Source organism: Schistocerca serialis, chromosome 2 (assembly GCF_023864345.2).
Source record: "Schistocerca serialis cubense isolate TAMUIC-IGC-003099 chromosome 2, iqSchSeri2.2, whole genome shotgun sequence".
NCBI classification, from domain to species: domain Eukaryota; kingdom Metazoa; phylum Arthropoda; class Insecta; order Orthoptera; family Acrididae; genus Schistocerca; species Schistocerca serialis.
The window spans coordinates 865,016,967-865,161,145 of record NC_064639.1 but is presented as its reverse complement, the minus strand read 5'-3'; the positions used below and the strand labels follow the sequence as shown (position 1 = coordinate 865,161,145).

At 40.5% G+C, this 144,179-nt stretch overlaps 1 long non-coding RNA gene across 1 annotated transcript; it reads left to right on the top strand.

The window, feature by feature from the left end:
- Nucleotides 1-40,216: 40,216 nt before the first annotated feature.
- LOC126458175 (uncharacterized) lies at nt 40,217-114,467 on the top strand. The gene is made up of 3 exons (XR_007585586.1): nt 40,217-40,339; nt 114,076-114,245; nt 114,348-114,467. It is a non-coding gene; the product is annotated as an uncharacterized LOC126458175 (long non-coding RNA).
- Nucleotides 114,468-144,179: the final 29,712 nt, after the last annotated feature.

Here is a 144,179-nt window from a genome sequence, read left to right as displayed (position 1 = left end):
ATTGAAATTTCGTGAGAAGATTCCGCCGCGACGAAAAATGTCTTTCTTTTGATGGCGTCCATCCCAAATCCCGTATCACGTCCGTGGCATTCCCTCCCCTATTTCGCGATAATGCAAAACATGCTGTGTTTCGTTGAAATTAATCCATGTACTCCATTAATCCTATCTCCTAAGGATCCCAGACTGTGCAGCAATACTCCAAAAGAGGTCGGACAAGCGTAGTGTAGGCAGTCTCTTTAATAGATCTGTTACATTTTCCAGGCGTTCTGCCAACCAAACGCAGTTTTTGGTTTGACTTCCACACAATATTTTCTACGTGTTCTTTTCAGTTTAAATTGTTTGAAATTGTAATTCCTAGGTATTTAGTTGAATTTACGGTCTTTGCATTAGATTGATTTGCCATGTACCCGAAGTTTAACGAATTCCTTTACTCATGTGTATGACCTCACATTTTTCATTATTTAGGGAATCTATTATTTCATTTCATTCATTTCATTTTATTATCTTCCTGTATATCATTTACATGATGTAGGAATTGTCACAACAAAGTTATCATACTAGTACAAGTACTACAGACATAATAATGGAATATCACTTTCAAGACATTTTTTAAAAGTACAAGTTTAGACATACAAATTAAAATTTTTGGCAATAAATTTACACACAATCAAAGTACTCATCTACGTCATAGAAAGTTTTGCTTAAAAGGTAATTTTTAAGTTCAGTCTTAAATTTTACTTCATCTATTATTGCCTTCACGTACACTGGCAGAGCATTGTAGAGTTTTATTCCAAAATAACTTACATGCTTTTGGGTTTGTGTTGTCCTTACCCTTTCTACATACAAATTCTTACGAGTTCTAGTATTATAATTATGGCAGTCCTCATTTGTACGTAGATTTTTCATATGTGCTCTTGTACACAGAATGCTTTTAAAAATATACAGTGATGGTATTGTGAGTATTGCAGTTCTTTGAAAAGGGGTCGCACTCTATGTTACAAATCGCTCGTACATGGTTTCAGATGACTGTAAACAATATTATTTAGTGACACACACTCCCACAGCCGTTTTTCAGTGGTGGTATAACATATTTCACATGCCATTCCGAGAATAGAGGTTAAGCCAGAAGTAACCCCAGTTTGTACTGTCCTGTAGTATATAACAACAGGTCATATAGTGTATCTAATTTATTGTCTTTTATTTACTGTCAGTTTCCTAGTGTTTAATTAATGTATTTATTTATTTACACGTCAAGTTCCGTTGGACCAAATTGAGGAGCAAATCTCCGAGGTCATGGAACTTGTCAGTACATGAAATTACAACATAAAAGTAATAACAAACAAAAATAAATGTTTATGAACCTGAAAAAAGTCAGTCCATAAGTTTAAGTTAACGCAATCAACAATACAACAAGAATCAGCTTATTTTCAAGGAACTCCTCCACAGATTAGAGGGAGTGATCCATGGGGAAACTCTTCCATTTCGATTTGGAAGCGCGTGGATTGCTGCTAAGGTTTTGAATTCGAATGGTAGCTTATTGCAAATGGATGCAGCAGTATACTGCACACCTTTCTGCACAAGAGTTGTCCGAAGCTCGTGGTCGTGCGGTAGCGTTCTCGCTTCACGCTCCTGGGTTCCCGTGTTCGATTCCCGGCGAGGTCAGGGATTTTCTCTGCCTCGTGATGACTGGGTGTTCTGTGATGTCCATAGGTTAGTTAGGCATAAGTAGTTTTAAGTAGTTTACAGAACTATTCATCAGGGCGAAAATATATAAGAAAGTGAAATGTTGGTTCAATTATTTTGAAGAATACATTGTCACAGCATTTATAACTAGATCTCGCCTGTTGAAGGAAACTGTGCTGTACTACATTGTAAGCCAGAAACTCGCTAAAGCAACAAAGTGAATCTGTACGTCTCTCAGAGAGTAATTTAATTTAAATAGTGGATTGCTATTTACAGCCAAGTGGTTCTGTTTCAGTTAAGTGTTTGGTACCTCTGGCATTCAGTCGTGTTCTGTGTGCTTATTAACGTTGTGTAAATGTTTTGTTATTATTCAGAAATTGAAAGTGCGTGTTATTCAATGTGATTAACGTCTCCTGTGGTGTCACCGCCAGACACCACACTTGCTAGGTGGTAGCTTAAATCGGCCGCGGTCCATTTAGTACATGTCGGACCCGCGTGTCGCCACTGTGTAATCGCAGACCTAGCGCCACCACCAAGGCAGGTCTCGTGATACGAGAGAGCACTCGCCCCAGTTGTACGAGAACCTAGCTACCGACCAGATGTACGAAGCCTTTCTCTCTCATTAGCCGAGAGACAGAATAGCCATCAGCTAAGTTAATGGCTACGAACTAGCAAGGCGCCATTAGCCATACAGTGATTGTACTTAAAGTCTCCTGTGTATCGTCAAGATCGATGTACCACAATGATTGAGTAAAGTTAAGTATTAAACCTGCTCCGTACTTTTCTTCCTAACATTAATTACGTATCCTGTTCCAGAACTTCACGCCCGTCTGCGTTAGTCTAGCTTGCCTTTTCAGCCATCTCAACTTCACGGTGTCGGCCCAGCTACCGACACAACATCTCCAAAACTTGGACTCTAAAAATCAGACTGAATCAATGCGTGGAATGGAAGACAATGTTATGTCGAAACAGCAGTTCGTGCAGTACCATGAGACCGAACACAGTGAAAATAGTGTTTTTAAATTTCAAGCAACTTCAGATAGTGAAGGACAAATACTGTATTTCCTCTAGCTTCAGGACTTTCCATATCGGTGAAAAACATTTCGCCTATCGCTTGCAGTGTCCCAATCACGCCGTAAAGTAAAGCAGAAATCCGCCATATTTTCCACAGCAACCAGAATAATGGTTTTGTGTGCTGGAACATTCTTTTGCCACATGTGGCGTTTCAAATGATGAAATGTGGTTTATACTGGCAGTCAGCGCCTTAGACTCTCATCATACATGAAATGTATTCGCAGTTGCGAATATGAACAACCATCAGCTGCATAATGGAATAACTCAGTGAAAACTCGTGCTGGACCGGATTGGAACGCTCATTTCCCGCTTACCGTGAGCTGTCCCCTTACCATTAGGCTTTCTGAGCGTGGCTCATGGCCAGCCTCGAACTTCCATATGTCGTCACCTGTACACGTACACCTATTATGTATACTCCCATACAGGCGAGACATTTTACATGTAAGTCGCTTGTCTGTTGTCCGTGGATAAATACGATATTACAGTGCCTGTTTTATTCCAAATGCATTCATGTCCAACGGAACATTGTTTTGTAACTCAGAAAAACACAGGCACTGCAATATGCAATATTATATTGATCGTAATGTCCGACTTCAATAAATTCACGCCGCTACAATGCAATTACTAGAATTACAGAACAACTTCAGTAATAACGGTCAGAAAATCACAGGCTCAACACGTTCAACTGGTGTTAAATGATGACCAGATGAATCATAAACCATCGTACGGTTATAGATGCCATATACTTTGACAAGCCAAAACATTATGACCACCTGATTCATAGCGTGTTGGTCCAGCTTTGGAACACACTACAGCAGCGATTCTGCGTGACATAGATTCAACAAGTCCTTAGTAGATTTCCTTAGGTATGTGGTACAATAAGCCAATGCACAGGCTGGTGGTTTGTCAGTGCGGAGTTGATGCCCTGTGGTATTCCAGATTTTTTCTTTTGGGTTCATATCAGGCGACTTTGATGCCAAGACACCACCAGTGTGAGTTCATCGTCATGCTCCTCAAATCACTGCAGCACGATTCTGGCCTTGTGACATGGACAGTTCCCCTGCTGGAAGATGCCATCGTCAGCGTGGAAGACATCACTCTTTACGGATGCGGTAGCTGCGATAAAGTTTATGTAGTCCACAGCTGTCACGATGCCTTCAATTACTACCACAGTTCTTTTGGAAGCCCACATAAGTGTCCTTCTTAGCTTTACTCTGCTCCCAATGGCCTGCAACCCTGCCATACGAGGCCTGTTCAGAAAGTAAGCTCCGATTGATTGCCAAATTGAAACCACAGTGAACATCAGAAATGTTTTACTTGTAACAATTAGCTACACCTTTCAGCTACTTCTCTACGTAGTCGCCGTTCTGACTTAGACTTTTGTCATAGCGTTGTACCAACTTTTCAATAGCCTCATCATAGAAGGCAGCCGCCAGTGCTTTCCGCCAATTCTCTACGCTGGCCTACACCTCGTTGTCTGTGTCAAAATGTTGTCTTCAAAGACAGCGGTTCATGTGACCAGAGATGAAACTCAGGGGGAGACAATTGCGGACTGTATTGTGGGTAATCTCACATTTCCATTTCAAAACGATGCAGGAGCATCTTCATTGCCCCTGCAGAATGCGGCTGAGAATTGTCTTGAAGAAGAAACAGCACGACAGTTATGTAATGTTAGCTGCATAGCTTCAGGCGAAATTTCTCACCAGGCCCTCGTACTTGGCGGCAGACACTATTTTCTAGACATCTTTACGCACTCACTGCGAGTTCAGAAATGAGAAGAGCGACGTGATGCTGACTGGGGTTATACTAGAGACACTACCCAACACATCTGTGCAAAGCTTTATCGGATTTTCGTAGTCGTTTCCATTTCGCGACCGATCGGAGCTTACTTTCTGAACGCCCCTCGTAGAACAGGTGTCGAACAGCCTTTCGCCTAGATTACGACATATCTGGACACGACCTTTGACCTGGTGTTAACAGGAAACGTGATTTTTTTAACCAAGCGACACTTTTCATTGGTTCACAGTTCAGCCTCTATCATCCCGTGTCTACCACAACCATAATTCACTTTAAAGCTGGGTCAACATCACAAAACGTAGAGATCGTCAACTATGTAGCCTGAATGTGTGCTCTAAAACACTTATACCTGCACCAGAATTGTAAGATATCTTTAGAACTCCTGTACATCACCTCCTATCCTACTTTACAGAGCAGGTAAGACTCCGGGTTCTATGTTCTGTGATGAGGCGTGCACGTCCATCACCTGGTTGTCGCCTACTCGTCCTTTCACCACCCTTCAGATAGTTTGCATGTGCTTACGACAACATTGCGCGAACACCTAACTGGCTTCACAGTTTTTGAGATATTCGTCTTCAAACGCCAGGTCATAACAATCTGAACTTCTTCAAAGCCGTTTGCAGCCGTACTATCGCTAGAATGATTCCCCATTCGTCTGCACTCCGCTTATAGACTTTTCTTACCACGTCATGTGACTGCCAATGCCACTACGTGGCATTCAGTCTCGCGGTGGGCAGTAGGCATAATGTTTTCGCTGATCAGTGTATGTACTGTTATTGACGAGTTGGAAATTACAAAAAATGGTTCAAATGGCTCTGAGCACTATGGGACTTAACATCTATGGTCGTCAGTCCCCTAGAACTTAGAACTACTTAAACCTAACTAACCTAAGGACATCACACAACAACCAGTCATCACGTGGAAATTACAAATGCAACATTATGTAATATGTGGCTCAACCAACTGCCACTATCTGTTACAACAGCAGTTGTAACAAGATTCAAAGCTGGCAGTAAGTTACAGCTAGAAGTTGCAGACGAGATCCACTACACGTTTCAGCACAAAACTTTATGTACACTCGAAAGCACAAAAATCGGACCACCCCTGAATTCCAATATGCAGGCCACACCTGACTGTATGCAACCAATATAGCACAGCTGTGTCGCAGGTCCTCTAAATCCTCTGCAGTACAGTCGTTTGATTATACGCAGATTGTTCTATTTATCACAACTAGGGTCATCCGTGCCATGAATTTACTTGTGAATTAATTCCTACTGTCACTACTTTACAACAAACTTCTAATAATTACTGAAGTACTTAGCAGAGTTTTTGGTCTAGGATAATGGCTGCGTGAGAACGAAGTTTTTCGCGACGGCACTTATATGTAAAACATTCTCGGTTGTGAACATCACATCAAAAACTCCCAGATGTTCATTGAGAAAATCAAACAGATTAGAGTTGGTCCAAATGACATTTTAGTCAGAACGGATGTGATATCGCTGTTCACAAAAGTTCCTGTGGAGGACACTTTGAAAATGCTGGCGGATCTTTTTCCTCCTGAAACTATAAAGTTGTTCTGGCACGTGATGACGACCACCTACTTCCTGTATGGTAACAAATTTTATGAAATGTCTGACGGTATGGCGATGGGCTCTCCGTTGTCTCCATCACTGGCTAACATTTTTATGGAGAATTTTGAGGAACGTGCATTAAATTCGGCTCCCCTCCGTCCATCCTTATTTTATCGTTACGTTGACGATACATTTATGAACTGGCCACAAGGCGCAGAAGCTCTAGAACAATTCATGGAGCACTTGAACAGCATACATTCGAACATCCAGTTCACTGTTGAGATGGAGAAGGAAGGGAGGCTGCCTTTCTTAGACGTTTTAGTACAGCGGCAGGCGGACGGGCGTCTTGGCCACTCTGTATACCGTAAGCCGACGCATACCGATTTATACCTGAATGCACAGAGTTTCCATCATCCTGCTCAGAAGAGAGCCGTTTTGAACACGTTTGTATACAGAGCCAAAACTTAAGGTCCGAGATTAACCATCTGAAGTACGTGTTCTGAAAGAATGGCTATGGTGCACGCGATATAAAGGCAGCGTTCTCCAAAAAAAGGAAACGTAAAAATGCTGCACACTTACAGGATGAAAAACCGATTGCGGTTCTTTCTTTTTGTGGCGCGATTTCCAGCAAAATAGGAAGAGTCCTGCGTAGACGATGCATAAGACCGATTTTTTGTCCTCCTAAGATAATTAAGGACACGATGCTCTCTGTTAAGGACACTCTCGGTCTCAGGGTCCCTGGAGTTTATAATATCCCCTGTGAGTGTGGAAGCAATTATATAGGTCAGACGATTCGTACCGTTTCCGGCCGCTGGGCACAACACCAACGCCATATTAAAAATAGAGAAAGGGAGAAATCGGCAATTGCAGAGCACAACCTCACGAACAAACATAAAATATTGTTCGATGAAACAAACATTCTCTCCCATGCCTCCACGTACTGGGATTCTGTTATTAAGGAGGCTGTTGAAATAGGAACGAACCAAAAGAACTTTAACCACGATAGCGGATACGATCTGAGCTGTGCATGGAAACGAGCGCTTGATGCAGAGAAGCAGCAGAGACGTTCCTTCCAAGGTTTACGTTCCAACGGAAGTGGTGGCGCCACCAGCGTACACATTGACACCGTCTGCGACAGCAGTGCGTAATCGCCGACCAATCATAAGCCGACCAATCAGAAGCCGTCCACGGACTATAAAAAGGCTTCCACAGCAGTAGTGAAAACAGTCAGTTCTAACTTAACCTAACGTAACCTAACCTAACCTGCTCCTGACTATGACGATGGAGGTAATCGTCGAAAGCTTGAGATTTTATCCAGAACTGATGCGGCAAGAAAACCGAGAATGTTTTACATATAATAGCTGTGTGTTGCATAGGTGTAACACGAATGGAATTTGTTTCTTTACAAGCTTTGCATGATTGTGTATGTGTGTTACGATTTTAAGTGTTTGTGCTATGGAAAGGGAATTAGGGTTTTTATCCTGTAATACGTCTTATCATAAAGACTAGATGGCAGCATAAAATGGAATGGGAAAAAGTAGAGAGTGTTCAGACAGTTGAGGACATAGTGGCATTGGTTGTGTCACCTCCTCTATGCCAGGAACCGTTTGCTGAGATCCTAAGGCGAAAAGAAAAGATGGGTAATGAATTAACAAAGGAGATTCCTGAACCAAGGAAGTCTCACAAGATGCTCCCAGAGGCTATTCAAACTCTTACGAATGAAATCAATACAGTTAAAGTGAGTCAGGAAGCATGAACCGATGCGGTATCAAAACTGTTGGAACATGTGACAAATTTGTTCTTGGAGCAGGACCGAAAGATCCAAGAGCTGGTTTCGGTAGAGAAAGAGTTCTCTGCTGAGTTAGGTGCCTAGGCAAATGCAAAAGGGGAAGAGATATTACAATTCGTAACTGAACAAGTGAAAACTGCGATTGGTAACTTGAACATAGATGCGGATCCAAATAGGAATACCCATAAATAGGACTGCTCCAGTTGAAGGAAGGGTTCGAATTGGTTAACCAAGAGTTGACTGAGGTGTGTGTGAGTGTGGAGGGGACGGGAGGGGGGGGGGGGACTCTCGAAATGAATTGCATGGTTCTGTGAGGCATCTACGTCTAGTCCCATCTTGAAATGGTTTCCACATAGTACACAACCAGCAACAACTGCCTACATAATAATGACTATGGAGGAGAAGCTTTTAAAGCATCGTGTTTCAATCGTACCTCCCACCTCCTAGAGAAAACGATTCACTCAGCAGTGTTTATAAGAAGTTTTAGAGGAATGCTACCACGGCCATGGAATGACACTCAAAAAATAAGCTGCATTACAGGATACATACATGGAGATGGAGCGCTATGAGCGGCTGAGATTAGCGGAACATGTCTAATCTACAGTGAATTCGAAAAGCTTTCCTCTCTAAATAGTGGGCTGAGGTAGTGCAGGAGAGACTCTGGTAGGAGGAGTGAATCTGGAGTCCTTCTATTTCTGAAACTCTAGCTTCCGGAAACATTTCGAAAAATATCTGAATAAAATCAGGTATTGGGATGAGTTTATGCCTCATAAAGATAGCTTACAATTCTGAAGCCAAATTACTACACACCATCAGAGGAAAACTAATCCATGCACCTGAGTCGACTTTGGAGGACTTTGTAGTAACATTAGACTGTACTGATTTGATCCAAGAAGATCTGACACCAAGACACAGGCAAGAATCTTATCAAGGAAGAGGACATAATACAAGCAATGGACAGGAGTTTGGTGAGTCACTTGATCTTAGTACCATGCTCTTTAACCAGTATAACAACCACTAAAATGGATATCTGAACCAGAGCCAAGGAAATAGGAATGGAAATAACGATGCAGCAGTTTGCCTGGCATTGCTGTTATAGGATATTTGTGCAGAAATATTTCATTCTTTTATTCCTTGGGGTGGGGAATGCGTCTGACGATCAGGATTGAACTGTGTTAGAACTGTATTTTATGTTATATTTGAGCTATCGAGCAGTTGCTTCAACTAGTACTATGTCAGACTAACAATAGAGTAGAAACAGGGGAGGTATTTGGGGAGGTAAATAAGGGACAGGAGGAAAGTAAAGTGGAACAAGAGAGCAGATCTAAAAACTGCGGACTTTTTAAACAGTCATGAATTAAAATGGAGGATAATATTACATACAGCAACACACATTGTACTGGGTCATGTGAATGGTGACAAAAGGAGGAAACAATTCGTGGTGAACTGGAGATAATAAAGATGTTTAAGGCAATAATGGAGAAACAGGAGAAAAAGAGAAAGGTGTTTATGGAAAACAGAAGAAAGAATGCGGGGAAAAAGCATAACATGTGGAGGAGCTTAAAAGAAATATCTGGACAATATTACACAAGCAGGAAGAACGTATATGCAAATTCGAGGAAGTAGGGGAAATTACAAATTGGAAATAGTATTACGAGTGAAAATCACTACTATTAGGGAAGATGTCAGAGCAAACGTGGAATCATCCAAGGACGATAATGGGGGAATAGAATGCGATATGTAGACACTAAACAGTAATGTACCTAGAATCGAAGCAGAAAGTGTGACAGACTGCATGACCAAGTTGAAAACACAAGGAAGTAAGCCGTAGAGGACACTACTAAAATTGAACAAACAATTCAACAATGTATTACAAAGGAATTAAAGGCAAGGTTGTATAAAGTAGATGATGGAACTATCGTAGTAGTGTGTAATAACCCGCAGCTAAGTAAAATCGACAAATTCGATCCCAAAGACTTGATCTACCATATGGCATTTTTAACTTTCTTTAAAGGAGGTCGGACTTTAGGTTGGATGTAAGAGGAGGGAAATCAGTTTTGCGTCGAGGAAGCCGACAGGGAACGTAGTAGGTTGGCCATGCACATAGTAACAACAGTAAAAAGCTAAGATGACTTTGAGGTAGCATCCGTAGAACAATACTGGTCAGAGGTAAAACAGATCCTAATAAAACTGATTTTGGTGAGTGCACCAAAATACAGAAGAGAAAACGCAATGCTAAAGAGGTTTTCGCTGATGAGGAGTGGAATAAGAATCTATCTGAGTCAGCCATCCGAAGAGATATTTTTAGTGATGGCTCTAATAAAATGATTGCAATGGCACGTGCAAACCAAACTGGCAGTGGCAGTTTTGGAACACATGGAGACAGCGCAGAGAGTGTTGAAACAGACTGATCAAATCAAACAGGAACTGCACATCCAATGGCGTGCTCAACAGCTGAACAACATTCAGTGTGGCAGTCATCAGAAAGCAGGACTGAAGAATCAGCAGCAGTGACATCAACAATCTGAGTGGTCAGCGGACTTGGCAAGAACGTCCCTGCCGGCCGGAGTGGCCGTGCGGTTCTAGGCGCTACAGTGTGGAGCAGAGCGACCGCTACGGTCGCAGGTTCGAATCCTGCCTCGGGCATGGATGTGTGTGATGTCCTTAGGTTAGTTAGGTTTAAGTAGTTCTAAGTTCTAGGCGACTGATGACCTCAGAAGTTAAGTCGCATAGTGCTCAAAGCCATTTGAACCAAGAACGTCCCTGTTGTGAACGAGGGAGAGAGGCATGGCAAGGAAATTTCGGATGCAGTCGAGGACAGGACATGTTGTAGCAGTGGGACCAAGACACAGACTGGACTAGCAATGAATGAGGAGCAGAAGACCATATTCAGGAATTGGAAAACTGGGTGGCAGTCTAAAGCTGACACACCCTGGAACTGGAAAAAAAGGACCAGCAGGTGTATATTAGTAACGCATATGTACAAACTAAAAGCGGAACAATAGGAATTGATGTCAGAGGATGAGGTACAGGAAAAAGAGCAAAGGTTTCTGATAATAAACATGAAAATCGTGACTTTGGAAATGCAAGCCCTTTTAGATTCAGGAAGCGATGTGTCTTCTATTTAGAAAAATCTGTAAGAAAAGTTGTTGAGAAGTGGAAGTGAGTTAGTAAGCTTCCTTTAAATGGATACAGAATTATAGGCAGAATTGGAGCTAGAAGCAAATGTAAATGCCAAGTGTTACTGGATGTGATAACAGAAAGGGAACTCTATACTATGGACGCTTTAGTAGTATCAGACGTATGAATGGATTGCATATTAGGAGCATACTGGATGACGGAACATCAAGCAAAGGTTAATTCTGAAGAGACTACCATAAAATTTGGGAGGGTGATACAGAACAAATGGTTACATTTAAAGAGAAGAGGACTGCAGAAGATGTGGAGGCATTTAAAAGGATATGCTGCACTACTATAGTAGAAGACTATGGGAAGCAAACAAAGCTGCAGTTTGAAAAAACACATTGAAGGATGAGCAGAACACACAACTGAAGAAAGGGAAATTACCCAGAAAGTTAGGAGGAGAGAAGATACATATAGCACAATGAAGAATAAATTAACCACCCTGCCAAAGGAGTTTAAGACAATATTTACTGGGAAGCTGGGCATAATCAAAGCATCATCGTATAAAATAAAAATAAAGCTGCATCAGTCATGCTGTACAAAATCATCCCCAAAGCTGCCAGCCAGGAAAGCTGCAGTGCAGAAAGAAACACAGAGGATTCTTAAGTTGTGTGTCATAGGAAAAAACTGCCATCCAATAAAACAGTCCATTGTTTATAGCGGAAAAAAGGAACGGAGAAGTAAGAACCACGTTAGACACAAGTAAATCGAATTATATCTATGAAACAGAATTGGATCTTTCAAAATTCAGTGGGACTACAATATCCAGCAGCCCCGACCTCATGGTGATTATCATCAAATCCAGTTACATGAAGAATCTCAGCAGCACACTGCATTCCTTTGTGCTAGTAGATGATAGTTCTGGCGCTGCAGTCCGGAACCGCGGGACTGCTACGGTCGCAGGTTCGAATCCTGCCTCGGGCATGGGTGTGTGTGATGTCCTTAGGTTAGTTAGGTTTAAGTAGTTCTAAGTTCTAGGGGACTTATGACCTAAGATGTTGAGTCCCATAGTGCTCAGAGCCATTTGAACCATTTTTGCTAGTAGATACTACCAATACAGGATGTTACTGAGTGTGTCAATGGCTGCTTTCCTCGAGTATATACTCGTAGATAACTTCTTAAGGGATCAACTACTTACAAAAATCACTGCATATGTCGACTACATATTAATGGGTTCAAAGAGGCGGGAATGGCAACTGAAAAAAATTGCCGAAGTATTGGATCATTTCCAGAAAGCTGGAATGGTTGCTTTACAGAAATCTGAATTCAGTAGAAGGCGCGACAAATTTCTTGGCCACACGACAGTGCAGGATGATATTGCATCTGACCCAGACAAACTGAAGGTGACACACCGTTTTCCTCTATCTAAGTGCAAGAAACAACTGTGCTCGTTTTTCAGGCAGGGCAATTTTTATACACATTCCGTTGAGGACTGAGAATTAAATGACGTAAGTTTGTAAATATTACTAAATAAACAAAGCGCCTGGCAATTGACAAAAGTATGCAAGAAGTTTTGACGAGATAAAACAGAAACTAATCAATATAGCAATATCGAGGATACTCAGCCCAGTTGTCATTCATGTTATTATTGCACAACATATTTTGGGACAACATTATCCCATTTTCCAGTGCTCAAAATTTTTAATATTCCATTAGGCCTCGTCACAAGTTAAGAAAAAGCACTTGAAAACGGGATAATGTTGTTCCAAATCAAGTTGCGTAATCTATCATCCGATTGAAACTGGGCTGAATATTCTCAGTATTGTTGAGTAACTGTTGTAACTGCAGTTAATATAGCTATCGTGTTCCACCCAGATTTAACACAAGAGTTCTGTTTAAGATGTGACAGCTTGATAATTGCTAAGGAACAGAGACCTAGCTGGACAGGAATAATCACAGGCAACGATGAATGATACAGTATATACAAAATAGAGGCGGAGCGGTACATTTATAATGAAAAGTGGTGCAGACTTCACCATATGGGGTATCAGGATAACAAACATAAATAACGTTCATGTTTGAACAGGTTACACTTCCAACATAAAGGTCGATACTGGATTCTCAGGAAGGAATAGGTCCTCCTCGGGCACTAATGCACATTTAGCACCTGTTATTCATACCGTCTACCAAACGGTTCAGGAGTCCTTGAAGGATATTGTCCCACTATCAAGGTGGTTTTCAGTTATTGCGCAGTTTGAAGATAGAGTATTTTTTGAAGAAAACAACTGTCAAGAGGACCCCAGGCAAGCCCTATATCTATGGGGGTTAAGTCCAGGGAGGGCGTAGGCCATTCCATATGTACAATATCTTCACTATCGAATGTGTCCGACACCTCAGTGGTCTTGTGTGGGTGTGCATTGTCGCTCATAAACAGAACGTTAGGACCTATTGCACCCCTAAACAGACGGATATGATCCACAATAATTTTGCTGCAATGCCGCTGTGCTGTAACGGTACCTCACACAAAGATATGCAGCGGTATTCGGCCATTGTGCATAATGCCTGCACACGCCTTATCACCCGGGCGATACCGATGATGTTCATGAATATTCTGTGGTGTATAACGTATTCCTCTCTCTCTACACACTAACTGGTGGCCAGAATCACATGCCACAATCAAGTGGGTTACATCGGAGAGCATCACTCTGAACCACTGTTGATGACCACAAGCAACATGCTTCCTACGCAAACGATCTCTTTCTCGACGATGGCGTGGTTGAAGGGAGATGCACTTAATTGGATACTGAAAGTACAAACAAACCTGATTTAATAGCTTCGAAATGGTTCTGGTAGAGTCATGTGTGCCATTAGCGGTTGCAAGGTCTGCAGCAATCTGCCTAGCAGTGAGACGTCTGTCCCTTTTCGCCACCAGGGCTATGTACCCATCCGCTCGCCATGTGGTGCTCCATCTACGACCGCTAGCATGCTTTCAAATAGCATTTCCAACTTCAGCGTCCCTTTTTAATCGCGAGATGGCACTTTTGTTCACAGCCTTTTCTGTGGCCACAGTAGTGACACATTGACTGGCTTCGAGCCATCCAGTCGCTCGTCCATGATCGTAAGCACACTCAGGTGATGTCTTGCAGACATGGTGCCGAACCGTACGCAATGTCGCACTACTCCAATCCACAACAGTCTTCGTCAAACGCCGTGTTGTCTGAACTGTCGAATGCATGCAAAACGTTTCTGCACAGGTTTCGCTACAGTTAACACGTCCCGCCCTTTCCGTTTCCTTTTACCATGATTGGTCGGGTGTCCCATAGCAGTTGTCAGCTATTCTGTAACGACTGACAGTTGTTCCTTGGCAAGTGTCAATTGTTCCTTAGAAATAGTGAATCAGTGTACTTTGTGTGCTTTTGCTGACAACATTAATGTGTAATGCCATATCATCACAAACAAAGGTACATACAATCACGGATAGGGTTTGCCCAACTGCCAACCTCTTGTGCAACCATTCTCTCCGAATTTTCGCCTTCACTTAATTCAACCAATGCATCATAGACCTCTCCTATGTTATGCATAAGAAAGGCGATTGCATCAATCGTACTTTCATATCATGTTGTATTCAATGGGGTCAACGTTAGGGCAGATATACGACCATTCAAGACTGTCCAGCGTCACATAGACGCACAAAACAAATCACAAATTTTTCTAACCATACAAAAGAATGAAAATTGCGTATTCCGATGCTTTTTGGGCATCATTTATTGATTATGGCTTCAATACCGAGATAAAAAAAGGGAATGAGGGAAAACTTAAAAGAAGTTATGAACAAGGCAGAAAACATTTGCATCCAAACTAATGACCTGGAAACAATTGGTGAAGACATGCTGTAGCACTTCATGTACTATGGGCTGAACAGCCATCATCATGGTACCACGGGTTCCTCCTAGTCTGCAGAAGAACGTCTTCTAGCATCCGTGGAACTTGGTCTGTTGGGAGGCTGTGATACTTGTGCACGTTCAGTGTTCTGTCCACGAAATAGCGCTTTCCATTTCCGCGATATTTGTGATGCGAGTTTTAGGTGATTCACCCCCACAGTGAAGTGGGGTACATCGGAGAGCATTACTCTGAACCACTGTTGATGACCACAACCAACATGTTTCCCACACAAACGATCTCTTTCTCGATGATGGCGTAGTTGAAGGGAGACGCACTTAACTGGATTTTGGACGTACAAACAAACCTGATTTAATAGCTGCGAAATTGTTCTGGTAGAGTCATGTGTGCCATTAGCGGTTGCAAGGTCTGCAGCAATCTGCCTAGCAGTGAGACGTCTGTCCCTTTTCGCCACCAGGGCTATGTACCCATCCGCTTGCCATGTGGTGATCAATCTACGACCACTGGCATGCTTTCAAATAGCATTTCCAACTTCTGCGTCCCTTTTTAATGGAAAGATGGCACTTTTGTTCACAGATATTTCTGTGGCCACTGAACCGCAAGCAATGTCACATTACACCAATCCACAACAGTCTTCGTCAAACGCCGTGCTTTCTTAACTGTCGAATGCATACAGAACTTTTCTGCACAGGCTTCGCTACAGTTAACACGTCCCGGCCTTTACGTTTCCTTTTACTATGATTGGTCGGGTTTTCCATAGCAGTTGTCATCTGTTCTGTAGCAGCTAACAGTTGTTCCTTAGCAAGTGTCAGTTGTTCCTTAGCAATAGTGAATCAGTGTACTTTGTGTGCTTTTGCTTACAAGATTAATGTGTAATGCCATATCACCACAGAACAGTCCGCCCCGATAGCTGAATGGATGCCGGCACGGTAGCTCAGCGTGTTCGGTCAGAGGGCTGCTCGCCCTCTGTAATAAAAAAAACTGAGTAAAGGAATCAAAGGAATCAACGATAAACTTGAAAGAATGTCTTGTGACGTCCGCCCAGACCAAACGCAACGAACGATACCGAAAAAAAAAAAAAATGGTCAGCGTGACGAACTGCCGTCCTAAGGGTATCGGGTTCGATTCCCGGCTGGGTCGGGGATTTTCTCCGCTCAGGGACTGGGTGTTGTGTTATGTTCATCATCATTTCATCCCCATCCGGCGAGCAGGTCGCCCAATGTGGCATCGTATGTAATAAGACCTGCACCAAGGCGGCCGAACCTGCCCCGTAAGCGGCCTCCCGGCCAATGACGCCGAACGCTCATTTTTTTTACCACAGAACAAAGGAACAAAAATGCCCAACTGTCAGCCTCATGTGCAACCATTCTGTCCATATTTTCGCCTTCACTTATTTCAACCAGTGCATCACAGACCCCTCCTATGTTATGCATAAGAAAGGCGATTGCATCAAACCTACTTTCATATCATGTTGTATTCAATGGGGTCAACGTTAGGGCAGATATACGACAATTCAAGACTGTCCAGCGCCACGAGAGCGCACAAAAGAAATCACCAATGTTTCTAACCATGCAAAAGAATGAAACTGCGTATTCCGATGCCTTTTGGGCATCATTTATTGATTATGGCTTCAATACCGAGATAAAAAAGGAAATGAGGGAAAACTTAAAAGAAGTTATGGACAAGGCAGAAAACATTTGCATCCAAACTAATGATCTGGAAACAATTGGTGAAGACATGCTGTAGCACTTCATGTACTATGGGCTGAACAGCCATCATCATGGTACCACGGGTTCCTCCTAGTCTGCAGAAGAACGTCTTCTAGCATCCGTGGAACATGGTCTGTTAGGAGGCTGTGATACTTGTGCACATTCAGTGTTCTGTCCATGAAATAGCACTTTCCATTTCCGCGATTTTTATGATACAAGTTTTAGGTGATTCACCCTGTATAGGAACTGCTGGGCCATCATACGTTGACATTTGTCTTTCTTTATATATTTCAAAGTTTTCCACTTCTGTAGGAGCTTTGAAGCTGACATAGGTACATTCCAAGTGTTGTGTAGGAGCATGGCAGGAATTGATGTGGTAGCACTGCTACTACGAAGCATTGCTATTTTGAAAGACGGACCCAACGTGACCAATTCCAGTGCATGATTTCTCGCCTGTTTCAAAATATTGTAGATAATTTCTGGTAAGACACTAGATTCTGTGAATGATTCATACACTGCTGTCCAAAATTAAAGTAACAAACCGCAATTTCCCCGCCTTATCTCTAATTAACTGTATAATCATAGAAAGTGTCAAAAGATGTCCGTACAATCATGCTCTGCATGGAAGGTGACATTCCAGTCAATGGATAACCACTCCAGCGATGACATCAGGGCACCTATAAGACAGGGTGATGTTTGTTGGGTAGCCCCATACCCACATTCGTTGTGTATACAGTCACATACGGGGTGGCATGGCACGCAGAAGACACCTACCGACTCTCTGCAGTGGAGGGCCATAAGAAGAATGGAAGCAGGACAGTTGCAAACTGATGTTACCCGATGGCTTAATGTGAATCGTTCTGTTGTTTCTCGGATGTGGTAACAATTTATGAAGACCGAAACTGTATCTCAAAGACCAGGGCAGGGCCAGCCATGTGCGATATCAGAAAGAGGGGACTGTTATTTGTCTCTAAGGGCAGGACGATATTGCTGTAGTACTGCACGGCAACTGGAGTGTGATTTCACAGCATCCACTGGACGTGTTGTATCGAGGCGAACGGTGTACAGAAGGCTTCAGCAGAGTGGTCTTTATTGTCAGACAACTGCTGTATGTGTACCTCTCATGCTTTTTTTTACAGAAGGGAAACCTATAGAATGGAGAAGTCAACATACCACCTGTATGGTCGAACAGTGGTCTGGTGTTCTTTCTACAGATGAGTCCCAGCTTGGTCTGAAGAGTGATTTCGAAGCATTTGCATGAGGAGGGAACATGAAACACGATTTCGGGACTGAAGCAGTGTGGAAACAGACCGATGTCGTGGAAGATCGCTAATGATGCGGACAGGTATTATGTTCACCATTGGAACACCTCTTCATGAAACTGTATGGGTGAATTGTCAAGGTTTAATTGCTGTCAGGTATCGTGACGAAATCTTGGGAGCTCATGTGTGGTTGTTGTGAGGTGATGTGGACCCAGACTCCGTACTCATGGACGATAATGCTCGACCTCATAGAGAATGGGTGATTGATGTTTCCTTTGAAACGGAAAATGTTGAGCACTTGGCGTGGCCTGCTTGCTCTCCTGATTTGAATCCCATTGAACTTGTCTGGGATTCACTAGAGAGACAGGTTGCATCGCATCAGCATCCACCATCCACTCTCCAAGACTACGGGCAGCTGTGCAAGAAGAGTGGGCGTTATTGCCTCAACATGAGTTTGATGACATCATTCACAGCATGATCTGATGATCTGTCGTTTTCAAGCCTGTATTGCTGCCAGAGGTGGCCACTCCGCATTCTGAGTACATTAACTAGTTGCGAGAATGTGTGTGCAAATCTCTCAAACTGTAAAAAAATAAAAATAAATTTAAATACAAAAAATTGTCTACCTTTATGTGTGTTACAGTTATTTACGTTCTGTATTCTTGACGTTGTTTCTACTGTACTATCACCTGTTTATATTATTTCGTGGCAAAATGAACGCAACCTTGCAAAATTTCCGTCTGTTGCTTCAATTTTGGACACCAGTGTATTTCCAATTTACTCTCACATTTCTCCATTTACGGAAAAGTTTCGTTGTCTTGTTTAACTCTTCCGTTTGAAACCATATTAAAATTTAAGATTTTTGCCGCCCCCAAAAACTTGCCGCCCTGGGCGGTGGCACCACTCTCCCCCAACCCCCAGAGTCGGCTCTGTCATCAGTACTGATACGTGGCATGAACCCGCTGTCGTATTGTATCTAGATTGCCGTGATGCGTCCCTGTAGCGTTGCGTACGAATTTCACCACATGCGCGCTAGGATCTTCTCCAGGACATGACACTCTCTGGTTCAGGTGGGGTGCGCCGGTATGAGCACATCGTGTTACGCCTTATGAGAGCTGCAACTGTAGAAGACAATTGTACTTCTCCGGCTTGTTGCCTTTGCCTCATCCGTTTTCAGATTCTTTTGTCTCCTGTCGCTGGCTGGCCTGCCATCACCATGTTAAGGGGGCGGGGCTGCCTGGGAGGCCTTCGTCAGGGTCTCGGTGACAGGCTGCAGCGTCTCGGCGAGGCCCTGTCGAGTACAGCAGTCAGCGAGGCGGCGGACTGGCGACGGCGGCTGACGTAGCACTCGTCGCTCAGGAGCGGAAGGCGGTTCTAGCGCTTCCGCTACTGCCGCGCGCCGCGCTGTTGACGTCCTACGCCTAGAGAGCCTGTATAGGGAGAGAGAGTGGCCAACCGGACGATACGGCGGCCATTTTTCTGCCAAAATGCGGGCGGTACTTTTGAATGGCCAGTAGTGGAGTACACACCGAATCAAAAGCACAAGACAATATGGCGAAATCATGCCTTAAATGCCATTCTTTACAGCTATAATATACTCATAGTAGCCTACTGCCGGCCGGTGTGGCCGAGCGGTTCTAGGCGCTTCAATCTGGAACCGCGCGACCGCTACGGTCGCAGGTTCGAATCCTGCCTCGGGCATGGATGTGTGTGATGTCCTTAGGTTAGTTAGGTTTAAGTAGTTCTAAGTTCTAGGGGACTGATGACCTCAGATGTTAAGTCCCATAGTGCTCAGAGCCATTTGAACCATTTTTTTAAGTAGCCTGCTACGTACAGCACAGAAAAATTTGATACAGTGGCTGTAAAAATTATTCGTTACTTGTATTAATCTCCTTTAAAGTTCGTTTACTAGACATATTGCAATGAAAGCAACGTAAGAAAAATAGTGTATAGCATTTGTTTTGTATCGGAAGAGCAAACGCTAAAGATTTCACGTACCTGTATTTCGTCAGATGAATGAAAGTCGTAAGCAGTTGTTTACTTGTGACATGCAAAAAGTATGAGACGTATTAGTACTTCTTGTCACGTCTTCAAACTTTTTGCATGTCACAAGTAAACAACTGCTTACGACTTTCTTTCGAATACCTCTCGTAGATAACAAACGAAAAAGATTACAAAAATCAGGTAATGTTAAATGTAGGCTACTGTAATAACGACCAAATATAACAAGAAAACTGCCGTATCCCTTCTACCCAACAGTAAATAGGCCTATTAAAAACTGTCTTCCGGAGTACCTACAATTATTTACTACGAATAATGTTTGAGCAACCACGACAACTGCGGAAAACGTGCTTACAACTTGCCTGCGTCAACAGTCAGCCAATAATACTGAAACCAAAATAATGCCTAGTGTTCTGATTCGGAACGAAATAAAGTTTGACGCTATAAAGTCGAATGAGCATGGCACAACAATTACAGGAACTTTAAGATCGCAAACGCTAATTACGTACTAAAAACAATACACAACTAAATCGAATATGCCTGCACAACGCATAACAAGTCTCTCAATATTTCAAATACCTTTTAATCGTTTCCAAAAGTCCTCTGAACTTCAATTCAACTCAAAAGCACGGCGAACATACGAAGCGCGAGAGACGTTTGGCAGAAAAATGGCGCCAAAGCTAATCAACCAATCACGGGCAACTTCACCTATGGCCACTCTCTCTGTATACAGGCTCTCTACCTCTGCTTTAAGTTCTGTAGAAAGGAAAGTATGGCTATCGTTTTCCCCTGCGTTTGCCGCCGTCCGCAGATCAGGACTGGCTCAAACCGCGTCACGTGACACTTGCGGTCATTGTGGGCCAAAGCGTTACGTGTAAAGCATATTAATTGTTGTGTATCTTCGTAGTTTTAAGTGAGAATAGTGGCCCAGTCCTTGATTTTGGTTGTTCGTTTGGAGGCTAAAAGGGAGGAAAATTGCACAGAATTCCTTCCGAAGGGAGAAATCCAATAAGATGGAGAATATCGGTCGAAATGGAAAAGGTTGCAGGAGCTCGACTGAACCACTTAGTACATTTCATTCATTCCTGGCCTTTTGTCTTTGTCTCCTTTTACATTTCTGTTACGTCTTTCCAATCCATTCGAACAGCAAAAAAAGTCAAAAGAGCAGATAGGATGGTTTAATGGTAATTTAATTACAAAATAGAAATCTTAGAGATAAAACTGCCACTGTTAGCACATAAAACGAAAAATAGTGAGCGGTATTGTACAAAGTTATCATGACTGATAAAAAATTTGACGTGACCGATAGTAAGGTTTAAACTATTTTTTATTATTCATTTATTTTATTATTTATTTATATTTTATTTTTTTGCTCACAATAATAAATTGTACTTTGTTCCACACAATATAACGTACAAAAAAAAATTGCATTAGGCAAGTGCCGAACCTACGATTTTGCATTTAGTAACCATTAACGTTACCAGGAGACTATTATTACTGTTGCAACCTGGCTCCTAGTCTACATGACATTAATACAAATACGGTTGTTACTGTTTCGTACAGCCTACTTTTAATCGTAGGCCTAGTTTCATTCGAACACATTTCAAAAGTATTGTATTCTCTTGTACTTTCTTAATCATTTTCCCAATGTCATACAACAATTTGCAGACAAAATTTTATGGGATGGATCTGACAAAAGTATAAAACATGCGTAATCATATAGGCACATTTATCAGTTCTATTTATTAAGGTACCGCGCCTACATATTTGAATCCAGTGCTTTATTTCGTATGACAAAACAGACATTGGGCGAATTTTCGTAGAACCGAGTAGCAGGAACAATAAGTAAGTCGGTATAGAGTTTTAAATTAGCGATGGATTTTTCCTTGCACTTGCGAACTAATATTGGTTCCCTTTTGTTCTGCTGACTACTGGTTAGGACCAATTTAACGCTAATTAGGAAAACGGGTCTTCAAACTCGATAAGGCAACAAGAACTGCGAAATATGCTTTCGCTATTTATAAAGGATAGCCGTGAGAAAACTGTGTTTCATGCTCGCCACAACAAATGCTTTTCGATTCATTTAGCTTAAATTTGTTGAGATTTCTTGTTGCTAAATTTCCGACGTGTTCCATTTGAAACCACTGATCAGTTTTAGCAGTGCATTAGACGGCTGAATGCACTTCTTTAATATACAAGGCTAAATATGCTGCAGAAGTCAATGTTTCACCAGCAGCGCAGAGGACCCAAACTGGCGGCCACTAGAAAGTTGTCCGTACTTTCCCTACACGGAGCTTTACCTCTGCCGGCCTGCAGTTGCAGTGGATCCGCAATTCTTCTGATCCTACTCCAGCTGACCACTGGATGACATCAGACGGAAAACAAACACCAAGACTAGAATGTAAGTGCCTGCAATGGAAGAGGAAGCCCGATACAATAAAAGCGATGATGATCAATTACGGGTAGACGAGTTGACGGACCACGAATGTTTGATTCCAGTCTGATATTTCAACCCAGGCGCACATACTGAAGGCGTAAACTGACTGCTGTTGTAAGAAATGAGCATCGCCTATGGGACCAGCGGGACAAATACTATCATAGCTGGGACGTGAAACCTCAGCTGTAGGACTCTGTTCGGAAGCAGTTATTTCACTGGTGTGCAAAACATAAGGACAAAAGTAATTTTCGTGTCATGTGTCACTGCCAAGAAACAGAGCTAGATCTCGGACAGTACATAGAAAGAACTGTCACAGTATAGTACAGAAGGTAACACAAAGAAATACAATGAAACCTCCTTGGAATGCATTCTTTCGTGGGCCTCTTTAGTACCAACTGCGGTTCTGTTTGACTTTACTCAACTGTCTCAAATCTTCGGCTTTTTAACTTGAATTTCATTCTGGGGAATATAAAAATTTCACTTGGTGCTACGTTGGGTGAATATCTTGGAGCTGGAGCAATGGTCTTTTGTTCTTCACCAGATACATCTTGGTGATAAACGTAGTGTGTGAACTCGCATTGTCATGTTGGTGGAATAATTGCTTATGGCGCCACTTTCGTTGGACAGACTTCTCTCACACGTCCCATAGGACAGCCCCACGACACTGCATACGTCCTGGAAGGTCCGCCTACGATCTTCCAGCACCGGATCCCGAACAGCAGTAATATCTTCAGGAGTAATGCCGACTGACGGGCCTCCTGAATTAGGATTATCGTTAGACGATGTTCTGCCATCTTGAAAACGTTTAAAATTGTCATATGTTTGACTGTGACTTAAGGCATCTTCAACAAATGCTTGCTTCAACATGTAATGCTTGTACGTAGCAGTTTTCCCGAGTCTGACGCTTAATATAGTTTCAAAAATAAATTGAAATCATATCTCCTTGACAACTCCTTCCACACGATAAATGAATTCTTCAATAGGAATAAATAAATCTGTAGGTGTAATACATGCATTTTGTGTCATTTAAGGGAATGGGGTAGGTAACAAACATTTTAAGCTTAAAAAAACCTTAATTCATGCAAGCACTTGACATGTTCCACATCAAAACAGTTACCGTGAGAGTGATCAATGAAACACGTAACTAACTAACTAACTAACTAACTTTGTTCCCAGACACCAGTTATCATCGATTCGACATTCAGCACAACGGAATGGGGAAATGCGCATAAAAACTGAACGCAACCACTTAGCACAAAGCCGTTTGAGCTACTAACTCTCAAGCAATCTGTGAGTACCACTTGGCGGCGTTTTGTCGTAATAGCTCGGCTTCACTAGGTAGACATACATTCCGGGAATTTTTGGGTAGCACCTCACACGCCGAAGTCATCATGATTTGTGATGGTCCCTTAGACATTACAGAAGTCAAGACATGGTTCTAAGCAGTGTGAGTGATCACCACAGATGGCAGTGCATGCTCTGAAATGAACCTCCATGCTGGCCACAAGTTCTTCTAGTAGGGCGTTCCATTGCACATAGACGTACTGCAGTACGCCTTCTCAGTGCATGCCACACATGTGCAGTGGGGTTTAAGGTGGTGTAAAGGGAAAGTGAGTCCATTCCTTTCGTTCCAAGATCTCCCCCACCTGCAGTCACACATTATCATCAATAAAAATGAAGTGAGGACCGAATATACCCTCAAGAAGGCGCACACGATGAAGAAGTACAGTCTCACAATAACACTGACAGGTGTTCAGGTGTTCAAAGATTTCGAGGTCTGTACTCCCATGAAACATTATGACTCCACATGCTATAACAGCTGAACCACCAAAACGGTCATGTTTAAGAAAACTGGACATACTCTCGTATGGTGAGAGAGGGGGACACGTAACGCACCCAGGAGCATTGCTGAACACCATCGTTTTGGTGGTCCAGGCGTTGTGGTGTGCGGAGGCTTGTGTTGCAAGAGCATACTGACTTCCCAATTTTTGAACACGGTACACTCTCCTCCAACGTTCCAGTAAAACGTCACACCTTCCCCATGTGCGTCTTTTCAGGTGTGCGTTTGGCCATGATTTCACTTTTGAGGATGACAATGTTCGACGGCATCGAATCCCAGAGGTGGAGGACCTCCTGGAAGGAGGGAAATTCGGCGAATGGATTCGCCTACCCATTCCCGCGACTGAGATCCCATCGAGCACATTGGGGATGTGTTGGGTTGACGTACTGCAGTGCTTCCACGTGCACCAACGAGCGTCCAGCAGCTGTCAACGGAGCTGGTGGAGGAAAGGAAAGTTCTGACACAATGCCGCAAGTGCTCTTTATTTGCCTAATGGTCAGCAAGGGACCTCATTGCAAAGCATGTATTGTCTCAGTGATCACACACCTTTTTAAGAACCACATGACTGCTTTTGTAATTTTCAGGGGACGTCATAAATCGTGTTGACGTCAGCGTAATTATTGTTTTTTTTTTTTTTTATAAAAGTGTAATTTCTTTCAATCTCATTGTGTATTTCTTTCAGTTACCTTCTGCTCTATAGTGTAACAGTTCTTTGTACGCATGGCCCAAGTTTCATCTAGCTACGTTACTTGGCAATAACACATCATGCGAAAGTTAGTTTTGCCCTTAAGCGTTGCACACCAGTGCGCAATTACAGTTCCAAATCACTTCATTTTACGACAGACAACTCTAAACTGCAAATGCATAAAATTATCTGACTGCTGACGTCATTTTTCAAAATTTTTGAGAAGGTGATCTATTCTAGAACAGCGTCTCACTGTCGCAACAATAATATCCTCATCAAATCACTGTTTGGGTTTCAGAAGAGTTGATTTACTGAGAATGCCATTTACAAGTACACTCGCCAAATTTTACAAGGATTAAAAGATAACAGAGCGCCAGATGATATTTTGTGCGAACCACAGCGTTCTCCTAGATAAATTGAAGCTTTATGGGATTCATGGTATACGCAACCAATAGATAATGTCATATCTAACCAAAGAGTGCAGTAAGTTGTACTTAGTAATTCGACTAATATAATCTGGGGACATGATTCTGACTGGAGAGAAATAGCATATAGGGTTCTCCACGGTTCAACTTAGGCCCACTGTTGTCCCTTATACGTGTAAACGACCTTCTATCCAGCTTACAGCAAGGGGAATTAGTTCTTTTATCAGATAACACAAATTGTTATCAATCCAAGCATAAATACAGAAACAGGAGAAATGGTAAACAAAGTTTTTAAAAAGTCATTGACTGGTTTTGTGCGAATTGTCTTACCCTCAAGTTTAAAAAGACAGAACATATTCAGTTCTGTACAGCTAGGGGTACTACAGCAATGATAAGTGCACAGGCGCCGACTCCAAGGGGCCTGAGGGGGCCCGAGCCCCCTCAAAAATTCGTTTGATGGGGGCGGGGGGCGAATTAGTTATATCATGCTTTGCAAAATCACAGAATTATGTTGGAATTTTTTATTTTCCTTGTCTGACGATAGTTACCTTTTAAAATACATTCAGTAATGAGTTAAAACAAATAATTATTACGGTAGTAAGCAGGTTAACTGAAAACGAGTGGTGTGAAACATGATAGTGTTACGGTGCTGTGGGCACACTTAGAATTTGTCCCGATGCTCGAACCTTCGGGTAAAGTCTGGCGCCGGTGGGCCAGCGCTGCGGCCGTGGCGACATCGAAAGGACTGGAGCAGAAGCGCCTGGAACCCTCCGCTTCGTGTCGCCTTGACGCTTCGTCTATATAAAGCCCATCCCTGCTGTCGCAGTCATTCAGTGTGGATAGTTTCATTAAGGGCACGCTGCAGACGTGTTTAGTGTTCTGACTTAGTGTCTAGTGGACTATTTTATATGACTATATTTTATTCGTTTACTTTAGTCCCTTAGTGTATTGTGAAGTAAGTTTGCAATGGATAAAGTTGTTAACAAAAAGGTGAGCTTGGAAGTTGACGATACTGCAAGTCAACCTCCAACAATTATTGTGTCGTCAATTGCTTCGTTCTCTTCAGGCGAGAACCGTTCACAACCGAAACCTGGACAATCCGGTAAGGGAAGATCGTTTCAGAAGTCTTGGTTGATCAAATATACGCGGCTAGAATATGAAGCATCTAGAGAAAAAGTTTTTTGCAAAACCTGCAAAGAGGCCGATGCTAAAAATCTATTACAATTTTCTTCAAAAAAAGAAGATGAATTTACTTCCGTAGGGTTTTCTAACTGGAAAAAGGCATTGGAAAAATTCCGTCTTCATGAATATACGTTTACACATAAAGAAGGTGTTCTGAAAGTGTGGCCTCCCAACTGAATGAACAGTTAGATAGTGATATGAAGAAAGGCCGTTTAGCTCTTGAGACAATTTTTACTACCGAGCAATTTCCATACCAACAAGGACTAGCAATTAGAGGGCAAGAAGATGTAAACTCACATTTTTTCAATTGTTGGAACTACGAAAGAATGACATACCTGAGTTTAAAGATTGGTTAGGGTGTTCGGGGTATAAGTGGACATCCCGCGATATTCAAAACGAGATCATTGATCTACTAGGAAAGTCTGTGTTGAGAAAGGTACTGGCTTCAATCAAGAAGACTGAACATTTTTCTATTATGGTTGACGAAACAAGCGATTCTTCGATTCACGAACAAGTGTCAATACAAATTCCTACTGTCGATGATTCCTTAACCATCAACGAAGACTTTATGGGCTTATTCGAGACCCCCAACACTGAATCACAAACTCTGTTTAGTATTTTAAAAGACTTTTTGCTTGTCTTCATTTGTCAATGGATAACTTCAGAGGACACTATGATGGTGCCTCGAACATGAGAGGTAAGTTCAAAGGACTAAAAAAGTTAGTTTTGGATATACAACCAAAAGCACGTTATGTGCACTGCACAGCTCACAGTTTAGACTTGGCATTTGTAGATAGTCTCCTCCATCTTCCGTCTATGAGGGATATTATGGATTTAGCCAAGGACTTAATAAATACCGTAAGGAAATCCAACAAAAGGATTAGACTTTTCAGAAGCATACCCTGTGAGAGCGCCAACGACCAAGCTGGTCTACGACCCCTTTGCCCTACTCGATGGACTATGCGAGCTTCTAGTACCTTGAAAATATTGAAACACTTTGAAGAACTTCTAGAGTTTTTTGAAACATTTTCTGCAGAGGACAAAACAGAGGCAGGTTACAAATGTGCAGGATACCTTGAGTCAATGGTACAATTCAAGACTTATTTCTTTTTAAATCTTTATTTCCATGCAATGAACCCAGTAGAGGATGTCAATGAAAAAATTCAGTGCCCTCATCTAATTATTGCTGATCTGGAAAAAATATATGAGGGCTTTATTTCTATACTCAATGGAAGGCATGACAGTTTTGAACACTTTTGGGAATTGTGTTTAAAAAAAAAAACCTCCACAAGTTGATGATCCTTCACTTCCTCGGAATCGAAGTATACCAAAGAAGTATGAAAACAATGCACCCAGCTCATTGCACACTTTCAAAACTCCAAAGGAATACTACAAAGCTATTTACATTTAAGTTTGTGAAACGGTGTAATCTTGCATTACTGAGCGGCTTGCTTCAAGTGGACTCACACAGGTCATAGCAGTTGAATGAGAGTGCTTGCTTTTAGTAAACAGAGGTGAAACAAATTTGGAAAGATCAACTGAGTTTTTCAAAAATGACCTAGACATTGAGAGACTGCGCTTTCACCTGAATATGTTAGCCAATATCGCTAATAAAAAACAACTGGTCTTAAAAAACATGCGTGACGTAAGACAGTACGTTACACAAGAGTCTGCAGTTGGAGAAATGTTATGTGAAGTGCAATAAGCTTCTCCAAGTAGTTCCAATCACGACAGCAACAGCAGAGTGGTCATTTAGCGCCCTTAGACGTCTGAAGTCATATCTCTGCTCAACAATGGGACAGAAGCGATTGAACAGCTTGGCTGTTCTTCATGCCCACTGACATGTTATCCGACGAGTCATCAACGACTTCATATTCAGTAATCCAAACAGACAGTCGACATTTGCACCTTTCTGAAGACACTCTAGCCCTAATAATGGTACTTAAAGCAATATTAAAAATCTTTATACAATAGAGAATTAAATACATACATAATGTTAAATTTTCAGTTTCGAAATATTAGTACTAGTTTAGTACTGTATTACTATATTACTACAGTACTGTATCAGTTATTTTCAAATACTTTAAAATTGTTAGGGTGTAAGACCCAATTACAAACCGCTATTTACATAATTTTTGACTGAAAGTATTAGGCATACTGTATTAACTTTACAATTGTATTAAAGTATTAACTTTGAGATATTGTTTTTATTTAATGAACCCTGAGCCTTATTCAAAGTAAGCTTAAATGAGCTATTTCACTTAATCAAAGTGCTATTACTGTGCGACAGCAATATTTTATGTTTTATTCTTTTATCGATAGTGAAGGATTTATTTAATAATTTCAGTTTTTTCGGAGCTATATATTCACTGCTCTGTAATAGTCTATAAGCATGATTATGACTGTAAATTAAATTAGCTTTTCACGAAAATACCGTGCTTGTTTATGTTTTGTTTCTTTTTTCAAAGCCAAAAAATGTGTCAGGCTTGTCGAGTTTCCCAGAGTGTCGAGTTATCGAGGGTCCAGTTTTCGGGGTTCTAATGTTGATCATATGACTCTAAAATGCTTAAAAAACTTTAAAACTCACTATTTTTCATCTAAAATTTAGAAAATTTCCCAGGGCAAGACCCCCATTATGTTCCCCCCACCCCAATATTTTTTATAAGTCGGCGCCCCTGGATAATTGTAACATATTGTGAGAAAATTAGAAATAGGGTTGAAACTTCAAATTCATAGGCGTTCATATTAATGAGAATTTAAACTGCAAGAAACACATTTTGGAACTTCTAAACGACTTAGTTCAGCCACATTTGCACTTAGAATCACTACAAATCTTGGAGAAAAACAGGTCAGTAAGTTGGCGTATTTTGCATATTTTCATTCAATAATGGCATTTGGAACAATGACTCACTTTAAGAAAGAAAATCTTTGTTGCTCAAAGACGTGCTGTAGGAATAATATATTGTGTTCACCCACGATCATCTTTTACACATCTGTTTAAGGAGTTGAGCAGTCTGACTACTGCTTCGTAGTATATTTATTCCCTCATGAAGCCTGTTGCAAACAGTCCACTGCAGTTCGTAAGGAACAGTAATGTACATTATTATAACACCACAAGGAAAAATGGCATTCATTGCTCCACATTAAGATTGCCTTTAGCACAAAAAGGGGTCACAATGCTGCAAAAAAATTTCTATCTGCTATCCACTGAAATAAAATGTCTGACAGATAAGTAAAATTTGAAAACAAACAAAAAGTTTCTCCTTGACAACTCCTATTCCGTAGAAGAATTTCTATTACTGTAATGCGTAAATGATGGTGATCAGGAACTACTAACTCGCATCTGTACATTTTTTTTTTTTTTTAAATTCCTTATGAATGTTCAGCATGTAGCCACATATACAAATTAATTTGCGATGTGAATGTAAAATGACTCGTTCCACACCTTTACGATTTATCGTACAAAATGATCCATGAATCCTGAATCTAGCTAACTAACAAAGAATTTGCATTTAACAGTTGTAGGCCAATAATTATTATTATTTCTAGGTGCGTTCATGTATGATTTGGAAGTGCCTGCGATGATTAGAGTCCGCTGTGGCGGTCTGTTGAACGTTGGAGTTGAAATACTTAAGTGGTGTTTCAGCAGAACAGCCTTGTTATTTCGCGGGCCTGAAAAAGTCAGTACCTTCAAGGTCAATAATTAAATAATTAAACTGCGACGTAAGCAGATACATCAGACTACTCTATCTGATTTCTCAGTTTCAGTTTCTATTCATTTTCGTAGCGGACTCCACTTGGCAGACATAATACCGAGGGCATATGTCTCATATCTTCCTGGTCTCAGTAGCCTATAGTTTAAAACCTTATCTTCGCGTGAGAGTTGGGGTTTGCAGTAAGGTTTCATCACGTAAGTTTTCAAAGGGTGTGCTTCGTCTTCAAGCACGAAAAATGATAAAGGCTGAAAAATTCCAGCGACAGGTGTGCATTGCGATGAACTGGAATGACAGTTCTCCAAGAAAGTAGTTATACAGTGGCAGTCTTTGAATAGATTCGAGTAATTTCGTAAAGGTTGGCAGGTTTCAGAAAACTCCCCTGCAAATCTATCTTCATGAAACTGGTACACCCATAAGTTTCAAGTCTTTTATGAAGAAGAGCGTTCTTCTGCAGCACAAATGAACACAAAAAACTCATTCCCAGAGTCGCTCACGGTATCCTCACAACACTACTGCACCTCGGACGTAATCCATGGTCAATGTGGGCGGGCACTCACTAAGGTCGACGTCGGACGAGCTCGAGTCACATACATCGGATAGGAAGAAATACGCAACCACCGTATATGCAGTTCATTTGGGTGACGGCTTTCCCCCTGGAGAGTTTTTCTCGCGGCTCCTGTTTGGAGTAGTGCACGTGTAGGCCAGGCAATTGGTTCAGATCTCCTATCCGTCTGTCACGAAAGTATTCCAAGTTCGTCCGTTATAGAAAATCATTTCTGTATGGAAATAAAACGTCCATACAACACATTTTCTTTTCAAAGTCTAAGGAATGCTTGTTGAAATTGTAGCCGTACCTTTTTCATACACTTTGTATAATAAAAACTTTCTTAGACATTTGCGAGCGCCATTAACAAACTGGAATCGAAATTTTACAACAGCCAAAACATGATTATTTGAGCCTGCTACGTATCGCTCTCATGGTGACATTAAAGATTGAATTAGGCTAATGAAAGTTCGCCCAAAGGCATAGAACCAACCTTTCTCCCAGGCTGAATCTTTGAAAGTAATTCAAAGAAACTATGCTACGATATAAAACTTCCCTGACGTCCACTATGTAGTGATTCGCATTATGGCTGTATCTCATGATGAAACGGAGGAAAAATAAACATCAAGTATATTTTGAGGATGGCCTCTGAATTCCACATTTCAATAGTACTCCCAAGAGAAGAAACACATTACCAATCCATAGATTGGCCAGCATCAATCCTTGTCCTCTACTTCTCCCTAATTTCCTTTATTCAGTTCACAGTGTTTTGCAAATTTTTATATCTTGTGCCTTCTGGTTCATATACTGAAGCTTTGTTTTTCCACGTATATCTTTTCCTGATATTTTTACATATACAAGTAGTACATCTATGGCTATTATGGCCCACTTTGTTTCTATTGACGATTCTGGCACTCTTTGTTTATATCATGTGACCTATGTCATTGACCTCAAAAGCCAATACGGTGGCAGCTATGCCCCCCTTATCACATGACAAGCACTGTCCTTCCATATCAATGGTGTAATCTAGTCATGTCCCGTTTTCCTCTCCATTCCACTCCCCTCCCCTCCCCTACCATATCTGTCCCGACCCCTCCGTATCTCCAGCCAGTCACAGCACAGTATTAAAAATTAAACTGCCAATCAAAAAATCCTAGAAAATTAAAAACCCTCTCATCCACTCTTCCCCCATTTCCACATAATCAAAAAAATCCAAGATGGCGGAACCAGCTCAATTGTGTTTTATGCCCCACCACCTCCTCCTGTTTCCAAACAATCAAAATGAAGTATTAAAAGCGGAACATCCACTTCAAAATTCAAGATTAAGAATTAGTTCACTTGTGCTTTATGCACCAGCCCCCACTTCCGATGTCAAACTAATCACAGGGAAGCATTAAAAATGAAACAGTCAACTGGAAATCCAAGCTGGGGGAATTGTCTCAATCGCGCTTTATCCCCCATGCCCCCTCCCCCCCCTCTCCAGCCAATCATGGTGTAGTATTCTGTAATATTCACTTAAAATAGCGTAACCATACACTGCATAATGTGGCACTTCCCTTCCCTCTCCTGTAATCAGAACTTAGTATTTTAGCTGTCATTAAAATGAAGGAGCCAGTTACAATATAGCACTACTTAGGCAGTGCTCAAAATTATTCCAATGACGTGAAATATTCTTCAAAAAATACTGGCACACACTTAAAAAAAGTATCTGTAATGCGGAAAATGACAAAAATGTTGACAACTACGTTTTCATTACTAAGTTAAAAAATCGTTTATAGCCTGGTCAGCAGACACATCAGTTAATTTCATTCAAAGCTATGTCATCCACAATGGAACATTGGATAGAGTATAAAACATGCTCTCTATATATAATTAAAAACCAAAATTTTCTTCTAAAATGTTATTAGCGACTTAGTGATATGAGTTTTACTTTAAATGCTATTCTGGAAACGCTGAAAGTGTGAAATAAAATGAAATGCTGATTTATGCCCCAGTTGCTTACTGTCACCAACATGTAATTGCACTGGCAAAACCATTCAAAGTTCGAACCAAGGACCACACTTAGTGTAAGACACAGCGAAGCCTTAAATTAATTTTTTGCGCATCTGTTTTAAACTGTCTACAAAATACACTGGCAAAGCAAAAAAAATGCTGCGTCTACATGATGTATCAAAATAGTTATATTAAGTATAATGACACTATTTTTCACATATTTCTGACAAAGTGATATCTATAAAACATGATGGTCAGCTCTAAAGTATGTACCAGGGGAGAGGGAGTGAAGGTAATGTATCACTAGAGAAATGTAACTGATGACAATCATTGTAAACAATTGAAGCCTAGTTGAGATTAAGTAACAAACGTTGTATCACAGTGTAAGGCTTAAATTAATTATGTTACCTCATCCATGACGCTTGTCAAATATCACAGTATTCTTAAACTTCCGCAAAAATGTGTCAGCAACGCAAAAAGTGTAATTTTACGATACAACAGTATCTAAAAACGTAAAGTTATTCAACTTGATGAAGTGTACCGTCATCTACATCTACAGCTACATAGATACTCCGCAAGCCACCATACGGCGTTTGGCAGGGCGTACCCTGTACCACTACTAGCCATTTGCTTTCCTGTTCCACTCTCAAACAGAGGGAGGGAAGAATAACTGTCTATATGCCTCTGTATGAACCCTAATTTCTCGCATCTTACCTTCGTGGTCCTTACTTGAAATGTATGTTAGTGGCAGCAGAATCGTTCGACAGTCATCTTCAAACGCTGGTTCTCTAAATTTTCTCAATAGTGTTCCTCGAAAAGAACGTCATCTTCCCTCCAGGGATACCCATTTCAGTTCCCAAAACGTCTCCGTAACACTTATGTGTCCTTCGAACCTATCGGTAACAGATCTAGCAGTCTGCCTCTGAATTGCTTTGATGATCTGAAGCCCAAACACTCCAGCAGTACTCAAGAATAGGTCGCACCAGCGTCATATATGCGGCCTCCTTTACAGGTGAACCACTCTTTCCTAAAATTCTCCCAATTAACCGGAGTCGACCATTCACCTTCCCTACCACAGTTCTCACATGCGCATTCCACCTCATATCGCTTTGCAACTTTATGCCCAGATATTTAAATGACGTTACTGTGTCAAGCAAGATACTAGTTACACTGTATCCGAACATTACATGTTAGATCTTCCTACTCATCCGTATTAACTTACATTTTTCATCACTTAACGTTTTTCATCGCCAGTTTAGGAAGAGAGTGAAGATAATGTACCACTAGAAAGAATGTAATCTATGGTAAGTAGTACAAACCATTGAACAAACTCCTGCAATTTGATCTATGGCTCGCTAAAACAGTAACTAACAATACCAACACCTAATGAAAACACCACCACATTCACACTCATACACACACACAACACAATTTTAGAAAGGAGGAAGGTGTTTCTATCTTTCTGATTTTAGGAAGGACGAATTTTTTCTTTACGATATATCACTTAACGGCAAAACGACATTTTTTGTTTATACACACTCATGAGACGACCAAAAGTGGTGACAGAGATGTAACACCTCTGTTAGCGCCCACAGAGGGAAATTTGAATCGTCAATCTTACCGGCGGACCAGGAATTTAAAGGACTATAATGGTTCGGATCCATTCGGATTGCAATGAATGGCAACATACGTAGAGGAGCACTTAATGTTGACAACATTCACACACAAAGACAGCATATACATTCGCCTTTTCGCATACGAGGCGAGTGGGCCCTCACCTACGACAGCCGCCCGAGCGAGTGTCCACTCACAACTGTCCCTCACTCTCGCCATGGCGAGTGTCCCGCTAGCCGCCCTTTGAGGGGTGGCTTCCTGGTCATTGCCCTCAGGTACAAATAACTCGGGAGAAGGCAGCACTCTCCAGTTACTCAGTCGAGTGTAGCGACCGAATACCTCCAAAGACAGTGGGAGAGTCAATATCTTCAAAGTAAATAAAATTATTTGTCATTTATCGAGTACAAAAAAACACACACACAGGGTACCTATCATAATATGCAGGTATAACTACAGATCTCTACAAACATTCCAGCAAAATAAATTTGTATTAATGTAAGGTTTCGCACACTTTGCAAGCACAATGAAGTTTCGAATTAAATATTTCTACGTCTAAATTATCAGTGTTACATATTAAAACAAACACAGCTAACATGCTTGTCGTAATATTCAAGATATCGACGAAAATCCGAACAAAATAAATTTGTGTTATATGTAATATGGACGTCAGAAAAGTTGTCAGACGACTGGAAATGTGCACTGATCCACACTATGCACAAAAAAGCTGACCTCACAGATGTGAACAATTACAGGGGCACCTCATTAATACAAGTCGCATACAAAGTATTCTCAGCGTGCGTACTCCAAAGGTCACGGAACCAACTGGAACATAAGATCGGCGAGTATCAGGCGGGCTTCCGCCCTGGTCGGTCCTGTGAAGAACAAATCTTCAATCTCAAGACTACCCTGAAATTCAAAGCCCTCAGTAACAGACCATTCATAAGCACCTCCGTTGACTTGAAGAAGATATATGACTCCATCTACCGCCAGTCATTGTTTGACAGTCTACATGATCAAGGTTTGGACGGCAAGACACTGCGACTGATCAAACAGACACTGAAAGACACGACATGTAAGGTGAAGTTCAAGGGGGAAATCTCGGAACCCTTAGAGACAAGTCAAAACTGATCTGGAAAGGACTCAGATTCAGCGGACGTCATGGACAAAGATGACTATAGACACAAGGGGTACAAGTGGGAAGTGATGTCGGAGAAAACAACACCTAAAGCCCTAAGGCCAAAGTGGACTGAAGAAAGGAAGAGAGCGTTTATTGAACGAATGAAGGAGAACTGGAAGAACAAACAGTTATGAATGTTTCGAGTGGTCTGATAAAAGGCCTGTAACGTGCGTAATAATAATAATAATAGTATTTCGCATATTCTACAAGCACACTGGACCTTCAAATTAAATATTCTCTCATCCAAATTATCTGTATTACTTATTAAAATAGGCACAGTTTGCTTACTGGAATTACTTAAATAAATTATATGTTACTGCATGACAGTAGCTCGATCTGAATACCATGCATTAATTTTATCTAAATATCTAATAATTGGTCACACACGAGCAGTACTCCCGATCTAACTTGCAGCTCAAAATACATTAATATTACTCTCACGTCTAAGAATTGCTGGAAGTTTGCCACCCTTTGCAAGCATAATGGATGTTCAAATTTCAGTACCTAAGTTGTCCGTAGTACTTATTAAAACAACGCAACATCAAAGTCATCTAGCGCACTAGTGCAGGTGTAACTTACAGCTCTGAATCAGTAAAGAAAAAAATTACAACAGTTCAATTTTTTTTTTTTTTAACATAGCTGCGCAACAGCAACGGTTCCACGTAATAGGATTAAAAACAGCCGACCAGTTGCAACTGGTCGGCTAGTTTTAATCCTATAACAGTTCAAAAAGTAGTTCACCTTTTGGAATGCATAACAATATGATCAGAATGCCTATGACCATCACAGTACAAAATATTCTCCTGTTACATAGTGGAAAGCTGTATTTTATCTTTAATGTATATTATAATGTAAGCATCACAATCTCTCATCCCCTCTGTAATACATATTGTAATGTTGTTGCCTCGTTAAAGTAAGCGATACAGAAAGAGGGATAGAAAATTTTCTGTGGTGTATAAATCAGAGATATGATTATGAGGCAGAAGTGGAAATACTGTACGTAATTTAATGACGAGGCAGGACAGTAGATGAGGCAGATGTGGAAATACCTGACAACCATTACGCTGGGTGGTATAAGGTAGAGACTGATAAATATGACATGCTTGAGAGATTGCGTTAATGTGCGCGTGCAGACAAATATTTCAGCACCTAAATTGTCGATATAAATTATTGAAATACGTACAAACTGGTTGCAAAACACATATGAGTATTACTACAGATCTAATTTACAGCCTAAAATGCACTTGTCGATGATAATCAACAATGTAAACAATGCTATTCCCATGTGAAACATTACAGTAACACCATGCTATGATATTAACTTCGTCTTGGAATACAAAATGTTGTCGTTTTCTCCTGTTATGCAAATGAAAACTGTATTCCCCCTACAATATATTATAATCTTGTTGACTCATTTAAGCAACATTACAACGTTTCACTCTCTTTGTAATACATGTAATTTAAAAACGTTGTTGCCTCGTTAAAGCAAATATTACAGAGAGAGAGAGAGAGAGAGGGGGATGGCGAGAAAATTAAACGCTGTCATCTTCCGTTGCTACACACTGAAGCTACTTGATATCTTGACGAACAGACGCACTCGTATAGGCAAGAAACGAGTGTTTCCGTGATTTCAGAGTCACACAAACATTAAAGTGATCACACGATAGGCTATTAACTTTATCTTGCAGTACAAAATGTTTGTAAACTTCTGGTACTGTACAATGGAGGTTACACGACATTTTACCATCCATATATAACCACGTTACAGCAAAATTGTAAGTTAATATCCTTGCATGAAGTTATGTCAATGTTTGCCGTGGGATAACATCGTTCACTTTGCCAATTCTCATTGACAACCGCATTTTGGGCTGTAAGTTAGACCTGCAGTAGTGCTCATGTGTTGCAACCTCTTCAACCTTTCTTTCTTTTTTTTTTTTTTTTTTTTTTGTAAATTATATGGACAATGCAAGCGCGGAAATATTTGTCTGCACTTGCACATTAACGCACTCTCTCAAGCATGTCATGTTTATGGTTCTCAACCTAACAGTATGCAGGGTAACGGTTGTCAGGTATATCAACATCTGCCTCATAAGTTCTGTAGTGGTTCGTCATTAAATTTCCTCTGTAAAAAACTGAAATGATACTGCAAAACACAGTTCGTTCCGTTCGTCCACGATATCCAGAGCGCCACAGGCAATGGTGCCCAGGTTGACACCACACAAGTGCCGGTTGTTAGAGTGAAACAGTGACTCAGTACACGAGTAAGTCGAAAAGAAAGTGTGAAAAGTGTGAGAAAGTGTACTTAGAGTATTTGTCAAAAAAAATTGATTTGATTTATATTATAGACAGAGCCCAAACGTAACAGAGGAGGAGATCTGGCCAGTTCTGATGCAAAACGCTGAAAACAAAAAGTACAGCGAAAAAACGAAACGGACGAAGAGTGCGATGCACGTTTAATTTCCCAACGAACGAGAATGAGCATCGTGAGAAGATGAGAAACCAAAGAATAACGAAATGAACGGACTGAAGATTCAAGAATTGCGATACAATCTTATAATAAAAGACTGCGAACGCTAGCCAGCCATGAAAATATAACCCTACGAAAAGCGCGGACGAGGGCATGTAAACAGCAAAACACAACAAATGAAGCATTCCACTAAGACCCGACGGAAGAGTATAACAAACACAAACACATCGCAATCCGATTATGCAGCGCGAAAATATTCAGTGGAGAAATACCAGGATTCTGTTGCATGAATGGAAAAATTCGATTACTAACTCCCTGAGCGAAGCCGCATACCCCAGCTAGTTAAATGAAAGTTTAAAGATTCGTTTCACCGGTACTTTTTCTTATAGATATAAATTAGTGTACGTGCTATAATGTCTTGTGAAATAATGTAAAACGTTGCGCACGAAGGACTAAAAGAAAATTTGTTGTACTGACCTCATTTGCTAATGGTTCGTGTGCTGCAAGGTGTCACAGCTGTATATGTGTGTCCATTGGCGACACCATGACAGTTGCTGTCTCGTTATTTTTATTTGTGCCGGTATTGTAGAGTTGTTCCAGTTGTAGGTGCTGGCGGATAGAAATGTGTTGCGCCCAACTCAATTCCTAAAGAAGGCTGTTCTGTTTCTCCGATTCCAACGTTTGACAGTTGTTGAGAAGCCGTACGTGGTGATCGTGTGTAGCGGACGATGAAGATACCTGCGGGTTGCTGTCCTCTACAGCTAGCTGTGCGTACAGTGGTGAACTGCCAAAGATGCCGCGTACTGTTTCTCCATTGTTGGTTTGCTGCAGGGTTGCCATGTCAAATACGGGGAGGGGTGAGAATGGCTGAGGAAACCGGCGTCTTAGATTGACTCACGAATATCCGCGACCTAAAACTGCCATGAAAATTGTTTGCGGACGCCGAGGTCTACGGCGTGTGACGGTTCCGTGAAGCCACTCGTGAGTCGTTCACAGTTCGTGCTCAGACGGCCGGTGCAGCATGTAATATTGCTCGTTGAACCTGGGGATGGTGTTCCCTTCCGAGCCAGTGTCGACTCGAAGGTATTGATTAATTAAGAGATCTATTACAAGGCGTCTCCAGCTGCCACTGTCCTGGGCAAAACTGGTACTTGAGTAGTTGCAGTGATCCTAATCGCGCCTTGTTTCCGGATGGTTGTACGCTGTAGAGCAGTTACGCTCCTAGAATGAGATTTTCACTCTGCAGCGGAGTGTGCGCTGATATGAAACTTCCTGGCAGATTAAAACTGTGTGCCCGACCGAGACTCGAACTCGGGACCTTTGCCTTTCGCGTGCAAGTCCTCTACCAACTGAGCTACCGAAGCACGACTGACGCCCGGTACTCACAGCTTTACTTCTGCCAGTACCTCGTCTCCCACCTTCCAAACTTTACAGAAGCTCTCCTGCGAACCTTGCAGAACTAGCACTCCTGAAAGAAAGGATACTGCGGAGACATGGCTTAGCCACAGCCTGGGGGATGTTTCCAGAATGAGATTTTCACTCTGCAGCGGAGTGTGCGCGCTCGGGCACAAAGTTTTAATCTGCCAGGAAGTTTCATATCAGCGCACACTCCGCTGCAGAGTGAAAATCTCATTCTGGAAACATCCCCCAGGCTGTGGCTAAGCCATGTCTCCGCAATATCCTTTCTTTCAGGAGTGCTAGTTCTGCAAGGTTCGCAGGAGAGCTTCTGTAAAGTTTGGAAGGTAGGAGACGAGATACCGGCAGAAGTAAAGCTGTGAGTACCGGGCGTGAGTCGTGCTTCGGTAGCTCAGTTGGTAGAGCACTTGCCCGCGAAGGCAAAGGTCCCGAGTTTGAGTCTCGGTTGGGCACACAGTTTTAATCTGCCAGGAAGTTTCAGTTACGCTCCTAGTTATCAAAGGGAGAGCACAGCCAATACAGCCGGGTTGGCGCCGGCGAGCCTGACGGCGGATGTTTGCTGTGGCTGACTGATGTCTCTGTACAGAGACGTATTTGTTATGGCTGCTCGCAGGTCAGCGTCTAGAGCTGCTGGGGGGGGGGGGGGGGGGGGAGCTGCTGACGTCACTCTCGTACATGTACGGAACCATTCGGATCGCGTCGGCTTGCCAGTGACCGCAGGCAACGTGTCGCATCTGGTCAAAGATAAATACACGCCTAAGTGCACGTCTGTTTGACGTCAGCAGTGTGGCGTCTGTGGCCAACGGTAAATACTTATCACAGCCCTTTAAACTTTCCCGGTGTAATAATTGGTTGTATTCATGTCCGATCTCCAGCCGGAAAATATCGCCATCTGGACACAATATTTCGGCGATCCTCCTGGCCACCATCTTCAGGTGAGTAGGCCGTCGCACAGGAGGGATGATAGGACATTAGATCATAGTGTTTATCGTAAGCCCACACATACAGACCGATATCTTCATGCATCGAGCAAGTTTTGATCCATCGTTCAAAAATGGCTCTGAGCGCTATGGGACCCAACATCTGAGGCCATCAGTCCCCTAGAACTTAGAGCTACTTAAACCTAACTAACCTAAGGACCCGAGGCAGGATTCGAACCTGCGACCGTAGCAGTCGCGCGGTTCCGGACTGAAGCGCCTAGAACCGCTCGGCCACCGCGGCCGGCTGATCCATCGTACCAACGCAACAGGGTCCTATGTACATTGATAAAAATAGCTTACGCCAGCTAAGACCAGAGTTCTTCTGGGCTCAGTGAAGGATGATTTGCTTTTGAGAAATTCCGGGCTTGACAAGATTCCCTGCCATTGCAGGAAAGCCTATATTGGACAAACGATTCGTACAGTCCAGGACCGTTGCTTGTAGCATCATAGTCACAAGCGTTTATTTCAGCCAGAGAAATCTGCAGTGGCGGAACATTGTGTTACTGAAGGAGGTAAAATGTACGATAAGACAAGTGGTTGCCCATGCGTCGCGGTACTGGGAGTGTGTAGTGAAAGAAGCCATTGAAATCTGGCTACCTGACAATATTATAAACAGAGTATGGGGTAACCTTCAAGTAAGAGTTGGAACCCTGTTTTGTTTGACATTAAGAAACAACAGTCCTTGTTTCGGTCCTCAAAAACTGTCAGTATTGTTTGATATCGATTTATCGTTTACGCGAACTTTCACCACCGGTGTACTGTTGTGCCTGTCGCTAGAGGGCAGTTAGTTCGTGCACGCGCGGTGGACCCACGGTCTGAGTATGAAGGAGCCGCCGCGAGGTGTTTGATTTCAGTTCCGGCGAGTTGGTGCGACGGCCTACTCATCTGAAGATTTCGGCCATGTGGACCGCCAAAATATTATGATGATATGTTCCGGCTGGAGACCCGACATGAATGCAACTTATCACAGCCCTTTGACCAAATCTTTGACAGTGTAGTCGGGAAGCTTTCCGTGAAAATAATAGAGCAAAAGCCGTTGTTTCCATGTTGCCTCGCGTGCTTTAGTGTGTTTAAGCTATAAAATGACGAAATATATTTGGTGTGTCGTAAAGTATAAAGAATACGAAATTCTTCATAACACAAAGCACACTGACTACAAAAACCGTAACAAGCAGATGGCATCTTATAAAGAAACAGCTGCAGCAATCAGCTGTCTTCGAAGTTGCTGCATTGTGGATGATGCTAAGCTTACATATAAAAAGACAGGACGTGAAAGGATATGGAGCTGTGAAAATCCAAGTTTGTTCAAAGTGCGCATGAGTGAAATAAATGTATTTATTTTTACTCTAAATAACCTAACTGACCTTCATAAATTTCTCCTCAGGTGATTTATACATTGGTTCACATATTTCTGGAATAATGCGTAAAGTGGTACACTGAGAGATTCGAGTACTATACTACAAGCTAGAATAGCTTTCGCCTGTTGCTACAAATCTTAACCTAACCATGAGAGGATCTTTAGCAGAAATAGCTTTCATGATATGAATAATGTAACAATGGGCCAGTTATGTATTTTTTCACGATTTGCACGATTTTTTGCGAAAATTAGTTATCATGGTAGAGAACATATATTTACATAGGTATGTTTTGGGATCTTTCGAAAACTCGGACAAAAGAAGCCTATCCGACTATAGTAAACCGTAAAAATACACCTGCAAGCCAAGAGTGCATAACAACACTTACACAAACACCACGTAAAATACCTATGTAAATATTTTCTCTTGGTAATGAGAATAAATTCTCAAAAGGCGTAATATTAACAGTGAAAAAATACGTAAGTAGTGTCGTGTTTTATTATTTAAATCATTAATCCAAAGACATCGACCATGATGAATGAAATTGAGATATGGCATTTCTTAAATGAGTATCATATACGCAAATACGGGGGACCACATTCATGATGGCTAATAGAAATGTTTGTTCGCTCATTCTCAAATAATTGTCGTTGTTCTTCATGTGCTTCCACTGTCGACCACGAAGCAAATTCTGGTGAACACTTGGAACATTTCTTCTCGCGTGCACTGTTTCACTTAGCTTCGTTTCCATTTGTCTATCTTTTCAAGCAAATGCTCTCGCCACCAACATATGCTGTTGTACAGCATTTTACGATCGTGGAGTAGCTTGGCCAAAGAAGTTCGACGAAATCGTTGTCAAAGATCTTTTACACTGTAATATGAGCGTCAGGCTTCGGGTGTGTGTGCGTCCTCCGGCAGTAACAATACATTGGTGACGTCACGCAGACGTCACTGTTGTGCAGCCCACGGCTGCTATCGGCGTCGTGCTGCAGGGATGTACTGGCGGCGACCATTGTCGTCCGATATATTCGAGCACTGTTAGAGTTGTAGAATCGTAAACAGTAAGTATATCAGCTAGCACTAATCTGCGTTTCATTTTCATACGAAAACATTATCACTGGATTTGTGGAGGTAGTGTTATAAGCCATAGCGTCCAAGGCGTAAAGTCTGGCAAGAGCGACGAGGTGATGGATGTATGGAGACGTCTCCAAAGTTGTGACGACATTCTGTTGTCCACTGTGTCCTCGTAAATCAATTTCCGCAGCTGTTGCTCTGGTGTTTTTACGAGCGGTGGGGCAACGACTCTTAGCCGGCATTGGAGTCTCGTTAGCCAGAAGTTCTGCTAAGACGTCGCTAACAATGTGGGGGTGTGCTCCTGTGTTGCTCAACAGGGCGACGAACTTGGAAGATCGCCGGAGATGCTGTGGCTCTGTAGAATGAAGCGGATCATGTTGCCGGGTGTTTTCCAGTTGGAATAGCGGTAGCTTGGGATGAAAGCTTTATTGCACATATGCCCAACATAAATTTAGTTGTTGATGTGTTGGGTCGTCTGGTCCGAGGGAGGCGGCAGCGAAACCCCCGTGACAATGCCCGGCATGGCGCAGCCGGCCGACCATCGCGTGGAAATTACATAGTCCGGAAATAGTCTGTGGAACATTGTATTGTTGGGGCGAAGGTCGAGCAAACATGTCAAGGAAATTACCAAGATCAAGAGTTGTCGCACATTGTTCAAGCACATGTAGATCATTGTTGAAGTCAGCAGCACGGCACGAAAAAACGTCACTGTAGCGTTTCACACATGCTATAGGTTGAATGGTTGATCCACGTAGTGAAAAACATTATACGAACTTTCGTGAGAGCCACTCTCTCATACCTAGTGTACGCCCGAGCGGCAATTGTGCGACGACTCCATTGTCGTATGAAGACAGTCAGGTGAAATACACAGATCAAGTTGTAATAGCTGCTATTGTTTTTTGCGGGGTCACCAATGTGCAATTTCTTGGAGAAAATGCTTGCTGTGAAACGCAGGATGCAGATTTAGGAGATACATCTCAAAATACGTGCGCACTAGACAATTGTTCAGAGCGAACTCAAAATGCCAAAAACAATGTCCGTGTCAATTGCTGGCCGAAGTGCTCGTTATCGATAGATCAAGTCCCCACAGGGAAGCGGACAATTTAGCACATCAATTAGCAGAACATAAGGGGGACAATTACCATGCAAAGGCAGGAAATTATACTGACAGAAACTCCCAAATCGTCTTATAATAATGGTGGAAAAAATAAAATCAACTCGCTTCATTTGAATGTTAGGAGAATAAAGTATGAAGTAGATGAGTTTTTTATTTGTTTGCAAGATCTCAGTAGCTGGAAAGAAATTGATGTCAGTACCACAGAGACAGAAAATCTCCATGTATCTATTTCTAAGTATGGAGAAAGGGGGAGTTGTCACATTCATAAAAAAGGTAAATGCTACAATTACAAAAAAAAATGAAGACATAATTAAATTCTGTATAGATCAGAATATGGGAGCATGTGCTTGCGAGTTACTATTGGGGAATGTAATATTTGTGATGTTACAGTATACAGGTCTCCCCTGTGCAATTTTGATGAATTTTTGTCCTCTTTTATAGAAAGGAGGAAGGGACTGGTAATTTGTGGTGATTTTAAGGTAAATTTCTTAAACGAATCTGGCCATAAAAGGGATATATAGGTGCTTTTAGTGACTAATACTTTGTTATAACCATAAATTTCCCTATACGCATTTCTAAAGATGGCAGTACCTTTACAGGTAACGTACGGTTATTCATTAAACCAAAAAAGTTAAAAAGAGGCACAGACCTATCTGGTGGTAAACAGATTGCTAGATTACCGTGCATAGTTAGCTACGTCATATAAGTTGGCTCCATGTAAAATTCGGAAACACTCTAAGAAAACAGAGAGGCTCATTAATGCCAAACTACTAAAGATTTTGTAAAAAAAAACTTAAAAATTGTTGACTGGTGTTATTTTACGCTAACTCTTAATATAACATATGTCTTAATGAGTTTATATCCATTTTCGAAACTAGATTTCCTAAAAAGATAATGACATGCAATAATGGCAAGTCATTAAAGAAATGTACAGGTATCAGCGCCTCTTCACAACAAAACAGGACTTGTACGAAATAGCAAGAACAAGCAACGACAGAGAAATAGTTTCTTATTGTAATCAGTACTGTAATATACACACATCAAAAAAAGTTTGACGTTCCCAGAACTCCTGAAGATAGACGTAGACTGTCGATATTGTATCACAGACGCAATCCCTTTGACTGGTCAGAGATGTCACTAAACCCTCCCAAAGATGTGAACTACCACGCATGAGCAGCGCCTAATAGACGGTTCAAAAATGGTTCAAATGGCTCTGAGCACTATGGGACGTAACATCTATGGTCATCAGTCCCCTAGAACTTAGAACTACTTAAACCTAACTAACCTAAGGACATCACACAACACCCAGTCACCTAATAGACGGATGGGGTCCGACAGCTGATCAGTTCCAGTCATTCCACCAAGAAGGAGGTACACGGCCCATGTTGTCTGTAGTTCAACCATGCCTAGACGTCAATACCGCGGTTCGATCGTGTCCGCAGTGTTACTTTGTGCCAGGAAGGGCTCTCAACAAGGGAAGTGCCCAGGCGTCTCGGAGTGACATGGAGGAGATACAGAGAGACAGGAACTGTCAATGGGATGCCTCGCTCAGGCCGCCCAAGGGCTACTACTGCAGTGGATTAGCGCTACCTACGGATTATGGCTCGGAGGAACTCTGACAGCAACGCCACCATGTTGAATAATGCTTTTTGTGCAGCCACAGGATATCATGGTTATGACTCAAACTGTGCGCAGTAGCCTGCATGATGCGCAACTTCACTCCCGACGTCCATGGCGAGGTCCATCTTTGCAACCATGACGCCGTGCAGTGTGGTACAGATGGGCCCAACAACATGCCGAATGGACCGCTCAGGACTGGGATCACGTTCTCTTCACCGATGAGTGTCGCATATGCCTTCAACCAGACAATCACCGGAGACGCGTTTAGAGGCAACCCGGTCAGGCTGAACGCCATAGACACACTGTCCAGCGAGTGCAGCGAGGTGGAGGTTCCCTACTGTTTTGGAGTGGCATTATGTGGGGCCGACAGTACGCCGCTGGTGGTCATGGAAGGTGTCGAAAAGGCTGTACGATAAGTGAACGCCATTCCCCGACCGATAGTGCAACCACATCGGCAGCATATTGCCGAGGCATTTGTCTTCATGGACGACAATTCGCGCCCCCATCGTGCACCTCTTGTGAATGACTTACTTCGGGATAACGACATCGCTCGACTAGAGTGGCCAGCATGTCCTCCAGACATAAACCCTGTTGAACATGCCCGAAATAGATGGAAAAGGGCTGTTTATGGACGACGTGACCCACCAACCACTCTGAGGGATCTCCTTACATCATTTTCTAAAAATTTTGAGAAATGAATGTATTCCAGAGTTTGAAGAAGAAATTTTCACTCTAGAGGGGAGTGTGCACTTATTTGAAATTTCCTGGCAGATTTAAACTGCGTGCCGGACCAGGACTCGAAGCTGGGACCTTTCCCTGTCACCGGCAAGCGCTCCACCGACTGGGACTAATACCCTAGGCTGTAGCAAAGCCATGTCTCAGCAATATCCTTTCGTCCATGAGTGTTAGTCCTGCAAGTTTTGCAGGAGACCTCCTGTGAAGTTTGGGACGTGGGGGACGAGATACTGCGAGAAGTAAAGCTGTGGGCGCGGGACGTGAGTCGTGCCGGGATAGCGCAGTCGATGCCGGCACGGCAGCTCAGCGTTTTCCGGCAGGGGACTGGCCATGCTCTCTAATGAAAAAAGGAAACCGAATGACGATTCTCTAAAACTGAACCCGAATGATGTCTTGCGATATCCGCGCGGAGTTGCTGACGAGAAAATGGATAATAGATCAGATAGAAAGAATGAAGGAAAAAAATAGTCGGTAGAGCACTTGGCACTAAAGGAAAAAGCTTCCAGGTTTTTTGAGTTCCGGTTCGGCACACAGTTTTAATCTGCCAGTAAGTTTCATACTCCAGAGTTGTAATCCACCTGTGTAGTAATAAGATACTTGGCCAATCACAATTTGGATTTTGAAAGGGCCATCCTACTGAGTCAGCTGTTTATGTAATTACTGAGCACGTAGTAAAATCTTTAATGATAACTTCACCAATTATGATCTTCTGTGACTTATCGAAAGCACTGTGTCTGTAATAACATTCTATTACAGAAATTAATCTTTTATGGAATGTATAGATCAGCAAGCCGGCCGCTGTGGCCGAGCGGTTCTAGGCGCTTCAGTCCGGAACCGCGCTGCTGCTATGGCCGCGGGTTCAAATCCTGTCTCGGGCATGGATGTGTGTGATGTACTTAGGTTAGTTAGGTTTAAGTAGTTCTAAGTCTAGGGGACTGATGACCTCAGATGTTAAGTCCCATAGGGCTTAGAGCCATTTGAACTATAGATCAGCAAATGACTGGTTTAGTTCTTATTAAAGAAACAGAGTATGCAAAGTTTGCTTAGGCAGTTCGAATAATACAAAGAGACACACCACATCATCTGAATGGGGAAAAATTACAATGGGAGTCCCACAAGCTTCGATCTCCGGCCCGCTACTGTCCTTGCCTTACGTTAATGGTCTGCGATTTTATTTGAACCAGGAAGCAGAATTAGTCTCGTTTGCAGACGAACCAAGCAGAGTCGTGAAACCGAGCAAAGAGGCATCAACAGAGACAACAGTAAATGATGTTTTTGTGGAAGTTGCTGAACGATTCTGGACAAATGGGCTAGCTTTAAACTACAAAAAAACGCAAGTCACCCAGTTTTGTACTCTCAGAAATAATCCATTTCCTATTAACTTACATTACCAACAAGAAATAGTAAAGGAGGTACAAAACAGTAAAGTTCTTTGGTTTGTATATCGATGGGAAATTAAATTACAAAAAAACATATTGTAGACTTGTTACAACGTTTAGGTTCGGTTACTTTTGCCATAAGAATAACTGCCAACTGTGAGGATGTAGAAGCCACTAAGTCAACATATTTTGCATACTGTCATTCACTGCGGCTTATGGAATAATCTTCTGAGTCAACTGCTCGCTTAGCGAAAAAATATTAATTGCACAAAAGAAAGTAATGAGAATTATGTATAGAGTTCATATGCATACATCTTGCAGGCGCTTCTTTAAGCAGCGGGGAATATAAACCACAGCCTCGCAGAACATTCATTCGTTTACGGGGTTTGTCACCAACAATCCATACATGTAAGTCTGAGAGTAACAGATATACCAACTACAACAAAATGATCCTTTTATGAATCTAACATTGCCACAGAAAGGGGTGAAATATGCAGCTATAAAACTCATTAACAACCTAACCATGGAATTAAAAGGTCTGACAGATAGCAGAAATGTACAGTAAAGAGCGTTATCCTTAACAAATTCTTTTACACCATAGGAGAATCCTTGTTTTAAGATAATTAGTCATTAAAAAACTGTAAATCGACAACAGGCAGCCAGGCCTCATATGAAGAAATGAGAAACTGAGGATACAAAAGCCCAGATTCTATTTCACTCAGATACCAACAAAATTCAACACGCGAAAGTTCGCTCGGGCGCTTTAACAAAAAATCTGTAGGACGCAGATGTAGGCCCCGTTTTATAATATATCAACACGACCAGCTCTTAGTTCCCACTTGCACAGATAAACGGCGTCGAGATTTCGTCGGACTTTGTTCCAGGCTTTCCTTCACTCAAGCAATGTTTTTGTGGTGTTCGAACTCTTTTCGGACATGAAACCTGAGTTTCTCCTGGCGAATACAATGTTCAAATAACTTACGGGAATACAACCAGGTGACATCTACGACAACGGTCGATATTTCGACAGGTGCACATCCTGTCATTTTCAACATACAGATGCAGTTAGGAAGCTCTGTGCAAGGGTCCTCGATAGGCAGAGCACTTGTAAATACTAGCGCCAAGACACGCTCACGGATGAAAGACGTCAGAAGTTATCGATGCTGAAAATTAACAGCCAGCGGGTGTATCAACTCTGGCCCTCCGTTTTTTGACGAGGGAGAGAGCAGGATTCCACTCAGAATTTAAGCAAAAACCTCAATTTATGATTATAACGTTACTTGATAATTTATTTTCAACATCTTCCTTAGTAATACTATTCCAACAGCTGGAAGTGCATGCCAGAATCTCCTTGTTATATTCCGTAGTAGACCGGTGCCCAGACAATGCTCTGCAATGGCAGATTTGCTGGGCTGCTGTAAGCGTGTGTGACGCTTATACTCAGTACACCGGTCCAGGTGATCTGATGAAGGTATGACGTGCCACAACTGCAAGGAATACGATAGACACCCGCCTTATATAAAACAAGATAATCCTTTACGAATCCTAATCTTATACTGTGGTCGAAAAACACGTTTCACATAATATTTCCGCAATGTACGACCAGTCCAGTTGGAAATGCTTCCTGCGTAAGGCGAAAAGGCCGAAGACTTCGCTACCGCCTCCACATTATTAGCAAGCCGCACGTGGTAGCCGCGCGGTCTTAGGCGCCTTGCCACGGTTCGCGCGGCTTCCCTCCGGCATGGGTGTGTGTGTTGTCCTTAGTGTAAGTTAGTTAAACTAAGTAGAGTGTAAGCCTAGGGACCGATGACCTCAGCAGTTTGGTCCCATCGGAAGTTACCACAAATTTCCAGTTATTAGCAGTCACCAGGTGCACGATTGGTCGATAGCGAAACTCATGTTGTCATCCGTCTTTCAGAATAGCCATTCTGACGAAAGGTCACCTTAAGATGGACTATCTCAGCTTACATACTCTCGTGATGATGTGGGCCCTATGAACCAAGATGCGACGTGCCCATTGACGCTGGGTGGTTGGTGACAGCTCAGCCCGTAGATACAAGAGTAGGCTTCCCACAAACGGTATGTCCCGACGTACCTTCAACCTTCCTCCAGACCAACACGTAAAGGAAGGGGATGGCTACCATTTTCCACTTCCGTCATTAAAGGAATTTTTGAGTGGTTCGAATTCAACGCTCTAAAAAGCTGTTCAAATTATCTACCGTGAGGTCAGACAACAAAAGAAACCCGAGAGCTTTTCATCAACAAATGTATAGTTTACATATCTAAAAAAAAACACACACACACACACAGATTACAATGCTACCGACAGCAAGGCACGTTCCTCGAAGTCTATGGCAAACAAATTGACAATTATAGACGGCAATTGGCTTCTCATCGCAACCCCATCTTTCTGTTCACAGTGCTGGTCACTGAATAAAAAGGTCCGTTAATTCAACGCCAAACCTGACCTCCATTAACTGCATATTTGTTCCACGATGTAGGTGGGAAAGTATCGCTGCCTCCACTTCCTTGACGTGTTGGTCAGGAGGAAGGCTGACGGTACATCGGGACATGCCATTTATAGGAAGCCAACTCACACTGACTTGTATCTGCAGGCTGACAGTTGTCATCTCCAGTCAGCGTAGGTACTTCGTACCTTGATTCATAGGGCCCACGTCATCTCAAACCATGAGAGTTTGCCAGCTGAATTAGTTCGTCCTGAGGTCACCTTTCGTAAGAATGGTTACTGTGAAAGACCGACGACACATGCGTTGCGCCACAGACCAATAGTGGACGGAGTATTCTGATGCAATAGCTCCATACTTTACAATCATATACACTACCGGCCATTAAAATTGCTACATCATGAAGATGACGTGCTACAGACGCGAAATTATACCGACAGAAGAAGATGCTGTGATTTGCAAATGATTAGCTTCTCAGAGCATTCACACAAGGTTGGCGCCGATGGCTACACCTACAACGTGCTGACATGAGGAAAGTTTCCAACCGATTTCTCATACACAAACAGCAGTTGACCGGCGTTGCCAAGTGAAACGTTGTGATGCCTCAAGTAAGGAGGAGAAATGCGTACCATTACGTTTCCGATTTTGATAAAGGTCGGATTGCGATTGCGGTTTATCGCATCGCGACATTGCTGCTCGCGTTGTTCGAGATCTAATGACTATTAGCATAATATGGAATCGGTGGGTTCAGGACGGTAATACGGAACGCCGTACTGGGTCCCAACGGCCTCGTATCACTAGCAGTCGAGATGACAGGCATCTTATTCGCATGGCTGTAACGGATCGTGCAGCCACGTCTCAATCCCTGACTCAACAGATGGGGACGTTTGCAAGACAACAACCATCTGCACGAACAGTTCGACGACGTTTGCAGCAGCATGGACTATCAGCTCGGAGACCATGTCTCCGGTTACCCTTGACGCTGCATCACAGACAGGAGCGCCTGCGATGGTGTACTCAACGACGAACCTGGGTGCACGAATGGCAAAAAGGCATTTTTTTTCGGATGAATCCAAGTTCTGTTTACATCATCATGATGGTCGCATCCGTGTTTGGCGACATCGCGGTGAATGCACATTGGAAGCGTGTATTCGTCATCGCCATACTGGCGTATCACCCAGCGTGATGGTATGGGGTGCCATTGGTTACACGTCTCGGTCACCTCTTGTTCGCATTGACTGCACTTTGAAAAGTGTACATTACATTTCAGATGTGTTACGACCCGTGGCTCTACCCTTCATTCGATCCCTGCGAAACCCTACATTTCAGCAGGATAATGCACTACCGCATGTTGCAGGTCCTGTACGGGCCTTTCTGCATACAGAAAATGTTCGACTGCTGCCCTGGCCAGCACATTCACCAGATCTCTCACCAATTGAAAACGTCTGGTCAATGGTGGCAGAGCAACTGGCTCGTCACAATACTACAGTCACTACTCTTGATGAACTGTGTTATCGTGTTGAAGCTGCATGGGCAGTTGTACCTGTACACGTCATCCAAGCTCTGTTTGACTCAATGCTCATGCGCATCAAGGCCGTTATTACGTCCAGAGGTGGTTGTTCTGGGTACTGATTTCTCAGGATCTATGCACCCAAATTGCGTGAAAATGTAATCACATGTCAGTTCTAGTATAATATATTTGTCCAATGAATACCGGTTTATCATCTGCATTTCCTCTTGATGTAGCAATTTTAATGGCCAGTAGTGTATAACCGTTCGCTCGACGAAAGTCCCGTACCCAAAGACTGGAAAGTTGCACAGGTCACACCAATATTAGAGAAAGGTAATAGGAGTAATCCACTAAATTACAGGCCCATATCGTTAACGTCGATATGCAGCAGGATTTTGGAAGATATATTGTCTTCGAACATTATGAATTACCACGAAGAAAACAGTCTATTGACACACAGTCAACATGGATTTAGAAAACATCGTTCTTGTGGAACACAATTAGCTCTTTATTCGCATGAAATGTTGACTGCTATTGACAAGGGATTTAAGACTAATTCCGTATTTGTGGATTTCCGGAAGGCTTTTGCACTGAACCACACAAGCTGCTTGTAGTGAAATTGCGTGCTTATGGAATATCATCTCAGTTATGTGACTGGATTTCTGATTTGCTGTCATAAAGGTCACAGTAATTGACGGAAAGTCATCGAGTAAAACAGAAGTGATTTCTAGCGTTCCCCATGGTAGTGTTACAGGCCCTTTGCTGTTCCTTATCTATATAAACGATTTAGTAGACAATCTGAGCAGCCGACTTAGGTTGTTTGCAGATGACGCTGTTGTTTAGCGACTAATAATCATCAGAAGATCAAAACAAATGGCAAAACGATTTGGAAAAGATATCTGAATGTCGCAAAAATTGGCAGTTGACCCTAAATAACGAAAAGTGTGAGGTCATCCACATGAGTGCTTAAAGGATTCCGTTAAACTTCGTTTACACGATAAATCAGTCAAATCTAAAGGTCGCAAATTCAACTTGACAGAACGATAAGTCGAATCACCAGACTGGCGTACAAATTTGTTGTCAGGGTGTGTGGGATAACCACGAGAGCGCGCCTGCTGTCATACGAAGTCGCACCCCAGACCATAACTCCAGGTGTAGGCCCAGTATGTCTAGCACGCAGAGAGGTTGGTTGCAGGCCCTTAACTGACCTCCTTCTAACCACCACACGGCCATCATTGGTACTGAGGCGGAACCAGCTTTTATCAGAAACGCAACTGACTTCCACCCTGACTTCCAATGACCTGTCACTTGACACCACTGAAGTCGAAAATAGCGGTGGTTTGGGGGCAGTGGAATGCACGCTATAGGGCGTCTGTCTCTAATGTCCCCAAGTAACCGATTGGAACAGTTCGTTGTGTCACTATGGTGCCAACTACTGCTCAAATTGTTGCTGGGGATGTAGTATGATGCGCTAGAGCCATACGCCAAAAACGATGGTGCTCCCTCTCGGAAGCACCAAATGACTGTGCGGAGACCAGCGGCCGTATACTTTCGTGACCACCGCTGTTAGCGATAATGTACTCGTATAGTGGCTTCACTCCAGCCAAGTCTTTCTGCAGTATCGCAAGAGGAACATTCAACTTTCGTAGCCCTATTACACGACCTCGTTCAGATTCAATGAGGTGTTGATAATAGCGTCTTTGTCGCCTTAAGGGAATTCTTAACTAACACCGACACACCACGTCCAACATCAAAGGCAACTAACGCTCACAACCGTTACAGAATGCATTTAAAGCAAACCTGATTTGCATCCTCGTAGTGGCGGTATCGGCGCGAAATTTTGATAGACATCATCTTTCCATTGTAGGAACACACCTACAAACTGTCGTTTATGTAACACAACTCCTTCTGGTGTTGCGATTTTTTCCCATCAGTTTATATTTGAAGTACGGCTGTACTTTCGAATGAAAGCCCAGTTTTTGAGAAATTGGATGAAAACTGAACAAAGTGCGGAAGTTTCAAGGTTTTGTCAATATGGCGACGGAAACTTCTCTCCGAAATCGGTGCAAACTCAGGCTACTTGTACAGGAGGAGTGCTTGAGTGACTGAAACAGTTTCCAGAGCTCCACTAATTTTTCAACAGCATCTTTTTTTTTTGGGATCTAAAATCTAATTTTACTTCCCGAAACCAGAGGCCATCGCAGTCAACACAGCAGAGGAAACTGTGACCTTCCAAAAACACTGACGTGGACGTACTTCGTAAAGTTGAAGAGTACGCAGCTACTACTACTCGAGCCATTGCGTATGGCGGGAATGTACTTCATAGCACTATATATAGGTTAGGAACTAACATCCCATAGATGTTCGGGCTCACATGTGGTTCCTCTTCGTCGAAATGTCTTGGCTCAAACTCGTCTATGGGTTGAACCGCACGTGTCGCATTACACGCCCTAAGTTAGACACTTGCGACCCTTTGGTTAAATTGTTTGGCTGATGGCGAGTTTGCGAAATACAAAGTTAATACAACATATAATAATTGTAATAATAATATCAGGAACTAAATTAACGACCCATAAATTATGTAGGCCACACAGTTGCGATTTGGTTAGAATAATGTTTATTCAGAAAGCAAAGTAACCACGAAAGTGGTCATATTTAGAGTTACTGTTAAATTCGAGCGCATAACCGTTTGACACAGTTGGATCATTCACAATCCCATCGCAAAATGCAAGTCCAATACTCCACCTCGATATTTACGCGAAAAGTTAAGAGTTCACACCAGGTGCACGGCTGCTCACTGCTCAGAGCCTAAGTCCCGCGATACCACACAATGCGAAATTTTCTAAGTCGTTTCACTTCCTAGCTACCTAAAGACCGACTGTCTCTTTCGCGTCTCAATCCCAACTGTCCACTCTGGTGTCTCCGACCAAACTGTCCTCTTTGGTGTCTAGAGGGGACCTATTCTGTGTCGTTCATACCGATCGGTATAGTAGTTTTGTCTCGGTAGTGACGTCATTTTCGGTTCTTTATCGAAATATCCTATTCAGCAAGCTTCTGAGACCTGTTACCGAACGGTCCTCCCACCGATTTTACGACAATTGTACCGAGAGGTTTTGGATTTTGGTGTGGCCCTGTCGATCGGTGAGCTGTGCTTTATGTACACCTATAATTTGTTATTTTAAACATATTTAGCGGTTTTAGCTTTGGATTTAGTGATTGTGTTACTAAAGAATCACCAAAGGACGCGTCTGGTTGGAAAGTGAGTTCATTATAGACTATTTTCCTTTGTTAGAAACGTGGTTAGGTTAGGTTGTTACTGTGAATGATTACATGAAAAAAAGTTTTCGACCAATATTCTCTCACAATACGTGTTATTTTTATGCAAATAAGAGTTTAAAGATCATTAAATATCAAGACATCGGTTCTGCTTACGTATATTACGTGAGTGTGAACTGACGTCACTAGTGTCTCTGTCTACTTTTTCCCACAAATGGTTTAGTTAGTAATTATGGAAACGTGTTTACAACTTTCAAGTAACAATGGAAAGCAATTATGTGAAGCCTGATATTGGAAACCTTCCAAACTATCAAGCATTTATGACTTACGCAGCACCATTTGGCAACGAAGTCAGTCTAGGTTCCTCAGCACAGTAGTACGAGAACTGAGCACTGAACCTCTGTTATTTGGCGTGGTCAAGTGTTTAACGCGCGGGAATGCCAATGCAAAAGGTATGTGACATGGGTTCGCGCACCGTTGGATAAAAAAATTATTGTTTCCTCTTCATTTATGCAACACTTGCTGAGACATTGTTATTCGTGTAAGTTAAGATTTTTCTCCTATATTCGTTATTACTTATATGTAAGAGCGCACTTCCTCAGTAATGATTTCGTGATTTCTGTGTGTTTAAAAAACGAAATACGAAATTGCTGGAGATGAAACCGACAGTGACCTTTATATTTTTTCTTGTCAGAAATAATTCACCATTTTTTCGTCTATGTAGCGATTTCCGAGTTGCGGTTAGACTGGGATCTTAGAGCACAACTTGAATTTCTGGGAATGTAACTAGCAGTGGTCATCTTCATAATCATGCTTGTCACAACTGTTTATGTGCGATAGAATCCTCAACAACAGTAGACAGAGATGAAACATCTCCGCCGTAATATTTTTAGACTGTAGCATCTTACATGAATCATTTTCATTCATGAGATGCATGTTATAAACTTCGACGAACTGCGGGAGCTCTCGAAAAGGAGTTTTTTCAATTTTGTTTTTAAGACCCAAATCGTTGACGTATCATGTAGGGAAGTGGGCTACTTAATCACTTGGATCTCTAGGAGCGAGTTATAACCGCATTCTGTTTATCTTCTTATTCTTTGAAACTCTCAGAAACAATTTTTCGGGTGCTTTTATAGATGTATCAGTACAATGTGGTACTACACACTATTACTAACTCATTTTCCCAAACGTAAAATCCAAAACACGATGTCAGTGTGAATGAGAATAAGATGACATAATGCGGCATTTACGACAATCTGCAAAATACTTGCGGTCAGGGAAACTGTAAAAATTTCTGTGTATTTCAGCTGAGAATCATGGAAATGAATATAATGCGCCTGATACTGTTAAGGAAGAGGCATGAGCGATGAAGGCGGGCACGTCAGCGAGATGGAATGCGGCGTCATGCGTTGTGGCAATTTTCGGTACTTGGAAGAATAGCGCGCCTGTTTCGTCTGTTAGCCGCTTTGTGTTTGTGGCGCTGTGTGCACTGCAGTGCGCACGCGCGGATTTGCGGCCGCTTGCTTTTGATTGGCTTGCACGACGCGAATCGACAACAGCGTTTCGGTTCTCTAGACCCGAACGGTATCGCTACCGAAATGCGTACTGAATAATGCAGGGGCTCTAGTTCGAGTGCTAGACCGTTCAGTGCTCTTGAGTACCGAAACGATCGGCACAATGGCGGAAAGATACAGAATAGGCACCCAGGGTGCCACACCGAAATCCAAAACCTCTCGGTACAATTGTCGTAAAATCGGTGGGAGGACCGTTCGGTAACAGGTCTCAGAAGCTTACTGAATTGGATATTTCGGTAAAGAACCGAAAATGACGTCACTACCGACACAAAACTACTACACCGATCGGTATGAACGATACAGATTAGGGCCCCAGAACTGTCCCTATGCTCGTCTCCGGCCCTTTTCCCGTGCGCCGAACCTCGTCGCTCAACTAACTAGGGAAGTTCCCTTTCCTGAAGCCTTCCATCTGATTGGTTTCAGATTATTCTACATTATTTTACATTTTAACATATTTTAAATAATCAAAGCTTGACCACTTTCACATTCTAAATAAAGTAACAATAATATCCATTATATAACAAACGTTAAATTCATTTAAATAAAATCAATACTATTTCCTTCTTAACTTTGTATGTCATGGCCAGTAGCCTTGCACCAATGTGCTTTCTGCTAAATAAATACAGAACAAAAGTAACTACTATGCACTAAACTTTACAACAGATGTTCTATTACCTAATGATTCAATAAGGTGTCTTGCTGTCATCGTTCATTGTGTTTTATGTGGAGGAAATGATGATCTGATGCTTAACTGAAAATACTGATGATTTAAATTTACTATATCTTTTAAACAAAAGAAGTTACAGAGTTGATATTTACAACATTTGTCATTTTAATGATGCGCTTCTGTATGAAATGTCGATCGTCAAGATCGACCAAAGTGTTCACATTTTAGCACTGAGGTCTTTATTACAAAACTTGTTCATTTCACTTTAACAGTAAATCCTAAACTATTATAGATATGATCAGTATTCAAGTTTTATTGGGATCACCATGAAATTTTATGGAGGATGGCAGATTATAATTACTGTGGCTTCATTCACTGCACTACTACAGAATTAAATAGCTTTCATAAATGTTTCCCTTTATGGGCGATCTTAGGTTCGCCATATTTAACACTGCTATATCTCCTTGGTCACAAACGCCTTCCACTGGGTTTCCCTATGATGTAGTAGGTTCTCGTCTGTCTCACTCGCACACTACAGCGCTTAGGCCTCAATAGACAATAGACGCCTGTGAATTTCCCCATCTAGTGGTGAATTTGCGCCGTTTGGGGCACACGATCCTCGACTACAGGGTTCGTTTCATGATTCCTGAAGGTTGACTCTTTCGGCCTGCTCGTAAACTCACAAGGTGAGTTCTCCGTGAACATTAACTCCATCTTTATCACTGCTAGATGGTTCACGACATGAGACCAGAAGATTTTTCTTCACTTATCGATTTCCGTGCATCGTTCCTACTGCATTGTACAGACATTTTTCACTTTTACGACGCGAATTATTTTTATCGACGAAGGGCAATTCCCCTGGGAAGAGATTTTCAACAGCTGAAAGAACGGCATCTGAGATGAAGTGAATCCGCCTGCCATACATTCCATTACTTTCAATCCCCTGAGGCTTTGATGTACCATGGGCCCTTTCACTGAAAGTGTTAATCGGCTACTAGTCCGAGGCGCTAACGCCCGCTTGTGAGATGGCGCCCGATTCGATGGAACTCGGTCCGAGCCCTGGTGCTGGTAGAAATTTTTATCTCGAGGTTTTGACCAGCATGGAAAAGAGAGGTGGCGACGCAAAGTTCCTGCACCAAAGCCCTAGATTAAATTCGAAACCTTTCCACAGTTTCTAGTGGAGTGGAAGCATGCGACACTGCTGATAGTGATCGGTCCGGTGTATGTGGACGTCGAGATCGGCGGACCCTTTGGTGCCACTGGTGGAGGCTGCTGGAGAGGGCTCGTGCTACTGGAGAGGGGTACTGGAGAGAGGCGGTGCTACTGGAGCGGGGTAGACTGTGTATCGGCGGCCTTTCTCTTCTTCCCTCACCACAAATACACTCCGCTCCGATAGCTGAATGGTCAGCGTGACGGATTGCCGTCCTTAGGGGCCCGGGTTCGATTCCCGGCTGGATCGGGGATTTTCTCCGCTCAGGGACTGGGTGTTGTGTTATCTTCGTCATCATTTCAACTCCATCCGGAGCGCAGGTCGACCAATGTGGCGTCGAATGTAGTAAGACCCGCATCAAGGCGGCCGGACTTGCGCCGCAAGGGGCCTCCCGGCCAATGACGCCAAACGCTCATTTCCATTCATTTACCACAAACACAAGCATTACACAGTACAATAATAGCACCATCACCAACACTGGAGAATAGCATTTAAAACACTTCTCATCATTATTGAACTGAATGGTGGGGACTATAAATGATGAGTCACAGGTAGCGAATATGCATTTTTAAATATAGTAGAAAGTACAGGGACAAATGGTTCAAGAGGAAAATCACAGTAGTATGTTGAAAAAGCAACTATCATAAAATTCATTCATATGAATGAATCATCAACTTCTCCTTCTGAAGTTAAGAAAACTATGTTCTCTCAAAAATAAAAACTCATCTGTTTTTGATGATGTTTCCAGTAAAGTACTAAAGATTTTTTCCTATATAAAAAGCCCTGTCTTATGTGAAATATGTAATCCATCACTACCTCAAGGCATTTTTTCAGAGAGAGTGATATATGCCATTGCCAAACCCTTCTTTACTAAAGGTGATAGGAGAGACGTCGTAAGCATCATTCTGTTTCCCCATTGACATCATTTTCAAAAATGTTTGAGAAGCTGATGTATTCTAGAACAGTATCTTACCTGTGCAACAGCAATAGCCTCAGCAAATCATAGTTTGGATTTCATAAGAATTGTTCCACTGAGAATGCCACTTACATGCTCCCTCACCAAATTTTACAAGAATTAAATAATAAAATAGCGTCGGGTGGTATTTTCTGCGATCTGTCTAAGGCATTTGACTGTGTCAATCACAGTATTCTCCTAGATAAATTCAAGTTTTATAGGATAGATGGTAACGCCAACCAATGGATAATGTCATATCTAGTCAGATGAATGCAGGAAGTTGTAGTTAGTAACTCAACCAATGAAGTCTGGGGACAATATTTTGACTGGAGAGAAATCACGTATAAGTTATAATCTCAGGTCCACTATTGTTCCTCATATATGTAAATGATCTTCCGTCTAATATTCAACAAGCATAACTACTTGTTTTTGCAGATGACACTAGTATTAAAAAAATGGTTCAAATGGCTCTAAGCACTACGGGACTTATCATCTGATGTCATCAGTAGGCCTACCCTAGACTTAGAACTACTTAAACCTAACTAATTTAAGGAAATCACACACATCCATGTCCAAGGCAGAATTCGAACCTGCGGAGGGAAGCGCCTAGAACCGCTCGGTCACAGCCACCGTCTGATACTAGTTTTCAAATCAGTCCAAACATACATACAAAAACAAAGGGAAAGGTAAACAAAGTTCTTAAAAAATATTGTCGACTGGTTTTCTGCGAATGGTCTCACCTTCAGTTCTAAAGAAGGCACAATGTATTCTGTTCTGCATATCTAAGGATACTAAAATAGTGGTAAGTGTATCACATTGCCAGGAAATAGTAGATGCGGTGAAAACTTCAAAATTCTTAGGTTTCAATATTAATGAGAATTTAAACTGGAAAATGCACATTTTGGAATTCCTAAAGCAATTAAGTTCAACCACACTGGGACATGTTTTCATTCAATAATATAATGTGGAACAAAGTTATGGGGTGACTCATCTTTAAGGAAGAAAGTCTTCATTGCTCAAAAACGTGCTGTAAGAATAATATGTGGTGCTCATCAAAAATGGTTCAAATGGCTCTGAGCACTATATGGGACTTAACATCTTAGGTCATCAGTCCCCTAGAACTTAGAAGTAGTTAAACCTAACTAACCTAAGGACATCACACACATCCATGCCCGAGGCAGGATTCGAACCTGCGACCGTAGCAGTCCCGCGGTTCCGGACTGCAGCGCCTAGAACCGCACGGCCACCGCGGCCGGCCGGTGCTCATCCACGATCATCTTGTAGACATCTGTTTAAGAAGTTGAGCATTCTGACTACTGCTTCACAGTATATTTATTCCCTCATGAAGCTTGTTGTGAATAATCCACTACAGTTCAAGAGGAACAATGAGAATTAGAATACCAGAAGGAAAAATGACGTTCAGAACTTCATGTTAAGGTTATCTTTAGCACAGACAGGTATGCGCAATGCGGCAACAAAAATTTTTGATCGCTTATCCAGTGATATAAAATCTCTGACAGACAGCAAAGTAAAATTTGATAACAAACTGAGAAAGTTTCTCCTCGACAACTCCTTCTATTCTGTAGAAGAATTTCTATTACTATAATGTGTAAAAGGTGGTGGGCAGAAATTACTAACATCTGTACATTAACCTCAAGTCAACAATGTAATATCACATTATTCTATAACGACCGTGTATCGACTCGGTCGTATCTCTTTACTCCCCACCTAAAGCCCCTTTTACGCAAGTGGCTTTATTATCTCAATTGACTACTCAAGGCAAAGGAGTCTACCGCATCGCCTATGGCGTTTTATTTCTGTACTGTCTCTCGCTTGTCACGGAAGGGTATTTTTGTTTATAAGCCCCTGCTTGAGTTGCTGGTTGAGCTATTGGTAGATACTCAGCTGAATATTCGTGAATATACAAACTAGGAAAGGAAAACGTAATAATAAACATAGTAAATTGGCTGACATAAAAATTGTTATTCATATTAAAAGACAGATTTCTTAACTTTCCCAACCTATTCTTTAATAATGAATCTCACGTAACAAAGAAAATTCTGCTTTGCTTTTCCGCTGTGATTATTTAATAATAATAGACATTAATGTACTTGCATTTCTATGCTGTTTACAGTGTACAAATCTTACTAATTCATTTCATTATACGACGTTAACTTATGCTCGGTTTTAGATTTCAAAAACTGAAACTATTATAATGAACTTGTAAGCTAAAAATTTCTTCCAGTCACAAAAACGGTTTGCTTTAGCAAACCATTCGAACTGGTTCCCTTAAAAAGCATCACACCTGTAATGTTCCACCATAGTGAACGCATGATATCCTACAAAACAGATGGGAATAATTCAGAAGCGACGAGACACCCGACGGTATAAACGACATAAATCCAAAGTTATTATTATTAATGCATAGAAAGAAATTAGATAGTAAGTTTCTATGCTTGGTAACATAACGTTGTGACAAATTCGTTGCAAATCCGTCATAACATATTCAGCAATAGAAGTGTACACATGCTATAGTGTTTCAGGCAACAATCTTGCCCGACGTTTTAGGTTACAAGCAGAACTGAGATATGCTTATTTCTTCAGTAGCTAATTATAGTGCTTAAAGTGGAGTGGGCATCAGTCCAAAGGTCGTTATTATGAAGGCAACACTGTTTCACTAGGAATTTTGACTTTGGAAGTCCTCTGACCTTGTCTCCCTTCGATCTAAAAACCGGTTCAGCCAGTCACATGAAAAGGGGGCCTTAGTGTAACGCAGAATTCCAACCATCCATGGTGCAGTGTGGTATCAAGTACTGCCAGAGGTGAAAGTCAACTTCGAGATTTACAGTCATGTCCAACATCACTGAACAGTTACGGAGGTTAAAACTTATACATATAACTAACGAATGTTTCGTTGTCTTTCGGAACAAAAGGATGACTTGCTTATGTGTGGATTGTCGTTTGTGGTTCCAGTTGAGCCTAAAGAATGACGTATCACTTACTTTCGTGCAAAATACTCTAAACTCTGCAGAACAAACAAAAGCTTTTAGCAGCGGCAGAACGGCTCCGAATACCGGAGAAAAGTGGACAGCAGGATTTGCCGAAAGTTTGCGGATACCTCCTTTGTTATCTAATGGCCGTGTTCAACAATGGCAATGGCGCGCTTCTTAAAACAGGTCATTGTTTCTACCGCATCTGCGTAAACAAAGAGGGATAAAAGTCTTAAATATATGCAGATTTTGATTTTGTTCAGCACATAACTAAGTATGTTACAGCGTGATGTCCAGATTCCTTAATCATTTGTGGTAATTTCTCAAGAGTGACGTGCACTTTGCAGACTGCCAGTTATTGGATAAATACGATGAGTGTTCTACGTGGAAGCAGTTTTCCGCAGCTGCTATATGGGATAGTGCTGTCATTCAATTCGACAAACTAAAACCGTACTTTTATATTTAAAACGAATTCAGTGGCCCACAGAATCGTATATTAAGCACATTCGAAGTGCTAAATGTAATTATTATTGCATAGACTTACGCTACCTACGAATGTGGTAACAAAATACAGTTCAAAAAATTCTATCGAAGAAAGGAGGTTTTTGTTTCGTTTTAAACGTGTAGTTTCTAGGCATGCGTGGATGCATTTACTGTTATATCAGGCACTGTATATCCTGAGGCCAAGCAATGTTTTCTGCTTGTTTACCTATTAGTATCATGGTCTATTATATGAAAACTTTGCCTTTTTTCGTGTTAAACACCACCATGTCTTTTTTGGTATATTTCGTGGTGGTTTTCTCGACTTGTGTAACAAGGTAGATAAAGAGTACAGTGTCAGAAAACTGCCTTTAAGGAACAAGTACAATTGAAGAACTGTACGCTACCATGTAAGCAATTTTTACGGACATCGAAATATACTAACCTAAACTTTAAAAAATTGTTACAGAGGAGACCACTTCAAGAATATACTTTATTTAAGGAAAACAGGAGATAAGCACATTTTTGTAAATATTACATTTATTTTTAAAACTCTTTAGTTACTCGTTACTCAGGGAACTTAGTGATATCATTGACGAATAATTCACTTTTTTACTTAGGCTACAATATTTTGTGGTAGAATTGCATTACACTTAACTATTAATGTAACTTAAATTAGTGCTGATAATTTTTCTTCAAAAAAAAATTAATAATCTGTATCCAAGTAACCTATGAGGACTCTTTGGCTTTCATAGCCTTTTAATACATTACTTGTGAACAGATCTTGTCCAGTTTCTCAATGTGCACAGTGGCTTTCAAGTAGGATCCAATGTCGCCAGTATTTTCATAATTTTTTTTCTATTATCTCTATCCTGTCATCTAGCTTCAAGTATTTCTTCTTGCTCTTCTTTCCTTCAAGATTTATTACCAACTTCGTGTCCAAGCAGTTTGTGAGCTCCGCTTCTTCTTCAAGAATTCCGCCAAATAATTGATTCTAGGTGGTACAGGCTTATGGGACCAAACTGCTGAGGTCAGAAGTCCCTAGGCTGACGCACTACTTAATCTAACTTAAACTAATTTACACTAAGGACAACACACACACCCATGCCCGGGGGAGGAATCGAACCTCCGACGGAGGGAGCCGCGGCGCGGGCCGTGACACGACGCCTAAGACGGCGCGGCTTGATTCCAGGGTGATGGTCCCCGCAACGTTATTATTTTGTGCCACCCTTCAACAGTATTCGTTGTTCTGTGCCTTTTTCCGTAGCATTTCCACATTGCGATGGGAATATCCTCAATTTGTAACGAGTTGTCCACAAAGTAACACAGAAACTGAGCGAGTCTTTCGGTATCAGGAGCTTGCACGCGAATCTCTTCGTCCTCCGGTTTGACAAACGCCAGCGCTGCATGCATACTGATGTAAAGTCCTAAATCTTCGCTCTGACGGTATTCGTCAGTTATACCGAGGTCTTGAACTTTTTCGTGTGGAAATAACATCTAAGTATTTCACGTCAAGCGAAAACTTCATGAAGGGCCGATATCGGCAATTTGGAACGTCTAGATCTCGCACACTGATAATGATATCGAAAAAAGTTTCAAGGTTTCATGAGAACATGATCTTAAGAACATACAGTAAAAATTTCGACGCTGTGCGATGAACAGAAACAACGGAAAGGTTTGGTACCCAAAAGTCGTGAGTTTTTGGGTGTGTGTTGATGTACATATCATTCGTCCCATAAAAAATGATAGCTTATCCAAATGGGACGAATGATACGTAAATCATAGCGTCGTTAAATATGATAACAAAATTGTTAGTCTACACCCTCAGACCCTTTTTGTTGTAATAAATATTGTTTCATGGCATTTGAATTGTTACTTAGTGGCATTTTTCGTACTATTACTATTTTTTGTATATTTGACTCCTCAGTTTTAACGTAATATTTTACGTAAATCAAGAACCATATACTTCTAACTTCCCACGCCAAATTGTGGGTGCTATGCTTTACATTAAGCAACCGTACATGTTTGATGTCATGTATGTATCGGTTCTGACACAGTGCTTATGCGGAAGCGTATAACCATTGTTATAATAATGTTAGCTTGTCCAAAGGGACAAACGAGAGGTACATCATCATGTCGGTTAAATATGATAACAAAATTGTTTGTCTACACCTTCAAAACTTTTTTGTAATGAATATTGTGTTTCACGGCATTTTATTATTACGTAATGGCATTTTCGTACTATTACTATTTTTTTATATTTGACTCCTTAGTCTTAACGTAACATTTTACGTAAATCACGAACGTTGTACCTAACTTCCCACGCCAGATGGTGGGTACAATGTTTTTTAAAAAACTGTGTTATATCGCCAGTGTATTTTAGATGTTTCCTTCCCCTTCGTCTGCTATGGTTTTGTTGATCGTGTTAGGACAGCAACCAGCCACAAATTTACTTTGAGTTCCTTTATTCAAAGGAAACCGTTACCGGTTTCGAATCGTTGCGATTCATCATCAGACGGTTTACACGCTTTCTTTATACATTTGGTGTGTTTTTTACAGATTAATTGTCGTGAAACGTCGGTTTCGACAATTAATCTGTAAAAAACACACCAAATGTAGAAAGAAAGCGTGTAAACCGTCTGATGATGAATCGCAACGATTCGAAACCGGTAACGGTTTCCTTTGAATAAAGGAACTCAAAGTAAATTTGTGGCTGGTTGCTGTCCTAACACGATCAACATTTGTCTTCAAAAACAGCCACGGTCTCCAACATGTCATCATATGACAAAATTGCATGCTATGGTTTTTACGTACATTTTAAATTTGAATTACTTCATGATTCACAAATGCACAAGAGGTATTTTGTGTTACTATCTTGCAAAACTAGTAATATTAAGTCTTCACGTGACACATGCCACATAGAGGGCGTTCCAAGCCCTGTCACACCGAGGTCTGCTGAACAGGTGCATGTAAACAGCGGCCTCAGTTTCTGTGATCGCTCTAAGCTTGATACCAGTGCCTACCAATTTTAATTGTACATTACAGGTATGTTCCTACCAACTGTTATGTTCATACGCAAGTGTAGTTGTGATTTTCTGTTTCATACTCTCTGCTCGTTATGTAAAAATGTTTAACTTCTAGCTCTGAGGATGGTCACTAAGTGACCGAAAACCGATTTTGCTGACAATAAAACAACAAAATACGGCCAATGCTGATTTTCCTTCCAATTCCATCAAAACTACATTGCTGTGCCGGTACTACGAACAGCTGAAAGCGAGGGGAAACTACAACCATAATTTTTCCAGACAGCATGCAAGTTTCCTGTGTGATTAAATGAAGATGGCCTCCCCTTGGTAAAATACTCTGGAGGTTAAATAGTCCCCCATTCGGATCTCCGGGCGGGCACTACTCAGAAGGACGTCGTTATAAGGAGAAACAAAACTGGCGTTCTAAAGATCGGAGTGTTGAATATCAGATCCCTTAATCGGCCAGGTGGGTTAAAAAATTTAAAAAGGGAAATGGATAGGTTAAAGTTAGATATAGTGGGAATTAGTAAAATTCAGGGGCAAGAGTAAATAGAACCTTTGGTCAGGTGAATATAGGATTATAAATAAAAAATCAAATAGGGGTAGTGCAGGAGTAGGTTTAGTAAGAACAGGGACGCGGATAAGCTACTACGAATAGCATAGTGAACGCATTATTGTAGCCAAGAGGGACACGAAACCCACGTCTACCACAGTAGTACAAGTTTATATGCCAACTAGCTCCGCAGATGAGGAGGAGATTGAGGAAATGTATAATGAGATAAAAGAAATTATTCAGATAGTTAAGGGAGCCTAAAATTTGGTACTCATTGGGGGACTGGAATTTGATAGTAGGAAAAGGAAGAGAAGGAAAAGTAGTAGGTGAATATCTACTGGGGCAAAGGAATGAAAGAGGAAGCCGCCTGGTAGAATGTTGCACAGAGCATAACTTAATCATCGCTGACACTTAGTTTAAGAATCATGAAAGAAGGTTGTATACGTGGAAAAGAGCTGGACACACCAGAAGGTTTCAGATTGATTATATAATGGTAAGACAGAGATTTAGGAACCAAGTTTTAAATTGCAAGACATTTCCAGCGGCAGATGTGGTCTCTGGACACAAATTATTGATTTTGAACTGGAGATTAAAACTGAAGAAACTTCAAAAGGGTGGAAATTTAAGGCGATGGAACCTGAATAAACTGAAAGAACTGGAGGCTGTAGAGAGTTTCAGAGAGAAAATAAGGGAATAATTTACAAGAACAGGGGAAAGGAATACAGTAGAAGAAGAATGGGTAGCTTTGAGAGATGAACTAGTGAAGACTGCAGCGGATCAAGTACGGTACGTAAAAAGACGAGTGCTAGAAGAAATCCATGGGTAATACAAGATATATTGAATTTAATTGATGAAAGGAGAAAATATAAGTATGCAATAAATGAAGCAGGCGAAAGAGAATACAAACGTCTCAAAAATGAGATCCGCAGGAAGTGCAAAATGGCTAAGTGGAAATGGCTAGAGAACAAATGGGAGGATGTATAAGCATATATCTCTAGGAGTAAGATAGATGTCGCCTACAGGAAAACTAAAGAGACCTTTGGAGAAAAGAGTTTCGATGGAAAACCAGTCCTAAGAAAAGAAGGAAAAGCAGAAAGGTGGAAGGAGTACACAGAGGGTGTGCACAAGGGCGATGTACTTGACGGCAATATTATGGAAATGGAAGAGGCCGTAGATGAAGATGAGATGGGAGACATAATACTACGTGAAGAACTCGATAGAGCAATTTACACCGGAAGCAGCTACTAGGGTAGCAGAGTACGTGTGGCGTGCACACGGGGGTTTTTTAGGTTAGAGGGACCCCCCCTTGGGCGAAACGATAAAATACCTGACGGCTTACCAGAGAGGACATTATCATCGTTGATAAAGAACGTCCGTCCTCAGAGACCAAAAACAGGAAAAGTTAACGTAATATTGGTAAACTGCAGGAGTATCCAGGGCAAGGTTCCTGAATTAGTATCTCTTATTGAAGGAAATAGTGCGCATATAGTATTAGGAACGGAAAGTTGGTTAAAACCGGAAGTGAACAGTAACGAAATCCTAGACACAGAATGGAATATATACCGCAAGGATAGGATAAACGCCAATGGTGGAGGAGTATTTATAGCAGTAAAGAATTCAATAATATCCAGTGAAGTTATTAGCGAATGCGAATGTGAAATAATCTGGGTTAAGTTAAGTATCAAAGGTGGGTCAGATATGATAGTCGGATGCTTCTATAGACCACCTGCATCAGCAACCGTAGTAGTTGAGCGCCTCAGAGAGAACCTGCAGAACGTCGTGAAGAAGTTTCGTGATCATACTATTGTAATAGGGGGAGACTTCAATCTACCAGGTATAGAATGGGATAGTCACACAATCAGAACTGGAGCCAGGGACAGAGACTCTTGTGACATTATCCTGACTGCCTTGTCCGAGAATTACTTCGAGCAGATAGTTAGAGAACCAACTCGTGAAGCTAACGTTTTAGACCTCATAGCAACAAATAGACCGGAACTTTTCGACTCCGTGAATGTAGAAGAGGGTATCAGTGATCATAAGTCAGTGGTTGCATCAATGACTACAAGTGTAATAAGAAATGCCAAGAAAGGAAGGAAAATATATTTGCTTAACAAGAGTGATAGGGCACAAATCGCAGAATATCTGAGTGACCACCATCAACCGTTCATTTCTGAGGAAGAGGATGTGGAACAAAAATGGAAAAAATTCAGAAACATCGTCCAGTACGCCTTAGATAAGTTCGTACCGACTAAGGTCCAAAGCGAGGGGAAAGATCCACCGTGGTATAACAATCATGTACGAAAGGTACTACGGAAACAAAGAAAGCTTCATCATAGGTTTAAGAGTAGTCGAATCATAGCTGATAAGGAAAAGCTGAACGAAGCGAAAAAGAGCGTAAAGAGAGCAATGAGAGAAGCATTCAACGAATTCGAACATAAAACATTGGCAAACAATCTAAACAAGAACCCTAAAAAGTTTTGGTCATATGTAAAATCGGTAAGCGGATCTAAATCCCCTATTCAGTCACTCGTTGACCACGATGGCACCGAAACAGAGGACGACCGAAGAAAGGCAGAAATACTGAATTCAGTGTTCCGAAACTGTTTCACTGCGGAAAATCGTAACACGGTCCCTGACTTCAGCCGTCGCACGGACGCCAAAATGGAAAATATTGAAATAAACGATATCGGAATTGAAAAACAACTGCTATCACTTAGTAGCGGAAAAGCATCCGGACCAGACGAGATACCCTTAAGATTCTACAGTGATTATGCTAAAGAACTTGCCCCCTTTCTATCAGCAATTTATCGTAGATCGCTGGAAGAACGTAAAGTACCTAGCGACTGGAAGAAAGCGCAGGTCGTTCCCATTTTCAAGAAGGGTCATAAATCAGATGCGAATAATTATAGGCCTATTTCGCTTACGTCAACCTGTTGTAGAATAATGGAACATGTTTTGTGTTCTCGTATTACGACGTTCTTAGATAATACAAATCTCCTTCATCATAACCAACATGGATTCCGCAAACAGAGATCATGTGAAACTCAGCTCGCCCTATTTGCCCAAGAAATTCACAGTGCCGTAGACACTGGCGAGCAGATTGATGCCGTATTCCTGGACTTCAGGAAGGCATTTGATACGGTTCCGCACTTACGTTTAGTGAAAAAAATACGAGCTTACGGAATATCGGAACAGGTTTGTGATTGGATTCAGGATTTCTTAGAAGAAAGAACACAACATGTCATTCTTAACGGTTCAAAATCTGCAGATGTAGAGGTAATTTCGGGAGTACCGCAGGGAAGCGTGATAGGACCTTTATTGTTTACAATATACATAAATGACTTAGTTGACAACATCGGTAGCTCCGTGAGGCTATTTGCAGATGACACGGTTGTCTACAAGAAAGTAGCAACATCAGAAGACTCGTACGTACTCCAGGAGGACCTGCAGAGGATTAATGCATGGTGCGACAGCTGGCAGCTTTCCCTAAACGTAGATAAATGTAATATAATGCGCATACATAGGGGCAGAAATCCATTCCAGTACGATTATGCCATAGGTGGTAAATCATTGGAAGCGGTAACGACCGTAAAATACTTAGGAGTTACTATCCGGAGCGATCTGAAGTGGAATGATCACATAAAACAAATAGTGGGAAAAGCAGGCGCCAGGTTGAGATTCATAGGAAGAATTCTAAGAAAATGTGACTCATCGACGAAAGAAGTAGCTTACAAAACGCTTGTTCGTCCGATTCTTGAGTATTGCTCATCAGTATGGGACCCTTATCAGGTTGGATTAATAGAAGAGATAGACATGATCCAGCGAAAAGCAGCGCGATTCGTCATGGGGACATTTAGTCAGCGCGAGAGCGTTACGGAGATGCTGAACAAGCTCCAGTGGCGGACACTTCAAGAAAGGCGTTACGCAATACGGAGAGGTTTATTATCGAAATTACGAGAGAGCACATTCCGGGAAGAGATGGGCAACATATTACTACCGCCCACATATATCTCGCGTAATGATCACAACGAAAAGATCCGAGAAATTAGAGCAAATACGGAGACTTACAAGCAGTCGTTCTTCCCACGCACAATTCGTGAATGGAACAGGGAAGGGGGGATCAGATAGTGGTACAATAAGTGCCCTCCGCCACACACCGTAAGGTGGCTCGCGGAGTATAGATGTAGATGTAGATCACAGCCGTTTAACTTTATAGCCCTAATAAGCCGAAGCAGTTTTCCATATCACCATATGTACTGCATCCGTTGTGTCGGAATGATGGTTCTTGTACACGTCTGCGACGACGGAAGAACTCCAGCCACAAAATATAAAAAAAAAGTCATTCAAACACTAGGGCGGCAGAAGACGGTCCTCTGACTTGTATAATCTAACACTGTCTTCCCCTCTCTGTGTTCTTCAGCCGAGAAACGCGAACTCACAGCCAAAAGGATGGGGTTCAGATAACGTCTCAACGTGAATATAGGCAGAAGAAGTGATCTCAATCACTGAACACTGCGTACTCAACGACGACTCCCTACCCGGAGGCGAAGTCCAGAACCGTATAAGTTCGCAACAGTACAGTGCCTAACCGTTCTAATTATAAAATCTCCTGAGAGCAAAGACAGCAAGTCCGTCTGTAGCAACAAAGCTGATACTTGAGCGACCGTCAGACACGGGCGCTCAAAACGGAAGACATCATTCTCTCCACCGCTGGCTTCCCAGCAAAGCTCAGCTCCCCTCCTTCGTAACTGCAGAAGGTGAATCATATTCTCGAAACCACGGAATATCCTCCCGCTCTTCAGATTCTTCCGAATGCCGACCAACCATATTTTAGTCTTTTGTCGTCCAGTGCGGAAAGTTTGCGAGGAAATACCTATTCCCGTTGGTTAGGAATTCATAAAATGATACGCTTCTCAGAGTAAAAATGCTCAGAAATAACAGAGCTACGTGATTTCTGAGGTAACGCTTCCTTGGTCCTCTCTGCTGCGTCCAAAATTTTCAGAGTTTCCGGTTATCCTTCCGGCATAGCTATAAAACCGGCTAGCCACCACTCTATTGTGCTTCAGTGTTCAGGTGTCCCGACCGTCCGTCTAGGACTACTTCCTTTGTTAACCAGGACCAACACACCTGTGCGGGCTTTTCCACCCAGGGCCTGAGTTACGCCTGGCGTGTCATTTTCACTGGCGTTCCAACCTCTACTAGTATAGGCAGTCACTCATTACCCCGTTTTGATAATAAAGACACTCCATCACCTTTCATGCAATAAGCTTTAACAATTATTTACAAGGTGTACGTGACAATGTCAGTCTTTTTAAAATATTCATATCTACGATGTACAACCTATCAAATGACACCTGATTCTGGTTGTAAATCACGATAAAGTATAGATATGAGTGCTTGTAATGTGCGAAATTATAGCCACCTTACAATACCCCCACCTAATGAACTATTTTGTACCAGGATGGGGTAATTCTTATATTACTATCTCATCCAGTTCAAAATAATAAAAACCATCAATTGTCTGTACAACCTAACTATTAAGAATACCAGGGCACAGGCACAATTTAATCATGATATGTTCTTACAACCATTCTGCGTTCATTCAGGGGCTTACTGCCATAAATTTATTTACTACATGTTTATTATTTAATCTGTCTGCTCCTTATGATTGGAGCATTTTTTCGAGATATGACAATTGGAATATACAATAACATGCAAAATAACGCATGTTATCAAAGGAAATTTAAGTAATATTATAAATGTTTTGCTCTTTCAAAAACGTCAGTTCCCAACTTTCTTTAGACTTAAGGCCCATGTTCTCTGTCCTTTGTCCATCCCTAAGACCTAGGTTGAGGCAAGAAATATTAAAGTATACTAATCTTTTCAAAATGGTCATCCAATAAATTACATGTGCTTCATTTAGCCATTAATATGCAAAACAAGTAGTTAGATCAATTATTCTAGAGGTTATCTATTGGTCATTATACAATTATACAAAATTCTGTGAAACATCCTGCGTAATTTTACTTGGTCATATTTATGTTCTTGGTTTGCATTTAAAAAAAAAAAAAAACATCATTTCACGAACTGATTGTCCACGTCTAGTGTTTCCCTAATATGTATACTCTTTAAACATTTCAAAAATCTTGTGTTCTAAAGCGTTATTTGACAAACTGCATTTACATTTACTGTGACAACTAATATTTGTAATAAGAGTTTGGCTCGATCACCAATTTTAACTAATGTTAGGTGTATAAAATGTTGAGTCTATAAAACGTAATACTTTAAAATGTTAAAACCCATAGCATCATTATCAAAGAAAATGACAAACAATAATTTTTAATAAATAAATACACAAATATTTAAAAACTTTGATGTAAATAGCATCATTATCAATAATTTTACATGAATATATACACAAATATTTTTTAAGACGATCCTGAAAAATAAGTACAAGATATTTACAAAATGATAAATATATCAGAAACTGTTGGTGGGTGTACCTGTCCAGTATTCATCAAATCAAACGCCTTCTTTTTTTTTATCAAGAGTCACATACTGATTCGGATTTCACAACACACTTTCATCTTCATTTGTGTATGGGGATGGAAGCTACAGTTTTTTGTGAAGTTTAGGAAGCAATAACTTAACTTAATTGCTAACTATATACATTATAGTATGAAGGCTTTCACGACCGGATGACATATCTTCTGGTAAACCTTGCGGGATGTAAGGTCGTGGTCCACGAAACTCTTCAGCTGAAGAGTTTCGTGGACCACGACCTTACATCCCGCAAGGTTTACCAGAAGATATATACATTATACTTTACTTTCATCATACAAGCTCACTTCAGGTCTTCCTACTATTTCTATAAATGGCTTGTGACGGCTCACATGATGGAGACCCAAAGATTTTCCTGATGTCACAGCCTCAATGTCAACCGTATTTGCATGCACTATTCTTCTTATACATACAGGGCCGCTGTATCTCTTGAAGAACTTTTGACATAGCTTCATTTGTTCATTGGACAACCTATAAGACTTAACTAAGACTTTGTGTGCAACTGCAAATTCCCTTACGTACGCCTTTTGGTCCGCGCGCACCTTGCGCTTCTCTCCAGCAGAGCCTCCTCCACTATGACTTTGTGTTGTCGGCGCGTCCTTTATGGAAAATCGATCAGTCCTCGGATTTTATCTGGAGGGTCCCTATTCTTCAGAACCATCATAGGTGGCATCAATGTAGTACGATGTGGGAGTTCGTTTATCACATCCTGAAAATCTTTAAGAAATACATCCTAGCTAGCGTGATTGTTTCCACAGTATAGTCTACATAAATTACCCAAGTCTTTCATCGTTCTCTCTGTGGGGTTCGAACTTGAATGAAATCTACTGATGAATATGGGCGTTATTTTATACTTTCTTTCTGTTCTTTTCCATACCTCAGATTTATATTGACGTCCATTATCTGAGATAATACAATCTACAGTTCCCACTTGGATTATGAAGTCTCCGCACAGGACTCTACTGACAGTTGCACCAGTCGCCCTATTTAGTGGTATCAACGTCACAAATTTGGATGTCAGCTCCAATACTACCATCTATATTGACGGCCTCTCGGTGTGCTGAGTAATGGTCCCATTAAATCTGTCGCTGCCATACGCCTTAGTTTCTCAGGAATAATTGGGTAGAAAGGAGCCTGGGCCCCTACAGTAATGGATTTCGCCTTTGAGCAGTTTCTACAGATAGCTAGTGCCTTCCTTATACGTTTCTCTATGTTTTTAAAATAGCAGACACTCCTCACTTTCATAAAACATTTTCGTGGACCGAAATGTGCCTAACTTAGGTGTGTATACCATACAAGCTTATTTATTAACTCATTTGGTATGCACACCACCCATAGCGAATCATTAACGTTTGCCCTATAAAACAGAAGCCATTTTCTCAAGAGGTAATGCTGTCTTACGCGGGCCTGCGTCCGATCCTTCCATTTTTCCTTTATTTTGACTAGAACTGGGTCCTTGTCCTGCTCATTCTGGATATTACACATCGTTACAGTGACCTTTTGAAGTAGAACAACGAAAAGTGCTCTTGATGTAATGCCTCAGCCGTCTCTTCTGTTATACCAACGGGTGAGCGGGACAGGGCGTCAGCAATGACATCTGTCGGACCAGGCACATAGACTGTTGAAAATTGGTGTTCTTGAAGAATAGCTACCTATCTTGCTAGTCTTCCATGTGGAAGTTTGGCAGTTAGGAGAAATTCTAGGGCCCTATGGTCCGTATAAATTTTTGTTTCTCCACCGAACAGAAAGTATCTAAGCTTTTTAAATCCCCATACTATTGCAAGGGCTTCAAGTTCGGTAACAGAGTAATTCCTTTCACTTTTGGATAGTACCCTGATACCAAAGGCGATTGTTCTGTGTACCAATTTGCCGTCTAGTTCAAACTCCTGAAACAACATAACTCCCAAACCGGTCTTTGCGCTGTCAGTGGCCATACAAAAATCCTGTGATAAGTCAGCATGTGATAAAATAGGAGCATTGACGAGTGACGCCTTCAAAATTATTGAATTCTCGGTCTGCACACTCATCCCACATCCAGGGTGTTCCTTTTCCCGTCAATTGGCAGAGTCTGGGACTAGCTAATGTTTCCACATAGATAAACATTTATAAAAATTTATTATCCCTAGAAACCCTCTCAGTTGTTTTCTGATTGTAGGAGTGCCAAACTTTGCAATTGCTGCCATCCTCTCTGGCTTGTGACTAATCCCTTCTCCTGTTATCACAGAAAGCTAACCCTACTGCTCCCAAAACAAGACTTATCAATATTTGCAGCCACCCCACACCTTTTCAAACTGCTTAACACTTCCTCTATGAGTTTGTTATGTCTATCCCAGGTATTTTCTGCTATCATTATATCATCTACGTAACACGTGATCTCTTTTAATTCTTCACTCAATATTTTGCTAAAACCCCTGATAAATGCAGCTGAAGATATATTCAATCCAAAAGGGAGCCTTTTGAATTGAAAACACCTTCCGAAGGCAATAAAGGCCGTGTATTTTCGGCAGTCAGGATCGAGCTCTATCTGCCAAATGCTCGATCGCAAATCAAGCGAGGAAAACACCGAAACTTGTGAAATCTTTGAAGGAGCTCCTCAAGCCTTTCAGGGCGATTCGTCTCTGGCACAATAATGGTGTTTATTTGGCGTGAGTCTTAACACCAGCCGAATTCCACCGTTCTTTTTGTCTACTATGCGTAGTGGACTGTTATACTCAGATCTCGCGGCCTCAATTACGCCTTCGTCCTCCATTCTTCGCAGCCCACCGAGAACCCTTCCCCGGTATGACCATGGGATGGCATAAGGAGGTACCCGAAATGGTCAATGTTTCTTTACTTCAAATTTATATTGATACTATTTAATGCATTCGGTTTTAGGTAAGAAGATCTCTGCGTTTTTTTTAGTGTAAGCTCCAACCCTCGCCTGTACATATTACCTATGTTATCCAGATTCTCAAGTTTCGAATCAATCTTACTGTTAATTTCATAAATTTGCCCACGTTCTGACTTGAACTCTCATTATTTATCCACACTTTTCCTTCTGAACTGTATGTTCGTCCGTGAATTGTAGTTTTAAACATCTCGCCGGAATTTGAGCTTTTATTGCCTTCTCGTCAAATTCGATTTTTATTTTATTCTCTTTCCCTAACGTTAGCTCCCCTCTTCCTAGATCAATGATAGCTTTCTGCGCTGAAAGAAAATCTACACCGGTTATTATATCAACTGTTAGTTTCGGTATTATGAACAGATCTGCAGTCATCTGGTCTCCTTGGCATTCAAAATCTAGACGTGTTTGTTGTGATATTTCCATACCCTTCCCAACTGACGCACCTCGTACCTTTGTTTTTTGTACTGTAAGCATCGGTGGATTAACAGAATCCTTGCTTTTAGCGAGCAGCCTATCTGAAATAGCTGAGAGTTCACTTCCACTATCTATTACAGCAGTACCAATAATTCCTCCAATTTGTACTTTTACCACAGGATAGATTTCCTCCCTCATGTCCTCATATTCTATAGTACTTTTGTTATTACTTCTGAGAAGGTTTACGGGCGCATTTTCACTAGTGCCCGTCGTCTGGCCTAGTCATTGTTCATTTTCTACGTCATTTTGGCGTACTCTCCCAGTGTTTGGTGGTCTAATTTCAACTGATTGTTCACGATTCCTGTTGTTATTCATTCCACCCCACTCTGGGTTAGACCGTTGACTAGTTTCTCTACTGTAGTCCCATGATGAGCCATTATTTTGTGCCCCCATCTGCGTTCATTTTGTTGCCTATATTTTCTCCATAGTTCTTCCACTGTACGTTGTCCCCACTACGATGTCTATGGTCCATGTTTTGGTGAGGCGGCCGATTGACATTATTTTGCCAATTATGGCCTCTATTAATCCCTCTGTTGTTCTCCCTTCTTTCACTTTGCACATCTCTCTGCCTACGTTTTTCTCGCGCCTGCCGCTCGTTGAAAGCGAACTCCTACTCTCTTAGGATACCCTTGAATCCTTCATCACTTCCACATCGGCCGACGAGCGTTTGCTGGTAGGAAATTGGCAACTTCATGTAACACAATCTTATGATCTCAGCCGATGTGCATTAGTCGTCCAAATACTGATTTTTCTTCGTCAAATTTTCGAAATACTTCACCGGACTACAGAACCCTGAACTCTCCAAGTCTCTGCTCATCATTATTTCCTATTTGATCCTGTCCTGTGTCACCTTGCACCAGAATTTGTTTGACAATACGTCACGAAACTCTTCGTACGACGTGCACGTTTTTGCAATGTTCCGCATGTATTCGGCTGATGTTCCCTCGATATGTGAACATATGAAGTCCAGTTTGTACATCAGAGGCCAATGTGGAGGTAATGATAAATCAAATTCTCCAATGAAAGTTTTTGGGTGTAAAAGATTATCCTCGTCTTTGTAATGCTGGAATTTTCATACAGAGATAAAATGCTTAAAGCCGAAGATTTCATTAGAATTTCTTCCCGCTCGGCCTACCACATTCTCACTTGGCGCTAACGTTTCCGGTCTACCATTACTTTGGGCATCCTCTCTTCTACTCCCTGTTACGTTTTCATCACTGGAAAAATGTCCCATGGTGCGCATTATCGGGTAGCAACTATGCATATGAAATATCTCATTGCCGTTCTCCGTATTCGCAATTTGCGACCCAGTCGTGCCCTGTGCAGACGCGGGGGCTATATCTCTAGCGATATTTCGTTTGCTCTGCAGATACGCTTTCAGTCTGTAGTTGACAAGCAACTCTTACATTCGAGCACATTCTAGTATCGTGCTGAGTCTGAAGTGGCTCTTTCGGTTTCTGTTATTTCCAAATCGCCTACTATTTCTTTTCTGAGATCTGATTTTTGACTAGGCTGCGACCTGACTTCCTGAGACACTTGGTTAATTTCGCTTTCTAGGTTTTGTTTAAATTGTGAGAGCTCGGCAGTATCTGTCTTTTGCAGCTGCGTTGTTTCTACTTGTTTCAAGCGCCTCTGCAACTTCGTTAATGCACCTCTACCTATCTTTGTCGTATTTTCTGTCTTCTCTAATGTTTCAAGAGCAATCTGCTTTGCGCGCCTCGCTAGTAATCGCGCCTCGTTCGCGGTTCTTCTGACCTCCGCAATCTCTCGTTCTAGTTTTGTTCAGAGCGTCACTACCTCATTTTTCACTTTCCTCGTTTCATGTTTTATCGACTGAATTTCGACACTAACGTTTTGAATTTTACTTCCCATTTCAGCATTAACATTTTGAATATGACTTCCCTTTTCAGCACTAACGTTTTGAATTTTACTTCCCATTTCGGCACTACTTATGTGTGCATTTTCTTTTACTGCTCAGACTTTGTGCATAAAACTGTCATAGACTACTCTTCTGATGAATGATTGAGACTGTCTTTAGTGACTGTGAGGAAAATATTTGCTTTTGACCAACTGTATATTACTAATTGTGTGCATCTGATCTATCTGATACTGTTAACATGAAAATTTTTTTAACAAATTAGTCCTGGCCAATGCCCAAACTATTTTATAAAATTTTTTGAGAGGAAAATATGGCTCTGAGCACTATGCGACTTAACTTCTGAGGTCATCAGTCGCCTAGAACTTAGAACTAATTAAACCTAACTAACCTAAGGACATCACACACATCCATGCCCGAGGCAGGATTCGAACCTGCGACCGTAGTGGACGCTCGGCTCCAGACAGTAGCGCCTAGAACCGCACGGCCAAAACGGCCGGCTTTTTTGAGAGGAGCAGGGGGGCTATGTAAGTAGGCTGTTTATGTGTTTGTATGTTGGCTGCGCTATGCAGCACTCTGCATTAATAACTCTGACAGCGCTGTGTGCACTCTGTGAGAGACTCTGTGGCTGGTCGGACTAGCACTTGGAGGTGAACAGCCAGCAATGATGGAAGTTAGGTGTGAGTAATCAGCAGTGATGGAAGTTAGAGGTTAATAATTAGCAGTGTTGGAGGTTTGCAGAATTAGCCCGCGCGGACGGTCTGAATGTGTATTCGTCATGGAAAATTATTACTGATTATTATATACTTTTTTTGAACTGGTTGTCACTTGAAGATCTGGTGTCTATACAATTACAATTTTGCAGCATAAGAATGCAATTATAAAGGTACAGAAAACATCATTACAGTCAAGAACATGATAATACCAACATGAGCCTTAAAGAAAACATAACAGAATAAATAATGTCCAAATATGTTCCCAAAGTAAAGAATACATTCCAAAACAAATTTTGATTTGAGGATAACAGTATTCCTCGTCATAGTGAATGCAGCTTAGTATTAGACGAAAAAAATATTCTACAAAATTTATCTTATCGAGTAAACACGCAGAGACAGGAAGAACATAGATACACAAGGGTACACAAACATATAGCAAAATAACACAAAAGGAAAGGACAGGTTCTGTTTTCAGTGTGACATTTAGTACAGCAGTACATGTGGAACTTCATTAGAAATCAAAACTTTCTTCTTATTTCGACATTTGTTCCCACAAAAATAATCCTATCTGAGCATGCTTTCATATATTTCTTACCTTATCATTTGTTTCCAAGAAAATCCTACCTAAACCTGTTGTCACTATATCCTACTTACACCAGCTGCGACATATTCGCGAATATGAACAGCAATCTATTAATGTCAAACGTTTTTTTTATTCCAGTCTTTGATCACAATATCAATTCCTTTGACGATGACTGGTTTCAGTCAATAATGAGCCAGTTGCAAAATGACTGTGTGGACTATGTGGCCTATTTTAGCCATATTGTAGATCTATATGATGATGCTGTGCTAAGTACATTTATATGTTTTGATGATGCCATTTCGGCCATATCACATTAGGACATGGTGTATAACAGATCTGAAGATGGTCATTATTGACTGAAACCGGTCATCATCAAAGGAAAGATTGTGAGCAAAGACTGGAATAAAAAACATATCCTACCTACATCTGTTCATTCCCTCTTTCAAAATTATTCCTCATTGTACAATACTCTATGGCCAAACCTTTTTCATATAGCTTCTCAATGCATTTCTTCTCATCTCATCATAACTTATTTTCTTGTATAGTATAGCCCCTCTTAAACTAACTTTAATTTACTGAGCTCAGATATGTAAACTAGAGAATGAGGCAATGCAGCAGCACAATACATTTAACACAAACAACAACGACAAAAAATGCATATTGGCAAAGCAAGCAGCAGTATATCTGAATTAGCGAAGCAAATGAAACATTGCAATTAATATAAGGCAATATGCAGCAAACAAGAAAAATAAATCTTTGGTAAAACTGGTTTGTCAGAGTAATACAAAGTAAAATTCAGTAGGACAATGCCTGACAATAGCAGCAGCAAATGCAATAACTTATACCTAAACATGAGATAGCACAAGCAGAAAAAATATTACAGTAAAGACAGCAAGGCAGATAAGGGAAATGTCTATTCACATCTTAATGCCTATGTCACATCTTAACACGAAGAGTGGTGCACCATCATTACTTATTCTACCAAAAAAATTACCAAGTCCTTGAAAAAAAATTATGTGTGCAATTCCTGTTACTAGTCCCTGCTCCTTCTTATGCTTCTTTCCTTTCCAAGTGCTCCTTTTTTAAGAAAGGGGATCATAGAATCATTATTTAATGGATCTGTAGACAGAAAGTGTTTACATTAGCATCTGTATTAAATTTTATTTTATAAATAAATAGCGCAGCTAGAAACCAGATATCAAATAAAATAAGCGAAAAGTGTCAAAGCAAATCATGAAAACATCATTCAATAGCCATATGGCATTTCGTAAGTCAGTAAAAATTCTTTCAACTCTCGTAAAAAGATACTTTTGATAATCAGGTGAGTAGACATAAGAATATTTCTCATCACTTCATAAGCATTTCAGTAGGTAGCACAAAGTACGAGTTCCACAGTGCAATCATATATTTCCAAGTAATAGTGTGTCATGTTTGTGGTGCATTCTGCAAAGAAATGTCAATAGCGAGGTCAACGGCCTCTCTTTTCTGCAGCTATGCGAGCGCTTGCTGAAATGCGGCAAGCTTCAAAGTTGCTGAAGCGGCACGAGGAAAGTTGAAAGTCCACACAACAATAGGTATATTTCAAAGCGGCTAGCGCGCAGCTGGGGGCAGCAGAGCATTACGTCAAGGTCACATACACTTTTTTACTAAAATATTTATGACAGCAGTTTTAGCTACAATGACAGTTTGATACCAATAAAGGAATTTCACAGATTGAAAATTTAAAGGAGAAGTGTTTAGAAACGAAATCTCATCAATAACAGTGTCCAAAAATTTCAGTCAGCATTGTAGTACTCACATTCACATATGTACTCACATCTCATAACTCTTAAAGTACGATTCTTGTTTTCCAACATTCTTTTTCACAAACCAGAGTCCCTAGCCCCTACTCATTATTCATTGCCTCATTACACATATACATATTCGTCGATACTTCTTCTATATTTCATCATAATAAACATGTAGCATAAACATATTCCTCATATAGCATCATCTTATTGACCAACATTATAATACACAACTTCGTCGTAATAATGTCATCATAGTACATCAGTCACATCTCAAAATCGTCGTAACTTCTTTCAGTAACTACAGAGCCTAGAAAAAAATTCTCTGCTCGTTGCAATAGTGTCATCTACCTCAAATGTACTTCAGAAATCATGATCCCATGCAAAATACATCTCTCAAAGCTCTCACAGTATCTCAATGGTTCCAAAAATATATGAAGAGTTCCCAAAACGCAGATAAAGTACAGTTGCATAAGTATGAAGTAATCCGACTGAGTAATTACCTAGACATACGTCAGTGACATAGTAAAAAAGATGTTCATTCCTCTCTGTTAAATGACCAGATAATTGTGTAATTCCTTGTTAGAGACATATGGTACCGACGTGTAAAATTGTATAAGCAAATACCACATTAGCTAGGGCTCCTTGTGTTTGCCACATGCATGGTACACAAAGTAAGTGTACCCCCATGAGGGATAATGTAATTATACCCTCAGATGTTACAGATTGAACTGCGGAATGCAATTTATCACAGAAAACCTTCTCTGTATCATAGTAGTTCAAAAAATATTCCTAAAAATGTTCCAAGTGCAAAAGCTAACCACTCAAATGCGTGTTCTGTAGTGCTAAACTGCGCTTCTTGCTATAAGATAATTTCTGTCATTGGCTAATAGTAAAAATGTTCCAAGTGTCGTGGTTATCGTCGTTCATAAGCAAATTTCTCCAGAAGTCCATGTTCTTACCTTGTCATTTACAAAAGTAAAGTACTATGCGAAAGATGTATTAGTTATTACGTTTATTGCCGTGACCTTGAAAGTACCATACTGTAACGTATTGTTGTGTTACAAAAAATAACTGTCTCATTATAGTTATTTAAATGAAATGAATACCCTTAGCTGCATAGAGACGTTGATTTAAGTCAATGGGGACAGTTGAAAATGTGTGCCCCGACCGGGACTCGAACCTGGGATCTCCTGCTTGCTTACACAGCAGACCCTCTATCCATCTTTTTTTTAAAAATTTCATTTTGTTCGCTTTTGTTCGTTGCGTCTGCTCGGGGCGGACGTCGTAAGACATCCGTTTAAGTTCGTTGTTGCACGATTAACTCAGTTTTTTTTTTTTTAGTTACAGAGGGCAGCAAACCCTCCGACTGAACACGCTGAGCTACCGGGCCGGCGAAGATGAGACATTGGAAACGGAAATGAGCGTTTGGCGTTATTGGCCGGGAGGCCGCTTGCGGGGCAGGTCCGGCCGCCTTGGTGCAGGGTTTATTGCATTCGACGCCACATTGGGCGACCTGCGTGCCGGATGGGGATGAAATGATGATGAAGACAACACAAAACCCAGTCCCTGAGCGGAGAAAATCTCCGACCCAGCCGGGAATCGAGCCCATCTGAGCCACCTAGGACACAGAGGATGGTGCGACAGCAGCGACTTATCTCTGGCACGCCTCCCGTGAGATCCACAGGGTTGCGCTGAACCTGCAACAGCTGGAGCGACTTCTTTCCGCCTTTCTTGTTGCCACGTTAAAATTAGGTTCTTTCCCCAAAACACAGCGAAGTTTACACAATTTTACCGCACTAACATGCTAATGCAGCTGCAATTACGACACAATCCTGAAACGGTCTACTGTTAATCAAATAACTGAGGACGGGTAAGGTTATATTTTATGAATAGCTCGTGGTCAGTATAAAAATAAAGGAATAATTCCTTCACTAATGTGGCTATAAATCTCGTTTCACCGCTACTGATGGCTCTTAAAATAATTACAAGAGTTATGCATTACACAAAAAAGCGCTGTCTGCATTACATCCTACCATTCGCTAAAAACTCGTTTCGTTATCTCGAACCATTTATGAGGTATGAGGCACGTTATGAATATCTTAAATGCTATCATTTGCGCACACAACTGGAAGTAAGTGCATTACATTCATTTTCTCGAGGTTGCCAATAGATGTAGATCTCATTTGCAAAATGCAATATGTTAGCTACGTTTCGTACACGACCTTATGTGTACTAACGTGCAACAAACGAAAATTCGTATTTACCTCTATTTTTCACTGCAAAGTATTCGAATTTCACGCAGTACCTCGATTCATATAGAAATAGAGTAAGTATGACTGCTATCGGAATGACAGCCAGTTCATCACGAAGCTGACGAATAAGGCTATGAGATGCGTCAGAAACATTTTTTTTTTTTTTTTTTTTTACCGAATAGCATCTTTAAAATTGTTTGAGAAATATTGCAGAGCAACCGACGTGTGCATGACTGCATTCCCGCAGTATACTAAGGGGACACAAAACGAATCGACGTAACGGACGAAGCTCGCAGTTCAGCAGGCAACTGGGCCAGATGTCCCTTCGGAACAGATGGGTGGACCCGAGGACGCGTTTCTGCTTCCGGCCCAAGTTATCCTGCATGAGCTCCTAACGTGTTGAGTACTTTCTACCATGCACTTCACAGCGGGTTACAGAGATCCAGAGTTAGACATGCTACTATTTAAATGTCTTCTGAGAAATGCGGTTTTTGAAGAGCCTCCAATTAAATCTCAGTGGGAGCAGATTCCCTTATCAAGTCCATACGTTCACACTGTGCAGCTATTAGAACTCATAAGGAAACAATCTTGATGAATGTTGTTTTATCCATTACGAAACGGTTATTGAAAGCCTCTGATTGTAAAAACGTAGTTCTTTTCCTTGCTGTAGTGTTACATTTGATGCTGATGAAAAAAATTGGGAAATTTGTGGTAAGTTCTGTGGGACCAAACTGCTGAGATCATCGGTCCCTAAGCTTACACACTACTTAAACTAACTTAAACTGACTTACGTTAAGGACAACACACACACCCATGCCCGAGGGAGAACTCGAACCTCCGAGGGGGGAAAGCCGCGCGAACCGTGACAAGGCGCCTAAGACAGGGTGGCTACCCCGCGCGGCTGCTGCTGATGATTTATTTCTCGCACAGTCAGCTTCGGGTAATAATTTCCATTATCAAGTGAATATTCCATGAACTATGAGATTTCTAGGCGTAACTTTTGCTATATATGAGCTGCTGTAATATTCTTGAGAATTTGCTTTAAACACTTGTACTTTTCCTATAGATAGTGGCAAATACGGAGATTCACATATGATTTCTTGTTGTTCTCTTACATAGAAACTAGCACATACTGTACATCGGTAGACAGTTCATAGGCTACAGGAGGAGAAAACAAAAAACAGACACTGTATGGATCATGAACTGTGTAATGGTGTACTATGTGTGTGAGTTTCTACATCAGATAACAGCAAGAAATTCAAAATCAAGGTTGAAGAAGTGCTGCGACAAAGCTGTGAGGACGAGTCGCGAGTTCTGCTTAACAGCACATCGTCAATCGGTAGTGCACCCGCCCGCGAAAGGCAAACGTCCTAGGTTCGACTCCTGGGCAGGTACAAATCTTTAATGGTTCAAATGGCTCTGAGCACTATGGGACTTACATCTGAGGTCATCAGTCCCCTAGAACTTAGAACTACTTAAACCTAACTAACCTAAGGACATCACACACATCCATGCCCGAGGCAGGATTCGAACCTGCGACCGTAGCGGTCGCGCGGTTCCAGACTGAAGCGCCTAGAACCGCTCGTCCCCATCGGCCGGCAAATATTTAATCTGGCAGGAACTTTCACATCAGGGCACACTCCGCTGCCGAGTGAAAGTTCGTTGTCGCAGGCTGTGGCTATACACTGCTCAACACAATTGTAATATCACTATTTTGAAACCCAGCCATTTCCTTACATTGCGACGCAGAAGTTCGAAATTTGGCTCGAACCTCCCTGTAACCTTCCTCTTCAGTGGTGCAAAACAGCAGAGCCTCACGATGTCACTCTTGGGCTGGGCGAAGCTGGAAGCACTAAGGTGTCGACACACGCGGGAAGCGAGGCCAGGGCTCGGTATTTCATGTTAGATGTAAGGTGATTAATGATGTCACACCGACACGAAAATTAACCGCAATTCAGTCCGACGCCACCGTGGACGTGCAACATGATGGGAAGGTCGTCGCAGCCCTCATAACCACAACTCGCGCCTTCTCTTGGAGCCTCCGAATTTTTTACGTGAAAACTCTTGAAGCATTTTTTAGATAAAAGAAACGTTATTAACATTCTACTTCTTTGTTCTCCATGTTTACATATTTGCAGCCCTCTGCCGCTAGGCGGCTCGTAATTGTAGCGTGTAACATAGCGGTGTGTAACGTAACTACGTCAGTGCATGAGAGCGTGCTATTATTGAGTTTCGAATTCGAAAAGTACGTCCAGATACGGACCACCATCTCCTTCAGCATCATAGTGCCAGACTGTATATGAGCACTTTGACGTCTGCAGCAATCCGATGCCTTGGGATCACTGTCATCGATCGTCCTCCTTACGCTCCCGACAGGGCCCCACCCGATTTTCATCTGTTTGCAAAATTTAGAGAACACCTTCGAGGACTTGACTTAGAAAGTGATGAAGTGGAGCGATCAGAGGTGAGGTTGTCAACAACGTCAAACTTTCTGCAGTAACGGTATCAACAAACAGGTCTATCGTTGGGAGAAATGTGTTCGTCGCCACAGCGACTATTTTGAAAAATAAACGTATGGACGTGAAGAAAACAGATCTGAAGTGTTAATAACGTCGCAGGGCGCCATGATTTTGAACCATTACGGAGAAAGGCTATAAGCGCCTTCGAGTCAAATTTCTAATTTCGTCGTCACAGTGGAAGAAGACGACCGGTTTTTTAAAAAATAGTGACACTTTAACTATGTTTCACAGTATATTAGTCCGCGATATCCTTTGTTCCAGGAGTTTTAGCCCCGCAAGTGATGCAGGACAACTTCTGTGAGCATGCGTCGTGAGTGGTGCTTAGACAGCTCAGTTCGTAGAGAATTTGCCCGCAGAACACAAAGGTCCCAGTTTCGAGTTCTGATCCGGAAGTTTCGTTATTATCTGCTAGGATGTTATAACAATAAATTCGTGACTAAAACTTACTTCCAAATTCGGCATTATCTGTGCGGAAAGATACATCAGCTATTACAAAATTGCGAGTGCTACATTTCACTAAAGGCACCGGGACAAAGCAGCTGATCACAAACATCACGCCTGAAATTGTCAACAGTACACAGAATATGCACTCGATAATTGGAATTAGTTTCCGAAACACGTCGAGCGTGACACAAATAAAGATCAATTTTGACTAGCAGCAGCAAATAATAATAATAAAGAAAATCGTCTTATGGGCAACGAACTAAGCGCACTACAGACAGTCCAGAAAGTCAAAGTCTGTTAGCCTCTGCACTGCGTGTGCTACTGCGGGCACAAAGACTGACTGATGACGTGGGGGCTCTGATGGCACGTAATCTGCGTGGGAAGTGGTCGCGCTGGTCCCAGACTCTCGGGCTCAGAAGCTCTTGCCTAAGCGCAAACTGAGACGCGAATAGCACGTGTGACGCGAGACGACAACGCAGCGCGACGCGCTGTTGATATTACCCGATACTCATCTGAACAGAAATCCTTGTCTTCCTTCCACTTCACTTCACTGACCCCTCTTATATCTAGATTGAGCCTTTGCATTTCCCTTTTCAGATTTTCTAGTTTCCCTACCACGTTCAAGCTTCTGACATTCCACGCCCCGACTCGTAGAACGTTATCCTTTCGTTGATTATTCAAATATTTTTCTCATGGTAACCTCCCCCTTGGCAGTTCCCTCCCGGAGATCCGAATGGGGGACTATTCCGGAATCTTTTGCCAATGGAGAGATCATCATGACACTTCTTCAAATACAGGCCACATGTCCTGTGGATACACGTTACGTGTCTTTAATGCAGTGGTTTCCATTGCCTTCTGCATCCTCATGTCGTTGATCATTGCTGATTCTTCCGCCTTTAGGCGCAATTTCCCACCCCTAGGACAAGAGAATGCCCTGAACCTCTATCCGCTCCTCCGCCCTCTTTGACAAGGCCGTTGGCAGAATGAGAATGACTTCTTATGCCGGAAGTCTTCGGCCGCCAATTGAAAGGGTAATGCAGTATGTAAAGGGGGACGAAAATCTAATAGTCATGGGCGACTGGAATGCAGTTGTAGGGGAAGGAGTAGAAGAAAAGGTTACAGGAGAATATGGGCTTGGGACAAGGAATGAAAGAGGAGAAAGACTAATTGAACCCTGTAACAATTTTCAGCTAGTAATAGCGAATACCCTGTTCAAGAATCACAAGAGGAGGAGGTATACTTGGAAAAGGCCGGGAGATACGGGAAGATTTCAATTAGATTACATCATGGTCAGACAGAGATTCCGAAATCAGATACTGGATTGTAAGGCGTACCCAGGAGCAGATGTAGACTCAGATCACAATATAGTAGTGATGAAGAGTAGGCTGAAGTTCAAGACATTAGTCAGGAAGAATCAATACGCAAAAAAGTGGGATACGGAAGTACTAAGGAATGACGAGATACGTTTGAAATTCTCTAACGCTATAGATACAGCAATAAGGAATAGCGCAGTAGGCAGTACAGTTGAAGAGGAATGGACATCTCTAAAAAGGACCATCACAGAAGTTGGGAAGGAAAACATAGGTACAAAGAAGGTAGCTGCGAAGAAATCATGGGTAACAGAAGGAATACTTCAGTTGATTGATGAAAGGAGGAAGTACAAACATGTTCCGGGAAAATCAGGAATACAGAAATACAAGTCGCTGAGGAATGAAATAAATAGGAAGTGCAGGGAAGCTAAGACGAAATGGCAGCAGGAAAAATGTGAAGACATCGAAAAAGATATGATTGTCGGAAGGACAGACTCAGCATACAGGAAAGTCAAAACAACCTTTGGTGACATTAAAAGCAACGGTGGTAACATTAAGAGTGCAACGGGAATTCCACTGTTAAACGCAGAGGAGAGAGTAGATAGGTGGAAAGAAATCATTGAAAGCCTCTATGAGGGTGAAGATTTGTCTGATGTGATAGAAGAAGAAACAGGAGTCGATTTAGAATCGGAATTTAAAAGAGCTTTGGAGGACTTACGGTCAAATAAGGCAGAAGGGATAGATAACATTCCATCAGAATTTCTAAAATCATTGGGGGAAGTGGCAACAAAACGACTATTCACGTTGGTGTGTAGAATATATGAGTCTGGCGATATACCATCTGACTTTCGGAAAAGCATCATCCACACAATTCCGAAGACGGCAAGAGCTGACAAGTGCGAGAATTATCGCACAATCAGCTTAACAGCTCATGCATCGAAGCTGCTTACAAGAATAATATACAGAAGAATGGAAAAGAAAATTGAGAATGCGCTAGGTGACGATCAGTTTGGCTTTAGGAACAGTAAAGTGACGAGAGAGGCAATTCTGACCTTACGGCTAATAATGGAAGCAAGGCTAAAGAAAAATCAAGACACTTTCATAGGATTTGTCGACCTGGAAAAAGCGTTCGACAATATAAAATGGTGCAAGCTGTTCGAGATTCTGAAAAAAGTAGGGGTAAGCTATAGGGAGAGACGGGTCATATACAATATGTACAACAACCAAGAGGGAATAATAAGAGTGGACGATCAAGAACGAAGTGCTCGTATTAAGAAGGGTGTAAGACAAGGCTGTAGCCTTTCGCCCCTACTCTTCAATCTGTACATCGAGGAAGCAATGATGGAAATAAAAGAAAGGTTCAGGAGTGGAATTAAAATACAAGGTGAAAGGATATCAATGATACGATTCGCTGATGACATTGCTATCCTGAGTGAAAGTAAAGAAGAATTAAATGATCTGCTGAACGGAATGAACAGTCTAATGAGTACACAGTATGGTTTGAGAGTAAATCGGAGAAAGACGAAGGTAATGAGAAGTAGTAGAAATGAGAACAGCAAACATCAGGATTGATGGTCACGAAGTCAATGAAGTTACGGAATTCTGCTACCTAGGCAGTAAAATAACCAATGACGGACGGAGCAAGGAGGACGTCAAAAGCAGACTCGCTATGGCAAAAAAGGCATTTCTGGCCAAGAGAAGTCTACTAATATCAAATACCGGCCTTAATTTGAGGAAGAAATTTCTGAGGATGTACATCTGGAGTACAGCATTGTATGGTAGTGAAACATGGACTGTGGGAAAACCGGAACAGAAGAGAATCGAAGCATTTGAGATGTGGTGCTATAGATGAATGTTGAAAATTAGGTGGACTGATAAGGTAAGGAATGAGGAGGTTCTACGCAGAATCGGAGAGGAAAGGATTATGTGGAAAACACTGATAAGGAGAAGGGACAGGATGATAGATCATCTGTTAAGACATGAGGGAATGACTTCCATGGTACTAGAGGGAGCTGTAGAGGGCAAAAACTGTAGAGGAAAACAGAGATTGGAATACGTCAAGCAAATAATTGAGGTCGTAGGTTGCAAGTGCTACTCTGAGATGAAGAGGTTAGCACAGGAAAGGAATTCGTGGCGGGCCGCATCAAACCAGTCAGTAGACTGATGACCAAAGAAAAAGATCTGGACTTGTGTCCCTCAGAGACAGTAAATTTGTAAGACTGGATGGCATGAACTGATATATATATATATATATATATATATATATATATATATATATATATATATATATATATATTATGACTTTTGAACACTATTAAGATAAATACATTGTTTGTTCTCTATCAAAATCTTTCATTTGCTATGTCTATCAGTAGTTAGTGCCTTCAGTAGTTAGAATCTTTCATTTAGCTGGCAGTATTGGCGCACGCTGTATTGCAGTAATTCAAGTAACGAAGATTTTTGTGAGGTAAGTGATTCACGAAAGGTATAGGTTATTGTTAGTCAGGGCCATTCTTTTGTAGGGATTTTTGAAAGTCAGATTGCGTTGCGATTAAAAATATTGTGTGTCAGTGTAGTGTTGATCAGAATAAGTTAAGTTGCTCAGCTGTTTGAGAAGTAAATAATGTAAGAGGTTTATCAGCACAGTCATTCATTAATTTTTCAAAGGGGACGTTTCAGGACGCTACACAATATTCGAAAAGTTTGCAATGAAAAATAGTGGTCGCTATGATTTTACGTTTGGCGCGATTTGCACCATATGTTGCTGCGTATGAAATTTAGCTAACACATTAAATTTTTGTTTAGACTTGGGACGAAGTCTCTATCAGTCTCCGGTCTCGAGAAAATGGATCCTGCGTAGCGGTTTCACTCCCGATCTCACGCCCACGGGAATCAAATATTCACGACATCCCTCACGAGGCATCGAAACGATATTTTGGCGAATGATGGCTCACAAGGAGGAGAAGTCTTTGCTGGTTCGTAAACGCACTGAACTTTCTTGTCCATCGATATAACAGAAATTGTACATTTTATTTTTATTTTTTTCATTCCAGTAACCGTAATTCTTTAAGAGTTATCGACAGCTAGTGAAACAGAGTTTCCTGGTATGAAAATAAACAGGAAATTTCTTCTCTTATGTTACCCCAAACCGGAACAATGAGGTTTTTCGTGAGCTATTGAGCTCTCTGGTCGCCAAGTACGTGTTTTATGAGACACTTTGTTTCAGAATTCTCTCACAATAGCTGCTGCAAAAACGGGTTTGTGCAAATTATACTGTGTTTCGGCAAAAGAAGTACAATTGAACCTGTCAACAAGAGAAATATGGCCATTACACAGAAATGCCGATGCTTCTTCGAATGAAAAAAGGTTAATATTCACATAAAATTAAATCGCCAATTATGTTGGAATATTAGTTGAATCCGATAACCCATCGTATTTTTAATACTAAGCGACTGCAATGGAAACTTTACAAAGGATTTTATTCCTTTTCTTCATCTGAGCAGTATTAAAATAATGACGAGCGAACCCTTCAGGCGGAGCCGGCCAGAGTGGCCGTGCGGTTCTAGGCGCTACTGTCTGGAGCCGAGCGTCCACTACGGTCGCAGGTTCGAATCCTGCCTCGGGCATGGATGTGTGTGATGTCCTTAGGTTAGTTAGGTTTAATTAGTTCTAAGTTCTAGTCGACTGATGACCTCAGAAGTTAAGTCGCATAGTGCTCAGAGCCATTTGAACCTTCAGGCGGAATGGCACACACATGCCAGACGCTGGTTATTCACCTACGGCTTGCCAAAGTGACAAAGTGTAATTCGCGAATAAAATAGTTGTTATTGAAAAAAGTAAACAATTGATACATGCCAAAACAACTGTTACATGGTACAACATGATGGTCAGTATATCGTCAGCAGTTGTGAACAATGTGCGCGACAGAAATGCGGAAAGTAGCTAATTGTGCCTTGTGACCGGAAGAGTTCACGTCGTTCGAAAACAATCTGCCTTTGTCAGCAATACATTTCAACAATTTAAATATATCAAATCACCAAACTCTTTCAGGATAGTAATACTTTCAGAATAATACCGACCACTACATCATTTGTGTAGCCCTTTGCATAATTAGTTTATTAACGCTGACAGTATGTTTGCAACCACTGAAATGGTTCTTTTGCGTCACGACGAGCCGATTAAAATATCGCTATTCGTGAGGGCTTCTCGACTGTTTCTAGATTGCAGTGGAAATGTGACGTTCATCAATGTCTCTCATTACATCCATATCCAAATAATGATAGTGAAACTTACGTACTTCATCTCGGACACTTTTTACCAGGAGCACAATGGGGTGATACCTGTGGAAATTACGCCTTTTCGACTTTTTGTTACAGATTGTAGAGATACGTCAGCATAACAGGCAGCAAGTACATAACCTTGTTTTACTTTCCTGCCTCGCTTCTAGATCACATGATTTAATAATGTTCCTTACTTCCCAATTGACTACCCTCACGATGAATCGTCTTTCCCTTCTTACGATCTGAAAACATTGTGGAGGCGGAAGATACACAATTCCAGTGGCTTATCGCTCGTGAGTTATTTAACTGTGCATTGTTCTTGACAAAAGAGCAAACAAAACAAGAAAGTATACAGATTTACGTAACTGAAAACCATTATGTACTAACGAAAAGAGATGGAGCGCTTAAACGGCGAAAAACGAAACACTACTGAGTGAGAAAATAAAATACTTCGTGTGCCTATATGCGCAATGCCGAAGTGAGTATATGGCAGGACTCTATTCCCGCTCGCCGCTTCACTTCTCCCGCAGTGCTCGCGTGATCCGTGGCGCGATCAAGTGGGCCCCAGCCACAACGCCTCGGGACCTGGCTCAGGCACGTGTCTCGTCCCAGTCGCTTCTCGTCGCCATATGCGCGGTCCCATTTGAACCTGTGAAGTTACAAAAAAGCACGCTACGCTGCGTCGAGCCACACGTGCTATGCGCCTAGCCTTCCTTACTCAGGTCTGAGCTGAGACTGCTGAAAGCACAGCTCCCCCGAGATGCGGTACTGTTTTTCTTCGAGTCCTAGTGCACCGTGGGAAAGCTTGAAAGCTTGTCTGTGGCCCTCCTGACACACAGTGACCCCCCTGTTGCGACCCGGGTGAAACAGTACCAGGGGAACGCAGGTAATAGGACACCCCCGCTATTCCTCCGTCATCACATTGCTATGCACTATAGTTCAATTCTTTTACCTTGGCGGCTCGCGCATGCCCGCCCAGAGGCGGGAGATTGCTGCGTTGCCAGTTGCACACGCCAAGAGAAGCAGCGCCATAGTACAGTATAGTTCGCAAACTTACATTTATGGGCGAGCGCGCAGTTTATGAAGTAAAGCCACCAAGATCGCATTAATCCTTTCGCTGCTTCAGAGACGTGCTCCACGCATTCCGCGATGTGCGCGATTTTGTCATCACTGCACTGCTCGCCTGTGCAGACACATGGTGTTCCGACTGCTTTGACACACTTATCATTCGATTTCACAAAAACTATTTGGCCCAAAAATTTGATTTTTACACATCTTCTTGACTGATACCCTCCCCCCATAAATTACTTAATTTTCTTTCGATGTTCAACGCAGTTATTGTGCAGCATTAAATGTAGCAAACCATTGCACGAAATTTTGAAGAGTTTTCAGAGGTAAAAGTCCACAGCGTATACTTTCCGTATGGTCGATTTTAGTTGCCACTAGAAATTTCAAAAAATTACATTCAAGCGAATAAAATTCATAAAGTAAGACACTTCGATATTGTTTGTAAGTAAAGAAAGTATTAAGCGTCTTTTTATTTTTAATTTTCATTTTGTTCGTTTTAGTTCGTTGCATCTGCTCGGGGCGGACGTCGTAAGACATCCATATTAAGTTCGTTGTTGATCTGTCGACTCAGTTTTTTTTATTACAAAGGCACGTTACTCTCTGACCGAACACGCTGAGCTACCGTGCCGGCATAAACTTTTCACTCAAGGGAAGACTTGAACCAAGGACCTCTCGTTCATTTTTTTTAAATCTCATTTTGCTCTATATTGGTCGATGAAGTGTTCGTGGTGGACGTCCGATGACAGCTGTTCAAGTCCTTTGTTGATCTATTCATTCAGTTTTTTTTATTACAGAGGGTAGCTAACCCTCTGACCGAGCACGCTAAGCTACCGTGTTGGCAGCATCAAACAAGATTTGAACTCAGAACCTTTTGCTTAGCAGCCAAACACCTTAACCATTACGCTAACACAGCTCACCATTCAATGGAATTCTAGGAGGACTTTAGAGCATCGCGCAAAATACCGACAAACACTGTTGGCATGACTATGAATTACTCACGTTTCGTCGAAGTACAGTAGGAAATAAACAATTACCGCTGTTCTTTATTGCGAAAAAGCGGTTAGTGAGAATGAATTTCCTTGCTATCGCCTGAATTAGGAGGCTTTTTGCTTGTGTGGTTTAATTAATTAATAGAATATGAAGCAATTGGTATAAAGAATGCGTTTTCCAAACTTTCTTGTATAGAAAGTCTGCTATCAAGACATTGCTTTTGTTCAATTACTTTATTTATGACTGAACATTTCTTAAACTGAAGACACTCGTCTGTGCTCTGCACTGCAGTCTAGTGATGGGGAGCTCGTGAATGAGTCGTTCAAATGAACGCTTCACTCCATTGAAGTGTGAACTAACCACTCGATTACAATGAACTGGTACTTCAAACTCTTCACAGATAGCACATTCCACACTTTTTTTCTAGTTCACTCATTCTCTTCCCCTCTCCCTCTCCAACTACATCGACGCTACGTCACTCATCCTCCCTTCCCTTTAGTCCTCCCTCTACTGCCCGTCGGCGAATCGCGCGGTGTTCGTGGGGAACGACAGGTTTAGGAAGGGTTGGGGAGCTGCTTCCTGCAGTGCTGACATCATTATCCGTGACTATTTGTGCAGTTCAGTTATTCTTCGCGTCTACGGGTAGCCTACCGTTGGCAGCGCTTGCAGACAAATGAATATTAAAAGATACAAACGAAGAGGCTGGCTGTGTGAGCACGCACAGCCAACATGAAAATAAAAGGTTTGTTAATAACACAGAAAGAGGGATTTTACCTGAAATCGTACTAATGACTACAGGTGACAGTTTACGTTTTGAATCTGGAAGGTTGTTATTCTCAACAAAAATAAAATCTACAGGAAAACTTCTCAATAATTATATAGACTTTGTGACAGTGGTAAACATACTCATTCCATTTTGGATTAAATTTTTAAAGGAGCATAAAATTGGACTGCATTTCGTTGGTAGCCCTAGTTTTCAGTCCACGAATACAACAAATAATGTTTCATTTGGGCGCTTCGTGAGAAAATGTCGAGCAAGATTAAATGTAATACCTTCTTTATATGTGACAGGCTTCTCTGTTTATCTTTCCTTTGTCCCCTTCGACCATACTCTATTTAACTCAGACGCTGTAAGGGCGTAAAACGTTGCGTGCACGTTACTGCATAGTTCGGCCATCTGTTGGTAAAATTATGAAGTATTACGAAGCTTTATTGTACGAGCGAGGCGAAGCGAGAGTAGCCGCAGCTGAGCGGCGAACTGGGTAACTTCGCCAGGCTTCCGTACTTCATGAACGAACTACTTCATTTGAACGCTTCACGGCAAAGAGTGAAATGAATGAAGTAGTCCACGGGAATGAACGAGTTCGACCCATCTCTACTGCAGTCGAGCTCTGGCAACGTCGTTCTCTGTTCATTGGCTGACTGTGTTTTGTGACGTCAGATGCACAGAAAGAACCTAAACTCGGGGGCCGTCGTAAATGACGCGCACTTTATCTGCTGATATCGTGTCGGACCTCCCTTTGCCCGATTTAGTGCAGCAGCTCCACGTGGCATGGACTCAATATGTCGTTTAAGGACCCTGCAGAAATACTGAGCCATGCTGCCTCTATTGCCCGTCCATAATTGCGTAAGTGTTGCCAGTGCAGGATTTTGAGCACGAACTGGCTTCTCGATTATATCCCATAAATGTTCGATGGGATTCATGTCAGGCGATCTGGGTGACCATTTGCTCAAATTGTCCAGAATGTTCTTCAAACTAATCGCGAACAGCTGCGACCTGGCAACAAGATGCACTGTCATCCCTAACAATTCCATCGTTGTTTAGGAACATGAAATCTATGAATGGCTCTAAATTGTTTTCCTCTAGCCGAACATAGTCGTTTCCAGTCAATGATAGGTTCAGTTGGACCTGAGCACTCAGTCCATTCCATGTGGCCAGCTGGTGTGGCGGAGCGGTTCTAGGCGCTTCAATTTGGAACCGCGCGACCGCTACGGTCGCAGGTTCGAATCCTGCCTCGGGCATGGATGTGTGTGATGTCCTTAGGTTAGTTAGGTTTAAGTAGTTCTAACAAGGGAACCTCCCCATCGCACCCCCCTCAGATTTAGTTATAAGTTGGCACAGTGGATAGGCTTTGATAAACTGAACACAGATCAATTGAGAAAACAGGAAGAAGTTGTGTGGAACTGTGAAAAAATAAGCAAAATATACAAACTGAGTAGTCCATGGGCCACATAAGCAACATCATGGACGAAGTGTGCTTACAAGCGCTGTGGTCCCATGGTAGCGTGGCAAGCTGCTGAACGAAAGATCCTTGGTTCAAGCCTTCCCTCGACTGAAAATTTTACTTTCTTTATTTTTGCATAGTTATTATCTGTCCGTTCGTTCATTGACATCTCTGTTCACTGTAATAAGTTTAGTGTCTGTGTTTTGCGACCGCACTGCAAAACCGTGCGATTAGTAGACGAAAGGACGTGCCTCTCCAATGGGAACAGAAAACATTTGATCGTAAGGTCATAGGTCAACCGATTCCTCCACAGGAAAACACATCTGATATATTCTGTACGACACTGGTGACGGCATGTGCGTCACATGACAGGAATATGTTGTCGACCCACCTAACTTATACACTTGGCGAATGGGTAAAAAGATTCTTCTACCTTGCCCGATTTAGGTTTTCTTGTGGATGTGATAATCACTCCCAAAAAAGTGATGAAAACATAAGAGTTTGTCACATAAACTGAAAATAAAAAATTAAAATTTACACTTGTTGGAAGATGTGAACCTAGAACCTTTCGTTCCGTAGCTGCTCACGTTACCACGAGACCACGACATTCCTGCGTTTGTATCGTCTTTATTGTTGCTTACCTTCCCTTGAACTACTCAGTTTGTATATTTTGTTTATTTTTTCACAGTTCTACACAACTTCTTCCTGTTTTCTCAATTGATCTGTGTTCAGTTTTTCAAGGCCTATCCACTGTGCCAACTTATAACTAAATCTGAGGGGGGTGCGATGGGGAGGTTCCCTTGTAAGTTCTAGGGGATTGATGACCTCAGATTTTAAGTCCCATAGCGCTCAGAGCCATTTGAACCATTTCTGAACAGAAGTTACGCCATCTCAAGTGGGATATACTTAGGCCCGCCATATAATCCTGATTCCTGCCCGTGCGATTATCATGCATCAGGTCCCTTAAAACACACCCTGAGGGGGCCACGATTCCTGTCGGATGAGGTTGTACAGCAGGCAGTTACGGACTTCTTAACTCAGCAGAACACAGTGTTTTACCAAACGGGTATCTTCATCGTGGTGCGTTGGTGGGATGATTGCCTCAATCCTAACGGTGATTTTGCCTCATTGGCACACCACTTTTGGACTGTACCGCTTTCGATCGCAAAATTTTTGATCGCCCCTCATAAACACCCGCCGTTGTTACATACAGATACGAAATTACATTGACATCCGATCGTCTTCCGTGTTCTTAACTTATTTTATCAGTTTGTGCATGTTATTCAGTGACTGTGATGTTTTTCAAGGACTCTAAATACCCTTTTTGTTGAAACGAAGTTCGTTATTAGGGTCCATGTTGTAACGTTCCCTGGCAAACTCACACTATTAATAAACTAAAATTTAATTGTACCATATACGCCGCTATAAGGCAATTTGAAAATACTGTAATTATTTAACAAAAAATATTATTGAATTTTGTGTAAAGGACATTCATTATTATTGTAATATTTTCTGTAGTAATATTCTTTCTGTATTTAGGATGGTAATATTTCTATATTCATAATATAATTGCGAAATGTGTCAATATCTGCGATAACAAAAATGTAAAATTCAGCCACAGACGAAAATAATGTTATATGATTACAAAGAGATGTTAATAGTCAGCAGTAGTATAAAAGCACCACGTACTGAGTATTCTTTGGTCGTCTCGCTGTAGAGCTGAAAGCGAGAACAAGCTGTGACGAAGCATTTTATGAATGGGTAGACGTCTTTTGTCTGTAGCTAGATTTAGCCGCCATTAGAGGAGAAATTACAAACTAATGTGAGTTGAATATTTGTTGTGGTTTAAATATATTATAATTTATCAAAAGTGTGTATTATTAATGTAAATTAGCTTGCCCATGTCATCTATAAATTTCTTTAAAGAATTTTCAGCATTTTTAGCGGTGTTGCTGGGCTGTACCGCGACCGAACGATTTGCAGCGGCGGCACATTTAAAAAATTGTTCCGCTAAGAAAAATTAACCAAACCCGTAAATCGGGAACAGATAAAAATTAGCAGTGAATTAAGAAAATGTTCTTCTTTTACAGCGATCCTGAGACTTACGGATTTTAAATTAGTTCACATTTGTGCATTCATAGGCGGATAGTTAATGTTGAAATTTAACAATTTTGGTTCTTTCAAATAACTTAAATGTATAGGGATGTGTGTTTTATCAGTGATAATTAAACGTCGGCTTGGCAATATTTAACCGTTTTCTGCTAATAGAGACAGTCTTGTGTTCCATAGCTAACGCCGGGAAAGAATTCAGTAAATATTAAAAAAAAAAAAAAAACCCACTGCATTTAGAAAATGTGTGCCAAGGCCGAATTATGTAAAGGATTTAATTCTCAACTAAATATTCTTGATCAGTTAATATGAGTTCACGTTATTTTAAATGTACTTAGTTCCGTGTAAATGAATTTTTTATTACCACACGTAAATGAGAGGTTCTACAACAAAGTTCGTTCGTACGTACAGAAAGAAAGAAAGGCAAATTAACTAAAAGCAAAAAAAAAATTTAAAAAGGTAACTGATTATTTACTTTTATTCTTTAATGAAATTCCATTTAAATCGGCAAATTTCATTAAAATGTTCACTAGTCCCTAGATTATTTGGACGATTCTTTTATGGAAAAGATGAGGAACGAGTGGTTTACACACACGTGTGTATATGCACACTGAAGCCCCAAAGAAACTGGTGTGGGCATGGGTATTCAAATATAGAGATATGTAAACGGACAGAAAACGGCGCTGCGGTCGGCAACGCCTATATAAGACAACAAGTCTCTGGCGCAGTTGTCAGATCGGTTAATGCTGCTGCAATGGCAGGTTTGTGGCGGGGCGGGTTAGTAAATGCGTCGTCTGTGTTTGTTCACTGTCTCTTGTCATACTGTTCACTACAAAAGTTTCACCTACCTCAGTACGGCGTCAGATCACCAGCCCGTTTCTCTGTTCAGACGGTGTTAAAAGCAGCGTTGAAGAAAAACACCGACAATACTTACGTTTTTCAAGTCCGCGTAAACTCTGGCGGCAAGCTATCTTGTAATATCTTATAACACAATTTTCGGGTGGAGGGCGATTGCTTCATATCTTTAGAAAAATGATGAAATTCTGCAGCGAGTTCTTTTATTTATTTAGGTTCAAAATTAAACACTTGCCATCGTTGTTGCTGTGGTCTTCAGTCCTGAGACTGGTTTGATGCAGCTCTCCATGCTACCCTATCCTGTGCAAGTTTCTTCATCTCCCAGTACTTACTGCAACCTACATTCTTCTGAATCTGCTTAGTGTATTCATCTCTTGGTCTCCCTCTACGATTTTTACCCTCCACGCTGCCCTCCAATGCTAAATTTGTGATCCCTTGATGCCTCAGAACACGTCCTACCAACCGGTCCCTTTTTCTTGTCAAGTTGTGCCACAAACTCCTCCCCGATTCTATTCAATACCTCCTCATTAGTTATGTGGTCTACCCATCTAATCTTCAGCATTCTTCTACAGCCATCAGCCTGAATTTAATTAACAAATAACGTCACTGTCCTCAGCTCACAGTTCATGCAACCCAGTACACACGCTAGGCAGCCAGAAATGTACTTAAGTCCAAACTGAATTGTTATGCGATCTACAGTCAATACTCTGCTACAATATCTGAGTTTCACTTTCGGCCCTTTTCAGTGGATTTCTATTAACAGATATTGCTCGCCAACTATTCCATGAACGGGTATGAAACATGCCACGCGGAATTCTACAAAGGCCAAAAGTACGGGCGTTTATCATTCCAACAGATCACTTCACAAAGCTCAGATTTTCACAATCTGTCTGTAAATGCAACTGCTTTCACGGCAATACAATCCGGACTTGTGAAACCAGTAACTTCTTCATTTTACTCGTAATGTAGACGGACAAATCCAACATGACCTGCACGTCCGATAGCTAGCCAGCGACTGCCTCACTGTCGTTCCTTCCAGGGCCTATAACTACTTGCAATGCGCAGGAAATGTATAACGCTGATTGGTTGTTCAAAATGACCAGCCAATCAAAACAATCGTCCAAGTTCTTTCTCGCGCTAAAACTGTCTTACGCCAATCAACATTCATAGATGCATTTACGTCACTTCATCATGCAAATATTAATAAAATGTGTAACAAAACCAAACGAAAAGAAAACTAATCTTGAAATGACTTAGGAAACTATTGCTCGGCAAATGGCTATTCTGGCTGTCTTCTTACAAAAGCAAGTACCCTTGGACATACGTCATCAGCACGGTGGGGAAGCTACAAAAATGGTTCAAATGGCTCTGAGCTATGGGACTTAACTTCTGAGGTCATCAGTCCCCTAGAACTTAGAACTACTTAAACCTAACTAACTTAAGGACATAACACACTTCCATGCCCGAGGCAGGATTCGAACCTGCGACCGTAGCGGTCGCGCGGTTCCAGACTGTAGCACCTAGAGCCGCGGGGAAATTAAATTTTCCATTGCAACTTGCTTGCTTAACGCTTTCCCATGACATAGTTACGTAATGTTTAACATGAGATAATATTGAATTTTTCCTGTGTTCCCACGTACACACTCTCACTCAATCTCATTTACTCACACAACAACATATTAAATAAATACTGATCTTTTCTGAATTTTATATTAAGAAAATGAAAAATAGTTAATGCTTTTAATTAGGAAAATTAAAACAAATTGACCTAACATTTTGTGAACTTCAGTAATGATTGCAAATGATACCAAAAGACAAACTGTTATGAATCCTAACTGACTTTAATCTTACAAGTGTCGATTTGGGGTATTTTAGGTAATTTACTCTAACTCTGAAAGTATGCCAGGTAGAAAGCTGAGATTTTTACACAATCTTCTTTTTAATAACAAAGGTCAGTATACTGACGTTTAACTAAATTGAATAATATTTAATGTAGTTTATTTAGATTCTTAGGGGCTTGAATATACTGTCGCTCGAACTGACACAGGTACCGCTTCCCACAGCTAAGCTAGCGACAGGTGTGAGCCGACATGAGTGGCCGAGTGGTTCTAGGCGCTTCAGTCTGGAACCGCGCGACGTCTACGGTCGTAGGTTCGAATCCTGCCTCGGGCATGGATGTGTGTGATGTCCTTAGGTTAGTTAGGTTTAAGTAGTTCTAAGTTATAGGGGACTGATGACCTCAGATGTTAAGTTCCATAGTGCTCAGAGCCATTTGAACCATTTGACAGGTGTGAATGAGTCACGCTAAGATACAAGCGGCTGTTTCTATCACCGCCAACGGCTCCAAAGCTACGAGCCGTACTGCAAAGTAGTGCAATAAATGCTATTGCGTATTGACTCGTGACGTTACAGGTTATCAAGATTTAATTGAATTTGAACGTGGTGCTATAGTCGGTGCACGAGCGATGGGTCACAGCATCTTCGAGGTAGCCATGAACCAGGGATTTTCCGTAGGATCATTTGACGAGTGTACTGTGAATATCAGGAATCCAAAATCTCCGAGGCCGGAAAAAGATCCTACAAGGACGGGACCAGCGCCGACCGAAGAGAATCGTTCAACGTGGCAAAAGTGCAACCCTTCCGCAAATTGCTGAAGATTTCAATGCTGGCCCATCAACAAGTGTCAGCGTGTGAACCATTCAACGAAACACCGTTGATATGGGTTTTGGGAGCTGAAGGCTCACTAGTGTGCCCTTGATGAATGCACAGCACAAAGCTTTATGCCTCGCATGGGCCCGTCAACACCAACATTGAACTGTTGAGGATTGGAAACATTTTGCCTGGTCAGACGAGTCTCGTTTCAAATTCAATCTAGCGGATGGACGTGTACGGGTATGGAGACAACCTCATGAGTCCATGGACCCTGCATGCCAGCAGGGGACTGTTCAAGCTGGTGGAGGCTCTGTAATGGTGTGGTGTCCTTAGGTTAGTTAGGTTTAAGTAGTTCTGAGTTCTAGGGGACTGATGACCATAGATGTTAAGTCCCATAGTGCTCAGAGCCATTTGAACCAATCTTTTTTAATGGTGTGGGGCGTGTGCAGGTGGAGTGATATGGAATCCCTGATACGTCTAGATACGGCTCTGAGAGACGACACGTACTTAAGTACCCTGTCTGATGACCTGCATCCATTCGTGTCCATTGTTCATTCAGACGGTTTTGGACAATTCGAGCAGGACAATGCGACACCCCACATTTTCAGAATTACTACAAAGTGTCTCCAGGAACAGAGTTTAAGCACTTCCGCTGGCCACCAGCATATCTGGGATGCCTTACAACAGGCTGTCCAGAGGAAATTTCCACCCCTCGTACTCTTACGGATTTACGGACAGCCCTGCAGGATTCATGGTGTCAGTTCTCTCCAGCACTACCGTACTTCAGACATTCGTCGAGTCCATGCCACTCGTGTTGCGGCACTTCTGCGTGATCGAGGGGGGCCTACAAGATATTAGGCAGGTGTACCAGTTTCTATGGCTTTTCAGTGTGTAATGAGTGTGTGTGTTCAGTGTTAACGTTAATGAACACATTATTTTTTAGTCCTATTCATGCAACTATACTTAATAATAACGGATTGTTTCCTCGTTTTACAGGCTATCAGTTTTTAAAGGAAACAAGATATGTCAGACACTATGGAAACCTGACAAAGTAGTAATCCGAACTCGTAATTTCCTTCTGTAATAGCTGTGTTCGCGATTCCAAAGTGAACCGTTGGGTTACAGATTAGAAACTGCGTGTGTGAAAGGCTGAACAGTGTCCGTTTTGTGACGAGGCCTTAGTTTTCTGGTGGCTAAACACCAAAGAAAGCAAAACAGCAGAGCGATAAGCCGGCAGTTCCGGGACGCGATGAGGCCGCGACGGTCGCCTACGTCAGAGAACCGACTCAGCGTTTCGTCTACGTTACATACCGCGCAAGCGACAGTGCGGTGCGTGGCGAGAGTACCCTGTACCACTACTAGTCGTTTCCTTTTCCTGCACCACTCGCAAATAGAGCGAGGGAAGAACGACTGCCTGTATGCCTCCGTATGAGCCCTAATTTTTCGTACTTTATCCTCGCGACCCAAACGCACGATGTACAAGCAGATCGCAGACGTCTGGCAGTTAGCTTGGACCTCGGTCAACATAACCTCATTCAAACATTAGTCGATTTGTGTCTGCGCCATAAAGTTGTTCTTGATTGAAAATGTCAGTTTGCGAGCCTAATTCTCGTCATTTGCGGTAGGTGTTACTGTTTTGTTTCAATATGAAGAAAACAGTGGCTGAGTCTCATCGAATGCTCTCAGTTACCTATGGTAAGGACGCTATCAGTGAAAGAACGTGTCATGAGTGGTTTCAACGCTTCAAGAACGGTGATTTTAACTTCTTAGACCGGCGTAGTGGTGGAAGAGAGAATGTTTTCGAAGACGCAGAATTGGAGACATTGCTGAATGAAGACTCAGGCCGAACTCAAGAAGAATTGGCACGATTAATGGGAGTGACACAGCAAGCCATTTCAAAATGTCTCAAAGCTGTGGGCATGATTCAGAAAGAAGGAACTTGGGTCCCGTGTGAGCTGAGACCAAGAGACGTTGAACGGCGTTTGCGTGTTTGTGAACAGTTGCTTCAGAGGCAAAAACGGAAGGGATACCTGCATCGCATTGTGATCGGGGACGAAAAATGGGATCATTACGATAACCCTAAACGCAAAAAATCATGGGGATATCCCGGCCATGCTTCCACGTCGACGGCCAAACCGAATATTCACGGCTCCAAGATCATGCTCTGCATTTGATGGGACCAGCTCGGCGTCGCGGACTATGAGGTGTTAAAACCAAGCGAAACTATCACAGGTGCTCATTATCGAACGCAATTAATGTGTTTTAACAGAGCATTAAAAGACAAACGGCCGCAATACAGCGGGAGGCATGATAAAGTGATTTTGCAGCACGACAACGCTCGACCCCATGTTGCAAAAGAGGTCAAAACATACTTGGAAACGTTAAAATGGGGAGTCCTACTCCACCCGTCGTATTCTCCAGACCATGTTTCCTCTATCACCTGTTTAGATCAATGGCGCGTGGCCTGGCTGACCAACACTTCAGATCTCATGAAGAAGTCACAAATTGGATCGATTCGTGGATGCTTCTAAAGATGAACAATTTTTTCGACGCTGGATTCGTACACTGCCCGAAAGATGGGATAAAGTAGTGGCCAGCGATGGAAAATACTTTGAATGATACATATGTAACCAATTTGTTTCATTAAAGCCTCAAATGTTGGGGAAAAACGGCGGAAGCAAAGTTGTACACCTTTTATGTTTGAGGCAACAGAATCGTTCTGCAGTCAGCTTCAGATGCCGCTTCTCTAAATTTTCTCAGTAGTGTTCTTCGAAAAGAATGTCGCTTTCCCTCCAGGGATTCCCATTTGAGTTCCCAAAGCATCTCCTTAACACCTGCGTGTTATTCGAGGCAACCGGTAACAAATCTAGCAGCCCGTCTCTGAACTGCTTCGACGTCTTTCTTTAATATGACCTAGAACTTATCCCAAACGTTCGAGCAGTACTCAAGAATAGATCGCACTAGCGTTCTTTATGCGTTCTCCTTTGCAAATGAACCACACTTTCCCAAAATTCTCCCAATAAACCAAAGTCGAGCATTGGCCTTCCCTACCACAGTTCTCACATGCCCGTCCCATTTCATATCGCTCAGTACCGGTACGCTCGTATATTTAATCGACATGACTGTGTCAAGCAGGACACTAGCAATACTGTGTCCGAACATTATGGGTTTGTTTTTCGTACTCATTCGTTTTAACTTATATTTTTCTACATTAAGAGGCAGCCGCCATTCATCACACCAAGCAGAAAATTTTGTGTAAGTCATCTTGTGTCCTCCTACAGTCACTCATCTTCGACACTTTCCCATACACCAAACCATCATCAGAGGACAACCGTAGATTGCTACCCACACTGTCCGCCAAATCATTTACGTATGTAGAGAAAATAGCGGTCCTATCACAACATCCTGGGACAGTCCTGTCGACACCCGCTCGCCGCGAGAACAACATACTGTGTTCTATGACTTAAGAAGTCTTCTAGCCGCTCACATATCTGGGAACATATTCCACACGCTCGTAACTTCGTTAACAGTCTGCACTGGGGCACAGTGTCAAATGCTTTTCGTAAATCTAGAAATACAGAATTTGTGTGTTGCTCTTCATCCATAGTTCGCAGTATGTCACGAGACAAAAGGGCAAGCTGAGTTTCGCACGAGCGATGCTATCTAAACCGTGCTGATTCATGGACATTAGTTTTTCGGTCTCAAGAAAATTTATTCAATTCAAATTCAGAATATGTTCATGAATTCTGCAGAAAATCGATGTAAGAATATTGGTCTGTAATTTTGCGGGTCCGTTCATTCTTGTACATGGAAACCTTTGGACATGTCATGGATCGTAAACGCCTATGCTTCCAGTAATAGGACACTTTTGGAGATGAAAAATATAAATATCTTGACTATTTGTCCTGTTTTTACTCACGAATATGGCAGAGGATGACACAGTGGCCAGTCGGCTCCGTGTGGTCCTGAGTGTCTGACACGGCAGTTTTTGTTTTTCTGTCTTTTGTGACGTCATATGACCGTGCGTTTATGTCAGATAAAGCATTCCACTGGCCTCTGGGTCTAATTTTATTTTCGTCCTTATGCGTGAGAGTCTATGTCTGAGAGCCGTCTGTAAGCACACGTTTGATACACAAATTGATGATCTTACTTCTTTAACTTAACGATACATCTCCCTCAATAAGAGATCTAAAGTGCGGATGCTGTTTCCATGTATTCTTAGTGTGGACATCAGTTACCAAGTGCTGACTGTTGGTGAGTTACAGGACTTGTATAAAGTTATTTATGTCGTGGTCTTCAATACGAAGGCTGGTTCTACGCAGCTCTCCGTGTTATTCTATCTCGTGCAAGCCTCTTCATTTCCGAATAACTATTGCAGCTCACATCCTTTTAAACCTGATTACTGTATTCATCTCTTGAACTTCCTCTACAATTCCTCCCCCACCCCTTCCAATATTGAACTTATAATTCCTTGTCTCAGAATGTGTCATATCAACCGTTCCTTTTGTTTTAGTTGAGCTATGCCATGAATTTCTTTTCTCAACAACTTTGTTCATACATCCTCATTCGTTACATGATCTATCCATCTCATCTTCAGTATTCTTCTGTAGCATCACATTTCAAAAGCTTCCATTCTCTTCCTGTCTGAAGTACTTAACGTCCACGTTTATCTGTCATACAAGGCTACACTCCACACAAATACCTTCAGATAAGACTTCTTAACATTTGAAACGGTATTCTGTTTTTCAGTTTTTTGCAGTCTGCATTTTATATCTTCTTTACATTCTGTGTAATGACGTCAGGTGTTATTTATCTGTATCGGTGGTTCTTCTTTTCTAGGACGTTACTCAAGAATTTTGTTTTTGGTACATTATCGTATAGGCTAGCTTGTTTACTCACAGTGCTCACTTTCATGAGAATCTTCTATACTTCATCTCGACTAACTGTGGAAAAGTATAACCTCGTCTGAAAATCGTATCTCGTTTAATTTGTTTTCTACAAATGTCATTTCTCTTTCATCCCAGTCTAGTCATCTAAAGGCATGTTTTACAGTAGGTCTAAATAAGTTCGGTGATCTTGGGTCCCCTTGTTTAACTCCTGTTCCAATTATAATTTTCGCCTAATTTATCCGTTTCAATTTGAGTTACGTGACTGTAGGCTTTTGAAGCCAGAATCCATTTTAATAACGTTGTTATACTGTATTTGACTCCCTCTCAATATAATAAAGTACAACGTTTCTGCTACTACTGCAACAGACTCTATCAGGGAGTCTATCTGCAGTTTCCGGTTACTACCGTATCTTCTAATCAGTACATAACAGATTCAGTAAAGTATCGAACGCTCGTGTAGTCGTATAACCGATCTTCAAACTTCTGGTTACTTTACAGATGATTTAATGTGTTAAATATTTGGCATTAAGCATATAAGCGAGAAAAAGTTTAGAATAGGTTAGATATCATGTTTAAGGTATGTTGGAAATCGCCAAGTACTCTCATTAGCAAACACTGAATGTGTACACGCCGTGTTATTTGCGCTCTGTTCTAATCAAAAGGTGTTTTTCGCGCATCTCAGTGTTTGTAACGTCATTTCCTGAACTACGTGTTGTACAATGACATAATTTCGTAGGTACATTCGACGGTACATGTGGGTACTGCCTGAAAAATGTGTTGCTGACAGAGTTACTAGTAAAGAAGTCAGAAACTAAAATGTGATGCCTGATGCGCCAGTTTTAATACACGGCGTAAAGGCCTTATTGGTACAGGACGTAGTAATTACCAAAATGTTCCAGTAAAAAGTCATAGGACACGCAAATCGCTAGAAAGAAAGAAATAATTCGTCACATGCAATGATTCTATCAAAACAATATTTTCACAATTTTTCACAATATAAGTACAATGGCGCCAGTAATAAGGTGAATAGAGACAATGGAGTGAATAGAAACGTAACTGCAAAGAACGTTCTATGCTATCCCGTCGGAAAATAAGCGGGAATATAACTCAAAATATTCTTTGTATAGGTTGGTAGTGAACCAATCTAACAGGAAAACTATGAATTTCAAATTCACTCCATGACGAAAATCGAATGTGGTGCTAAATTTGCTTTCTTCGAACTTAAGTTGTACGCACAAATCTAAATTACGTTGTTTCAGTTTAAGTACATAATAAGCAAATTTGCAGTTCCATTTCACTAACCCAAAGTTCAGTTTTAAAATATATACTTCAATCTGCTCTGCGTTTCAGCTAATTGGAAATTCAAACTTTTTGTTTGGGACTTTATATTGTGGATAGATATGGTAATCGCCTGTCTTGAGTAGAGGACGAAGTATTAAACGGAAATGAAGAACCACTTAGCACTGTCCTCAATCGAGTTGTGATTAAATTATATACAGATGTAAGCAGTCATTTACTTTGTGTCCATGTAAAAGTTTTATTTAGAACGCCTAAGGTATGTTAATGTGTTTTTGAAAAAAGCATAATCTATTAAACATGCCTAGTTCAACAGAGAAAATATAATTTTTTTGTCAAGCAGACGTCGTTCAAAAGCTCTTCGTTGCATCTGGGTGGACAGCTTATAGATTCAAAGACATCATTTGTAATCATCATGCCAGCGCCTTAATGTATTAAAAAACAAACCAAGTTCATCAGTACAGTGGTACAATAAAGTTATTAAAGATATAACGATTTTTATTTCGATAGCGGAATAAAAATAGCACAGTTCATACTATATTTTTAGCATATTAACAGAATCGTCCGTCGGTTCTTGGTAGAACAACATTATAATAATAAATGAAAAGCACCAGTTTGCTTTTGTTCTACAATATTACTTTTATTGCTAACCGGTTTTCGGCTTAAAAGGCCATCTTCAGACATTTACTGAGTATTGTCACCAAAGAAGTTAAATGTTAGCAGACAACATTGGAAGAGAAGTAACACATCTAGAATGAAGTAGAAACATACAGTAAGCAACATCTTTGCAATGAAATAGTAAAAACTGAACAGTACATAAATAACAATGGGGTTGACAGGAAAACCTTTAGCACAAAATAGGAATAGCATGCCTGCATAACAGTTTCTATTAATAAACAAAACTAATAAAATAAGATAAAATTAGTACTAGACAAGGCTGCATCAAGAGGTATGGAACATGGAGAGTGATACACAACCAATTAAAAAAAAAATGTTACTCACTGTATGTTTCTACTTCACTCTAGATGTGTTACTTCTCTTCCAATGTTGTCTGCTAACATTTAACTTCTTTGGTGATAATACTCAGTAAATGTCTGAAGATGGCCTTGTAAGCCGAAAACCGGTTAGCAATAAAAGTAATATTGTAGAACAAAGCAAACTGGTGCTTTTCATTTATTACTATGTTTTTAGTTTTACAAATGATGTAGCACAACAATGAGTCGTCCTTTTTTTGCAGATTTTATTTGAAAAATCTAGATTTCGGCAATGCACTATTTCATAGTATCAATGCATGTCAGTTCACTGTTGTTCGGGTGTCTGTCACAGTTCTTTCAAGCCTACTAATACTGAAAGAGCTGTGACAGACGCCCGAATAACAGGGCACTGACATGGATTGATACCACGAAATAGTGCATTGATAATGGCTACGCACTAGCCGAATTCTATATTTGCCAAATAAAACCTGCAAACAAAGGGCTACTGATCGCTGTGTTCTATCATTTGAAAATCGTATCGCAGTCTCTGAGTGCACCCACATTCCTAATGGAGGGTAACCTGATGTATCTATTTAGTTTCTGTATTGATTAAAACTTTTTTGAACCTTATAAATTTTGTTTCTTGTTCTCCTATATCTGAAACAGGTTTTGACATGTCCCTATCACCCGACAAGACCAATAAATCACCCCTCTGACGTAAGCCAGTTCCCCAATGTATAAAGTGATTGGAAATTCAAAATAGCCAGGCTTCCTCCCAGTCCTATGACATCACTGTGGAAGGACGGCAATTGTCCTAGGTGTAAAATGGCAAAAACACAAAAAACTCAAGAGGGGACTTTGTTCTGTTGGTGTGAAATTAAAAATCCAACATACTGACCTTGGCATATTATGACAGCCTCTGTGACGTCAGAATCCAAGAGGGCGACCTGGGCATACTAGAACAATCTACGTGGTCGCTAGGTCACTTAAATCTGAGATGGTCGATCTGGGGATACTAGGACAATCTGCAGGGTTGCCAGATTACTTGTGCTAAGCATAGAATCTGGTCCTAAGTTCAAAATGCTAGAAAAGTCCAAAGTCATTGGTATTTCCCTGATGTTACAGTTCATTTGCCCTAAGTTTATAGTGTTGCTAGCCCACCTGTTATAAGATTAAACAGTGTTCTCTCTGACGCCACAGTTTAAACAGTTTCCACCCTAAGTTTGAAACCCAGGAGCTGACTTGCCCTAAGTTTAAAACTATGTGGTATGTAGTGGAAATAGGATTGGAACATTGTGTATTTATTTACGCAAATACCACAGCAGACGGGCTCTCACTACTCCCAGGCCACTCCTGGATCTCACATCATGCCAAGAACAGCCGCCAGCGCTGGAGTTACCTATGAGACCGCATGTTTCGCAGCAGAGCTCTCACTGTGTGTCGGCGCCTGGGCTGACTGGGCAGGGCACGGCCACCACCACAGGCAGCTCGGCACAATGTGAGGTGCAGACATCACCACAGCCACAGAGCAACTAGCACAATGTTAAGAATTGGGGGAAACTCTGTCTTCTGAGATAGTGGTTCAAATTTCAGCCACTAGTATGTTGTTTGTAGTGGCGATGCAGTCATAACATACCTGGCCTAATTTGAAATGGTGGGGACATTTGAAAATGCGAGAAGCACACTTTAGTTTTAACCTTCATTGAAAAATGGCGGGAAATTCTGGATTGTCCCAAATTTAAGGTAACCAATTTGTCCACCCATACATACATTTAAAAATTTAGGAGATGCACACATGTCCTCTGAATATGATTTGCGTAGTGTGATGTTCGGTTCTATGCGTGTAAAGTTTACCACAAAAAATACATGTATACTAGTGGTGGTGGCTATTAAAACAGGCAGTAAGCTGTCTTATCCATAGTAAAACTCCAGCTATTTCAAACACACACATCGAGGTATACGTACCAGACGTGTACCAATCACATTGAGAGTAAAACACCTTTACTTGAAGTGACAATCTGATTAAAATTTATTAAAAATGGTATAGGCGCTGAAGACAGAAACGAACGATGTTGTATGAGAACAGCGGTGAAAACCCTATGTGTGCACGTCATTCAGCGATGAAAAAACTCGAACATCAACGGGAGAGTGCAGCCTACAGCGCTGGCTATATGCATTCACAATGCATCGGACAATAAACAGATTCCTGAGATATATGTCAGGCGATCGAGCCAGCAAGGTGCACGCCGAGGCCGACAGTGTGCGCCAGGCTATAGGAATGCTGAAACTGACTGTGTGGCCCTCCTGTGTTAAGGAAGGTTTTCATGCTCCTAAGCAATTGGCATGGAATGGTACTTATATTTCCTGGAAATGTGGCACTTTTACGGTTTAGAGTAGTCATACAGCAAATCGTTAAATTTACGTCGAAAAACCTAAGAAATTTGTGTCTCAACAGATAAATTTCGTGTCAAACCTGCTCCATATCGTTAAACTTTCGTCTGGTCTACACGTCCCTTTTATGATCCAAACAAACTGTGTCTTACTTCGGTGTCCGCCCCCAGTAGCTGAGTGGTCAGCGCGACAGAATGTCAATCCTAAGGGCCCGGGTTCAGTTCCTGGCTGGGTCGGAGATTTTCTCCGCTCAGGGACTGGGTATTGTGCTGTCCTAATCATCATCATTTCATCCCCATCGACGCGCAAGTCACCGAAGTGGCGTCAAATCGAAGGACTTGCACCCGGCGGACGGTCTACCCGACGGGGGGCCCTAGTCACACGACATTTACATTTTACTTCGTTCGGTACCTATTGTCATTCTAGCTTCTCAAGTACATCAAATAAAAACCATCAGGGTGCGGGTTTTGCAAGCTTACACGTTTTCACAAGTTTTCTAAATCATTTTCACGTATATTGTAAATTTCAGACGTCCCATAGTGTCCCAGATGTATTTAGAGCAGATGAATTTGACGGCTGTGTCAATGTGGCTCCTTCAACAAGCTCACTTCAGATTTATGCTCCATTTAGTGTGCTTTAATATTTTGTCTCTAATGATATCGAAGTAGAATATACGTTATACTCTAGTCATACATCCTATAAACAGAAGGCAATCTAGTTTTCAGGCTAGCATTGTACTTTTTAAGCAATTCCTCACATAAACGGTAAGTGCTGAATGTAAGACATCTATCATCTCCAGCATATTTCTAATGGTACTGTCCTGTGAGGCTGAACATCAGCTGGACCTGTGAGCCATGGAGCTCATTGTCATCGTAAGGAAAATAAAGATAGGCAATTTATGAATAGATCTCGTGACAGTATATTTCTAGTATTTTATTGCTTAGGGTAACTGAAGCAGTGAGTGGATCTAAGTTTGTATTTTGGCATAAGTAGGGCGAAATTCTTGTACCTACAAGGACTACAAATAACTCCAGACGTCGTAGAGTAACACTTTTGATTGACAGTGACAAGTGTCACAAGTTTTCTATTGAAAATAAATTCCAACACAATACACCCTTTCGGAAATGTCACACAAGACGCGCAGTGAGTTAACTGTCTGACATACAGGGTGTCAATTATTGAACTACATGAAAGAAACTTAAATTAATTACAAACTACGGCGTGCACTCACTTTATTCATCACGTAAATATCACTACAGATATTAGGATTTAGGTTATGATATGTTCTATATGCCTTCCATCAATGGTGATGATGTGGCGCAGACGAAAAGCGAAATTCTGGATGACCCGCTGAAGTGTCGGAACATCCGAGACATCGATGGCCTCCCGAATGACTTTTTCAGCTCAGTATTGGTTTTGGGGTTATTGTTGTACACCTTGTCTTTAATATAACCCAACAAAAAGGAGTCGCATATATTCAGATCCGGAGAATATGGCGGCCAGTCGAGGCCCGTCAGTGGCCTCTGGGTACCCCAGAGCCAGAATGCGGCCCCCAAAGTATTCCTCTGGGACATCAAGTACCCTCCTGCTTCGATGGGGTCGAGCTCCGTCTAGTATGAACCACATCTTGACGAAATCAGGATCACTTTGGATAATGGTGATGAAATCATCTTCCAAAACCTTCACGTACTCTTCGGTATTCACTGTGTCATCAAATAATATTGCACCGATTATTCCATGATTGGACATTGCAGCCGCACAGTCACCTACTGAGGATGAAGAGACTTCTCGATCGGAAAAAGGGGATTCTCAGTCCCCCAGATGCGCCAATTTTGCTTATTGACGAACCCATCCAAATCATACGAAGTCCATACAAACTCCCATCATGCCCCACGGCCAACCGTACAGTTTCAAAGCCCTGACACAAACTGTTCAAAAGTTACGACGATTTTATTTCAAATAGTTCAATAATTGTCACCTTGTAGATATCACATGTTTATACAGGAATTCTACATCGTTTCTGACTAACGCAGGTGTGATTCCCTCAACAACACGCTTGAGATGGAAGTCATTTTCTGGCCAAGACTGCAAATCGTCATGATAGCTAGGTTATGCTGTTCTGTCTTGTACAACACTCCACATCACCACTTAGAACTGCTGGCTGATGAAACTTTTTACACTGGATACATCTAGGTTTCCAGAGGTATCTGACATGGTATGATTACACACACTTGTGGGTATTGAGTTTACATGCAGTAGCCTCCCAGATGCGGTAATATGCGCTATATATCAAGACATATGGTTGATGCGGAGCAGTTGCTAGACTACTAGTGGTTGCTGTAATAGTTCACTCATTCCACAGACTCAAATAGTAAGTCCTGTGGTAAATTCACTAGGGTAGCGCAAGTAGACTGATACTATGAAGCAGATTCCCAGTTAGTCGTAGTAGCAGAAGTAGTAATAGCTGATTCATACCACAGTTTTTCAGCTAGCTGTGCAAAAACGATAACACAGATTTTTTATAGATGAAATTACTATTATTTAACTTACACTGATTTTTGTTGTAGATATGCTTTGACGGGATGTAAATTTGATATCAATGGGGACAAAACATTATTTACTCCAATAATCCTTCCTATAAACCGAAAATGATCTAATGTGGAGGCTCTCTCATAGATGATGTATCGCTGGACATCTACCACCTCCCGGCAGAAGAAACTAACTCACACATTCGATTGTAAGTATTAAGCCATTTCTCTCTCTCAATGTTTATTATGTGAGTGTATGGGTATGTATGTGCTTTACTTACTTAACTTTTATTTCTCCTTCAACTCAACAGCTCCATGATGCAGGCGATACAATGTCTTATACATCTGAGCAGCAGCAGCAACAGCAGATATCAAGTCAGCACATAGGCACACATACCATGATTCAGATCCCTACATGCTGGAGTGAAAATCAAGTCAAGATGCAGAACCTTTTTTAGACTTGGAGTTTCCACTGTATCCATCACCTACACCGCTACGACAGTAAATACACCAATGCTCTGGTGCAGCATCTGATATATTAGAGCAAGAAAGAGAGTTCTTTCCAGACTTTGAGTTTTTACTATATTCAATACTTATTTACATGTCGTCAAGCCTAGCCAATTCATTTCAGAATCCTGCTATTCAACATTATTTATCAGCTAAGCACAAACGAATCAAAACAACGTTAATGTTGGTTTACCACCCGACATACACTTTTGAAATAATAGTAGAAACAAAGAATGTCCAGTGGGATACAAAGGTGTAGTGAGGGATACAGAGTAAATCTGAAATACGAGCACATCGAGAATCGCATAACAGTCATCTACAATCCTTCCATCGGGACATTTACATCCTTGGCAACAACTGTGCATCCATTTTCGATGTGTTTAGAGGTGATACAATGAAGTTAACATTTCAAGACTCAACACAACGCACTTATTTAATGTGTGCAAGTTTTGTGAACCGGCAGAGCTTGTGCGTTGCAATATGGACTGCCATGGACTGAGACAAACTGTGGTGCACATATGTCAAACCACTCTTTGATGATGTCGTCGAGCATGTGTTGGAACATAAAGTTTACGATGAGGAGGAGGAGTCTGACAGTTGCACAAGTGGGTATATGTGTGCTGCACCTCAGTCAGCTGATATTACTTCTACAAACGGAAATTCTATAAAAGCTGAGTTTACAAAAGTTATACCTAAGTCTAATACTGTTCCATTGGTTTGCGTGCAATACAAACTGAAATTAAAGCATGTGAAACAGTTATTTGGAAAATTTGGAAGAGTGATTAATGGAACTGATGTATAAAAAAAGAATAACAATTTTTTAATGATAGTCATTTATTTTCCACACCTAATAAAACACGAAAAGTGTAGCAAGAATGTACAAATGTTGAATCAAAGTAAATGTATAATAAATAATATTTTTACAAGTTGCAATGTATTTCATTCCATCACATATGCATCCCATGAGACTTAACAGCTCAGCTGTTGGAGAAAGAGTCCTAGTATTTGTATCACACCCAGGGATACAACTGGTGAGGGAGCCCTTAAACTGTTCCCACTTTCGCCATGCACCCTGTCCATGCCACATACCTGGTACTCCCACGGCGGTCGTATTATTTCTGTTCCACACTGCTGATGGTTTGCCTGAAATTATATATATAAACATGCAAGCGGGATTAGGGGAGTCACTCAACACTAAACACAACACTGTAATACGTCTGGTATGAACAATTATATTCTGAGATGATTAGAAAATCGCAGATTGCACTGTTAATACACTAAGTCGTAAGTGTTGATGCCCATTAACATTCTTGCTAATTTGGTGTGAGTTCATAATTATTATTCCCTTATTATTGTACAGTATTCTTGACGATGTTAATGTCTGTCACTATTGTACTTCACGACGTCACATGTATTTCACCGTCTTACGCTGGCCGAACCTGTAGATACACAGGCAATGATGATGATTATCTGTCCACAATTATCACTTGGACGAGCGTACGCTTAACCGACACGACGCAGGCGATTGTTGATGATGCGGAAGCCGAATGGTCGAACGAAAATTCTTACGCTCGCCACGTACACAGGGATATCTGGTACCAGTCGTTCTTGACACTTGTACTGATATAACACTGTCCATAAAAGCTAATTTAGAGTTCACTGTTCTCACTTGTACGAGCGTGCGCGTAACCTTCGGGACGCGGCTGATTGTTGATGATGCGGAAACGCGATGATCGGACGCATGTTCTCACGCTCGCTACAAGACACTGGCACTTAATTACGCTCCTTTGTGGTCAACTGTTTTACTGGCTCACATTAGTTTCATTCTAGAGGGCCGAACACGACGCGGATGATTGATGTTATAATGTACGACACGCAAACGGGCGGATACTCAAGTACGTTATAGACGACACTGCTCATACTTAATTACTTCTTTACGCACGATTCACTGAATCCACTTCCGTATCTCATTACTTCACAATCATAGCACTTCCAGCCACACTTGAACTTCCGTAATAATGCCTCTCCCATTCAGAGCTACCCCCAACACAACATAGCACCTCCTTGTCCCGTGCTCGACTCTAGAATGCAGCCGCTCGCAAAGATACTCCGCAACTAAGTCAGCAATAGGACAATATCCTTACAATTTGCAATGTCAGAAAGGGTTTACAGTCCAGTTGTTGCTGTGTTGAAGAAGCCTAGATAATTTTACATGAGATGAAACTTAACAGTTCAACTGTTGCAGTGTCAGAGAGGGAGACAGTAGGTCACGCATTTTTCAGTTGTTGTAGGATTTGAAGTTCATTATTAGAAGAGGCGAAATGACGAATGAAAATACTGAAGCTAAGCGTTTTATATGTGAAAACTATTCGTTGATACTGAATTTGTGACGAAAAGAATTCTCTTACTCTAGCTAAAACAGAATTCTGCCACACAGCACATAATGAAAATGAAGGTATACATTTGATAAAAACAGCTATTTGTCGGCATGGAAAGAGTTGCACTCCCGTCTGTTCCAATAAACAGATTTTATTCACACGAAAATTGTCAGTTATCCTCACAGTCACATACTGTTCATATAACAATGCCCTTCATGCTTTGGGACTAACAACCATTACAGCTTCCTGATGTTTGCAGTTAGCTGTATACCTTGCTGGAATTAATATGTCTTCGTTCTGACATGCGATATCTACAAAACATTTTTTTCATGAAATTTCCTTCACATTCTATGACATTCATTCATCCAGTACAGGTGACAGAATTTTGCACAGGTCCTCAGTACATCTATGGAAGTGACTATACTCACAGGCTGCCTGTTCCCACAGATCTACGTCTACAACTACATGATTACTCTGCTATTCACTATAAAGTGCCTGGCAGAGGGCTCAGTGAACAACCCTCAAGCTGTCTCTCTACCGCTCAACTCTCGAGCGGCGGGCGGGAAAAACGAGCACTTAAATTTTTCTGCGCGAGCCTTGATTTCTCTCATTTTATCGTTATGATCATTTCTCCCTAAGTAGGTGGGTGCCAACAGAATGCTTTCGCAATCGGAGGAGAAAACTGGTGATTGAAATTTCATGAGAAGATCCCCTCGCAACGAAAAATACCTTTGTTTTAATGATTGCCACTCCAATTCTGTGTCTGTGGCACTATCTCCCCTATTTCGCGATAATACACAACGTGAACTTTTTCGATGTCACCGTCAGTTCCAACTGATGCGGATCCCACACTGCACAGCAATACTTCAGAATAGGGTAGACAAGCGTGGTGCGAACAGTCCCTTTAGTAGACCTGTTGCACCTTACAAGTGTTCTGCCAATGAATCGTAGTCTTTGGTTTTCTCTATCCACAACATTATCTATGTGATCGTTCCAATTTAGATTATTTGTAATTGTAATCCTTAAGTATTTAGTTGAACTTACAACCTTCAGATTTGTGTGTCTTATCGCGTAACCGAAATTTAGCGGATTTCATTTACTATTCATGCGAATAACTTCGCACTTTTCTTTATTCAGGGTAAATTGCCATTTTTCCCACCATACAGATATCTTATGTAAATCATTTTGCAATTCATTTTGGTCATCTGATGACGGTAAATGACAGCATCTGCTGCAAACAATATAAGACGGTTACTGAGATTGTCTCCTACGTCATTAATATAGATCAGGAACAATAGAGGGTCTGTAACACTTCCTCGGGGAACGCCGGATATTACTTCCGTTTTACTCGATGACTTGCCGTCTATTACTACGAACTGTGACCTTTCTGAGAGGAAATCACGAATCCATTTGCACAACTAAGGCGATATTTGGTTAGAAAACGCTTGTGAGGATGGTGTCGAAAGCCTTCTGTAAATCTAAAAATATGGATCAATTTGACATCCCCTGTCGATAGCACTCATTACTTCATGAGTATAAAGAGCTAGTTGTGTTTCACAAGAACGATATTTTCTGAATCCGTGCTGACTACGTGTCAATAAATCGTTTTCTTTGAGATACTTCATAATGTTCGAACACAGTATAGGTTCCAAAACCCTACTGCAGATCGACGTTAGTGATATGGGCCTGTAATTCAGTAGCGTACGCCTACTTCCCTTTTTGGATATTGGTGCGACTTGAGCAATTTTCCAGTCTTTAGGTACGGATCTTTCTTTGAGTGAGCGGTTGTACATAATTGCTAAATATGAAGCTATTGTATCAGCATACTCTGAAAGGAACTTGACTAGTATACAATCTGGACCGGAGGCCTCCCATTATTAAGTGGTTTAAGCTGCGTTGTTGCACCGAGGATATCTACTTCTATGTTTCTCATTTTGGTAGTTGTTCTTGATTGTAATTCACGAATATTTACTTCGTCTTATTTGGTGAAGGAGTTTCGGAAAACCGTGTTTAATCACTCTGCTTTAGTGGTACTGTCATCAGTGACTTCACCGTTGTTATCGCTCAGTGAAGGTATTGACTGCGCCTTGCCACTGGTTTGTTTTATATATGACCAGAATCTCTTTTTCTGTCAGATTACGAGACGGAGTTTCCTTGTAGAAACTATTAAAAGCATCTCGAACTGAAGTACGCTCTATATTACGAACTCAATTACCGTCGATACTATCTCTTTGAAATCATTCTACATCTTTTCTACACTTACATGATCAGATCGGAAGGAGTGAAGATTGTCTCTTAAAAATGCGGTAAGAGCATTTTTATCAGCTTTTTTAAACGGATATACTTTGCGTTTCTTTTTGATGGTTGTAAGTGTTACGGTATTCGGCCTAGCAGCAACTGCCTTGTGGTCGCTAATCCCTGTATTTGTCACGATACTCCCTACTTGTCCAGGATTATTTGTTGCTAATAGGTCAAGTAAGCTCTTCGAGTGGCCTCATCAACAAATTGTTCAAAATAATTTTCTAAGGAAACATTCAGTTCAATTTCGGATGACGTTTCATGCCTGCCGCCAGCTTTAAACATACAATTTTTCCAGCATATCGAGGGTACATTGAAGTCATCACCGACTCTAATTGTATGAGTGGGATACCTATTTGAAATGAGATTCATGTTGTGGCGTTCGCTGTGTTATTCAGTGGTTAGGTATTTAACTAATTTGTAAATGGAAATGATAATCTTATTTTATTACATTGAGTAGTTACTAAATAATTTTTCTCCCAGCTAAAGATTTGATCAAGTTGCTAAAGAACTCCAAATTAACGTCATGTTAAAGTGTTGTCTGTAAGCTGTGTAAGTGTCACTAAATCACAGTTCATACAACAGATTCTATACAACTATTGATTAAGATGGAAGCAGTTATCTTCAGCAAAATGATCATTAAAACCACCGAATATCAGCCACGCACAACACTGACGTATGTTACCTGAAACAATATTCTTCGCAACTCGTGCATAATTAATTTTTGTTCCATACATCAGCTAGAAAACTTTGTTATAACGTTCGTGCTATGAGCACTGTTTTTTAAGAACCAATCTGATTCGAATTATTTTCATTAAAATGAGTTCGCGACCACCGGTGCACATTTATTTTTACACATTTGTATCACCTTCGGCATTTATTCTGCAGAGTTGCGTAGTTTAAATTTGAATTTGCCGCTGAGATAATTGTTAAGATGGCGGCAGACAATTTATAGAGACTTTCTATTGTTAGAGCAAATAAGTAAATATTTAAAATGGTTATTAAACGCTATAAAATCTACTTTCGTATTGTGCACTATTTAGACTTCATCAAGCAAACATTTGATTTGTTTCTAAGGAAAACACAGACAAACAAGCGATACAAATCGCTATCATCAATGGCTGCGCTCGTTGTAGCGGAAAGAAATAATTAACACAGATAATGCTTACTGAGAGAGAAATTAGAGTTACAAATAATTAATCACTCATATTTATAATAATAATGAACTCTATTTTCAAGTAATAATTAACAAATAATTACAATTTCTTAACAGACCTCAGTTTGATATGCGCCCGCAACTTACAAAAGCCAACCAACAAAAGGTAAAAACAAAGGAAGACAAACGCAGATCATAAAAGGTATTTACAATTATCATTGTCTTTGTATGATACACATCGATATGTCCAATTACATCATAGAATATCATATAAATAATTAATATTTATAAGTTTTCACTGTTTTTTCATGTTGGATAGGTAATGTTTATAACTGTTAGAGGCATAATTTCCTCTTGTAGCACTGTAGCTAAAATTTATCTCGTGGATGTTACAATGTTTTCTTTGAAATGTTTAGCAACTATATCTTCTGAGTTGGGGGTCGGTAAAACGATCCAATTAATAGTTTAGTCCGATTGTGAATTATAGCCTCTGTCCATACTATTTCGCAGGAACTATCTACTTTAATGTCACTACAAGGTAAGCTACTCCTGACAGCAATAAATACTCCACCATCAACTGCATTTAATCTGTCCTTTCTGAACACTGTTAGTTAGATTGATAAAAAATCGGCTGAACTTATTTCTGGCTTTTTTAAGTGTCGCATGATAGCCAAAATCCCATTCAGTTATTTTGTGAACTTATTCACATTTTTTCTGCAAACTGCACTTTCTTCTTATTATTATTAGACAAAGCAAATTGTGAACTCATGTTTTAAGGTTTCTTATATGTATTCCAAAATAAGATGGTAATGCTCCATGTGGTAGATGGCTGTTTCTATATCACGTGATAAGACAAATCACAACCATAAATAACTGCAACTGAAGTATGTACAGGTGAACCATACAAGATGTCAGCAGAAGGGAAGCAGATGGTTCCTCAAAAGTGCACCAAATACAGTACCACATACCACATCACCACACTACCCTGTTTGGTTACAGCACTGTACTATTCTGTATAGCTAAAGCATTTTACTATCCTGTCCAGGTATCACATTCATGTAGAGTGGCATACTATACTGACCAGCTAATATGCTGTAATATCTGCACAGGTATTGTATTCAGGTACAGCACTATGCTATCCTGTCCAGCTGAAGTGTTGTACTATCACATTCAGGTATCACATCACATTCAGGTGAAGCACCATACAATACCGTCCAACTAATGTGCTGTACTATCTCACATTTAAGGGTGTTACTTACAAGGGGCAGTTTTCATCTCTCCTCCAGGCAATCTGCATAATTCATCTGTACATATTTTAATGCCAGCTATGCATCAACTCTATTCTTCACTCTGCCTAATTTTCCAAATAACTGCTTTTTATCCTCCTTAAATTCACATCTCATCCTCCTCATCATGAACTTTACATCCCAACAAGTACTTGACAACATCATAAAAGAGTGGTTTGACACACATACACTATAAATTGAGCCTGTCCATAGCAATCCATATTGCTCTGCACAAGCTGTGTTGGTTCATAACACTTGGACACAATACATAAAAACATTGCACAGAGTCTTGAGATGTTAACTTCATTGTATCACCCACCAAACATATCGATGATGGATGCACTGTTGCTGAAGAGGATACATATGGTCCAAGGGAATGGACTGTAGTTGGTTGTTACGCAGTCCTTGACGTATTTGAGCTTGTGCCCAATTGATTCCATTCCATACCACTGAACTGCACCTTTGCACCCCACTGGACATTTCGAAGTCTATGTCAGTTGCTAAACCAACATTAATACGTTTCGTTTTTTGTTGGTCAGTTGATAAATAATGGTGCACAGTAGCATTCTGAAATAACTAGGCTAGAATTGATGTGGTGCAGAAACTGGGTACAGTGGGAACTCCAAAGTCTGAAAACAATTCTGTGCCCTGCTCTGATATATCACGGACTGCATGCTGGATTAGTGGTGTGGGTGACACATGCAGTGGAAACTCAAACTCTACAAATGGCTCTGTGTGCTGACTTCAACATCTCAGGAACTGCATGATGGAGTCTGTGTGTATGCTGACTTGATTTCTGCTGCTGCTTCTGCTCAAATGTATCAGGCACCACTACAAAGCCAATGTCAGGGAGCTGTTGCGCTAAGGGAAAATAAAAGAATGCCATGAAGACACACACAAGCAGAGACACATAATGAACAATAACATGGTATACCGAGCACACGTGGTGAGTCTGCTTGATGGTTAGTAAGCCTGGATGCTGAGAGTGAGTGGTTGGGGTGGGTGACTGCAGTTCCATGAACATTGGAACAACTATTCAGAGCTGGTAACATTGCAGTCTACACTCATATACGCAGGTCTACCATCTTGAATCGCCATTGTGGACTGATGACATCTCGGATTGCAATCTGGCGCTGCAACATCATAGGTCTTCCATCTGATTGACATCTTGGGTTCTGAACTTAGTGAACATCATGGATCCTATACTCAGCAGAAGTTTCCTACTTCTATGGTGACATCAGGGAAAAACTCTTTAGGATACGGGAGAGCTGACAATCATGTGGATAACGATTATGCAACATGACATTAAGGGAGAATTCAATAGAATAGGATTGTGTTGGATTTAAGAGATCTTTGGTAACAGCACCCAAAAAGTTGTGAAAGCTGCGACATTACATCTATTATCAAACTAAACTAAATCCGCCCCAAACAGGCCATGAAGGTCCACAGTGCCGACCAGCCACCGTGTCATCCTCAGCCCACAGGGATCACTGGATGTGAATATGGAGGAGCATGTGATTGGCACACTGCTCTCCCAGCCATATGTCAGTTTATGAGACGGCAGCCGCCACTCCTCAATCAAGTAGCTCCTCAGTTTGTCCCACAAGAGCTGAGTGCATTCTGTTTGCAAGCAGCATTCGACAGACCAGATGGCCACCCATCCAGTGCTAGCCCGGCCCGACAGTGCTTAAGTTAGGTGATCTGACGAGAACTGGTGTTACCTCTGAGCCAAGGCTATTGGCTGTATCTGTTAAAAGGCTCCATGTAAACACAATCAGTATGTGAGTAATGAAGAACTACTGAGTGTTGTGTTGGGTCTGTGGTCTGCTCTAGTGGAACTCTACTACTTGAGGCAATCATTGAATTATACTGTAACATATGGATGTATTGGATAAGTTCTTACATACTTCACTGTATCATGGGATCTTTTGTTACAGTTTCCCTGTAATATGGGACAATTTGTTTCAAATTTCACCATAACATGGGGCAGTTTGTTGAAAATTTTGTTATAACATTGGATAATTTGTTACAATTTTTGGTGTAACTGGGAGTCATTTCTTACAATGGCAGTAAATGGGGCATTTAGTAATAATTTTTGGTGCAGCAACAGTGTTTTGTTACAAAGTTCACTCTAACATATGGTCATACAGGGTGCAGTGTTGGGTAACTTGCATTGGTCAATGCACAAATTGTTCAATTTCCCACCATATTACTGCTTCATATAAAATATTCGAAATCCAAATTTCGTCCTAAGTACTTTAGAGTAGCCTTCATAAAATAAAATTCCCCATGACCTTGAATAACTGTAAGTTTTATGATTATTACAAACATTTCACTACAGTCAAATATATGTCAATGTTCTCCAGCCTAAAGGTCTTGTAAAATTTTTCCAAGTCCACACGTTGGTCATTTCTCATCACATCTCCTGTCACTCGCTATCATAAGTGGCAAAAGACCTAATGCACAAGCACCCTTGTTGGTGGAATTATACCGCTATTAGTCAGAAAATCATTTGAAATGCTATGGAACGTGAGTTTCAGCCAATACAGTTTACAGCAGCATTGTTTTTGTATGTCACTTCAATGGCGGTATAGTAGAAAGGCTAAATATTAATAGCAATATGTTACAGCTTTCATCCCACTAAAAGACAGTCAGCTCTCTTATCACAGCTGACAATACAGCATCCACTAGAAAAAAAGTACCATAGGATTCCTTTCTTTGGAGATGTTTCTGATAGAATAGTTAAATGCCTAGTTTTAAAAAAACATAATCCCTGGCTATGATATTCCTAAGAAGAACGGCCAAAAATTTAGACACCAATAAAGTATGCATTTTGGTAGGTTTAACTTATTGGATAAGAATGAGATTTTCGCTCTGCAACGGTTTGTGCGCTGATATGAAACTTCCTGGCAGATTAAAACTTTGTGCCGGACTGAGACTCGAACTGGGGACCTTTGCCTTTCGCAGGCAAGTGCTCTACCAACTGAGCTACCCAAGCACGACTCAGGCCCCGTCCTTACAGCTTTACTTCTGCCAGCACCTCGTCTCCTACCTTCCAAACTTAACAGAAGTGAAAGGCAAAGGTCCCGAGTTCGAGTCTCGGTCTGGCACACAGTTTTAATCTGCCAGGAAGTTTCAACTTATTGGATGTTTGCTGTATATCTTGTTAGCAACGTGACGCCAAACACAAGGGCCGATACGACAAGACGTTTTTCAACTTGGTATAAGGAGCATACCAATTGGTCAGCATACCAACTGCGGATCAGCACTAAAAGTGCATTTACGCGACACAGGACACAAGATCATGGACATAGATGAGAGTATGCAGATCACGTATTTGGAGAATAAGGGCAACAACCTTAATATTTTAGAAGATACAGCAATTTTCTTCTGAGCTCTCCTTAAATACCCAGACAAAACTGAGACACAGGTATATTTTAGGAACATTTGACTGTCTAACCAGATAGCCCAATGTTCTTACTTTTCGACAACGTATTTTGCTGTGTTTAAAAACGTTTACTGCTTATAAATTCTCCAGTGCTTCTTACATTGTTTGGAATAATATACATTATAAATATTAGTAGTCTGCATCATACGGGATTTACCCTAATAGTGTTCTATCCATGAACTGTCTATGTTTTATATCATGCTGATTCAAGTTGTAATTTACTTTATGTTCAGCACCTCCCCATCTTTCATGCTTCGCCTTTCGGTGCACTAGCCCACTTCTTCTAGCATCATTTGGCTGGGTTTTTGGGTACCACAGTCAGTGCTGCTTTCCTCATAGCTGTTGAGTGTTCCTTATGCCCGTGCCCCAGTGGCCTCCAGATCATATTTTGTGTGTTTCTTTTAGCGCTTATATACATTGTCGCCCGCTTTGAAGGGCTTATTTTATTCCCTCCGCACCAAATACTCGTTTTACCCCATTTTATCTGTTTAACAAACGCTTCTATCGGATTTTAATTTATCAGTGACGTGAAGGATGGGGAGAGGCTTCAAGAAAACTTAAAACGATGTTGTAGATTCAATGTATGTAAGTAGCTAATATGTGGGACTTTTCTACTCCACATAACAGTATATATTACGCCAGTGTAAAAAAGGAAACCTTGTGAAATACTTCATTTGTAATCCATGTAGATCATCTGACGATGCACCTAAACTGGCGTGAAACCGATCGTAGTGTTAAAAAACTTTTGACAACCAGAGCGGTGTTTTTTGCCTTCATATAAAGATATGGAGGCACGTGAATTCGCAAATATAAATGACACTGTGCCACAAATCCATAACAATCATAATACCATTTCACACATATCACTCAGTCTTTCAGATTCCCCAAATGTCACACTTTAGAAAACTGCTGGAGATGTTATATGCCACTTATGTAACGTAAAACGTTAATCATGTAATCTGTATGAGGGTTCTGTTGGAATTGTAATACATTTATATCGGATATCGAGTATGTTCGAGAAATATCGATCGTGGTGACAGATGTTTGTGTATATATGTGTGTGTGTTGAGGCGCATTAGTCAGTCTTCGTGCGCCTATTTTAATAAAGTCAACATGTGTATATTTTAAATAAAGTGTTTTAAAAAGTAAAAGTGAGAACTTGATTTGAAACATGGTAGCAGAGCGTGGTTCTTGAAAAGAAAAGTAGAAGTTAAATATTATATTGTGGCCGTCGCGTGTTATTCAGAAAGTTCGACATGGCTGATATAACTATTCCTGTATTTGATGGCGAAGACTATGGGAACTGGAAGCAGCGGATAATCATGTACCTAAAAATGAAGAAATGCTATACAGTGACTACGAGGGCAAAAGTGAGTTCAGACAACGAAACGTGGGATGAAGAGGACTTGAAGGCTATCAACTATATTTATGGTGCAATCACAAATAAGCAACTAGAATTCGTGAGTGACAGAGAAAGTGCTTTCGAGATCATGAAGAAATTTGATGAATTATATTCGAAAGAGTCTACAGCCCTTCAAATATTATGCAGGAACAAGTTGGACAAATTGAGGTTAAGTGATTACAGTGATACGGGGACATTTTTCAGTGCATTTGAAAAAACTGTAAATGAGCTGAAATCTGCAGGCGCCAAAGTAACGGAAAAGGAGAAGTTAAATTATATGCTGCGAACGTTACCAGAGTCAATGAGCTATATTGGGGACTTAGTGGACGTCTTGAAGGAAGAGGACCAGACAGTTGAATACGTTAAAAGTAAGATTCAATTATTGAATGCAAAAACTGGAAATGAAGAGGTAAAATCAAATGCATTTCACACAGAAAGAAAATTGAATTCAAGAAATCAGGAGCAAGTATGTTATCGATGCAGCAAAGCAGGTCACTTCAAACGTGATTGTACCCAGGGAAGAACAAGTAACAGAGGCACATGGCATCGTGGAGTACATTTTCAAAGCAGCGACAGAGGTAATGGAAATATGCAGCGTGGAGGCTATAGCAATGTACAGCGTGGATATTACGGCAACATGCAGCGTGGAGGTTATGGCAGCAGGCAACGTGGTCGAGGAGAGCAGCATGGTTTTAGCAGCGGTCGGCATCACAGCAAGCAAGGTTACCATCAGAGTGATCATGGTATGAGTAGTTTTATAACAGAGGTTAATTCTATGATAGGTCAAAATAGAACAGTAGAGTCAAGTAATAACAATCAAATTCAAATCAATTGGTTATTAGACAGTGGCTGTACTGATCATGTTATTAATAATGAGGAATATTTTTCTAAGAGTATAACTTTAAAACAACCTATAAATGTAAAAATTGCTGATGGAAAAATTTTGCAAGCTACTAAAGTTGGTAATGTAATTAGTAATTTTCCTGTCTATGATCAAATGGTTCCAATTAATATGCGAAATGTTTTCTTTGTAAAAGACATAGACAAAAACTTGATCAGTTATGCTAAAATTACAGATAATCACAAAATTGTATCGGTAGGGAATAATGCAAAAATTTTTGATAAAGCTAATGGATTGATTGCGATTGCATGGAAAGAGGGTCGGTTGTATAAAATGAGTAGTACTATTAATAAAGGAGAAGTTAATGTTAATGTTATGAGTAAAGACAATAATATGACAGCAAAGGAAAAATGGCACCGCATTTTGGGACATGTTAATTTCAATTATCTAAATACTTTATGTAAACATCAATTGTTAGATGGGGTTCCTTCAGAACTAGAATCAGAATTTATGAAATGTAAAATCTGTATCGAAAACAAAATGCATAATGTTCCTTTTAAAAATAATAGAACCAAAGCAAAAGAAATCTTAGAAATTGTTCACACAGATCTAAATGGGCCTCACTCAACTACTGGAATGCATGGGGAAAGATATTTTCTTTCTTTCATTGATGATTACAGTAAGGCAGCTCGTGTTTACACCATAAAATCTAAAGATCAAGTATATAAATGTTTTGTAGAGTATATTAATGAAGTTGAGAATCTCACTGGGAAAACTGTTAAAAAGATAAGATGTGACAATGGGAAGGAATATTTAAATGAAAATGTCTATGAATTTGTGAGACAAAAAGGAATTGTATTGAATGCTTGTCCACCTTATGTGCATGAGCTTAATGGTACTGCTGAAAGGTATAACAGATCCATCATGGACATGTCACGGTGTCTGCTAGCCGAAGCGCGAGTAGACAAGAGATTTTGGCCTGAAGTGGTTTGTGCAGCAGCATACCTCAAAAACAGAACTTTAGCTAACACCATTGAAAAGAAAACTCCTTATGAGATATTACTGGGAAAAAAACCTAATGTTAATCATTTGAAGTTGTATGGGAGTAGAGTTTTTGTAAGAGTACCTGAGCAACTGAGAAAGTCGAAATGGGATAGGAAAGCCGATTTGGGGGTTTTAATGGGTTATTGTGAAGTAGGCTACAGAGTGCTAATAAATAATAAGATAGTTGTTGCTAGACATGTGGACATTGTTGAAAGTGGTGTTAAATGTATTGGGTTTAAAGATTATGATTCAGTAAGTGAATATTCTAGTGATTCTGAACACGAAAGTATAGAAAATGAAACTGAACTAATAGAAAAACAGAAGGAAATTGAGAAAAATGAAAAGCTTTCTGATAATCATGAATCAGAGAAAGTACTTGAGTTGAGGAGATCATCTAGAGAAAGAAAACCAAAAATATTAAATGATTATGTTTACAGCAATTTTATTTATGTAAACTTTTGCAGTGCAAATAGTCCGGAAAGCTTTGAGGAGGCGATTAACAGTGCCGAATCAAATTATTGGGAAAAAGCGATGAATAAGGAAATTGATTGTTTGAACAAAAACAAAACATGGGAATTAGTAGATAAACCAGTTGATAAAGAAGCCATTGATGTAAAGTGGGTTTTCACAAAGAAATCAGAGGGTGTTTACAAAGCAAGATTAGTTGTCAGGGGGTTTCAACAAAAAGAAATCGTTGAGGATATTTATTCTCCAGTAACCAATATGCAAACATTAAAGATTTTGTTGTCATACTGTTGTCAAGAAGGTTTGGTTATAGAACAAATGGACGTAGAGACTGCGTTTCTAAATTGTAAAGTTTTATCTGAAGTTTATGTAAAGCAGCCAAGAGGATATGATGATGGTACGGGTAGAGTCTGTAAATTGTATAAAGCATTGTATGGTTTGCGAGAAAGCTCACGAGCTTGGTACAATTGTCTTGACGAGTTTTTAAGAAGTTTAGGTTTTAAAAGGAGTAAATATGATTATTGTCTTTATGTATTGAGAGATGGAGATGTCTTGATTTATTTGATTATTTTTGTCGACGATTTGCTCATTTGCTGTGTGAGAAAAGAAAAAATTGTTAAGATTAAGAACTTATTGTCAAAGCGATTTAATATGAAAGATTTAGGTGAGGTAAAAAGATATCTTGGCATCGATATTAATTATGATTATGAAACAAGAGTTATGAGTTTGAGTCAAGAAAAATACATTGATTCATTAGCTGCGAAATATAAAATTGAAGATTCGATCTTGTACAAAACTCCAATGGAAGTAAATTTAAAGTTAGAACCAGCGTATGAAGATTGTAATGACGTTAGATATAGAAACTTGATAGGTGCACTCTTGTACATAAGTTCGGGTACTAGACCAGATATTAGCTATAGTGTGAATTACTTGAGCAGATTCCAAAGTTGTTACAGTAGTACTCATTTTAAATATGCTTTGAGAATTTTGAAATATTTATATTTAACTAAAGATTTGAAATTAAACTATTGTAGGAATGAAGGTGCTGAGATATTAGATTGTTTTGTGGATTCAGATTGGGCAGGTGATAGTGTGGATAGAAAGTCAACTTCTGGTTATGTAATTAGATTATTTAGTAATGTTGTATTTTGGAAGTCAAGAAAACAAGCGAGTGTCACAAAGGCTTCAACTTTTGCAGAATATGTAGCATTGTCTGAAGCTGTTAGCGAGGTGAAACTTGTACATGATATTTTAGACATTTTTAATGTTAAATTTGAAAAACCTATTGTCATATATGAAGATAATTCAGGAGCATTAAATATAGCGAAGTTTGGTAATTTCACAAAGAATTCAAAATATATAGAAGTACATTACCATTTTGTGCATGAGTATTATTTACAGGGACTCATTGATATTGTTAAAGTAGATTCGAATGAAAATGTTGCAGATATATTCACAAAGTCGTTATGTAAAGAAAAATTCATTAAAATTAGGAATATGTTAAACATCGCGATATAAATGTAAGGAGGCGTGTTGGAATTGTAATACATTTATATCGGATATCGAGTATGTTCGAGAAATATCGATCGTGGTGACAGATGTTTGTGTATATATGTGTGTGTGTTGAGGCGCATTAGTCAGTCTTCGTGCGCCTATTTTAATAAAGTCAACATGTGTATATTTTAAATAAAGTGTTTTAAAAAGTAAAAGTGAGAACTTGATTTGAAACAGGTTCATTTGAAAGTCACTCAAAAATGCAATTATAGCCTCGACATTAGATCGCTTTCTGTTTATAGGAAGGTGGAAGTTAAGTATTAAGTCTACATCGATGTAAAATTTCCTTCTCACAGGTCATACCTACAGCGAAGACTAGTGTTGGTGAAGAATAATACTGCTATCTATAAAAAAAAAGTGTGTTGTGAGTGCAGTGCAGCAAGCTGAAAATCTATTGTATGGATCAGCTGCTATTATTACTAATACGGCTAGCTGGAAACCACCCTGAATTTACATTATCAGTCTACTGCGACTAATTTACTGAATTCACCATGACACATAGTGTTTGAATTCATGGAATGAATGTACTACTACAACAACTGCTAATACTCTACCAATTGCACCACATAGACCACACATCTTTATGAACTACTGTAGCGCATTTCATCGCTCAAGAACTCTTATAATTGACTGTGGTATAAGAATCTAATCGTGCTACAGTGGTTTGAGGAGCACTCATGTTGATACCCAACCCACCACATTCGTCTGATCTTACTGTATCTGGGAGGTTACTGGATGTCAGTTCAGTTCAGTACTCACAAATGTGTGTGTAATCACGTATCCCCTAAAGCACATTTCATCTGCTAGCAATCCTGAGCTATAATATGGAATGTTGTACAAAACATAACAGTATAACCTAATATCATGACCACTCTCAACCTTCGCCAGCAAAAGACTTCAACTCAAGCGTGTTGTTCAAGGAATCACTTCTGCATTCCTTAGGAATGGCTTATAATCCCCGCATAGACCTGCGATGTCTTATTCCTGACAATTAACTGCGCATCTTGTGTGACATTTCCGTATGGTTGTACCGCATTGCCATTTATTTTCAGTCGCAAACCATTGACACTTGTCTTCTTCCATCTAGTATGTAGCAAGACAAGGCTTTCATCAATCAAAATGGTTACTTTATGAAGTGTTGAACTGATTGCAGTGCTTGTGGGTACCAGACTATCACACCACTTAAGGCAAGTTAGAAGTTGCGATCTTAGAAGTATCGAGTGACTGAAATCACAATCTCCATCTCAGTGCTTCAACTACCCTAAGCAAGACAATACCATAAGTATACTGTCGTGAGATCTACCTATAAAGTACATCTTCCTTATGATGAGATTTAGCTCCACAGCTCATAGGTCCACCTAATGTTCAGCCTCAGAAGACAGTACCAATAGAAATCTGCTGGAGATTGTAGATGTCTTATGAACAATGTCTACAGTTTATGTGAGGAATCCCTTAAGAATACAGTGCTAGGCCTGGGTACTACATCGCTTTCTGTTTATAGGAGGGATAGCTGAAGTTTAATGTTTATTGTAAACTGGAGTTGTACGGATGGGTGCATGAAATGTAAGGTCCCTTATTCGGGCAGGTAGGTTAGAAATTTTAAAAAGAGACATGGATAGGTTAAAGTTAGATATACTGGGAATTATCGAAGTTCGATGGCAGGAGGAACAAGATTTCTGGTCAGGTGAATACAGGGTTATAAATACAAAATCCAATAGGGGTAATGCAGGAGTAGGTTTAATAATGAATAAAAAATAGGAGCGCAGGTAAGCTACTATGAACAACATAGTGAATGCGTTATTGTACCAAAGACAGGCATGAAGCCCAAGCCTATCACTGTAGTACAAGTGTATATGCCAACTAGCTCCGCAGACGAAGAAGAGATTGAAAAAATGTATGATGAGCTGAAAGAAATTATTCAGATAATGAAGGGAGACGAAAATTTAATAGTCATGGGGGACTGGAATTCGCTAGTAGGAAAAGGAAGAGAAGGAAAAGTCGTAGGTGAATTTGGAATGCGGGTAAGGAATGAAAGAGGAAGCCGCCTGGTAGAATTTTGCACAGAGCATAACTTAATCATAGCTAACACTTGGTTTAAGAATCATGAAAGAAGGTTGTATACGTGGAAAATGCATATAGGCACAGGAACGTTTCAAATAGACCATATAATGGTAAGACAGAGATTTAGAAACCAGGTTTTAAATTGCAAGACATTTTCAGGGGCAGATCTGGACTCTGACCACAATCATTTGATTATGAACTGTAGATTAAAACTGAAAATACTGCAAAAAGGTGGGAATTGAAGGAGATGGGACCTGGAGAAACTGAAAGGATCAGAGGTTATAGAGAGTTTCAGAGAGAGCATTAGGGAGCGATCGACAAGAACAGGGGAAAGAAATGCAGTAGAAGAAGAATGGGTAGTTTTGAGAGATGAAACAGTGAAGGCAGCAGAGGATCAAGTAGGTAAAAGTATGAGCGCTAGTAGAAACCCTTGGGTAACAGAAGCAATATTGAATATAATTCATGAAAGGAGAAAATATATACATGCAGTAAATGAAGCAGGCAAAAAGGAATGCAAACATCTCAAAAATGAGATTGACAGGAAGTGCAAAATTGTTAAGCATGGATGGCTAGAGGACAAATGTAAGGATGGAGAGGCATATATTACTAGGGGTAAGACAGATACTGCCTACAGGATAATTAAAGAGACCTTTGGAGAAAAGAGAATCACTTGTATGAATATCAAGAGCTCAGTTGGAAAACCAGTTCTAAGAAAAGAAGGGAAAGCAGAAAGGTGGAAAGAGTATATAGAGGGTGTATACAAGGGCAATACACTTTAGGCAATATTATGGAAGTGGAAGAGAACATAGATGGGAGATATGATACTGCGTGAAGAATATAACAGAGCATTGAAAGAACTAAGTCGAAACAAGGCTCTGGGAGTAGACAACAATCCATTAGAACTACTGATAGCCTTGGTAGAACCAGCCCTGACAAAACTCTACCATCTGGTGAGCAAGATGTATGAGACAGCTTCAAGAAGAATATAATAATTCTAATCCCAAGGAAAGCTGGTTTTGACAGGTGCGAAAATTACCAAACTATCAGTTTAATAAGTCACAGGTGCAAAATACTGACACGAATTCTTTATAGACGAATGGAAAAACTGGTAGAAGCCGACCTAGGGGAAGATCTTTTTTGACCCTATGACTTATGTTAGAAGATAGATTAAGGAAAGGCACACCTACATTTCTAGCATTTGTAGACTTAGAGAAAGCTTTTGACAATGTTGAGTGGAATACTCTCTTTCAAATTCTGAAGGTGGCAGGAATCAAATACAGGGAGCAAAAGGCTATTTACAATTTGTAAAGAAACCAGATGGCAGTTATAAGAGTCAAGGGGCATGAAAGGGAAGCAGTGGTTGGGAAGGGAGTGAGACAGCGTTGTAGCTTATCCCTGATGTTATTCGATCTATACATTTAACAAGCAGTAAAGGAAAGAAAAGAATAATTTGGAGTAGGAATTAAAATCTATAAAGAATAAATAAAAACTTTGAGGTTTGCTGATGACATTGTAATTCTCTCAGAGACAGCAATGGGCCTGGAAGAGCAGTTGAACAGAATGGACAGTGTCAAGAAAGGTGGCTGTAAGATGAATATCAACAAAAGCAAAATGAGGATAATGGAATGTAGTCTAATTAAATCAGGTAATGCTGAGGGAATTAGATTAGTAAATTAGATACTTAAAGTAGTAGATGAGTTTTGCTATTTAGGGAACAAAATAACTGATGATGGTCTAAGTAGGAAGGATATAAAATGTAAACTGGCAATGGCAAGAAAAGCATTGCTTAAGAAGAGGAATTTGTTAACATCGAGTATAGATTTAAGTGTCAGGAAGTCTTTTCTCAAAGTATTTGTATGGGGTGTAGCCACGTATGGATGTGAAATATTGACGATAAATAGTTTAGACAAGAAGAAATGTGGTGCTATAGAAGAAGGCTGAAGATTATATGGGTAGATCATGTAAGTAATGAGGAGGTACTGAATAGAATTGGGGAGAAGAGGAATTTGTGTTACAACTTGACTAGAAGAATGGATCGGTCGGTAGGACATGGTCTGAGGCATTAAGGGATCATCACTTTAGTAAGAGGGCAGTGTGGAGGGTACACATTGTAGAGGGAGACCAAGAGACGAATACACTAAGCAGATTGAGAAGGATGTAGGGTGCAGTAGTTACTTGGAAATAAGAAAGCTTGCACAGGATACAGTAGCATGGACAGCTGCATCAAACCAATCTTCGATTGAAGACCACAACAACAATAATGCATTGATACCACCAGACGCAAAACACTAGCTGACACTGACAAGGATATAAATCAGTAGTGATGTTGCTGAAGAAGCCACATCGACATAGCAGTGAAATTCGTTTTGTTTTAACACATCTGGGACACTACTGGACATATGATTTTAATAGTATTTGTGAGAATGATTTAGAAATCTTTTGGAAAAGTTTAAGTTCGCTGCAACCACACCTTAACAGTAAGTGGGCCCATTCAATGCACTAGGACATAAATTAATAAGCAAACATATCATCCACATATAAATCAACAACATCCCACATACTGCATGCAATGGTATAAAAAAGATTAATCATTGAACAAAGAATTAAAAGTGTATAGCTCCAAAAAATTATGACTTCGGTGACAGTGGCAAATTTCAATTAAACCAAAAATTCTAGATCATGAAATTGTTCATCACTATTTTAAGTTTTTTCATTCCTTTATATCTCAGTTTATATTTACATATTCAAATAATTGAAAATCACAGCCAGTAATTAATTTCAAATATCTGTTTGGCAAAATAATTATAAATGTTGTATCAAACTTCTTACAAATTTTTCATCATATCTGTCCTGTAATGCAATATAATACATTTAATTCCAACTCACTAAGTTTTGAACGAATAAAAACTGGTTTTATTATTGACCTTTTTGTGTAGAACCTCCATTTATACAGATCAAAGATTTATTAAGCCTAAAAAGCTTCTAAATATGACAAACATATGGGGTGAATTTAAACTTGACCAAAATATTTTTCTTGTGAGAAATATTAAAGCAGAAGAGAAACAGCTTAAATGTAATGTTTGCTAATATTATTTTAAATCATCTCCAGCTATAGAACATTTTAGAAGTATGTAACAAGTACTTTGGAAAAGAGCACAATTGAGAAGAAATAGAAAAGTCAAATTCCCTCATGTTTGGAATTGTAAAACAATAGCGAATTATCAACTTAATGATTGTGATTTATGGATAAATAATTAACAAATAAATAATTTACCAAAATTATTAAAAAATTATATTAAAGCTTGTATATTATTTCTCACTCAATAACCTAAAACCCTAAAAATCTAGAGATTTAGGAAAAAAGAGCACAATAAATAGCAACTAACAAATTGATCCCATTGTAATGAAATACCTAATATAGATTTTTTTATATTAGAAAATATGAAAATCTTATTTTTATTTTTATTCTTAAAGTTATTAATACATTGAATTAATTTTAATATCCATAAGGCGATGTACAATAATTTTCTGGAACAACTCTTTTATCTTACTTAAATGAGAAGTCTTTCTTAAGGTACTTTTTATTATCGAAATCTCTGATTATTTGATTGTACTCTAATTGTATTTTTTCATTCACATCCCCCCCTAATTAATTTTATCATTCAATTTTTCAATATGTTTATAGTTTAAAGTGAAGCCAACTTTTTGGGCCAGTAGAAGCCCAATTATAAATCATTTTTATCTCTTAATTTATCTGTCCATTTACCTAATGTACAACCTTTTCCTATACTGGATTCACTATCATCAGTGTATACTGCATTGTCTGTACAAAAATATACAATATTTTTTCCTAGCTTATGTAACCTATCACGAATCTAAGCCATGCATTTGATGTGATGAAAACTGCTATAAAAATATTTGTAGTTGTATTATTTTCTACATAATAATTCTGTAAATTGTACTTCATCTGTACCAATGCTCATCTATATCTATATTCTCTAATCAACCCTTCAATACTATCTCATAAAATTATTGTAAATCTGCCACATACTCAGTTTGGCCTAAATTTTGCTGTTGTGGTAATTTTCCCTCTAATGAATTAAGGTATATTTGAACAACAGCTTATTTTTTATGGATTTTCTGTTATCTTATCTGGATCTAAGTCGATATCCAATTTTTCCATCAGTGTTTTGATACACATCTCATTGTTTTCAAAACTGTGTGCACTGGTTTCATATTGTATTTTCATAAAATATTTTACATAATTTTTAAAGAACTTGTTGTTTTTTTTCTAAAATCACATAACTCATAGAAATCTAAAATTTTATATCCTTCTTCCAGAGCTTTCTTTACTCTGTCAGTTACCCAAATACCAATAAACTTCTTTCCTCACCATTGTGATGGCATGTATTTATTTTTTCTTCTGCACATTTAACAGACAAAGGAAACAGCAGTTTCTCATTTTTATCAGTCTTCATTCATACTTGTGAAAGCGAATGATGCAGTCATCTGGCTGCTAATTCCTTACATTTTATAAATCCATACGATTTTTAGAATAATATCTTGGTCTATATATTTTTGTTACATGTCACTCAGGACAAGAATCATAACATTGTGCAATTGGATAAAGACTACAAACATCATCAAATGTTATTTTTGGCTTAAGACTATCTGCTTTAGTTCTCAATTCTTTCATTTTTGTTCGACCACCATAAAAAGCATCTCTTTGGATTCAAAGGCTCAACAACTCTAGGTAACTACTTTAATGTCTTAAGTTTTTTATACACAACTGAGTTGAGCCAATCATATTCCCACATTCCACTAATCCATACCCAGAATTTTGTATTTGTGTACTTCCTTTTAATGTCATTTGATACAGGCTATCCATTGTTCCTTTATCTTTGTTGTTAATTGTCTTATTTTTAAACTCTATTTACAATACAATTTTGTAGTCCATAGGCTGAGCTTTAAATTGTTCACTAAATTTTGATTTTATTTCTTTAATCTCAAAGAAATACTTTTTAGGCAGTTTGTCCTGTTTTTCTTGCTCAAATAGTTTACTACTGAATGGATAAATTCGATCTAATCTCGCTATTTTTGTTTGTCTCAATGGCCGATTATTTTCAAAGGCATTATCGTCAAATCTGTAAAAATATTTTCTATTGGGTAACAGTTTGGCCATTATCTAGTCTTTTAGAATATTTTTGGGTAAAATTGAAAAACATGTAACACAATTAAGTTCATTCATTCATTTCGTTAGCTGTTTCCTCTAATATAATTATTTTAGCTAAATTTTTGAGTTCAACTAATTTCATGTTACTGAGAGTTCATGTAGAGGGTGGTAAATTAGGAGGAATAATTGAATTAATAAATCATTCTTTTTAAATCTGCTATATACTTTTAAATTATTTCTTCTACAATAATTACAATTTAGAAAAATAAGTAACAAAAGAGGTTTTGCTTTCAATCACAAAATGTGAAAATAAACTACAAGCTATAAAATGATAGTTTTAATGAAGTCAACAATTATTACAGCTACTACAAGTAAAAGAAAATGAATGTTTATATTTAAAAGATGTAGTAGATGATATATTAGACATGAAGAAAGAACAAATTATCTATATTCCCACAAATGATTGGTACACCAAGAAAAATTATTTTGAAGTTGCTCCTGTATTGTCTAAAAATCGTCTTTCAGGAAGATTTCCTGGTTATAATGATGAAAGATAAATATTTTATGTCGGAAAATATGAATATAAAGATGATAAATTAATAGAATACATGGATAATATTTATTTTGGTGTACAGAGATTAGATACAAGTAAAGAAATGTACAATAGTCACTTCAACAGTCTATCTTATTTTGTTGAGAATTTATGTGACCAATTCAATGATACTGTTGATGAAACAAATGCAAAGAGGAAAAATATATATTATCAAGTTTTGATTGAGCCTGTTCTAGAAGTTGCCTAAAATATTTTATTTAACATATTTTTATTCAATATAAATGCAGTCGATCAAAGCTCTTGTCAATGACAAGCTTACATACAATGGTAAGCATGCATGTATGATAATTGATGAAAAAATAATCCATGGTTTGAAGCTAAAGATATTGCAAAAATATTGGAATATAAAGATAGTGACTATGCAGTTAGAAAGCATGTTGATGTAGAAGATGGTGAAATGTTGGAGATTTTTAACCCCAAGGAATCCTTGGAGTTAAGAAGTAATGAAAAATCATTGGTATATATCAATGAAGCTGACTTATATGCTCTAATTTTTAAATCACATAAGGAACAGCCCTAAAAATTTAGAAAATGGATCACACATAAAGTTTAACCATCAGTTTGTGAGCACGTTGAATGTAAAATCAAACAGAAAATAACTCCCTCAGAAAACTTACATAAAATTCGAGAAGATTACATTCAGAACTGAAATAGAATAATTGCTAATGATATGAAAATAATACAAGAAAGAAACACAGAAATAGATACAGTATTACCTCATGTTGTTCCTCAAACATTCCGTCATAATTTGAGATATGCTTTCGTTCTTTTCAGATTATTCGATGCTAACTGCGAGTATAATTATTATGCTGTTAGAGTACAAGGAAAAATTTTGCAGAAACAATTTAACAATATCATAGGTAATTATCCAAGTTTTGAAAAACTTTTACAACTGAATTATGATCCCATCTCAATAAACTTGTATCAGAGGATGTAAGAAATGTTATTTGATCATACAATGTAAGCTTTCAGGGGTGGTACTGACATCACTTAAAACTTCTGGGCTATTAGGCTGTGGTCGATGTATAAAACTTTATTCTTATTACCTCCCCCACTGTGGGATACATCTTCAGAGGTGAAGTGGCGATTTGCAACCAGAACTCTAAGGAGGACAATGTAGGGGGCACCACAGTTAGAAAGCTACAAGATTATCTATGGTATTACTAACATTCTTGGTTGAAAATATTCGATCGTCATTCTTATCATACAATGTTCGCATCCAATTTTTGCCTGATTTGACACCTTACCCATTTCTGTTAGAATTATTACGGTGTTTATGAATCTCAATACCCTCTCTATACATACCTGCATGATAATACGGTTTTTCGATACGACACTCAGTGAATTTTATTTTACATACCTGCATGATAATCCAGTTTTTTGATATTATACTCATCTCAGTATATTTTATTTCATGATCACCCTTCTGGTAAAGATGTTCTTGCTATGGCCAATTTGTCTGTATGTCTTAGGTGAGACTCTCTCTTGTGTTCAGCGAGATGGGTGTTAACACTTCTTTTTGTAGTACCAGTGTAAACCAGTCCACAACTAGAAGGAGTTTTATATACTACAGTGTAGCCAAAGAGTGTTGTATGTCTTTGCAGATCTTAAACATTCTTTTATCTTCCTGGTGCGTCTGAAGGTAGTTTCCATTCTGTACTTGCTCAACACTTTCCCAATGCGATCTTTAAGTATAGTGATGAACAGAAGGAGAAGTTCGTCTTTGGGCAGCCATCATTCTTCATCAGTCCTGTTTCTATCCCTACAGAGAAGTCCTCCATATATCTCCTTGTTAGAATAACCATTCTTCTTGATGCTGAAGCTCATCTTCTAAATAAGTCAGTTCACAAAATTTATCCATTCTATCTATCAAAGTTTTAATCCCCCCTCTTTTTGTCCAGGGTGGTGGTTAGATCTTTATGCAGCAATTGTTCAGTATGGATGGCTCTTCTGTGTACTCTGTGATTCAACGTTCTGTCCCGTCAGTTGATAACAGACATATCCAATAAATTCAGCTGTCCGTTCTTCTCTGTCTCCATAATAAACTGTAATTTTGGATTGATACTGTTGAGATGTATCAGGAAGGCATCCAACTCCTGTGCACTGTGTGCCCATACTACGAAAATATCATCGACATAGCAGTACCACCTGGTTGTTTTTTTTCTGGAAGTCTGCAATACCTTTCTAGAAGTTCTCCATAAACAAACTGGCAACAGTTGGACTAAAAGGACTCCCTATATCCACCTGGTCGTTCTGTCCATAAAAATCATAATTGTATTGAAAATAGGTTGTGGTGAGATGGTGTCTGAATAACTCCTCAATATCTGCTGGAAACATATCAGCTATACATGAGACAGCTTTGTTCACTGAAAACATGGAACATAACAACACAACGTTAAACTGACCAGCATATCACCTTGGTCCATGTGCATTTCTTTTAATTTGTCAATGAATTGATAACAATTTTTAATATGACTATCTCTTTCACCAAAATAAGATTGCAGCAGAGAGGCAAGGTGTCTAGCTAATGCATGGCTGGTAGACTCTATAGCACTTACAACAGGCCACAAAGGAATCTGTGCACCATGGGTAACCCATAGAGCCTAGGTGGGTACACTTCCATTCCCAGGGTTGCTTCTTATCGTCAGAGGAGAGTTAAGACACTTTCACCAATCGATTAGTCATTTTTAAAATCTTTGTAGTCAGATCCTTCTGAAGTGTTTTATAATTGGTGGGATCTAAAATATTATTTATTATTTCATGGTAGTCTTCACTTTTCATCAGGACTGTGGCTTTATCCTTATCTGCACTAATAACGATAATGTTTTTATCTGCACTGATACCCCTCAGTGCCTTCCTTTGTGCCTGATAAAAATTACATTTTACCTGTAAGTTACATGACATACATGTATGTAAAATTCTAGTTCCTCCCATCCTAATTATATCAGCTGACTACTGTGGAAGCTGACAAATTCCTGCCTCAATATTTGCTGTAATATCTTTCATACGTACTTTTAAAGGCCTCATTTGGCTAGAACAGAAATTTCAACATCAGTCATACTTTATCAGATGGATTACCAACAGTTCAAGATTTATCCTCAATCAAAGCTACTCACTCGTTATTATGTAGACTAGCGAATTTCTTCTACTGTTCCATGATGCTACTAGTGGCAGGTGTAAAAACGAATGCATACAACCGAAAATACTGAACGCGAAAATTAAGATTTGGCCCTGTCTGACTACTGTCTAAGTTAGATCTTAGGATCTCTTAATTGTGATATTATTTCCTCTTTCTTGCTCTTTAACATATAAATCACAACACTAACATAAATGAATGGTTAAGGGAACTAGTAACTAAAAAATGATAAATGTAGTTTCTGCTTATACATTTATTGTAGATTAAAATCCCTATATGAAAGGCTTATTTCAATAGTGGTACAAGTCCATTACCTGCACTTTTCTGCCTATAATGCTTTTGAAATTAATGGTCCAAACAAACAGAAAGAAAGGCTCATCTCTAGCAACAAGCCATATGCTTGAATATTTGTGTTATATCAACTGCAGATTTTTCAGCACTCATTTAACTTTAGGACTCTGTATCTCAAAATAAACAAAAATGGACTTGCACCACTATTGAAATAAGCCCTTCATATATCAATGTTCAATGGACATAAAGAGATACAAATGAATTTCCTAACTAACATGATTGATCAAATTGCCTAAATATGCCCCTTTTTATGGCTATGCGATCTAATATAAATAACGCGAAATGACTGACATCATCTACGTACCAAACACTAGAAGACAATACTTTCAAAAATGACCTACAGTGGTGTGTAACCTCAGTGGAAATACAGCTTACGTGATCACAGCTGTTTAGCTTTATAGCCCTAATGAGCCAAAGAAATTAGCAATATCACCCTATGCATTGCGTCTGGTGCGTCGGGGTGATGGTTCTTGTACACGTCTGCGACGATGGAAAAACTACAGCCACAAAATAAAAAACTCTTTCAAACACTAGGACGGCAGAACGTGGATCTCTGATCTAATACTTTCTTCTCCTCTCTGTGTTCTACAGACAAGAAACGCGAACTCCCAGCCACATGGACAGAATTTAGATAATGTCTCTACATGAGTATAGACAGAGGAAGTGCTCTCAATCACTGAATGCTGCATAATCAACGACGACTCCCTACCCAGAGGCGAAGTACAGAATTGTATAAGTTCGTAACAGTACAGTGTCCAGCCATTGTAACTATAAAATCTCCTGAGAGCAAAGACAGCAAGTCCATGTGTGACTGAGTGACACTGAGTAACCATTAAGCTGTCACTGAGTGACCATTAAGCACAGGTGCTCAAAACGGAAGACCTCTTTCTCTCGACTGCTGGCTTTCCAGCAAAACTCGGCTCCCCTCCCTCATAACTGCAGAGGGCGAATCATATTCTCAAAACCACAGAATATTCTCCCTCTCTACAGATTCTTCCGAACGCCGACCAACCATATTTTAGTCTTTTATCGTCCAGCGCGGAAAGTTGGCGAGGGAACATCTATCCCTGTTAATTAGGAATTCATACAATGGTACGCTTTTCAGAGGAGAAATCCTTTGAAATAACCCAGCCTGCATGATTTCTGAGGATATGCTTCCTCATTCCTCTCTGTGGCGTCCTAGATTTTCAGATTCTCTGAAGTATTATCCGGTTAAACTTTCGGTCTCGCTACAGGACCAGCCGGTCACTGCTGTATTGTGTTTCAGCGATCAGGTGCCCCATCCGACCGTCTTGGGATGCTTCCTGTGTTACGCAGACAAACACACCTGTGCGGGCTATTCCACCCAGGGCCTGAGTTACGCCAGCCGTTTCATTTCCACTGGTGTTCCAACCTCTGTTAGTATAGGCAATCACTCATTATGCCGTTTTGATAATAAAGACAATCGATCACCTTTCATGCAGTAAACGTTAACAACTATTTACAAGGTGTACGCAACAATGCCAGTCCTCTTTAAATATTTATATATTCGATGTACAACCTATCAAATGATACCTAATCACGGTTTTATATCATGGCAAAGTATGTAGATCAGTGCTTGTAAGGTACGAAATTATAGTCACCTTACACTGTCTATTAACTTACATCTCTGCTCTAATTTCCACAGTCCTGAATGTTAGACTATCAACCTTATTCCAGTCACAACACTGCATAGTACCAGTAATAAGTAAGTGGAACTGTAATAGCTTACAAGTGGTTTGTGTGAATGTTCGCCGTGTCTTTTGAATCCTCTCTCCTAGCATTGCTAATTCCATATGGTTGTAAATATTGTGAGCCTCTGCCTAGCGAAACTTCCTCTTCACCTTCAGAAATTTCGGCACAGTTGCAGTGTCCCTGCAGTGTATCTAGAGGGTGAGCACACTCAGTTGTTGTGCATTCTTCCTGTGCATTCCCTCAAACTGTCGACTGATGCTGACATACCCTCCCTGCAGAGGCGTTTGATTATACATTGTCAGCTTTCATGACTGGTACTGTAACCACTTCAAACTTCTGGGCTATTACGCCATGGTCGATGTATAAAACATTATTCTAACGCTTCCTCTCCGACTGTGGAAGACATCTTCAGTGGTAAAATTGTGAACTGCAACCAGAACACGAGGAAGCGCCAATTATATAGTCAGTTTAGAGGACACCACAGTCTACCACACGACGTTGGCTACAAGATTACCACTGCTATTGCCAACATTCTCGATTGAAAGTAATCAATCGCTATTCTTATGTTGTAATATTGACATCCAAATTTCGTCTAATTTAACACCTTATTCTTTTCTATTAAAATTATTATAGTGTTTACAAAATTCAATAGCCTCTCTACACATATGCACTTGATAATGTGAAGTTTTCGATATGACACTCGTCTCAGTGAATTTA